Raw genomic sequence first — 144,179 nt, 5'->3', positions numbered from 1 at the left:
AGATGTAAATTTATAGGTAGCATTTATCAAGTTTGTTTTTTCATTCAATTTTCTCAACATAGTTATAAACATTGTCAGGCATATTTAAAGTTTTCAGCAAAATTTTTATTTCTCCCCACAATGGAAGACCTTAAATACAATCAATTTTGTTATCATGCAACATGTGTATTCTTAAAAATACCTGCTCTGCACAAAATTGGGTAAGAAAAAACACAAGGTTAATGGCAAATGACATAATATGAGCTGAACACTCAAAACATTGTCAGTGGCATGCAATAAAGATAGTTATCAGATAAGAATAGAACCTCAAATAAATTTTTCTCTGCATACTCTTTGTCTCAATGGGGAGGCCTTTCTTGCTGAGGTCTGAAGGACAATCCTTGTGCAGGTAGTAGTGATGCCATGGTCTAGTGCAATCTCAGCTCTGGTATCCAGCCTGGTATATAGAATTTCCATTCTTCTGGGTCTGTGGCTCACCTTCCCTCACCCAGTTTTTGTGGGCAGGCCCCAAATGGCTATAGTTAGGTTCCCTCGCTGGGACTTTTAGCAGGTTTTTAGTGTGTATCCAGAGCTGGGGACTGGCTATGTTATGATTAATGTGTAGTGAAGGCCAGAAACACTCTCATTCAGCATATATACTCAAGGTCATAAACATTGACTTGAGAGCATGAACCCTCCTTATGTAACCTGTTGGCAGTGTGCCTTCTGTGTTTGAACTGTATATAAAAAGGGCCCATGAAAATGGCTTGGCAATCTGCCTACGTAAGGGCTATGCTAAAAGATGAATTATATTCCCACTATATCTTGCATTTTCTTTCAATTGCCAGATCCTCAAACACTTGGTTTCCAGGCCTGAGCCTTACCTTCCACCCAAAAATTGGCAGGTTTCAGTGCAGGTAAGAGATGCATCAACCCAAGTGGACAGGGTGGGAGGGACTTAAGGCCACCAAGTAACTTGCCATGGTCCTATTAAAATGGGCTTCTGTGGAGAACTGGGTTATGATGGATGAGTCACCTATAAGTATCGAGGAGCCTTTGCAAATAGTGTGTTCCTGCTTAAAAGAGTGATGCCCAGGAAGCAGTGGGACGAATGGGGTGGATTTTTCTCACTGCTTTTGAAGGTAAACATGGACCAGGCTATGTGGAATGCTGCCAGCTCCAGTCCCTCCAAGAGAAGCAGACATTCTTGAAGCAGCACATTCACACTTTGGAAGCTGATGTATGTGAAACAGGTGGGTCCATGACCTTGGAGAGGGATGTGGAATCTAAGAGCCTGAGGAGAAGCCTTAGTTATAAGTGCACTGTGTGTGATACAGAAGAAGATGAAACATGAGCAGCCCCAGGTCCCTGGAGGTCAGGCAGTGTGGGAGACAAATGTTGCAGAGTATACTACATACCTGCCATACACTCAGGCAGAATTAGTTGTCTTAGTTAAGCAGTTTCACCAGCAACCTGGGTTTTGTAACTGTTGGATCTTGGGTTGGACAGCATTGTTTTCTCTCTAGAGAAGATGAAATGTTTGGCATCCAACACCATCCACCCCTCCCTGAGACAGTGATTGCAGAAAAGTCACAGGCATGGACTGTGATCATTCCCTAATAACTGGATATATGCACTTATGTAAACTGTGTGGACCAATGCTGGTCAGCTGCCAGAAACTGTGAGGAAATGGCAATCTTATGTTGATTTGGTACAGATTTTATGAGAGCTTTGCATGCATCACGCAATATTTAACTTGAACACACACAGGCCATGTAATGAAAGATTTACTAGTAACATGAAAAAGATGGTTTTGCAGCATGCTCCACCCTCTACTTTTGGGTCCTTGACAGCTATATGTTGAGTGCCCCATTAATGAACTTACTACTATGATGGCTAGCCTAGGATAAGCTGAGAGCAGATGGCAGGCAAAAAATGTGTGCAGAGTGAGAGAAGCCTAGAAACAAGATAAACAAAGGAAGAAAGGGCTCATCAAAATCACTGGCATGCAGATGTAGGCTGATCTCCTGGCAGCAGGGGTAGATTGTCAGATGATAGACAATCAACCTAAGCAGTCATCCTGGAGCTTTGGAAATAGCTATGCCCAAAGCAGCAATACTATGAATAGGCAGAAGTAAACAAACACCCCAAAAACCTCACCCCATGCAACTGAAAAACTATTTGGCTTCTTATTATAGGGGCAATGAAGGGACTTTGTTCCAATATGATTAGGAAACCAGCCAAGGTGCCTGACATTTGGGCACAGGAGGGGATCAAAGTCACATGTGCAGCTTGCTATCCACTGGTCCCCAAACAATGCATGGAGGGTATTGGCCTTGGTGGATACTAGAGCTGTGTGCAGCTTGGTGTTTGGAAACCCAGATAAATTCTCAGGTCTATATGCTCATATTGATGGCTACAGGGGACAGACAATTAAGGTAAAGGCAGTGTTCTTAGTACTGGGGATAGATGGTTTGCCCCCACAAGCATATACAGTATATGTGTCTTCTATCTCAGGGTTCATTTGTGCTCCAAGGACTGTGGCTGCAGACCACAGTGGGGAATGCTGCTTCCATGTGCAAGTTGTGAAGGCAATTGTGAGAGGATATGCTCTCACACCACACCAGGTCTTGCCACAACCCTAGAGGAATATGACAGTGAAATAGTGTCAACTTCCAGGGGGATATGCAGAAATTGGAGCTACTATTCTGAAATTGAAGAAGGTAGGAATAATACAACCCACATACTTTACTCTCCAGAATGGCCAATGAAGAAGCCTAATGGTACTTTGAGAATGACTGTTGATTATTGAGAACTGAATAAAGTGGTGCTTTCACTGCATGTGAAAGTTCTCTCAATGTATGATCTCACGAACCAAATGACTTTGCAACTGAGCACATACAGATATATGTTGGACTTGGCTAATGCTTTCTTTTCTATTACTCTGGCTCAGGAGAGCCAGGAGCAGTTTGCTTTCACATGATAAGACTAGCAGTGGACATTTCAAATGTTGCCACAAGTTTATTTGCATAGCTTGACCATATGCCATGGTTTGGTGGCCAGTGACCTGCCCAGTGGTCAGCCACCCACTCACTGTACATGTTTCATTATATTGATGATGTGCTATTGACTTCTGACTCTCTTACAGATTTAGAGATTTTAGCCCCAATAGTGGCTCACTTAGGGACATGTGGTTAGGCAGTAAACACTGGAGTTCCAGGGACCTGGCTTGTCAGTCAAGTTCTTAGGTGTTGTTTGGTTGGGTAAGATAAAAATTGTGCTGAAAGCTGTTATTCATCAAATCCAGGTATATCTGCAACCAACAACAGTTGTGCAATTGCAGACCCATGTGGGCTTTTTGGGATATTTGTGAGCTTTTATTCCCCATTTATCCCAATTGTATTATTGCCTGTATGCTTAGTGAAGAAAGAGGCTTGGTGGGACTGGACTAAAGCAGCTGACAAGGCCTTTCAAGCCACTAGCAAGCTGAGGTCCTACAGGTAGTAAAACCAGCTCATCCCTTCAAGTTGTTCATGTAACCTGGGAGGGTTTTGGGTGGGGCATGTGGCAGCAGCATGAGCAGCTTCAAAGACCAGTAGGTTTCTAATCACAGTTATGGAAGGTAGAGACGCTCACTACACCCTGATAGAGAATACACCCTGATAGAGAAACAGCTTGCAGCCGTGTATATAGCCCTGGTGGCCAGGAAGCCATTACAATTGCTGCTGAATTTTCAGTGCATACATATCCTGTGGCAGGATGGGTGCAGAATTGGCAGTTACCCCAAGGACAGGTATAGCCCAAATGCCCAGCCTAGTTAAATCGGGGGTATATTTAAACAGATTCTAGAGCTAGTGCTATATGCATCTGAGGAAGCACCAGACAATGCTGATACACGTAAATCAATAGAGCTATCACCATTTAAGGAAGAAGTGGCCCTAGCAAGTGACAGTGCTTGATACACTGATGGGTCCAGTAGAGGGCCCTTGGACCATTGGACTGCTGTTGCTATACAGCCCTCTACTGACACCTTGTGGTATGATGTGGGAATAGGATAGAGTAGCCAGTGAGCTGTTTGTGGATGATACCCTGAATGAACCAGGGCCCTTGATTTTCTGAACAAGTAGCTGGGCTGTTTTTAAGGGATTAACTTTGTGGATTACTACATGGAAATTAGACAATTAGATGGTAGGGCATTGGCCTTGTGGGGTCAAGCCATTTAGTAGGAGTTTTGGGCCACAGACCATGAAAAAGAGATAACTAGTGAATGTTATCAGCCATGCCCCCATGATTAGCCCAGGGAGTGATGACTCAGATGCTTTGATAGGATAGAGAGGTTAAAACAGGTGTATTCCACCAACTTGGTGGCTTGACTGCATCGCTGCCTATTGCATTTAGCTGTGAAAATTATGTGGAATATAGTCAAACAGTGGGGCCTACCTTTAATATGGAATGGCCTGGTAGAGGCCTGTCTGGTTTGTGCTCAGGAGTATCCACACCCCTAGAACCTTGGAGCCACAGATGGCCAGGTAATTTAGGGATGCATCCCTTTGACATGATGGCAGGTTGGCTACATGGGGTCTTTACTGAAGTCGAAGGGGCCATGTTTGCCTTGATGGCAGTTGATATTGCTATATGCTTGTTGTTTGGTCCAGTGGTCAAATGAATCAGTGTACTACAATACGCACCCTGACAGTGTTGACAGCCTTGTGTGGCTGGCCCATCACAATAAAAAGTGACCAAGGTACTCATTTTACAGGTCAGGATACGCAGCAAAGGGCAACTCAGTTACAGATTCAATGGAAGCTTCATGTGCCATATCATCTACAGGCTGTGGGCATGATAGAGAGATATAATGGCCTGCTTAAGCAAGGAATTAGGACTGCAGTCAACCCACCTTCAATTAAGGAGTGGGCACAACATCTGTGGGTGTTGTAAGAGCTCTGAATGAGCATCCCCAATGAGGGGAACCAGCTCTTGTGGAAGCTTTGCTGCATAGTAATACCAATACAAGTCCAGGTGACAACAATGGATGTTGTACTTATACCTGAGTCCAGGAAGCAAGGGAATCGTCTTCTACCTGCTCCCACTGGACTAAAGAGGGGGCAAACTGTGCAGTGGACATGGCCATGGACAATAAAGCCCCCACTTCATTGGGCAGCCCTGGTAGCCCCATGGGGGAAAAGTTTGGAGCATGATCTCCTTGTGATTCCATGGGTAACTAGGGAATAGTCCTCCCATACATGTGACTTGGCCACGTCCCCCGGATGGTACACAGATTTTAAAAGACCAAAAATTTCCCTTTGGCCAATTATGAGCTCCTGGTGCTGGTGCACATGGAGCCTGCTGAAGTTCAGGATCAAGCTCTTTGAGTGTGGTACCCCCCAGGGAAGCCACCACAGGCAGCCATTGGGTTTTCCTGGGACTCAAAGCTGGAATGAATTCTCCCAGATGGACGTGATTTACCCGTGTTAGTGCCTGTAACTGCTTTGTCCTTTCATCTAAAGGTGTGTCCTCATTAATGCCACTGTGGACCGGGCACACACCAACACCAGAGTAGCAGATACTTCTGCCTGCTTGGTATGCACTGAAATGCTTATGAGTTCTGTTACTGGACTGCCCTGGCAAATTCAGACTATATCCCTGGACAATTGGAAATGGCTGGGAAAGACTTTTGCTGCTACTCCAATGAGAAAGGAAGGCAACCATTGTGATGGTTATGGTACTCCATTTGGGACAGAACGGCCTGGTCTCAGCTAAAAATGTAGAGCTACGAGGCCGGTACCCCAATCTTTGGAAAAAATGAAAGGAATAGAATTTGTGGGTTGGGTCCCTAGAAGTTTTTGGCAGACTATTCAACCAGATGTTAATAGAACAGGTATAATTATTATTCTAGTGCCCCATGGTAGCTTGTGGGTTTGTGACATTCATGGATGGCCATACCTCCCATGGAACTGGACAGGGCATTGCATCAATACCTCCTGATGACCATATACCAAACATTGCCTTGGAGGCCTGTTAACTGGGAGACTGTATGAGCCCATTACAGAATGCACCGGATGTCTGGTGGTATTCTCCTCTGCCTTTGTTCCTCCCGCAAGGGGCATCCTCAGTGACTGAAATGCAGATAACTATTTTGCCTGAGCACACAGTTCAAAGCAGGCTCTATTCCTGGTAAATGAAGAAATGTCTCAAATAAGTAAAATTGTGTGCAAAATCATATGGCACTTGATTTGTTGAGAGCAGCACAGGGAAGGGTATGTGCCATGCTTGGCACTGAATGTCATATATACATTCCAGATCACTGCAAGAAATTAGTCTGGCTTTTAGCACATATGACTTCTGAAGTAGCAGTCACACAGCAGATGATTGTTTGTAGGAGTGGTGAGCTGGTTTAAGTACCACCTGGAGGTGCTCCTGGTAATACTAGATGATAGTCCCTATTTCCTAGTTGTAAATTGTTTCAGTTTATATTGTTGTGGCCTATGGATGCAGGGCTCTGCCCTCCTCACTAAGGGATCATTGTGGAAGACTTCAGATGTATAGATTTTATGGCAAGGAATCCTATAGGAGTGAATTGTCAGGGCAGGCCTCAAATGGCCACAGTTAGATTCCCTTTCCAAGACTTCTGGAGGGCTAGGTTATGTTTTATGTTATGTTATTTAGTGTGTAGCCAGGGCTGGGGACCAGTTATGTTATGGCTAGTGTGTAATCAAGGACAGAACCACTGATTCAGCATATATACTCAAGGTCATAAACATTAACTTGTGAGCATGAGCTGCCTATGTAATCTGTGAGCAGTGTGCCTTCTTTGAATTGTACATAGAAAGGCCACATGCCCATGAAAATGACTCAGGGGCTGGCTAAGGGCTATGGCTGCCTCAAAATAAAGGATGACTAATATTCCCACCATGCCTCATATCATCTTTCATCTGTCAGTTCCCCAAACCTTGATTCCCGCACCTGAGCCTTGCTGTCTTCCCGACATCAGTCTCCCTGTTGAGAGAAGAAGGTGAGGGGAGAAGAAATCTCTGATACCTTGTCATCTGTATGGACTCCCTCCATGAGCAGCATCCGCTCTGGATTTTCACTAGAGGGGCTGGCTCTGTTTGCCTCCATAGGACCTTTGTGTTTATGCTACAGATATTGGGCTGTGGATGATTCTGCATCCAATCCCCTTTAACTGCACTGAAGTTGACCCTGAGGTCTTGTCCAGGTGAGTGAGGCCACCAGTCCAGACCTGTGGCTTAGTTGAGTGCTTTGATTCACAAAAAGTAACATTTCAATCTGATAGTAATGAAATTCACCTTCATGGACTGAGCATGTGTTTTTCTTGCACTGTTTTGTATACTTCATGTCCTCTCCTGTGAAGCCTGCAGTGGAATGGGGAGGTATGAATCCTGCTGTTATTCCATTTCACAGACAAGGTCTCCAGACTTGAGTCCATGTGGCATGTGGCCACAAGATTGATCAGGAGCAGAAGCAGAGACAAGCCCTCCTATGCACCTTGCTCACAAAAGAGGGCCTGAGGCTACCTGTGACCTCTGATGGGGCCAGAGGCTTTATAGCACCCAAACTCTGAGAACTCCTGGGCTTGTTCTGGATCAGAGAAATACTTGAGTCTTTATTTATTTATTGAAGGCAGTCCACACTTTATCCATGAATAACTCAGATCCCCTCCCTCTTTCATCTTCTCCCTTTTCCTGCTTTGTTCCCTCATCCTGATGCTGGCCCTCAACTGAGACCATGCAGAGGGAGAATCCAGGGATCCTCTTCTTTTATCCCTCCCAGCTGACAGGTCCCCATCCCATCCAGACTGTGCTTCTTCTGGTCAAGAACAATTACTCCCCAGAGTCAGCTGAAAGCTTTCTTTTCTCCTGGATGAGTGTGGTGAGCCGTTCCTATAGACCGTGGCCGCCATTAGAAGATGGCGCCTGCTTCCACTGTGGCCTGTGATAAACAACTCCTTTTTTGGAGAGTTGGCATGCAATCCCTTCCCACCCTATGAGAGAGATCCACATGGCAGCTTGGGATTGGTATGCGGGAGGCTTTATTAGGCTGTGCTTGGGCGCTCGGCAGGGGGTCACTAGAAGATGATACATGAAACAAGGCCTGAATAAACTGCTGAAAGAAGAATCCTGTGTCGTGTTTTCCCTTGCCGGCGAGGGGTCGCGACAATTGGTGGCCCGTATGGGGAATTATATTCCTCGAACCCAGGATCCAGAACTTTCAGCAGTCAGGGTGGTGCACCGGTAAGTTCCCAGGTAAAGTGGGAATCCGCAAGCAAATAGTGGGGCGCTCTCTCTGTAAATAGAGAGAGAGCGGGAAAAAGGGACGCTCCCCTGTAAAAGGAAGAGAGCGGGGACTTTTGTACTTTCACTTTCTTTATAGCTCTAAAAACATTATGGGTGTTGCTTCTTCAAGCCCAATTTTGTTGGCCCTAGATGGGTTGTTACATTCAAAAGGACTTAAGATAAAGCAGAGTACTTTACAGATGTTTTTAAGAGAAGCTGATATAGCGGCTCCTTGGTTTGCTTTTTCAGGGAGTCTTATGATTCCTAGCTGGGACAAATTAGGGAAAGATCTAGATTTCGCTCGTGAACAAGGCACCTTAGAGGGTGGTGTTATACCACTTTGGAAGTTAGTTAGAAGATGTATAACAGATGGTAAATGCCAGGAAGCTGTGAGTGAGGGTCAAGCTATTCTTGAGCAACTGCATGAGGAAAAATCTGAAGGATCATGTAGTGAAGTGGCAGAGAGTATTAAAAGTAACAGTAGTGAGAAGGCAAAAGAGCCTGAAGATAAAAATAGGAGAAGGCTCTACCCAGACATGACCGAATTAAAAACGCCTGAGAACACAAGCGACTCAGAGAGTTCTGAGGACCTTGATATATTGTTACAACAACTACATAAGATAAAAATGAAAAAGAAGAAAAAGGAGACACAGGGCACGCAGGCCTACTATAAGAAGGGGAAGGGAGTTAACATCGGTCAACAAAACTCTGAGGAGGAGGAGGTAGAATATCTAGAAGAAGATATGGTGCCGATTGCCCCACCTCCGTATGTGGGGGGGAGCCAAGGTTCCGGGAGATCTTTTCATGCACAAGTTTGGAGGACAGTTAATACAGATATGGGATTTGCATACCCTGTATTTCAGGACAATAACAGGGGAAGATATCATGAGCCTTTAGACTTTAAGATAATTAAAACCTTGGCAGAATCTGTCCGCACTTATGGCATAGATGCCGCTTTCACTCTCACTCAGGTGGAGGGACTTACTAGATTTTACATGACTCCCTCAGATTGGTCTAGTCTAGTCCGCGCTTGTGTTTCCCAGGAAAATATTAGGAGTCCAAAGTTGGCTGTTTAATGTTTCTGACAGTACCCAAGACTCGGAGCGAGGTAGGAGACTTAAAATTACTTCACACAATTCACAATTGTTTAATGCTACATTACCCTCCGCAGCAGTCTGTCTCCAATCTCCGTTCCTGTTTCTTTTGGCTAATGATACATCACAGGGGATGCTTAATTGTTCTAATATTACCTGTTATTTGTCTGAGTGTTGGAATGGCTCCTGGACTACGGCAGTGGTTATGAAAATTCCAACCTTTGTCCTGATCCCTGTTACTGCAGATCCAGAGTCTTTTCCTATTGTTGAACTGATTAGAGCCCATAGAGATTTTGGAATTACGGCAGCTATAGTGACAGCTGTGGCGGTATCTGCTGCTGCAGCAGTTACAGCTGGAGTAGCCATGGCCAGCCAGGTTCAAACTGCTGCCACTATTAATCAGGTTATTCAACAAACATCCACCATACTTGAATCTCAAAGTAGAATTAATCAACACATTTTATCTGGGATTCTGGCTGCTAATCAAAGGATAGATCTGCTTCAAGCTCAAGTTTAGGAATTGTCTGTTCTAGTACATTTAGGTTGTATTGATCAACGTGCACATTTATGTATAACCTCTGTCAGATTTAATGATTCCAGAAATGCCTCCCACATCATCGGAGAGTATCTATCCGGAACCTGGTCCATGGAAGCAAAAAACTTGATCCAGTCTCAACTAACTCAGATTGCTGTTTTGAATAGTACCCGTGTCGAACCAGTGACTTTGGGTCAATTCACCAGTTGGCTATCCTCTGCCTTTTCCTTTTTTAAGGAATGGGTGGGAGTGGGCATTTTTGGGGCAATGTGTTGCTTCGGTGTTGTACTTTGTTTGTGGCTTCTCTGTCGCCTTAAAACTCGCCATGCACAAGAGAAGGCTATGATCGTACAGGCTCTTGCGGCCTTAGAAAATGGCATTTCTCCACAAATCTGGCTTACACATCTTAAACAGTGATTTCTGGGCATGGCCATTGCACCCCAAGTTAGTTTCACATTGCAGTGGGATTGGCATGTCCTCTTCCTTATTCTCTCCCAGTGCTGAATAGCCCTTGCACTCTGCAGGTCTTGTTACCATTGCACGCAGATGGGTTTCAGGATTGGTCTTTCTTCTCGGCTACAGACTCTTTACCTTCCTCTGGGGTTTAGGGATTGTGTTGCCAACTTAATTTTTGTCATTACTACCAGGCTTCTTGTGTTATCCTACTTCTCACCGTCGTCACGATGCAGGATGCGAGGCAAGGCACTGCACTTGAGTGATCCCTCAACGGACCTCAAGGAAAGCATGTCCTATTGCATGCAGGTTTGACGTCCACGCCCTGCCCTATGAAAAAAGGCGTCGGCTGATATGGGACCAGGTCTAGGGAAGGGCCCTCCTTAGGACTGAACCATACATTGCAGCCACTTCTGCACAGTGGGATAGGACCTCTACTTTCACCTGCATTGTTTTATAAAACAGAAGGGGGAACTGTGGTGAGCCGTTCCTATAGACCGTGGCCGCCATTAGAAGATGGCGCCCGCTTCCACTGTGGCCTGTGATAAACAACTCCTTTTTTGGAGAGTTGGCATGCAATCCCTTCCCACCCTATGAGAGAGATCCACGTGGCAGCTTGGGATTGGTATGCGGGAGGCTTTATTAGGCTGTGCTTGGGCGCTCGGCGGGGGGGTCACTAGAAGATGATACATGGAACAAGGCCTGAATAAACTGCTGAAAGAAGAATCCTGTGTCGTGTTTTCCCTTGCCGGCGAGGGGTCGCGACAGATGAGCTCCTCTCATTGAACACAGGAGCAGAAAACACCTAGTTGTAGGAAAGGGAGTTTCAGGGAAGCAATCATTCCCTGGGCTAGTCATCAGGTGGTCTGCCTCTCACCACCACCACCAGTCACCTACAGTTGTGGCCTATGGCTTCCTTTCCTGCTCTTGAAGTTTCTGGTGTTAGAGGATCTGTGACCCTGTGCCTGAGGAATAGATGCCGTGTTCAGACAATGTTCTCAGTGAACTGAAATAGAATGGAGGAGGGATACTGAAGAGTTCATCAGGATGGGAGTGTGGAAGCCTGGCTAGGCATGGTCTCTCAGTCTGACCAAAGGGGGCAGAAAGCACTAGCAAGGACTTGAGAAAGGGATGGCATGTTTCCTTCTCATCCTCACAGGTCCATGAGAATAACATAAAAAGCTCACAGGATCTCTTGAGGACTCTGAGTGCTCCAGAACCAAGGGCATTAGGTAGCTGGGGAGAGGCCCAGCAGCACTATGGGAATCTCTGAGCAGGGGATGGCTGTGGTGCTCAGTTAACCAGACCCATCCTTCCTCCCACCTTCCTATTTTACCTGACCTGCCCCCTTTCATCCTGGCTCACCTCTGCAAGACCCCAACTTGATACTGAGAACAATGCACAAGGGCTTTGTTGAAGCAAGTGATAGGTGTTTTTATCATCTGCTTCCCAGAATGATTCCTCTCCAGATAAAGCCTCCTGATTGTTTTATTCTGATACTCAAGTTGGGGAGTTTTTTTTTTTTTTTTTTTTTTTTCTGGTTCAGTTACCAACCAAATCTAGCCTTTGTGAGGAATGCAAATTCCTTTCATGTAACTTTAACTTAAACTGGACACTATGTCAAGCATAGAAGTTTGGCTTGTCCTGTCCTTGTAGAATTGCTCCAGGGCTTCTAGTCACAGATTGACACAAGACAGGGGCTATACAAAGGGCTGTAATAGTTGTATGTGTATACATTATAGCCCATAAGCTCACATATCTGGGTTCTGCCTGTTTCTATTCTTAATTTTTATCTCTTAAATAGTCAGTACAAGCATTTGGTTAAAAAAATTCTTCCCTCCCACCCTGTCCCAAAGCTATTTAATTCTCTCTTTAGGAGACAATCAATTTTACCACACTTTTTTATATCTTCTTGGAATTTTTTGATATATGTAGAAGCCAATTTTTCAAACACACACATACACATTTTTGTATTAATACTCATTTTCACATAAAAATATACAATTACCTCTTGGCATTTTTCTTTTGTCACTCAAAAATATATCTCTAACTCAATCTTGTTTTTTAAAATAAATGCTACCTTGTCTTGATAGATTGGATATATAATAATTCATTTAAATAGTACCCTATGTTAGACCAGGACGCAAGAAAAGACCACTGACTCCAATTAAAATCAAATTAAAGCAAGCTTATTATTTCGACTGGCCGGGCTGCCTTTCCCTCCCAAAACGGCGGGAACAAGACAGCACCCCAGCTTTCCTTCAGCCCAGCTTTATAGCCCCGAAAGTTACACAAAGGGGGGTTACAGATAACAGAACTCTGACAAGCATCACACTAATGGTAGTTTACATTTTTTGCTGGCCCCAACATCAGAATTTATGAGGACCATTAGAGTCTCAGAGAGGGTCGTTGTCTGGCCAGGGAAGGCCAATATTTATGAGGTGTCACTAAGTTTCAGAGAGGGCTGCTATCTGGTCAGAGAGCCAGGCATGGGTGAGTTCAAGGCACGGGCAGGTATTCCAAGCAGATTCAGAATTTGCAGTAATTTATAGTAAAGCCGAAATTATCTTTTTCGTGGCTTTGTGGCGAGATTGCTCCCAATTTTAAGAAAAGATCAGGTTGGGTCTATCACCTATTCATGGACATTTGAATTCCTCAAGTTTATGCTGTAATAACATTGTTCAAATCACTTTTTTATTTGTATAAGTATAGCTGCTATTCCCTCTATTCCAGTTTGATTTAATCCTAAGAATGAGAAGAACATAGATGTCATATGCCATAAGCCATATGTTTTTCTTCTCCATGGGGGACCCAGACCTGACATAATACATGTCTTTATTTTCATCATGACAATCTATAGCTCACAGATGGTCCCATGACAGAAAAATATATTATTTCCCTCAGTACTAGAGAGCTTTCCCTTGGCTGTTAGCTTTCCCTTTGTTTTGTAAGTAAAATGTAACTGCCTTTTCCAAGCAATTACATTCACATAGGATTTAGTTAAGTAACAATTGGTATTAGTTTAAGAACATATCTTTTGATGTAGCCTGAAATGAGATAAACACCCGGGATTGTTAAATAGTAAATTAAAGTTATTTAGACTCATCTGCTTTGGGGAATCTATGACAGAGGAACACATCCAGCCCTTTATAATGAATTCTGAATCATGACTTGGTGAGTTATTATTAAGATATTTAGAGAGAAGAACCCAGGTATTAGGAAGGAAAGGAGTATGAATGATTCACTGCAGATGAGGTTTTTGTAGTACAGATTTAAAAGAACTGAAGGGAGGAAACCCCATCTTTAGTGTTGAACCTGAGTCTGTTTGGAGTAGTAAAGATGCATTTTTGTATGTGTCAAGAATAGAAACCACATGTTTCTAGTTGTGTTTCTGCAATCCAGAGGGCTCTTGGTTTAGATATTAGGTGTTCCCCAAAAGATCATGTGTGAGACAATGCAAGACTTAGAGGTGAAATGATTGGGTTATGAGAACCTCAGCTTGAGTAGTGTATTAATTCCTTGCCATGAATTAACCGAGTGGTAACTGTAGGATGGTAGGGTGCTGATGAAGGGGAATACCTTTAGGGTTTACATTTGGTGTGCTGAGCTCATTCTCTCTCTGCTACCTACTCAGGTGAGCAGCTTCCCTCTGCCACACTCTTCCACCATGATGTTCTGCCTCACTTTGAGCCCTGAGGAATGAAGCAGGCTGTCTATGGACTGAGACCTCTGAAATCATAAGTGCCAGATAAACTTTTCTTCCTCTATATTTGTTTTTGTCAGGTCATTTAGTAAAGGGAGTGAAAAAAATAAAACTGAGTAAAAGCTCTCAATTGGCTGGAGTAGAAATCTCTGGACCTTAAAACTAGAAAGATAGGTCATTAGGATAAAAATTCAAGGAAAAGTACCAATGCCACTTAGTATATACACCAAGTAAAAAAAATATATAAATATTGCATTGAAATTATGAGAGTGGAAAACTTAGGAAATTTTTAACAAGCAAGGAATTATAAATATAAGTGAAGTCTATGGTCACTTTATTGCTAAATTATTAGTATTCTGAGATCTTTTGTTTAATTGTTTTCATTATTACATGATACTCTTTAGAGTACATTTACTATCTTGCATAAGAATTTTCTTCTTCTACTCCTGTTTATTTAGAAGGTTAATTATGAAATCTCCTACAATGAAACTTGCAGAAATCTCACCCTCCTGGTTGGGGAGAGAAGATAGCAATCAATAATGAAATCAATGTTGTAGCTCAGAGTATTTATGTCCATTTACCTTTTATTTTTGTTTTTGCAATATTCAGGATTGAACTCAGGGCTTTTCATTTGCCAGGCAAATGATGTACCCCTTAACTGTACCTCCAGATCAATAATGATTATTGAGCATCAGGCAATTTGTGGTTATTTTTCTAGGGTGCCAGACTCTGTTCAGTAGCTAAGCTTCCAGTTGTTATAAGGACAGACATAGTCCTTTCCTCATGGAGCTTCTAATCCATCATGGAGACAAACAGACACTATCATAAGGACATTCAAGGCTACAATGGAGGAGGCACAAGGTCCTCTAACAAGCAAGGGGAGGGTACATTCATTAGCCAGGCAAGTACCCTACAATGGTGAAGCCAGAAATATCAGGGATTGAATGAAGATGCACTGAGTGTTGGTCTTTAAAGGAACCCACTACATGGGCTCATTTACCTCTGATTCCATTGGAAGCATCATCCCCTGACCAAAAGGGAGAATCAACTCTATGTGGGTATTTCCTGTGTAGGCAGTGAGGAATGAAAAAAGCAGCCATTTTCTCTCAATGCTCATTCTGTTTCAGCATTGACAGAATTGAAGAAAAAGCAAATTCACCAGAGTGTGAAAAGACACTGAAAAATTAAACCCTAAAAAGAGCTTTAGTGCAGCACAGTTAATTCTGTGTTTATGGCTTAGGACTGGAAGCTTTTCCAAGGTGGTTTGAGGACTGAGATACAAAACAGAATGAAAAAAAAAAAACAGAATGAATAAAGTTTTTTAATAAGGATGAACACTACATGTCTTATGTTACAGGGGTAAGACACTTGATTATTTCCACATTAAAATTTCTCCTTATTCAATCTGACTCTCTCCAGCATGTGTGTCTATCTGATTCCATGCAGTATGGATCATTGCTAGGCTTTGTGCATTATGAGCACATGTAAGTCCAGGTTCAAATTCTCTATATAACTTCAATATTCTCAGAACAATCAAGATGTGCTTAAATAACTATGTTAAAACCAAACATGATGTTAAAAAGATAGTCCTTTCTGTTGGCTATCCCTGTGCCTGTCGAAGGTTGAAGGTTGGTGAACCTATATTCATAGTAAATAAAATTTCATAAACTTGGTGGTGATGGCTATCAACTTGCCACTTTCTGTCCTATGGTATTAATATCCCTTCTGTTCTTTTTGCTTCTTCATTGAGGGATATCTCAGGCCAAAGATGAACTGCAGTTCTTCCTGGTGTCTTTTCTTTCTTCCTCTCTGATCCTGGTTTTTCATATCTAAAAAATGATAAGGCTCACTCTGAACTAAATCATATCCTCAGGGTACCAAACAGGATGCAGGGTCCCATGATCTGACCTGACCCTTCTGGACTCAGTCCTGCTTGGTAGTTCTATCCGCACAGAGACATTAGATGAACATACTGGAAAGAATGGGAAGGGGTGGCCAGTTGGGTAAGGAGAGGCAAGAAGATGGGGACTGGTCTCTGTGGCTGGGCTGGCTCTTGCCGGAAGCTGTAGCTGCTGGAGTTGGACAGAGTCTGTAATTCCCTTCCTGACTTGTCTCAGGGGATGATGTGACCCCCCTCTGAGTCATTCTCCTTCAGCTACAATTATTTTTTCTTAATTTTAAAGTTTTATCACTTAACTCCACCCCAGGTTTAAATATAGCTCAATGAAACTAATAGATGCACAGGGAGTACTCTCTGGCTCTCTGGCCACCCTTCTGCTTCCCATGCTCTATTGTATAAATACAATTTAAAGAATAGATCTCCCCATTCCCATAGTTTTGGCAGGCTTCCTTTTTTTCCTTTGAGAATATCTGGGTAGGACCTAAGGTTTGTGAAGCTGATCTTTTCTTTCTCAGGAACCCACAGCCTCAGCCTCTCTTTTCTAGCATATAGTGATGTGTGTGTGTGTGTGTGTGTGTTTCCTTGACTTTCACTCTCCCTTATGTCTTTTGATGAACTCAGCCTTCCTTTAGCCTTGAAGCTTTTACCATGGATGTTAAGGCAAACCTCAACAAACACACCAGGCTGAGACTGAGGTGATGATTCCCTCTGTCTCCTAAGTTGAAGATGGTCATACTCTGAATTCCAACCTTTCTATAGTTTATAACTACCCAGAGAAACTCAGGTGTATTTATTTATTAATTTCCTCCAATCTTCTTCTTTCAGTGGGAATCAGGAAAGTTGGCTCACTTTGTTCAATTTTCTCAACAGGCCCTAGTCAAGAGAGGGATTGTGGAACTGCTTGTGACATTAGCTAATGAGGAAGATGTGGCAATTGGATCCATCAAAGGAGGTACTAATTTAGAATTATTTCAAGGGAGAACTGAGGCTCTTAGCCAGTCAATGTAAATCTTGAACTACCTTTGGAGCAAGCCATGTGTATCTCTAATGACTCTCTTCCCATTCCATTAAAATAAATCCTAGAGTTTTGATATTATAAAATTTGAGGACTCCAAGTCAAAGCTCAGAGCTTTATCATGTTTTCTTTCTTCTATCCTCTTTAATTCAGACCAGTAAAGGAACCTCTTATCCTCAGTGTACATTTATGACTTCGATAATTTTTCTGTAGTTAGGATTATTGATGCTGGGCCTGGCTAGGCATCCAGATCATTCCCACTGACATGAAGAACCAGATGGTGAACCATGAAGTAGATGTGTAAGGTCAGACACAATCCCAGTCCTAGGATCCTACAGCGTGAAATTTAGTCTGGTACTTAGACTCTAGAAAATGAAGTAGCAGGACAATTTAGGAGAGAATTACAAGGTAATGGTAATGAGGGTAATGGCAGAGGTATGACAAGATCGATGGGTCCAGGAAGCATGTGTAGGTGATCTTCAGGGCTGACAAGCAGCTGCTGTGAACTCCTGTCCTTTTCTTTCTTAATGGCTTGTCCCACAGTAACATTTTGCCTGGAAAGTGTGCTGAGCCTGTGACCAGTATACCTACATTCAATTCCTAGGTCTAATCAAGTTTTATTGCCTTAGCATGGTTTATAACTCTGGGAAGAGGGTGGTTGTTTTATTGTTGTTCTCAGTAAAGATGGGTACAAGTATCAATGTTGAAGCAATTGCTATGACAGCCCTTTGTACTTTGCAAAATGGGCTACAAACAGTATCTTGTTATCCTTACACCACTGCTGTGTGCAGAGTGAACCTCCATTCCTTTCCTTAGGGCTCTTGTCACAATACTTCAGTGGTTTCTCCCTTCTCCTATAGTATTGGCCACTGTCCATCTGAGAACACTTAAGAAAGATTTCTTTGAATAGCTTCTTCAAGTGCAGATAAGATAGCCTAGAGATGAAGAGCTTTTTCATTCTCCACTACACCACAAACTCCCTAGCCCATGCAATACATGTTCAAAGAACACAGAAGTTTTGACAAAAACATTGCCCGCCTTTACCCTGGACTTTTATGATTACAAGTCATGTTAAGAGCATGTTTGCCTTCTGTAGAGAAGAATGAAGAGGAAACCCTCCTTGCATCACCTGCTCATGGATCATGTCAAGGAGATGAATGTAGGAAGGATAAGGGGCTCATGTCTGGTAAAACCTAAGAAAAAAAATCAGTGTGAGGACAGAGGTTGGAAATGGCTTTTGTATTATTTATGGGGAGTCATACTTCGCTTGGTGAGCTCAGGCTTTTCCAACCAGGCTGGATCCCAAGAGGGATCAATGGTGCTACTCTAGCCCAAGACTGAAGGCTTCTGGAAACTCCCTAGAGAAGCACTGGAAGAGTCCACTTTGGGAGAGTGAAGAGGTGAGAGTCTGATATCCTCAGGTGATCACAAAGACAATCAAGAACCTGTTCAAGAAAAATCAAGCTTGCATCTGCTGCTGCTTCTTTGTTCTTCCAATTTTTATTCCATTTCACCACAATCCTATTGGATAGTGCTGCCCATGCTTAGGGAGGGTCTCCAGGTCACTATCCCACATGCCAATCATTTCTAGACACACCTTCATTGACACACCCAGAAGCCTCTTAATCTAATAAAGTTGTCAATTCAAATTAACCCTTACAATGGGTAATGCAAAAATTTACTCCCTTATTTTTATATCTCCCCCACCCATTTCTAATACTTTCATGTTCTTATGTTACTGCTGTTTACCCTGATGAGTCCTTGCTTCCTCAAACATTGAAGTATAACACCAGAGAAGCACACAAAGGCAAGTGTAGAGTGGAAAGTGGAAGGCTTTATTAAAGGATAGCAGAAAAGACTTCGCCCACCCGACCCCAGGAAGAAGGGGACTCGAAAGGCAGAATCCGTGGAACAGGCATCTTCCCTCTTTTATATCTAAGGTATTCTTTTGTCCTCCCACATTCCTGTCTTTATTTCCCTGTATCCTGCATGTGATGGGGGATGCAGGTGGGAAGGCCAAAAGGTGGAAAACAGGTGGACCAATGATCTGGGCAGGAAGGGCCTAGGGTGGTTTGATTAGCATCTCTGTGTTTTGCTGGGAGCTATTTCATTTACAGTTCTGTAGGACAAGGGGTGGGGGTTGGGGATATTAACATTTCAATTCCTCACATGTTGTTCTGGTTTCCTGGGGGGGAAGATGGAACTCCATTTTCTTTAAAGACTCCATTTTTGATATGGTCTCCATTTTTTTTATTGGACATGATTTAGACCCAATTTACCTATCTACACTAACTACCTATTTTTAAATGTGGCTTCACTTACATGTATATTTTCTGCTTATCAGCTTTCAAATTTGATTTGAAAACTGATCAGCTTTCATCTGCCTTAAAAAACTAACTCCACCATGTCACATTTTAGCTCCTTACATTTTCTTTTTTTTTAAAAAAAAATATATATATATATATTTTAGGTGTAGATGGACACAACACAACACCTTTATTTTTATGTGGTGCTGAGGATCGAACCCGGGTCCGCCCGTGCTAGGTGAGCGCTCTACCGCTGAGCCACAATTCCAGCCCTCCTTACATTTTCTTAATATGTCTTCCTTGTTTTGTGCTCTCCACTTACAGAAGTAATTGATTCATTAAAATTTTGCCTTTACAACTGTAAGACTGGAAAAACGCTGCACCACACGGCACAGATTACCAAAGAGGTTTCCACTTTATTACAAAAGGCTGTGTGTTTATATAGGTCTAAGAGAGGTAGCAGCGGCTGAGGTAGATAACAGGTCGCCTGTTTATTGGCAAGCTCTTCCATATGTCAGTTCCGGAGCCCAAGAAGTTAATTCTAATTGGGGCTAAGGCTTCCCACCTGCAGGGTTTGAACATTGGCGCCGGCGGGAACGTTTAGCGCCAGTGAAAGAAATGAAGAGGAGAAAGAGGGTGGTTAGATGCCATGCTGGGGTTTTTCTCTGGGGTGAGGCTGCTGTTATGTTTTCCCAACAACAACAATATTTTTGAGTAAAAAATAATTTATATGTGCCATGGATAGTTTTTGTTGCTTGCACTCTACTTTTTTCCTTGTTAAAAGAAAAGGACAAAATTATGTTTTGTCGTAATTTTAATAGATTTTATTCTTGTTTTTCTTATTATTACTCCTCTTTGATTGAGCTGGGTTCTAATTGGTTCATGTGCTTAAAAGAAGTTCCTGAGAGAGAGAAAGCACAGGACTGTGTTCCTTGCTAATAATATGCCCTGATGGCATATTGTTATATATGCAGGGATAAATTCTCTTTACTCACCTTCTTTCCCCTTTCTTTATCCAAGAGGGCAGTATAGATTGCAGGACTGCTCTCAGTTGCTTCACAAGCTGCAGGCTTCCTGATAAGAGTTATAATCTGTGCTTCTTCAGTAATTCCTTCCTCCTTAGCTTCTGATACATGGAGTTGTACAAAACATATTATTTTCACCTTCATGTGACCCCCTTCTATAACTGCAGTTCAGAAATGGTTGCTATTGCCTTATAAGGTATGCATCTTATAAGGTATGTTTGGGGAAAGGTTTTGCTGCTAGGATTTTCCTCAAATCTTCAACCAAAAGCATCTCACTCTACATTTTAAAATATTTTCATTAATATCTATTAATTGTTTGGTTCTTCAGTTCCCACCAACATAATGATGTCCCAAAGATCTTGAATGTTTTCTTATTTTTTTCCCTCCCTCTGTCCTTCTCTTCTTTCTTTTTTTCTTTCTTCTCTCCATCTGTCTGTCTGTCTGAATGGAATAATTCTAAAGAATTTGTCTTCAAGTTCAGATATTCTTTTACCCCCTTCGCTAGTCTGTTTTTTAGGCTTCCAACTGTATTTTTGACTCTTTATTTCCAATAGTTCTGTCTGGTTCTTTTTCAAAATCTCTCTCTCTGCTGAATTTCTCATTCATATCCTATGCTATCTTCCTAATTTCACTTAACTGTATTCTCTTGGATCTCATTCAGTTTTTAATATTATCATCCTTTAAAATTCTTTATCAAAATTACAATCCATTATAATACAAAAAGTATATTTTCTTTAGATTTGTTACTAGAGAGTTATGTTCCCTTGGAGGTATCATACTTTCTTGTTTTTCATTTTTCTTGCTCTCCTACAATGAGATTTGTGCATCTGGCAGATCAGATATCTCTACCACACTGATGTGTGGCCTTGTTAGTAACTGGTATTTTCCTAAAGACATGTCTTGGTATGTCAGTTTGTTATGCAATGTTGGCTTTAACTCTAGCTGGGTTTGTAACTTCTTTGGCTGTGATGAGTGAGTTTGGGAAAAGTGTATCATTGTCAGAGTTGGAGGCACTCTGTCTCTGAAGGCCATGCAAGTGTTGGTGATCCTTAGGCAGGCAAGTATAAGTGGTAGTGTATGTGGGTTGCTCACTGTGTGTCTGCTCCTACAATGGCAGTGGTGGCTCTTATCAGATGGTGAGCATTTCCTTAGCACTGTTGATGCTAACTCTGCTGCTAGCATGGGCCTCTGGCACTGGTAGCACTAGCATGGTGAGGGGCCTGGAAAACTTGTCCTCTGACCAGTCAGTTATGTGTTCCCAGACACTGCATAGGAAAACATGTAGCAGGAACTTCGGCATCTCCTCTGACACTCACACCCCATCTTGATAACAGTCATGGTCAGACAAGGGTGGAGGTGGGCCAATGTTAGGACCTGCATAGGTGGGGTAGCAGCAGGAAGTATGGTGCTCTCCTCCGTGGTTACTCTGTTAGAGCCTGCTTGGGAATAGGAACTTCACCAGAGCTGAACAAAATTTCACTTGATCCTGTCCCACCCCACACCATCTGTGCACACTTATAGGTTTAGTCAAAGTCACAATCATGGCATTCATTACTCAAGACCCCCTCAGCACATCCTTATGGTAGGGCTCCAACAGAAACTCCAATGTTCCTTCCCTGTCCTGTCAGCAAAGTGGGAAGGGGTAGCTAGAACCAGTAATTTGCCTTTCTTCAGTCTTAGTATTGGCATGAGTCCATATATTGGGGTGCGGGGGGGGGGGGTTGCTAGATCTCACAGGGCCAGCTTCCTGGCCTACTGGCTCCACTTGTCTTCCACAGCACCCAGCAGACTTACTGGATAAAATTGGATTCATAAAACAGCTACCTATCAAACCAGTGCTGTGGAATATCTGTGGGCTACTATATATGGGACTATGCAGGGGTTTTAGAGCTCTAGAATAATCCACATTCAGACAATAGCTCCCTTCTTCAGAAGAACCCTGGCTGTAGCATTCTGGGGGTTCACTGGGAGATGATGGGAGACCCTTTTCAAAAGACGCCTACCATGCAGATTGCAGTTTGCTAATCTAAGCGGGCTGCAAGTCTGTGAGGGTTATAAAACTTTTCAGTAGCTAGGACTGCCAACATCTGCATTGATATTTTTTTGGGGGACTTTATCTTTATTCCTTACCCCTGCAAAAGGAAGATTCTCCTCAGGTATAGAGCTGAGGTGGCAGATGTGGGGTATTTTGTTTCTTTTACTATGCTGTTGTCTCTTGGCTCTGATTAGTATAATGTCTCTCTCTTGCTGATCTTCAGTGCTCTCCCATGGTCACTTACCTCAAAATGAAGATATATACCTGTTACTTTGGTTCTTCTTTTGCAGGGGGGGAAGTGAGTGCTGGGTACTTCTTTCTAGTAATCTTGCCCTTCCTCTTTCTCCACATTTTTGAAGTCCTGATAAAACTTCAATATTATGGCATTCCTTTCCTCTATTTGTACTTTCATAATTCTGATGTCTCTTATATTCCTGGAAGATATTGTTTGTGTTTCTGTTCCTTGTTCCTTGTTCTGAGTTCCAAGAGGAAAATTTCAAGACCACCAGACAGCACATCATTTTAACATCAGAAAACATGAACAGAGAGCCTATAAAATGGGAGAAAATCTTTACCACCTGCACTTCAGATACAGCATTAATCTGTAGGATATACAAAGAACTCAAAAAATGTAACACCAAAAAAATCCGAATAACACAATCCATTAATAAGTGAATGAACAACATAGGCACTTCAAAGAAGAATAAATAAGAATGGTCAAAAATATATGAAAATATGCCCAACATCTCTAGCATTGGAGATATGCAAATTGTAATTACACTGAGATTCCATCTTACCCCAGTCTGAATGATAATTATCAAGAATACAAGTAACAATAAATGCTGGTGTGCATGTGGAGGAAAAGGTTCACTGATAGATTGCTGTTGGGACTACAAATTGGTGCAAACACTCTGGAAAGCAGTATGATTATTCCTTAGAAAACTTGGAATGGAACCATAATTTGACCCAGTTATCCCATTCCTTGGCATATACCCAAAGGACTTCAAATCAGCATACTACAGTGACACAGACACATAAATGTTTATAGACACTCAATTCACAATAGCCAAGCTATGCAATCAATCTGGGTACCCTACAATAGATGAATGAATAAAGAGAATGTGGTACATATACACAATGAAATATTACTCAGCTATAAAGAAGAATGAAAGTATGACATTTGCCAGTAAATGGATGGAATTGGCGAATATTATGCTAAGAGAAATAAGCCAATCTCAAGAAAACAAAGTTTGAATGATTTCTCTGATATGTGGATGCTAACCCATAACAAGGGAGGGAAGAGAGGGGAGATATACAAGTTCATTGGATTAGACAAAAGCGGATGAAGGGAAGGGAGGAAGGCTGGGAATAGGAAAGACAGCAGAATGAATTGACTGTATCTTTCCTTTGCTCATATATGAATACACGACCAGTGTAAATTCACAGCATTTTCAACCACAAGAATGGGATCAAAATTGTAAAGGGTTGCACCCCATGTATTTATAATTTGTCAAAATACATCCTACTGTCATGTATATCTAAAAACAACAAATTAAAAAAAAAACAGAAAACAACACTCCCTCATAAATTTAAATGGTAAATCAAGATCTACTTGAGGGGTTCAAGATGAAAGAGAAAGTTACTTTCCAAACTGTTTCATGGTGCAGGACCAGGAAAAAGAACAAACAGCTGCTCTCTGAGATCAGTAAAAAATAAATAAATAAATAAATAAATAAATCCTACTGGGATTTACTACCAGACTCTCAGAACTTCCTCCTGACATAAGCTGCATAAAATATCGGATGTGAATCCACGTGGGCAGGTCAGAGAGAGCAATTAAGAGAGTCCACATTTCAGGTGGCACCAAGGAGTTTCTTGAAGCAGAGAGGATGTTGATGGGGAACATTGTTGAGCTGATCAGTGGGTGAGCTGCACTTTATTTTATGTGAGAGGGACACTGTGCATCTCCCAGTAATCTGGGGTGAGCAGAGTTAGTCACTGTCTTTTTCTGTTTTGCTATGGTGGCCAGCAGGTGTGGGTCCAAACCCAGGTGCCCAGACCTGTGTAATTCTAGCTGGGTCCAAAAACCTGACCTGGTAGAGAGGTCCACCATGTGCCCTAGTGTGTGATTTAAAAACCAGGTCAAATTCAGACATGGAAAATGTTGCACCCAGGGATTTCAAGACACTCAAACTGGAAAGATCCTGGTGTCTCTGTCTTTGGATTTCGTAGTTGGCAGGACCAGCTGGGAACGACTGAAGAATTGATCAGGTACAGGTCGGGGCAGGGGGATGGGTGTGGGTGTGTGTAATGTGAGCTTTGGGACTGAGCCCAGTGGCAGAGATATGAGAGCACCGGGAGGCAGGGGCAGGTGGAGGGGCTGGCTTATCTGCCACTCAAGTGGAACCCAGGGGAGATGCCCAGGGCAGATCAAAAGCAGCCAGACTCTGGAAGTGTGCTAATTTAAAAGCTTCATCAAATAGCATTCCACAAAGACCAGGGTCCAGCTAGACCCAAACCCCACCTCTAGGAGCTCTGCCTCTGGGAACCCCTTTCCCAGAACTTTCAGAATCCTCTCTGTGAGTGGAGTAGACAACACTCTCCCACTGGCCCCACTGCATACTGCTGAGAAGGAAAGGTGAGAACAAACAACAATAATGAGTTGGGGGGGGGCACTGACAACCCCTAACTACTACTCTGTGGGTAATACATACCTCAAGAAAAAAAGACAGAAATTGAAGACGGCGTTAGAAGACGGAAAGATCTCCCGTGCTCTTGGATAGGCAGGTACTTGGCCATACTACCAAAAGTAGTATACAGATTTAATCAAATTCTTATTAAAATTCCAAGGAAGTGAGCAGCTGGGGAGGCTGAGGTAGGAGGATCCTGGGTTCAAACCTAGCCTCAGTAACTTAGTGGGAACCTGTCTCTAAATAAAAGTACAAAAAAGGGCTAGGGATATGGTTCTGTGTTTGAGAGTCCCTGGGTTCAATTTCCAGTACTATCATGTTGGCTTAGGAACTCACTTCCTCAAAAATACTCCTAAAGTATAAGAAGTAAAATGGAGAATCAATAAATGGGATGGTGTCAAACTAAAAAGTTTCTTCAATACAAAGGAAACCATCAAGAGTGCAAAGAAAGAGCCTTTAGAATGGGAGAAAATCGTTGCTGCCCGCATCTCAGATAGAGCATTAATCTCCAGGATATATAAAGAACTCAAAAAACTTAATGCCAAAAAAATCAAATAACCAAATTCATAAATGGGCAAAGGAACTGAACACACACTTCACATATACAAATGATCAAAATACGATAATACAAAAAATATATGAAAAAAATCTCCAAAATCTCTAGTAATTATATAAATGCAAATTAAAACTACACTGAGATTCCATCTCACTCTAGTTAGAATGGCAACAATCAAGAAATACAAGTAACAATAAATGTTGGTGAAGGTGTAGGGGAAAGGGTATACTCATACATTGCTGGTTGGACTGCAAATTAGTGCATTCACTTTGGAAAAGCAGGATGGAGATGCCTCCGAAAACTTGGAATGGAACCACCATTTGACCCAGTTATCCCACTCCTCAGCTTATACTCCAAAATACTTAAAATTAGCTTACTACATTGATGCAGGCACATCAATGTTTATAGCAGCTCAATTCACAATAGGTAAGCTAAGCTATGGAACCAGTCTGGGTACCCTACAATAGATGCATGGATAAAGAAAATGTAGTATATATACACAATGAAATACTACTCAGCCATAAAAAGAAGAATGACTTTATAACACTTGCCGGGAAATGGATGGATCTGGACCCTATTATGCTAAGCAAAATAAGCCAATCCCAAAATACCAAAGGCTGAATTTTTCTCTCCTATATTGGATACTAACACATGGGAGTTGGGGGGCATGTGAGAAGAAAAGTTCAATAGACTAGAAAAAAGGGGAATGAAGGGAAGGGAGGGGAAAAGGAATAGAAAAGACAGTGGAATGATTCTGACCTAACTTTGCTATGTACATATATGAATATAATGCAGTGAATCTCCATATCATGTATAACCACAAGACTGGGATCCTAATTAGAATAAGGTATACTCCATATTTGCATAATACTTCAAATTATACTCTATTGTCATATACAACTAAAAAGAACAAAAATGAAAATAAAAGCAAATAAAAAAGATCTGTACTTAATAAAATTTCCTAAGGAGAAATGATCTATAAACAAAGAAAATGCAGACTAATAAATAAACAGAACATGATATCTAAAAGGCTGGTTAATATGCATGGAAATATAAATAAAATCATTTATGTATAAGAGTGGAATATTAAGAAAAATAGATAACCACAGAATAAAAAAGACCCCCCTGAATTAAATCTAATATTTGAAATTTAAAAATTAGGTATGAGAGCTTGAAGTTTAAGATAACATATGTAGAAACAAGAGAAAGGTCTTGTATGATCACTGTGGGAAGTCCAACATCTTACTTATAGTAGTTGCTAAAGCAACAGACAAACATAGGAAGGAAAAGAAATTACAAATTTCCAACCTAAGAATTTTCTGTAACTGAAGGATACATATGTCTAAATTGAAGTTGCCCATCAAATGGTCAGCAGAGTGAATAATAAAGATTGACCCTGTGAAATTAACACTTTATCAAGAGATATAACCAGAGAGTTTCACACCAATCAACAAAAAAATAAAATGGTATAAGATTGTAAAACATCAACTTTGGGTAATAGGAAGCAATGGATGTAACTTCAAATTTTGAGATTAAATGAATTCTAATGTAGGATTTTAAAATGAGTTAATCAACTGAAAATCAAGAAATTTTCAGTCATCACTGATGGTTTAAAAAATGTGATACATACACAAATGGAGTGCTAGTTGCCATAAAAATAATGAAATTTGTCATTTGTAACAATATGGATAGAAGTGGAGATTATAAGGTTAAGTGAAAAATAAATCAGGCACAGAAAGACAAATGTCATATGATCTAACTCATGTGGAATATAAAAGACTTGTGTAATAAAAGTTGAGAATAGAACAAGAAGCTCTGGTATTCGATTATACATTAGGGTGACTACAGATAACAATAATGCACTGTATACTTCAGAACACCGCAAGTAATTATTTTGAATGTTTTCATGACCAAAAAAAAAAAAAAAAACCTTTAAGGAGATACATATTTTCAATTTGATTTAAATATTATATCGTGCATATAGGTATAGAAACATCATTTATTACCCCATAAATATGTACAGTTTTTTCTAGCTTTAGGTATCAAAAACAAATTAAACTTTAAAATAAAAAGGCTTGATAAAGATATTTTCAGACATTTAAGGACATAGCATTTTTTATTTTCTGTTTACTGTTTCTGTAGAAGTGTTTGGAGGAAAGGGATTCCAGAAAATTCTATTTCCAACCCCACAATCAGCTCCTACATGACAGCTCTTCAGGCTCAGAGTGACTATTGTAGATCACTGCAGGATGCAATTGGGAATGCATGCTATGTATTACTCAGAGGAGCTCAGCTAGAATTTTCCAATTTAATACACATGACACAACAATAGCTATCCTGCTCTGGAGACCTTGACATCATCTTTTTAAAAAGAAACTTCACAGTTCAATAGCCTTGAGAATGTCAGGCTAGAGGTGGAGTGCAAGGAGCAGGCAAGAGAGCATCTGACATCTAACAGGGTAGGCACTAATAAAATGAGGTTTAAAAGAACTGCTGATATTTATAGGCAGGAATGAGTTTAAAAGTTTTGAGAAATGTACTGGTTTGGTATTTTTTTCTTCTAGTATTAGAAAATAAGTCATTTGAAATCCAGAGACATCATAGTGTAACGATTAAGAGAATAGATTCTGTAGCTATGTTGGCAAGTTCAAATCCAAACTTTAGTACAGCCTAGCTGAGTGAAGTTGGATAGGTAATGAACCTCAATATCTTATTTTGTAAAATGGGACTCCCTTCTGGGGTTGTTACACAGAATTAATTAAGTAAAGTAGGTGAATTAGTGGTCTGTGTGTAGTAAAAGTTCAATAATTATTATTTCATTTTAATAGAATAAGAATTATTTTATTAAAATAAAAAGCATAATCCAAAGGATGTGATGCATTTTATGTATTTTTATTCACCAAATTGTTTATTAATAAAAGTGTACAAAATAAGAACTGTCAGAAACAAAGAAGAAATGAATAGAAACACAATTACAATGGACACTTCCACATAGAAGAGGTAGAGCTAAGAGAAATAAAAACTTCTTTCAGTCCTGAGATTTGAACCCAGCTCCCTGTACATGCTTGGTAAGTGCTCTACCACTAATCTATCTTCCCAGCCCATCTTCCTATGTTATGTATTTATTTTGTTTCTTTAATTTCTGCCATTGTTTTATTATTTTGTTTGTTCTACTTTTTGTTTTAGGAATAATTTACTATATTACAATTTTTGAGATAGATGCTTAAGTAACTGGTTTTAGTTTTTGTTCTTTTTAATATATGAATTTAGACTCTGAATTATTAATTAAGCATGGATTTGATTGAACCTCTTCCTTCTTCTTTCTTTCTCTCATCTTTCTTTCGTTTCTTTCTACTTCCTTCCTTCCTATCTTTCTTCTCTCTCTTTCTTTTCTTTTCATCTACAAAAGTCCCATGCCTAACTTACTTTTGAAGAACTATTTTGTTGGTATTTGTAATATTCTTAATTGGCATTTTTCTCTTTTAGTATTTTGAACATATTAGCTCACTTCCTTCTGGTATGAAAGTTTTCTGCCAAAAAATCTGTTGATATTCTTAAATACCATAAATTTTTATATATCTAATTTTCATCATTAATAAAATGAAATATTTTCTAACTTCCTTGTGACTTTTTCTTTGACCTATGGGTAATTTAGGTGTATTTCTTTATTTTCATGTTTTGGGATATTTTGCAGCTTTTTTTCTATCATCAATTTCTTGTTTACTTGCCCATAAACACTTCTTTAGATCAACATGGGTTTCATTTGTACATATTATGAGATATACTTGAAATAATATATGTGTTTTCTATACATGTTAGATCAATGCCCCATAGGTTAGTCATCTTTTCTCAAGTATTTTATATCATTATTGATTTTTATTTACTTTGTCCATCAACTATTAAAAATTTGTATGTAATGTCACTTGAGTTGTGAATTTGCTTATTATTCTTTCATTTTTTTATGCACCTATACTTCCAGCTTACCTATTTATGACATATAAATTCACAGTAAATTTAGAATGTTAGTATCTTCAGATGTTCATCTTATTTTTTAATAATGCTTCTTGCGTCAAACTCTCATGTTTTTTTCTGAAATTAACAGAGGTATAGCAACTTCCTTTGGATTAGGATTTACATGTTATATCTTTGACCATTCTTTTTCTTCTATTTTTTGTCCAGCATTTTTTAAACTGGAGAGTATTTCAGAGACTTCAGTTTTTTATGTAAGGCTATTTTTCTGTAGTCTTCCTCCATTCTTTTTTTTTAAATGTTTTTAGTTGAGGATGAATGCAATACCTTTATTTATTTATCTTTATGTGGTGCTGAGTATCAAACCCAGTACCTCACACATGCTTGGCAATGCTGTACCACTAAGACATAACCCCAGTCACTCTCTTCCTGCATTCTGTTTTCTCTGAGCTTAATTTTGGAAAATTTCTTCTCATCGTTTTTTAGTCAGCTAATTCTTTAATTATGTCTAATCTGCTGTTCAAAGCATCAGTTAAATTCTTAATTATAATGATTACACTTTTGCATTCTATAATTTTTATATTAGAACTAAAGTTATAGTTTTTGTTTACAGGTTTACTTCTTTTTCAAATTTCTCAGTCTTGTCCTTTCTTTCTTTGAACATATTAATGCATTAGGCATCATTATTTTAAAGCCTGTGTTTCACAAGTCTATTACCTCGATCATCTATACGTCAACTTCTATTGTCTACTGTTAATCTTGTTTTTGATTATGTTGTCCTTTGTTTTTTCCCATCCTCTCAAATACTTGTTGACTGAATGACAGACATTATATAAGGAAAATACTTTATAAATATTTCCTTGCCTATTTGATGTCATTAGCTTCCAGAGAATATTAACATCCACCTCCAGATATGACTAGGGACATTAGCAATCACCTAACTCTGGTCACAACCATTGAAATTATTTGAAGTCAGGCTTTCAATGACTGGGCTAGACTGGAGTTCATTCTTTTTCCAGGGTCTAGTCCCTGAGATTACAAAGAAGAGAACATTATTTAATTAGAATCAATCATGTCCAATTTTTTTCTCCCTAAACTTGTGAGGGTAGGAAAGCTACCACTCAGCTTCTCAGAAGTTTTTTCTGAATGGATAGATGCCACCTGCAGAAAAAAAACTTCATGGATGCCTCCCTGTCTGTTTTCTTCTCCCAAATCTTTGTTTTGCAATTTTTCATTGTATGGCAAACAGATTGAAAAGGTTTTGTGACTTTAGTAGCTGTTGTCAGTGGTAGCGTTTTTTTTTTTTTTTTTTTTAACCTCATAGTTTGTTTTGGAAGCAAAGAACCTGGGCAGGAACAACAGTATCATCAAGGTAAAGGGTTGGCTCCATTTCTGCTTTCCTCTCTTGTCCCTAGACATCAGAGTAGAAACTCTAGGACATATTCCATTCTATACCCACTTTCATTTTCAGTGCCATAGACATTATTGTCTTGCTCTCACTCTCCAAATGTCCTAGGTATCACTTGCTTGTGTACCTCTTCATACATATCAAGACCCTATCCTTACAGAGCTGAAATTATGGATTCGTGTTCAACAATGGATGCAACCTTGGATGGTATTGAAATGTTGGGCTTGAGGAAATACTTTACTGTTCTCATTTCTGGCTTCATGCAGAGGACAATGAGATGAGTTCACCTAAGCCCTGACTTGAGGTGTCATGAACTTTCAGATTGCTATTCATCCTCAGGATACAAAAGGCAGTTTTAATCTTTCTTACCATCAATTTTCCTTTCACCTCAGATAATCCTCTTTGAAAAGATGATGAGTAGGTCCTGCATCCAATCTTCAGACAAGCTCAAGTTGTGAGACTGTATTAACACATTTCTTGGATTGTTGGAGTTTGTCTCTAAGTAATTTTCCAGGAAGTCCATTACTTTACAGCTAATGATACTACAGTACTGCCTGCAATAGGAAAAATGTCAAGATAACTTTAAAAAGTCAAAGGGAAATTGTTATGTTACTTCATAGTATAGTCCCATGATGCCTATTTTAAGGTTACAGTTTTCAAAATTTTTAATGACGATTTATCAAGAACAATGCTTAATCCTTAGCAGATTCTTATTCTTTGATCAAATATGCCAATAGGCAGGTATGATTAAAACAAAAACATATTTAATTTCTTTTTCCTTATACTCATTTAGGAGGAAGAAAATTTCTTTAGCCTAGAGGAGAGTGAGGATGATGCTTTTTTCCACATCAGAGAGAGTATTGCTTTTGTTGATGGGCAAATGCTAGTCTCCATGTGTGCTACATGTATATGTTTAGGAGGAAATGAATAGGGAAGAGGGCAATGATCAATACTACCTTGAAGTTGTCTGTCTCCAGGGTAATCTGTTGAGTCACATCGAACTGGAGATGGAACACAAATTTGGTTGTTTGGTTCAGACACTTGTGATAGCAAAGTTCAACACAGAATCCTCTGTTTGGTTCAAACACTTGTGATAGCAAAATTCAACACAAAGTAACTTAACCAAATATCAATGGTACTGTTGGAAACCAATCACATTCTTAAACTCAAAACATAGCATTTGGCCTAAATTCAAACCAGTTTTCTATTTTAAAAATTCTCACCATATTAAGCATAATCAAATGTTTGTTTATTTGTTTTTAATATGAAATGACACTATAGAACTGCAATACTGGTTCAACAATGTTGTTTTTCTTTTCTTTTAAAGAAAAAAACTATGTGAGTAGAAAGAAAGAAAGAAAGAAAGAAAGCAAGCAAGCACTGTTAGCCATTGATTAATACAAGATACTAACTCCTTAGTCCCAAAATTACTTGTAAAAATATCATTGGTGAGGCATTTTGGGGAAGAAGGATAGAAACAATTCATAATAACTGTAATTCCATGAGTGAGTATTCTAAATCTTATGGGGCTATTTTTTTTTTTTAAATATTCTTTATGGCCAGTTTTTTTCCCCTCAAATACTGTAGTTTTTTCTTTGGCCTTTTTTCCCCCAAAGTATAGTAGTATAAAATATAAACAAGCTCTTATAAGTACATAATTCAAATATTATATAGTTCTCTACATACTGATAAATCATCAAATCCTGAATAATTTGATAATATACAAAGTATCAAAAGAACTAAAAACTAACTTCTATCAAAAGAACTAAAACTAACTTCTTTAAACATAAGATTCAAATATTCAATGTAAAGAATAGCATTTGATCATACTGACTCCTCTACATCTGCCTGTTTATATACTTATGACACTATTGCCAGAAATTCATGTTTTTGTGTATTTCAAGCCAGATTTAAAACTTCAAAAAGAGTAATTTAGACAAAATAGATAGTCAAAAGGTTATTTCTTCTCTGCCTCTCTAATCCTAATGACTATGAAGACAATTTATGATATGACTTCAAACACTGGATTTTGACCACAAATGCTAAGTTCAATTTCTATAGTTTCTTTTAGTGTGGCAGAATCTAACATCAATACTCCAAACTACTATGTAAATTCTTACCAAATCAGCCAGAGTAACCATTTTCATATCAGGCAATAGGCTTAAAAGACAAAAGGTATTAATAGGTATAGAGGTGTCATAGTTCATTTTCTGTCACTATTATAAGAAGAATATAATAATCTATATCACAATACAGCTAATGGCTTTATGGTAAAAGTGCACGCAAGAGGGAGAGATCAAATATTGAGACCAGCAATGTGATGTGGGGGCCAGCCTCATTCTTTTTATAAGGGCTCACTCTCAGGAATACTAACGAGTGTCCTGTGAGGACTACATTAATTCCTTCTTTTTGTTTATTCGTTTATTTAATTAATTAATTTATTTATTGGTATCAGGGATTGAACCCAGTAGTGCTTAATCACTGAGCCAACCCTCAGCACTGTTTTGTATTTTACTTAGAGACAGGGTCTCACAAAGTTGTTTAGGGCCTTGCTAAGTGGCTGGCTTTGAACTTGGGATCCTCCTGCTTCAGCCTCCTGTGCTGCTGGAATTATAGGTGTGTGCCACTGTGCCCAGCTACATTAATTCCTTCTGATGCCAACACCTGCAGTAACCTAGTAACGTCTTACTAGGCCCCACCTCTTAAAGGTTCTACCACCTCAACTTTACCACACCAAGGACCAAGCTTTCAGCGCCTGAGCCTTTGCAGGACACGTGCGACCCATATCCAAACTATAGGAAAAGGATTGCTAATAATGATGGAAACTAGTGAGAAAAATACAAGAGTTTTAGACTTGTATGTTCCTAAAAATTTATGCTTAAGATATATAATGCAAATATTTGCATATCTATATGTATAAATAGACAAATAGAAACATTTTGTGCTTGAGAAAAGCTTGTTCTGTTTTCAAATATGGAGATATGATTTATATACCATAAATATATGAATACATTTACATTTGTGAATTTTAAACTCTATTAAATTTAATATTGTGAATTTAATTGTGAATTTAACTCTATTAAAGCTTATTTTTGGTAATTTTTAGTACAGTATGTTCACAAAGTTTTACAACCATCATTACTATCTCATTCCAGAATATTTTTATCATTCCAAAAGAAACCCATAATTCTTTAGCAGTCACTTTTTTATCCCCTTTTTTCCCCTCAGCCCTGGCAATCACTACTACTTACTATCTCTTTGGAGTTGCTATTGTAAACCTTTTGTGTACACAAAACTATGTGAGATATGGCTCTTTGGATCTGGCTTCTTGCATGTAGAATAATGTTTTCAAGGTTTATCAGTGTTGTAGCATGCATCAGCACTTCATCCCTTTTTTTAGCTGAATAATATTTAGCTAAAAAATAATATTTCCATTGTATGGATATATATTTTGTTTATGCGTTCATTGGTTATGGATATTTCAGTTGTTTTACTTTTTGGCTATTATGAATGATGCTACCATGAAAATTCATGCACAAGTTTTTGTGTGGACATGTTTTCAATTTTTAAAAAAAACATTTTCCAATTAATCTATTCAAATTTACTAACATTGCAAAAATATGATGTAAGACAAATTGGAACACAAGTTAATGTAATCCTAACAGGCCAAAGGAAAATAAAATGTTACATCTCCTTAGAAAATCAAGACCAACTCTTATATTTCTTATAGGGACCACATTAATATTTTACACATATGGACATCAGAGTTGAATTTCTCATGTTTTCTATTCTCTTGAGCATATACCTAGAAGAAGAATTGCTGGGTCATATGGCAACTCTATGTTTAACTTTCTGAGGGACCATCACACTATTTCCAATGTGGCTACACCACTTTCTCTTCCCACCAACAAGGCATGAGTGTTCCAATCCTACATTCTCATTTTTAATATCTCTCTCTCTCTCTCTCTCTCATAGCACTGTGGATCAAATCTAGGGCCTTATTACCACTGAGCTACATCTGCAGTCCTAACCTCTGTTTTTTATTATAGCCATTTCAGTGAATGTGAAATGCTATCTCTATGTGGTTTTTTATTTTTATTCTCCTGAAAATGTGTTCTCTTGAACACTAAATCTAAAAATATAGTGATGGAGTAATGTAATTGGATTTTAGGATACCAAAAATCATCCTAAGATTTCATGTGCATGTCAGCTTTCATTTCCACAAAAGAATGGAAGTGAAGGGTAGTTTTTCATCTCAAGGCATATAAATGTGTTTTCTTCTCCAGACAGTTCAAGCAAATAAACCATTAGTAGCTTCTCAGTCCTTCATGTTGTTATTATTATCTGAAAAGTATGGTATTAGACTTTCTTTTTTTGAAGCTTTTTAAAAACATGTATTAGTTTTCCTTCAATATTTAAGAACATCTTAGAAAAATTTGAAGGGACAGGAGAATTTCAAAATATCTTATATGTCATAGAATTTTTTTTTAAAGTGAAATGTTGGGATGAAACTGCTTTCAAATACAAAATGAAAAGTACCAAGTATAGCATTCTACACTTGTAATTAGTATAGCATTTTATGGCTTTAGCCATTGTTATTCTTCACCAATGCAAATTGTTTTAAATTAAATTGTTTAATTATTCTAATTTGTTATATATGAAGGCAGAATGCATTTCAATTCATATTGCACATATAGAGCATGATTTTTCAAGTCTCTGGTTGTACACAAAGTAGTTTCACACCATTCGTGTCTTCATTCATGTACTTAGGGTAATGATGTCCATCTCATTCTACCATCTTTCCTACCCCCATACCCCCTCCCTACCCCTCCTTCCCCTTTGCCTGTCTAAAATTTCTCCATACCGCCTATGCTCCCCCGCCATCCCCATTTTGAGTCAGCATCCTCATATCAAAGAAAACATTTGGCCTTTGTTTTTTTGGGATTGGCTTACTTCACTTAGCATAACATTCTCCAATTCCATCCATTTATCTGCAAATGCCATGATTTTATTCTCTTTTAATGCTGAGTAATATTCCATTGTGTATATATGCCACATATTTTTATCCATTCATCCACTGAAGGGCATCTAGTTTGGTTCCATAGTTTAGCTATTGTGAATTGTGCTGCTATAAACATCCATGTGGCTGTGTCCCTGTAGTATGCTGTTTTTAAGTCCTTTGGATATAGACCAATGAGTGGAATAGGTGGGTCAAATGGTGGTTCCATTTCAAGTTTTCCAAGGAATCTCATACTGCCTTCCATATTGGCTGCACCAATTTGCAGTCCCACCAGAAATGTATGAGTGTGACTTTCCTCCTGCATCCTCTCCAACACTTATTGTTGTTTATATTCTTAATAGCTGCCATTCTGACTGGAGTGAGATGAAATCTTTTTCTTAATTTTTTAATTGATTTTATTTTTTAAATACATGACAGTGGAATGCATTAAAATTCTTATTACACATATAAAGCATAATTTTTCATATCTCTGTTTATATATAAAGTATGTTCACACCAATTCATGTCTTCATACATGTACTTTGGATAATGATGTTGATCACATTCCACCATTATTGCTAACCCCCTGCCCCGTCTCTTCCCCTTCCACCCCTCTGCCCTATCTAGAATTCATCTATTATTCCCATGATCCCCTTCCCTATCCCACTATGAGTCAATCACCTTATATTAAAGAAAACATTCAGCATTTGTCTTTTGGGGATTGGCTAACTTCACTTAACATTATCTTCTCCAACTTCATCTATTTACCTGTAAATGCCATGATTTTATTCTCTTTTATTGCTGAGTTATTACCATTGTGTGTGTGTGTGTGTGTGTGTGTGTGTATATATATATATATATATATATATATATATATATCTCACATTTTTACCATTGTGTATATATGCCACATTTTTTTTATCCATTCGTCCACTGAAGGGCATCTAGTTTGTTTCCACAGTTTAGCTATTGTGAATTGTGCTGCTATAAACATTGATGTGGCTGTGTCCCTGTAGTATGCTGATTTTAAGTCCTTTGGGTATAGACCGAGGAGAGGGATAGCTGGGTCAAATGGTGGTTCTATTCCCAGTTTTCCAAGGAATCTCCATACTGCTTTCCATATTGGCTGCACCAATTTGCAGTCCCACAAGCAATGTATGAGTGTTCCTTTTTCCCCACATCCTCTCCAACACTTGTTGTTGTTTGTCTTCATAATAGCTGCCATTCTGACTGGAGTGAGATGAAATCTTAGAGTAGTTTTGATTTGCATTTCTCTGATTGCTAAAGATGTTGGACATTTTTTCATATATTTGTTGATTGGTTATATATCTTCTTCTGAGAAGTGTCTGTTTAGTTCCTTGGCTCATTTATTGATTGGGTTATTTGTTTTTTTGGTGTTGAGACTTTTGAGTGCTTTATATATTCTAGAGATTAGTGCTCTAATCTGATGTGCTTGTGGTAAAGATTTGTTTCCATTCTGTTAGCTCTCTATTCATCTCACAGATTGTTTCTATTGCTGAGGAGAAGCTTTTTAGTTTAAATCCATCCCATTTGTTGATTGTTGGTTTTAATTCTTGAGCTATAGGAGTCTTATTAATGAAGTTGGGGCCTAATCCAATATGATGGAGATTTGGGCCTACTTTTTCTTTCATTAGGTGCAGGATCTCTGGTTTAAATCCTAGGTCCTTGATCCACTTTGAGTTGAGTTTTGTGTGTGGTGAGAGATAGAAGTTTAATTTCATTTTGTTACATATGGATTTCCAGTTTTCCTAGGACTATTTGTTGAAGAGGCTATTTTTTTTCCCAATATATGTTTTTGGTGTCTTTGTCTAATATGAGATAACTGTAATTATGTGGGTTAGTTTCTGTGTCCTCTATTATGTACCATTGGTCTACAGGTCTATTTTGATGCCAGTACCATGCCATTTTTGTTATTATTGCTCTGTAGTATAGTTTAAGTTCTGGTATAATGGTGCTACTTGCTTCACTCTTCTTGTTAAGGATTGCTTTGGCTATTCTGTGTCTCTTGTTTTTCCAGATGAATTTCATGATTGCTTTTTTTTAAATGTCTATGAGGAATATCCTTGGGATTTTGATTGGGATTGCACTGAATCCATATAGTGCTTTTGGGAGTATGTTCATTTTGACAGTGTTAATTCTGCCTATCCAAGAACAAAGGAGATCTTTCCATCTTCTAAGATTTTCTTTAATTTCTTTCTTTAGCATTCTGTAGTTTTCATTATAGAGGTCTTTCACCTTTTTTGTTGACTCCCAATTATTTTATTTATTTATTTTTTGAGGCTATTTGTAAATGGGGTGGTTTTTCTAGTTTCTCTTTACCAATGTAAATTTGATGGCATCTTTATTTCCTAAGTTGTTGTTTTATAAATGTTCCTAAATTTTCTGTATTCAACCAAAAAATCATGGCAACAAAGTAGTGGAAAAGCAGCATAGTTAAATTAATCACTAACCTGCCATTTGCCATACCAACAATCTTTAAGCTAACTTTTGTTTCCTTCTGCATGTTCATACATCTGATATAGATAGATAGATAGATAGATAGATATTGACCCACTGATAAGCCCAAAAGAAAAACAATTTTAGTGATGTGTCTTATAGAAGAAACTTTGCACTGGAAAACATAACTTTGGAAGATTTTTTAAATCCTTTCAACTGCCACCCCCCCCACCCCGCCAAAAAATAAGATAAAACAACAAACAACTACCATAAATGGGATATAGTGATTATGATTACTTGGTTAAACTTTTTACTTAATCTTCACAGAGTCAATGTTATATTGTCTTCTCAAAGTGTTGTTATGTCTGCTTTTTGACATTTAATTTGTGAGAATACAGTGTGTTTAATTGCTGTCTATCCTTTATTCTATCTGGATAGATAATGGTTTATCAAAGATGTAGCTGCACATGATTTTGATTTTATCCATATGAAATGTTATGGTGGCAAGAATTACCAAGGGGAAAAAATTCTTGAAAGACTCATGGCTTGAGTGAAATTAAATGATTAAAAATTACATTCAGGGCTGGGGTTGTGGCTCAGCGGTAGAGTGCTTGCCTAACACGTGCGAGGCCCTGGGTTCGATCCTCAGCATCACATAAAAGTAAATAAATAACATAAAGATATTGTGTCCAATTACAACTAAAAAATAAATATTAAAAAATTACATTCAATTTATAAAAATATGCTGTTTACTATTATGAAGGGTATGAGACAGTTTTCCCTCACCACAGTGAAATATTTGAGGTAACTAACTTCATGAAGAGAAAGGTTTATTTGGTTCACAAAATTTTAAAGATTCAAAGTCCAAATAGCCTAGCATATGCTTTTGGCTGCCTCATCTCATACCACAGATGCCATGGTGAGAATGTGTGCTGGGAGCAAACAAGTGATTACATCTCAAAGCTAAGCAGAGAGAGCTGGGCAGGGCCAAACTTGGATGTATAACAACCCTCTTTTGAGAACTACCTTCCGAGGACATACCCCCACAGACTAAAGCCCCCCCCATGGAGCCCCAGGGATTGAACTTGGGGGCACTCAATCACTGAACCACATTCTCAGCCATTTTTTTGTATTTTTAAATGTAGAGACAGGGTCTCTCACTGAGTTGTTTAGTGCCTTGCTGTTGCTAAGGCTGACATTTTTAACTGGCAATCCTCCTGCCTCACCCTCCGGAGACTCTAGTATTACAGGCCTGGGCCATCACACCTGGCCAACTTCTTAAAGTTCCAATAGCATCTCTTAATAGTTCCACTCTGGGGAGTAAGTCTTAAACATATGGACTTTGGGGGCATTAGCTATATTCAAACCATAGCAAATGGTATACATCAAATAATTCTAAAATAATAAAAAAGTGACATAACACAATTTTTATTGAGATACTTTAATTAGCATTTACATTTTAAAATTTATGGATCATACAATGTATAACTTCTACATATTTTTATACTTTTATGTGTGTTTGTGTGTGTGTGGGTGGGGGTACTGGGGATTGAATCCAGGGCCTTGCACGTGGTAGGCAGTTGCTCTACCATTGAGCTACATTCCTAGCCCTTTTCATTTTTTACCTTGAGACAAAGTCTTACCAACTTGTCCAGGCTGACCTCCAATCTGATTGCCTTAGTCAGAAGAGAAGCTAGGATTATAGGCATGTTCTACCATACTCAGCCTATAATATACATTTTATATTTTAAAAATTACATATTTTATATGCATTGGTTTGTTCAAAGAGGATATAGTAGTCTTCCTAAAGTTATAAAACTATTGTACTCTCCTAATTATCATATTAAACTGTCTATTTCTCTATGTGTTTAAGCATTTGGAAATTTTTAATAATTGTTTTTGGAAATTACATTAACAGTTTTCATAATCATCATAGTCTAACGATAAAATCGGTATATTTTGCTGGGTGTAGTGGTGCATGCCTGTAATCCCAGCAGCTTTGGAGGCTGAGGCAGGAGCATGGTGAGTTCAAAGCCAGTCTCAGAAAGGGCAAGGTGCTAAGCAACTCAGTGAGACCAGGTCTCTAAATAAAATACAAAATAGGGCTGGGGATGTGGCTCAGTGGTTGAGTGCCCCTGAGTTCAATTCCCCATACCAGAAAAAAAATAGCATATTACTTATAATTACATCCCAAATTCATGTCTGTTTGAAAGTGAACATACAGATAATAAAAACAAATTCCAATGACATGTGTACTTTTCATTTCTGAATTACTCTATTACTCAGAATGCAGGAAGGCCCTAAATGATCCCATGTGCTTTCCCTAAAGCCCATTGCTTTGCTTATCACCAAGTTGCCTCCATTTCTTCTGAAGAGTGTCTGCAAGTTCTCCACCATCTCTCCTACCTTACTCATTTTCACTCCCAGCATGCGAGCATGGCGTAGCTCCTCCCCTATGAACAAAAATGAAAATAGAACACTGTTCTTGACTCAGTTTCCTCTTCCACCTCCACCTACCATCCTACTTCTTTGTTTCCCTTTCTGGAATACATCCTTGATGAATAATCTATATTTGTCATTTTAGTTTCCTCTTCATCCTTTGTTTCTAACCCATTCCACTCTGCTTTCCTAACTCCGTGTACCCAATTCCACCAAAATTGCCAATGTCCAATTCACCAGCATCTGCTCCACGTGACATCCATTGGTCCATTCTCATTCTTCTTTTAACTTGGCCTTCCAGTGGCGTTAACAGTGGAATGCTGTTTCTTCCTTCCTGTAACTTTTCTCTCTTGATGTTCAGGTTATGCCAATTTCTGAATGTTCTTCTCTCACTTGCTTTTCCATCCAGCCCATTCACTGGTCCCTCCTCTTTTCTCACTAGGTGTGCCAGGGCTTATGCTTGGTGCTTGCTCTCTATCACACTGAGTTCATGGGTAATCACATTCAGGGTATTGCCTTATATATCAAGTCTCTGTCAAATCCTGAATTGATATCTCCATCCCAGACTCTTTTCTTTTTCTTTTTTTTTAATTTTTTTTATTGGTTGTTCAAAACATTATAAAGCTCTTGACATATCATATTTCATACATTAGATTCAAGTTGGTTATGAACTCCCAATTTTACCCCAAATACAGATTGCAGAATCACATCGGTTACACATCCACATTTTTACATAATGCCCTATTAGTAACTGTTGTATTCTGCTACCTTTCCTATCCTCTACCATCCCCCCTCCCTCCCCTCCCATCTTCTCTCTCTACCCCATCCACTGTAATTCATATCTCTCCTTGTTTATTTTCCCATTCCCCTCACAACCTCTTATATGTAATTTTGTATAACAATGAGGGTCTCCCTCCATTACCATGCAATTTCCCTTTTCTCTCCCTTTCCATCCCACCTCATGTATCTGTTTAATGTTAATCTTTTCTTCCTGCTCTTCCTCCCTGCTCTGTTCTTAGTTGCTCTCATTATATCAAAGAAGACATTTGGTATTTGTTTTTTAGGGATTGGCTAGCTTCACTAAGCATAATCTGCTCTAGTGCCATCCATTTCCCTGCAAATTCTGTGATTTTGTCATTTTTTAGTGCTGCGTAATACTCCATGGTGTATAAATGCCACATTTTTTTTATCCATTCATCTATTGAAGGGCATCTGGGTTGGTTCCACAGTCTAGCAATTGTGAATTGTGCTGCTATGAACATCGATGTAGCAGTATCCCTGTAGTACGCTCTTGCCCTTAAAAGTCCAAGAAGGGCAATAGCTGGGTCAAATGGTGGTTCCATTCCCAGCTTTCCCAGGAGTCTCCATACTGTTTTCCAGATTGGCCGCACCAGACTCTTTTCTGATCATCAGGCTTATATATTGGATAGCCTACATGATAGCTCCACTTGAATGTCCCATGGACATCTGAATTTCAGCAAATCCATAAACCCAGTCCTGATACTTCCATACAAACCCTTTCTGCTGACAGCCTTCCCACTTCAATTAATGACAACTCCAGTTCTTTGGTTTTTTTTAAGTCCAACATTATACATTCTCTTTTGAGACCTCTTTATTTCTTTTACCCCACAAACAATGTATGAATTGTAACAATCCTCTTGTCTCTGCTTTTCAAATATTTCCAGGAATGTAATACTTCACACCACCTCGCCACCTCCTCTTTGTCTTAGCATCATTTCTCACATGGTTATATAATCTGTATTTTAATGTCCCCCAAGGGTCCATGTGTTTAAAGGCTCTGTCCTTAGGATGGTTCTATTGGGAGGTGGTGTAACTTCCCAATATTGTGTCAAGTCACAGGAAGCATGTCTTCAAAGGGGGTTGGGGGATCCTGGCCCTTCCTCATTCTTTGTTTTACTTTGGGGTCATGAGATGAGTGGTTTTGCTCTGCCACACACTCCATATAATGAATGTTTCTTCTTCATAGACTTAAAAGAAACTATCATGGTCTGCTACCTCCAAAACTGTGAACCAAAATACTTTTTTTTGGTCTTGTAAGTTGATTATTGTATTTGGTCATAGTATCAGGCAACTGGATTACCACAATTATTTTGTAAGTGGTCTTTTTTACACTCTCACCCACCCCTGGGAAAACACAGCAGTTGGAGTGATCCTTCTAAGTCATACTAATGTTATAATCAAAGCCTGCAATGATTCCCATTTCATTCTGAGTCAAAGCCCTGCTCTTAAAGATCCCACATGACTAGGCCCCTATATTTCTCTGATCTCATCTCCTCCCTCTGGCCATCATTCTTCTTTCCCACACTGACCTCTTCCCTTTTCTGGAACACCTGTTCCTATTCCTGTCTGAGCACCTTTGTACTAGCTGTTCTTTCTGCTTGGGCAGCCTGGCTTCCAACTGACAGCATGTGTAGCTAAATGCCACCACTTTCAGATTTTTGCTGAGTTGGTATTTTTCCCTGGGAGAACTCTCTGTGCCCCTTCTGCCTGCCACACCCCCAATCTTCCTTCCCTTATCTACTTTTCATTTTTGCTATGGAGTTTATTACCATTGAATATATTCTACAATTTACTTATTCATTATTTTAATTTTGGTTGTTTTTCTTCCCGAGCTAGAATAACTTTCAAAGGGCAGAGATATTTGCCTGTTTTGTTTACCAATATATCTCAAGCACCTAAGATAGTATTTGGCACATTATACAAGGTCATTTCTTAATGAATAAGATGGTGTTGAATTGGATCTTTGATTATATGGCCATACAAAGGCTGAGGCTACCAAGTGTTACTTTTGGCCTACCCGAAGTATTTCAGACTATCTCTACAGAATGTATGCCGGCCCCTTCCAGTCCCACAAAGACATCCTTTGAATTTTGAAGCCTTGTCTACCTGTCTTAACTTAAATTTGTCCTCCCTTTTCTTTTTCCAAGGTCAAAATATGGATCCTGGAATTTTCTATTTCCTTTTTGAAATGGACTTCACTTATTCACAGAAATTCCCCAATGTTCTTAATTTCTTTGCTCAAGACCCTCACAACTTAATCTCATAACTGGACTTTGTTCCCCTGTGCAAAGGAGCTAACAAGAAGGGTGGGAAGGATTGAACAGAGGTGTCTGTTTACAGGACAAGGGTGTTTTATCTTGGTCAAGGATCCAAGTGACCATGCATACAAGCCATATTTTGCATCTTATCTTTATACCTGTAAGAGAGACCTTGTCAAGGGTTTTCCTTAAGTTCAGATATACTATATTTAAAGCATTATTGAAGTATTCTGAAAAAGTAGTTATGTGAATGGCTGAATAACTGATCTATACACTTGTTACTTACTAAATATCTAAAATGAAACAGTAAATGAAATAGTTTGATGTTTCTTTCTCTTGTGTGACCCCATGGTTCTATCCTGTGTTATCGCAGTTTTTATTCTCCTATGTGCTGCTCTATGTACATTTTTTTCCCATGGACTATGTGGAATATGGTGATTCTCAATAACGGGGCTGTGCTCCTTGGGTCTGATCTGTTGAAGCAATGACTTAGAGAAGTGAACTGAGGATACCAATAAGCCTTCATTTTTTAAAAGTATTTCTTATATTTTCTCAATACTGGACACGAGAAGGATGGCCTGGAAGATTGTGATTTCTGTGTATTGAGGATTCATTACAACCCAAGCACCTTACAGACCTCTTGTTTATATCACTTTCATGCCAATTCATTGTTAATATAGACTTTATTTCTAGAGATTTAAATTTAACTATTTTCATTGTCAGCTTTGAGCTAAGATCATTAGACATTTTGGAAAGGGGAAACTAAAGCAGTTACCTTATTAATATTTTATAAAATGAAGGTCTTGTCCTCTCAGCAAAACAGCAAAACACTTCTTAGGTTAGTGCTATTTTTGTAGCATTCTGTGTTATAATTAAATATAGGTAAAATTGTTCTTAAATTGTATGGAGGGTATGTTTATAGTCCTGAACTTGGGACTTCCCATAAGGTTAAGGGGTGATATTGTTTAGAAATGAGTTATGCACTTTTTTTTTCCTTACACAAATAAAAAACAGAGGAACAGGTGTAGGCTGGGAAATTGAGGCTTTTTTTTTTTTTTTTCACTGCTGGGATCAAACCCAGGGCCTTGCACAAGTGCTCTACCACTGAGCTATACCCCTAGCCTGAGTTTGAGGTTTCTGTAGCTCATGGTAACAATATTTTACTAATATCTGGAAAAAATAGAGATGATGGTATTGTTTAAACAATGTGAGAATATCCCAATGTTTAATAGGTTCTGCCACTGCTCAGTAACATGAGGGAATGAATGTGGGGTGGGCATCTTTGGGAAGGTTTTCTGTAGTTAAAAGGGGCTAATCTTGGACATTTTCTCCATGTGCTGTTATCCCAGTTAAACCAAAATTTTTCATTATAGTCTTAACAACCATAAATAATTGTATTTCTTAAAAATGGAGAAAAGGGATTGATTAAGGAGTGTTTTAGGGAATCTCCTGTCCATCTTGCATGCTTGTAGGGACGTTCCTGGTCCTGTTGTCATAACTGTAGTATTCAAAGCCCAATCTACTCTAATTCTGGCAGCTCCCCCACCTTTTTTATTGGTTTGTTTTTGCCTTTCCTCTGTTTAACTTTTGTTACTAGACTAAAATATTTTCCTAATGCTCAAAAACAATTTCACACCAAACTGTATGTCTTTGTAATAAGAACTGAAATTTCATTTTATTCCTATTATCTTTACAAGTTACAATATGTGATTTGTACAGGAAATGGATTTAAAACAACCAACAGGGGAAGATATTCTATAATACTTGATCCAGTGAAAAATCATTTGCCTTTCTGGAATTTTGTACAATAAAATCTGAATTTTGTTTCTGGGAAGTGTTGGTTTATGATTGTCAAAGCAAAAATTTCACCCAAATATTACATAATATCCTTTGGAACATGGTTTTGTGCCATGATAATTATATTGTTCTTTCCTAAAATGTGAGGATTTTATCTGTAAAATTTAAAAAATTTAAAATTTATTTATTTATTTTTTTTAAATTGGAGGGCTGGAAGTTAGGTCCAGAATAAACCTGTGGAAACCAATGCTAGAATAATTTTCTCTCTCTGGCCACCTCACAGCTATTCCAACATGAAACACACTAAACCATAAAATATGTACTAAAAAACATTCTACAATGCTCAATGCTCTGGCTTTTCACATGAATGGAATTATTACTTAATTTTTTTTTCTTCGAAGTTTGAATTGTTGGTTGCTCCCGCTTGACAGGCGCCTTTAATACCTGCTTTGTAGTGTAGGCTGTGGATACAAAGGTATTCAAGAACCCGACAACACTTGCCCAATATTTCCGCTCCTGCATTTCAAGTGCAGGCAAAGACCTTTTGAAACTTGAACTGCTTTTCTGTAACACGGTGGGAGACCAGAGCTTGTCACCTGAATCTCAGGGGAGTAGGAGATAACCCGTGCCCCGTCCCCGCCCCACCGGAGCCCCGCCGGAGCCCCGCCTCTACTTACGAGCTTCCCGGCCGCACGGGGCGGGGCCGCGGACCGCAGCCAACAGGCAGCAATGGGCCTGGCGGGTCGCTGCTGGGTTGCCCAGGCTACCAGCGCGCGGCTCCGCCCTCACTTCCAAGGCTCTCGCTTGGCACAGAGGGGCTGGCTGGAGTGGGACCTGGTCTCTGCGAGCAGCAAGAGAGCAATGACCACGTGGAGCCTCCGGCGGAGGCCAGGCCGCACACTCGGACTCCTGCTGCTGGTCATCTTGAGCTTCCTAGTGATCCGCAGGTGAGAGAGAGTCCCGCCCAGCACCAGCGGGACTGCGTTCACCCCAGCCTTCCACACCTCAGGTTCTCGCCTCCTGCAGTCCACGAATCCCGACTTCCCACGGAAGCGTGCCTAGACTCCTCTTTCTTGGAGCTCAACACCCTGGAGTCCCTCTGCGTCTCCAAGTACTCTGATCCAGGAGTCTGGGCGACACCAGGCACTGCCCTCCCCTAGTCGCCTGTGCATTGGAACTTCTCACTCCCTGTCCCTATTTTCGAGGTTCTGCTCCGCCTTCTCAGCACTCTGGGAATGTCAGCAGAACTAACCTTCACACACTCCACCTAACCCCCTTCAGCTGTTCGCCCAGGCCCTCAAGCCTTTCCTCCCAAGCCTTCTGGGAGTCTCCTCTTCCCAGAGGTCAGCGCCTCAATGCCTACAGCTATGGCGGATTTAGCCCACTCAGCAAGGTCATAAGGACGTTGTCCATTGCCTTCCTGGATCTTCAGATCTGATGTATTTGCACGATGCTAGTATTGATAAGTGGCTCTCTCCACTTTCCCTCATTCACCAGCTGACTCCTCCATCCCTGCCCATTTAGAATTTTTTTTTTTTTTTTGGCTTGGGCTCCCTGATATAATCATACCCAGCACCTGTGTAAAAATTTTCTGGCTTCTCTACCCCAGAATTTTTCTAAACTGTATTTGTTTTTAGACTTGGCCATCTTTCAGGTCATGCCTGGCACTTTTCATATTCAAAACCATCCGTGTTGCTGGGGAAGCCAGCAGCAGCATGCAATGGTTTGGCACTGGAGGTTGGTGAGAAGCTGAAGGAGGAGCCACTGGAACTGGTAGCAGGGATATCACCCCTCAGCTTTGTCATTGGCATCTTCTCTATCCCTTTACTTCATTTCTCTGAACTTCCCCTGTGAGATAGGGATGTTTTTGATGGAGGTAAAGATCTAAATGTTTTTGCTGTCAGAAGAACAATTGGAAACTTTATATTTACCATTTACACCTTCTTTGTTTTTTGTTTCTAAGATGAGGGGATGTCATAACAATGTTTGAAATAAGAAAATGGCTCTACTCTGGGGTGCAGAACACTTACAAGGCTTTTCATTTCCCATCTTGGCCATGATCACTCAGTCATCCTCTTTGAAGACTGGCCCTGGCTTTTGTAGGGTGTTGAGCTTTCCTACAGGTGCTGAGGCTGATGCAACTCCCAGAAGAATTGCTCAGAGCAGTGGCAGCAGGAGTGTCTTATATACAGCATGATGTCAAGGATCCTGGGCTCCAGAGAGAATGGGTTAGCTGTGTGCATATAGCCTGTTGTTGATCAGGAATACAGTAGTTTTGCATCAGACCCAAACTGAGGGCCAGCACTAAAGGGCTTGAGATAGCATACTAATAGCCCTAGGAAAGTGTATGAGAAGGAGAGTGGGTGTTTGTTGTTGTTGGGCTAAATAGAGAGGAGGTGTCAGGCAGCTGAATGGGCTGTGAGTAAGTCTGACCTTCTTACAGGTGAATTAACCATATTCCTGCCCATGTGGGGTAACGAAAGAAGAAGTCAGGCTGGGGCCTATGGAGTTGCCTGGGAATGGCATTAGAGAATAAATAGCTGTGACTCAAGCCTGGGAATAGTTTGAAATGCTTAGGAAAGATGTTGTTTCTGCTACCCCTCTTACTTAGCAGGTAAGACAGAGACCAGAGATGCTCTGAACCAGGTTCAAGACCATCTCTTAGGATCCTTTAGAATACACTTCATATATATATATGAAGTGTATAATATATATATATATATATATATATATATATATATATATATATATATTATTGGTTGTTCAAAACATTATAAAGCTCTTGACATATCATATTTCATACATTAGATTCAAGTTGGTTATGAACTCCCAATTTTACCCCAAATACAGATTGCAGAATCACATCGGTTACACATCCACATTTTTACATAATGCCCTATTAGTAACTGTTGTATTCTGCTACCTTTCCTATCCTCTACCATCCCCCCTCCCTCCCCTCCCATCTTCTCTCTCTACCCCATCCACTGTAATTCATATCTCTCCTTGTTTATTTTCCCATTCCCCTCACAACCTCTTATATGTAATTTTGTATAACAATGAGGGTCTCCCTCCATTACCATGCAATTTCCCTTTTCTCTCCCTTTCCATCCCACCTCATGTATCTGTTTAATGTTAATCTTTTCTTCCTGCTCTTCCTCCCTGCTCTGTTCTTAGTTGCTCTCATTATATCAAAGAAGACATTTGGTATTTGTTTTTTAGGGATTGGCTAGCTTCATTAAGCATAATCTGCTCTAGTGCCATCCATTTCCCTGCAAATTCTATGATTTTGTCATTTTTTAGTGCTGCGTAATACTCCATGGTGTATAAATGCCACATTTTTGTATATTTTTGATTGTCTCACCCTCCTAGGCACTTTCTGCCCAATTCCTTCGACTTGGGCTGGATATCAGTGATTGTGAATTACTCTAGTAGCCTGGAGGCTGGAGGAGAATAGACTCTTTGTCTTTCTCTCTTCTTGCCTTACCCCAGCTTTGATTGGATCATTAACTGAGTGGGAGGTGGGGGCCTCTCCCAGCTGTTAGTGGGGAATGTTGGTGTGGCCCATGGAATATAGGTCACATGGAAACTGGCTTCTCAGTTCACAGCATTGTGAAGCCCCAGTTGTCAGGATTCTCCCTTCTTCTGTACCCCAGAAGGCAGGTATGTGGATGGCAGTGGTGGTGATGGTAGCAGAAAGAATTTAATAGTAATATTTCTTTCTTTTATTTCTCTCGCAGACTTTTCCTTGGTTTGGTTCTTGGATAAACATAGTTTTTTGATTACATGATATCTAAGAAATAGGAGGACTGGATTGACTTGAGGAGGATTTGAACTTTAGGTTTTTTTAGCTTGAACAATGGTCTTTCTTAAAAACTATCTTTTTTTAAGTATAATTTTCATGAAACAAGGTGGACATATATACATATAAAGTTTGATAAACTTTGATATATATATATCTCCATCTTTCTCTCTGTCTCTCTCTGTATCTCTCTCTCTCTCTCTCTCTTGAGAGAGAGAGAGAGAGATGTATGTATGTTCACTCATCTGGGAAAATACCATAACAATTAAGAAAGTGAAAATATCCTTTAGCCCCCCCCCCAATATCCTTGTACCCTTTTGTCATCCTTCCTTCCCACAGTTTCCTTCTCCCCAAGCACTGTATATTAGTTTGTATTTTCTAGAGTTTTATAGAAATGTAATGTAAAATGCATACCTTTTTTTTTTTTTTTTTGCTTAGTTCCTTTTACTTAGCTTATTATCTTGAAATCTATGATGCTTATATCAGTGTGAGTCAGACCATTGAGCCAATTGCCCTCCTCTTTCTTCCACTCAATCTGTAAACAAAGAATGCCTGCTAAGGATGTAGTTAAGTTGGTAGAGTGCTTGCCTCGAATGCTCGCATGCTCCATTCAATCTTTAGCATGACCAAAAAAAAAAAAAAAGAATGCCTGCTTGATATGATCAAGGCAGTATGATTGAATTTTCCTTAATATAAATGCATCACTGAACAATAATTCAATCAGCTCTGCATCTCTTACAACTGAAATTTTAGCTAGCAAATACTGAGAGAAAGGAAAGCCTCCAGTAGGCAGCCAGCATTAAGCTCCTGAAAGATATGTTGATTTCTCCTTTCATCCCTGTCATTCTCTGTTCCTGCACTGCCATTATCTGGATTCTGGACACCAAGCACTTCCTGTAAAAAAAGAAAAGGGGTAGGGGAATTCCATTAACTCTTTCCCCTTGGTAAAGGTGGATAACTTTGCTATGCTGGTCACTTTATTTGATCCAAATCGTAGCCTGTCTTCCAAAGGTATGTGAATGGATGGTGTCTCTTCCTGTGAGGTCATTGATTTTATGAGCTTTGCCTAGATGGACTCAACTCTGCTTGGAGGCCTGAGTCACAGTCCTTGGAATGTTCAAACCCTTTGAATTCTGTCCTTTCATCCTCTAGAGGTGAGCCTTTCAGCATTTGGGAAGTGCAGGTAATCACCTGTTTGACATCAGAGGTGAAGCAAAGCTCCTTGTGCAGTGTCTTGTCATGCAGGAAAGGTGGGATGTTTGATTCACTTTGTGCTGGTGAGATGGCACCTGGACTCTTGCAGGACCATGCTAGCCAATAACTGAAGGAGACCAGAGTTTTCTTGGAGAATTGACACTATCCATGAGTTTGCAATTTAGGAGTTGGGAATACCCAGAAAAGTGGGGGCAAGGAGCTGCACAGACTAGGCAGCAGAAATATCAAAATACCAAAAGGTTCTTCCCACCTTAGATCAAGGAAGTAGCAAATGAAATAAAAGCACTTAGTCTTTGAAGAAATGATGCATCGTGTCACCTCAAATGCTTCTCTGGAAAAGAATTCAGGAGATTCTGGAACGTGAAGACAAAAGCTTTAAGAACATCTTGTACCTGGAAAGGACCCTGGAGCCCATTTGCTCCCTCCCACCCTTCTAACCTGCCATCTCCAGCAGAGGCAGTGTTCTTTTGGTATGGGGCTATTTGCTTCTTTGTCTCCACTCAGTTTTTTTTTCTTTTTCTTTTTTATTTATATATGACAGCAGAATGCATTATAATTCTTATTACATATATAGAACACAATTTTTCATATCTCTGATTGTATACATAGTATATGCACACCAATTCGTGTCTTCATACATGTACTTTGGTTAGTAATGATCATCACATTCCACCATCATTAATTACCCCATGCCCCTCTCTTCCCCTTTAACCTGTCTGCCCTATCTAGAGTTCGTCTATTCCTCCCATGCTCTCTTTCCCTATCCCAGTATGAATCAGCCTCCTTATATCAAAGAAAACATTCAAATTTGATTTTTTGGGATTGGCTAACTCCATCCACTTACTTGCGAATGCCATGATTTTATTCTCTTTTATTTCTGATTAATATCCCATGGTGTGTATATGCCACACATTTTTTTTATCCATTCATCTATTGAAGGGCGTCTAGGTTATTTCCACAGTTTAGCTATTGTGAATTGTGCTGCTATAACCATTGATGTGGCTATGTCCCTGTTGTATGCTGTTTTTAAATCCTATTGGTATAGGCTGAGAAGAGGGATATGGAGATTTCTTGGAAAATTGGGAATGGAACCACCATTTGACCTAGTTATCCACTCAGTTTTAACTTTTCTTAAATCAGTTGCTCTGGATATTAAAGACCATTTTAAAAAACAGTGCTTATTGTGTGGAACTTCTGGGATAAAAGAGAAAGGATTGTTTTTAGAGACTTACAGTAAGGAAGCAGATGTTTTTTGACTGATGTCTGTTCATTGGACTCTTGGTGGATACTCATTCTTCTGTACTCTGACACTCAATAGAACAGTGGGGTTGCTCTTTCTAATAACAGATTGTGTTTATATTAAAATTTCAATTCATAGGTAGATAATAAATAAATATGATGACTATTCAAGGATGAAGGGGGATCTAATGAAGTGAAGCTCCCACTCTTGTCTCCTAGGGACCTTCTCTCTTCCCTCCCACCAGAGACTGTTTATGAAAATGTTTTCTCTTGGAGGTATTGTATGCATCCACTTGTTCATTGGACAACAGTTCTCTATTGATGGGTATTGATTTTTAAAATATTTTGGCTACTAAAGTAAACCAAGTGAAATGAATATCTGTTAGATATATTTCTATAAGTAGAACTGCTGACCAAAACATTCATTTTAAATCTTCATAGTCATTTTCAAAATAGTACATGTCATTTCTGTTGGATTAGTATAAAGGAGATTCTAAGCTCAACTCCACAGCCTAACAGGAAGAAATCCTGTTTAATATGTGTGGAAGACAATGTGGATTCCTTGGGTCTTACAAGAACTAATCCATCTTTTATGTACCCTTTTCAGTAAGTCCCATGTGATAGATTTTAAAATATATGTAACACATTTATGTTGTTTTTTATTTCATGAGGTCATTGCATTCAGATTTTTAGAACATCTCAAAGATCAGAGTCTTATTAACTGTAGAGTCCTTTTGAGTTATCTAATAGGATTTTCACTTCTCTCTAGACTGAGATAATTGATCTATTTTAATTTACTTGTTTTATCTATGAGGCTATTAATGAAAAATTTCCCATAGTGAATGTACAGTGATCTAATAGTGGGGCACCTTGTTGCTATTGTATGTGGTAGGTTACTGATGAAAGTTTTTGTTATTTTGCATCTTAAGGTGTTGGCCTAGCACACACTTCCTTTAGAAAGTCTTGCTCTCCAAACCACAGTATTATTTCTGGTCAGGTCAGTCACCTGGTCTGATTTGCAGGAGCCTGGGTATCAGCCAGTTCTGGCTTCCTGAACCTCATCAGGAAGAAGAACAGAGGTAATGGGATGCATTCATGCCTTAGACCTTGTGTCTCTGCAAAATGCATATACTTGCTTTGGGCTTGGCATCATCCAAGTCTTGTGGAGTATTTGATTCTTCTAGCAAAAGAACCCAAAGTATTGAGCTCAGATCAAGGGGCACATCTAAGCTGGGCCAGGCACACGGAGTGAATTCTATTTCCCTATGGCTACCATTCTTCACGTCTCAAGGATTAATCCAAGAGGCAATATTTTGAAGTATAGGTGTTAAGAGAATGGCCTGGGCCAAAGATTAAGTACTTCCTTTCTTACACCCTTAAATTTCACTGCTAAGGGCAGAGAGAACAGAATTGACAGCTGTTGGGGGCAAATGGACATACCATCTAAAATCATGGTCTCCAGTTTGAGTGAATGAAAAAGTGAGTGTTTTCTTGGTTAGCATGTTAATATGATGCCTGAACTCAGATTCAGTTGAATTTGTTTCAGGAGGCCCAAATAGGAGCACTGTGTACCTGAAAATTGAACTTATAAGCTGTTATCTCAGATAACCAAGTGCATAATTTGTATAAAGTACTTGGGATCAGCAAGGACTTGTGTTTTGGGACTTGAAGGACTGTAATTGCAGACACCTGCTGCAGGTGTCTAGCTTAGCCATGGCTTTGGCCAACCTCATACTGCATGAATGTCACCTGATCTCTGCCTTAGGCTATCCAACTCCAGCTGCTCATGACTCTGTCTCTGTTGTGTCCAATTGTATGGATCCTGGCTCATTCATGTGAGATCAGACTCTGCATGCTGAACAAATGCCTAAAGGAGATGACCATGATCCAAGTGACGCCTCCCAATCCCATCACTAGCCAGGGTTCTGATCAGATTTTGCAGGATTTATTGGTGACTTGGGAATGTGCAGTGCACATTCAAGATTGTCCTCATTAGCATGCCTTATTCAAAGAGATTTTTCAAGGAGGTGATTGGATCTGATGTCCTACAGCCACCCTGTAAGACCTGCTTTGAAACTTGAGAATCCATTCATGGTTCCATTCAGAGTGAAAGATGTGGAAACCTGTCACCTGTTTCTTTGCCTTCTTCCATTCAAACACATCCACCCAGAACTTCTCATGCCCAGGAACACCTTGCCTGCTAGAGTCTATACTGTACCTTTTGTCCTCATGACTCACTTCAATGATTAAGAATGGAGTATCAGAAGACTTCACCCTCTACTCTACTTTGTTGAGTCTGTTGAGAATTCTGTTCCCTAGGTTGTGGTAGAGCTCAGTCTACTTTATGTGCTGTTCTTCACATCTCATGGCCCCATCAAGAATCCTGACACATTATGCCTTCTTCCAGGCACCTGGCCTTAAACTATGAACATGGCCACCTCGTTTTCTAGGTGGAGAAACAGAACGTTACTGAGCAGTGAAAATCCAAGGACAGATTGTAGGGTGGCAGCTGAAGCCTACTATGTGATGTCTGGTTCACTATGATGACTGAAAAGTGGCTTCTCTAAAATGAAGCCAAATACTAAAGCAATAGAAATTCCAGAAGAAAGTGTTACTGTAAGCTCTAGCCTCAAAGAATGTAAGTTGCCCTTGGTTTTGTTACTGGCAGCCAAGCCAGGGAGCCTGCCTGGATCCCAGCTGGCCCAATTCAGCTGCCTACTCACATAAGCAAATGATGTAAAAAGAAACATGAAGGTAATGCAATTTGATTGAACTCGGGAGAAGCAGCTAGATTGTTTCTCTGTAGGTCTTACAGAGGGGTTATAATTTATAGAAACAAAAGCCAGGTAATATATACACCTATATCTAGGTAAGCTGTGAGAACATGTCAGTTTCAGCTTCATTGGTGCCAGCCTAGCCAGATGATAGTTGTTTAGTTTCCAATATCAGCACAAGGATGTTCTCTGTTTCAGTTTCAGCCAAGACATTTTTATCATGAGTGAACAACTCACTAGGAAAAGCAATAGAAACAGGGCTTCCTCAGGATTTGGTTAGCTCCTGGGTAATAAGCCTAAATTTAAAGTCTCTCTGACCTTTAAACTAGCCAGACATAACCACACAGTTGATATTTCCTTTATTTTATTATCACTGAGTTAATTGCTCAGGAAATTATGGGGCTATTCTTAATATGATAATCATTAGTATTAATGATCATGATTAGTGTTAATAACCATTTTCATGGTGCTTTCTCATTTGATACATGAAGCTGTGAATTGCATCATTTCATTTTCTCATAGTGAATTCCTTTGAGAAACCCAACATTTATCATTCTCATTTTCTCACCGAATATATCTTTTTTAGCAAGGCTTTGAGGACATGCTATTAACCTACCAGAAAATTTCCAGAAAAGAAATAGTTGAATTCTCTGGAATTTGGAATTTGATAACAGCTAACATTTTTTTGTATGTGATGTTTATTTCCTGCCTTTTAATAAGACTGAGAAGAAATATTTTTTTAATAAAATCTAGAACATGGCAGAACATAAATACAGTAGCAAGGAGAAACTCTAACTAGAGAGAAACTATATGTATATGTGTATGTATGTATATATGTGTGTGTGTATATATATGTGTGTGTGTGTATATATGTGTGTGTATATATATGTGTATATATATGTGTGTATATATGTGTGTGTATATATATAAATATATATATATATGTAAATATATATATATATATATATATATATATATATATATATATATATATGGTTGCTTCTCAAGCTTTAACTGTAGGATTAGGTTAAAATGCAGATTTTGATTCAGCAGGTTTAAATTAAGCACAGTTTTGGGCTTTTCTAACAAGTTGTAGATGAAGATACTTCTGCTGTCTACAACCACACATGGAGAAGTCAGCTGATTGGTCATCCACAAAGGAATAGATTTGGGATATTTGGTAGTGGCAGGGACTATATTAGCATGAAGTTCAAAAAGAGCACATTTCCATCCTTATTGACTTCTCTGCACTTAGTAGGGTGGGGAAACAATCATTAGAATCAGTGATGTGATGTGTGCTAAGTCAAGAATTGGAGATTGTGGTTTCTAAGTTCTGGCCAGGGAATAAATTTTGCTCCCTGCTGGAGTGATTGTTGAATTATGTCATCTTTATCTTTGAAAACAATGAAATTGAATGTGTAGGGCCATTTTCCTTACCAGACTATCAAAATGCCCCTGTTTTGAAGAATCTGTCCATCTATTTTTTGCTCCAATTAGCTTGGGGTGGGTCCAGCAGTTGCCTGGGGAAGGGGCCTGATGAATACTTCAAGCAGGGAGGGCTGAACAGAAAGGAAAGTGTGTTCTTTGGAGTAGGTATGGTCAAAATCAAGGGAAATTGTCTGGGGTGTGGGAGGCTTGAGATAGCCAGTATGGTCATGAGCTTATAGCCAGCTGAGAACAAGGGGTTGTAAAGGAGGATCTAGATGGGGCCCTGGGGAAACACTGAGGCCTCTGTTGAGTAATGTAGTGCTTTATCTGCTAGGATAGAGGTCAGTAGGATTTTTTGAAAAGGGCCAGATATGAAATATTTTCAGCTTTGCAGCTTTATAGACATATTTCTGTAAAAACTGTTTATCTGTTCCCCAGAGCAGCCATATGTAGATGGTAGATGTGGCAGTTTACCAATACAACAATTTATGAATGCTGAAATGTGAATTTCATGTAATTTTTTATGTGTCCCAAAATATTATTATTATGATTTTTTTCCAGCTGCTTAAAAATGTAAAACTATTCTCAGCTTACAAGCCTTACAAAGACAGGTAGCAAGTAGGATTTGTCCTCTGGCTAGAATTGGTTAACCCTTGTCAAAGGGGTTGGATTGGTCTGATAGAATTTCAGGATACAGATCCATTATAAAATTTTAGAAATTATTACACAACTTGGCACAAAGTCTAATACATACTATACACTAAAATGGGAGGGGGAAGGATTATATCATATTAGCAACATAAAACCAACTGAGGCTAGTCTTTGCAATATAATTGTGAAAGCAAATGCTAACATAAATTTCTTTTGTATAGTGATAATATTTCTTCATTGTACATTATAGGGTATTTAATTTCTACCTGATCCTCATAGTAGCCTTTCTGAGAAGTTGGAATGGGCATTAGCCATATTTTAGAGGATCAAACTCATGTCCACAGTGCCATTAATCCAAGGTGACAGTGCTACTCAAGGATTCATGACCAGATCATCCACTTCCAAATATTCTGTCCTTATTCCCCCATTTAGGTGGTCCTTTGGAAAAAGTAAGTCCTAAAATGTCATTTGCAAGTCACTTGTTGGAACAAGGAACTTTTCCCTTTAGAGAAAAAAAAATGGTGATTAGGTCTTAGGTGACAGAGAACATAGCTGGTATGTAGTCCTGTAGCTTCAGTGTAAGTTTCAAAGCTGTGGGCTTGCAAAGCAGGAAGAGGCAGGTTAAAAAAAAAAAAAAAAAAAATATATATATATATATATATATATATATATATTTTTTTTTTTTTTTTCCACATTCCATGAGTGGCCCAGAAAACAAAAGGTCAGTAATGACCATCTTTGCATCCTGTTCCCTTGTCTGTGGCCATCAGCCCCCTCAAACTTGGGCCTCTTCCTCCTGTAAACTCAGGGAACTATTTTATGCAGAGGAGCATAAAATATGCCCAGCAATATGCCCTCTGGTGTCAAGAACTGTACTGAGAAGAGAAAAGGCACCAGTTAAAATTTGCTTTTGCCTCAAACTTACTTTTCATTTTTTTCTGTCTTCAACTTTTCTAAAATTTACGGCCACACATTTCCAGCTTCCCAGGTGTTCTGGCCAGCTTTCTCTCCTGGTCTTTAGGAGCCTAGGTGGAGGAGAGGGGGAATCCTAGGAACTCTGGGGTCATTGGGAACAATTAAAAGAAGTCCTTTTGGCCAACCCCAGAGATACTTTTTCATGGATTATAACTGTCAAACAGTCTTCCAGTCTGAGTTATGCTGGATTATCTCTTGACTGGTGCTTGATCTTCAAAAAATAACTTAATACCTGAAGTATGACCAATGAATAGATGCTGTTTAACATGGATGCCTCTTTCCAGGTATCTGTAACTCAAGTCAGGTGAGAAGGCTCAGAAGTACTATTCCTAGTAGCTGCTGCTTTAATGTTTAGTCAGGTGGCCTAGAACACCTGGCCATATTAGGAGCCTGTGAGCTATAGCTGCTCTCCAGACCCTAATGCTAGAGAGCAGCTCCTTCCCATGTAGCATGACCCTGCTTCATCCTCTCTCCTTCTAGCACATACACATCTTCATGTTGAACATTGTGTTTGTCTTGTTCCTGACTGCAGCGTCACCTTGCTCTCCTCCTGCAGTGGGGCCCAGCCCTGTGAGTGTTGCTGAAGAAAGACACCTTCCAAGGTTTGACCAAGTTGGAGGGTGGGAGCTGGGCCTGATTGCCTGGGAGCAGGCCTTTTTCAGAGATGCTGAGGGCCTGTGAAGAAGGCAAGGGAGCCAGTTGCCTCTTTGCTCCCTTGCTCGCTGCTGCCAGTGAGCTCCAAGGCTCCATCAGGGCATTTTCTCTTTCCAGGTTGGAGTGGAGTACTCTGATCCCTGCATGGCTCCGACATCGGCAGTTAGGGTTGCACATGAAAGGCCAACACTTTATGCTAGAGGATTCCATCTTCTGGATCTTTGGGGGCTCCATACACTATTTCCGTGTGCCCCGGGAATACTGGAGGGATCGCTTGCTCAAGATGAGAGCCTGTGGCTTGAATACCCTCACCACGTGAGTGCTGTGCCCCATCCCCTGCCACCAAACCTGGTTACCAAATAGGGGTTCCTGGTGTCTGCAGGAGGAAAAATATAAGAGGAGGATCCAGCCTAAGCTTTCTGCTTAGGTCTATGGGGTAAGAGTCTCCCTTCTTTCTAATCTCTACAGAACTCCCTATTAATAAGCACAAAAAGTTGTGAAATGACTACAGAGTCTAGAATGACCAGGTAACAATGTTGAACAAAAGAATAGAGTGAGAAAGGTAGGTAAGTGTACATGTAGGAGGGTTTTTCTTTTTTTCGTTTTTATTTTTCTTATGTATGCTGTGGGGCAGCTGGTGGGGGTGGGGCAGGGAGAGGGGACAGTTGAACAACTGAATTTTGTTTTCTCACAATTTTGGATGCTAGAAGTCCAAGATCAAGTTGTGAACATGTTTGGCCTATCCTGTGGCCTTCTGCTTGGCTTATAGAGGGCTGTCCTCTTCCTATGTCCTTGCATGTCCTTTCCTATGTGGATCCATACTCTGGGTATCTCTTCCTCTTCTTATAATGACCCAATAAATAAATTTTTAACAAGCAACTTGCCCAACCTCAGTTTGTACAGCAAATGAACAGAGTCTTCTTCAGGGAACAATCTGAGAAGCAATGTCCCACATTCCTTTTTTGGCATGATCCTGATTGCCGTGGTTACCATTTCAGTACCTAGTGTGATTTTGGCACATGATGGGTATGCAATACGATGTTGAGTGTGCAAATCGTTTTAAAAATAGGTTCATTTGTGAATAATATTGATCTTTTCATGGATTTTCCCCCCCAATTTCCAACAGATACTTGGATGAATGTCTATAAAATAAAGTGGGTTATCAGGCTGGATTGTTCCATTTTTGAGAAAAAATACATTATTATAAATCAAAAAGATGGATTTTCTTTGCTGGTTTATGAACTGGCTTTGAAGAGTTATAGGAGTGTTCTGAGATGTGACTGCATTTTTGAAAGAAATGTGGATAGCATCTCAGAACTCCTGAAGATTATGGGAATACTGCAGGATAAACATTCTGCTTTGGTAACAAAGTAGAACAATCTACATTTGCTGAAACATGAAACTCTTGAGAATGAATTGGAAGCCATAAAGCCTCCCTTCACCTGTGAATATTCTTTGCAGTTGGAGAAGGTTCTGTTAGGCCCATGATGTGGTGGTCAAGGAGGAGAGCAACTTTCTTAACTATTATAGTGCATGAGTGTTATCTCCCATCTCTTGAGTTGGCCTCCTTTAACAGCTTACTGAGTGCCATTATCTTCCCATTAGAAGCCCCATTCTATTGCAAGTTTTGGAAATATGGATGCTTTAGTAAAATAGGATTAATAACTGAAGTTTCTTTCTGCCCTACTTTTATCTCTTTTTCCAACATACTTACTTCTTTCTCACTGACAAGGGATAGGGATGGCAAGCTGACCTGTGCTCATTGAGCCTGACTTTTTACTCTGCGTGTCTCATGCTTTACCTAAATCTTGTTGAACTTCTTCTTCTCCTAAGGAGATGTGATGTTAGTCCCCTGGGGGTTGCCTTGCATTCTCTTCTGTCCCAGATCTGTTCAGTTAGTTCTTGGTTCTGGTCCTGAACCCATTAAGAAGCATATCTTCAGCCATCATAAAAGAAACATATCTTCTTTTAGGGACAAGAAAGTTAATCTAGGAGGTGAAGTGGAATAATTGACAAAGTCTTGCCTATAATTATATTTTCTATTACAGCTATGTCCCATGGAACCTCCATGAGCCAGAAAGAGGCAAATTCAACTTCTCTGGGAATCTGGACTTAGAGTATGTGGTACTGCTGCTTCTGTGACCAGGCCCAGAGTGGGTGACAGATACATGGCCGTTTAGTTTAGACTAAGAACCCTAGTGGTATCTGGGCTGTGGTTTGAGAACCAGACAGGAACCAAGATCTGGAGCCTTGTTCTCAGGATGCTCTGAGTGGCTCTGTACCCAGAACTCAGTTGTTCTTCAGCAATGATGTGTTACCCGGGGGTGCTGGGCTGCAGCCTTTGACCCAGCCTCTCTATTGCAGCATAGAGAGGCCAAGATCCTTGGTGCTACCTGACTCTAAGTGGGATCCAGCCACCTGGCTGGGGTCAGAGATACTCTGTGAGCTCTCAGGGGTATTGCTGGGTAAGAGGCTCTGCACCCTGATGCCTTTATTCCTTATGCTGCCAGTGGGGCTGAGCTGATCCTGATTTTGGGAGCCAGTACAAATGCAGCTCCCAGGGCCACTGGCCTCTGACCAGAAGGATTCCCTTTTCTGGTGGGCTGGGCTGACCCTCCCCCCCACCCCCAGTTTTCCTGGTTAAGAGAAGAAAGGGAATAAGAAGCTAGGTAACTCTGACACACTGTCAGGTGTGAGGCTCCCTCTTCATGCCACCTCCCTGTGGACTCTCATGAGAGGGCCTGACTTTGTTTATCTCCCCAGGGCCTTTGTCTTGATGGCTGCAGAGATTGGGCTGTGGGTGATTCTGCGTCCAGGCCCTTACATCTGCAGTGAGATTGACCTTGGAGGCTTACCCAGGTAAGCCTGGCTGAGAGAGGCCAGTGTGGCTTAAGGGATCTCTGTGCTAATACAAAATATTCAAAGAATATTGATTTAGTTTGGTTATCAAGGTATAGTTTCTATTCTGTGCTAAATTTCCTTTTCAGAATAAGTAGCATCCAAAAGGGGTAATTTTGAATGATGTTGCAGTTATTGGCCTTGTAAAATTCCATTGGATTGTGTTAAGTGGCAAATAGCAGCAAGAGGATTGGACATTCTGGAGCTTTTTATTCTTCTGGGCCCAACTCAGACAGATCATTTGTCTGCCCTTGGCTTAACTTTCCCTCACTACAAATGGAAAAATCAAACCTGCCCTATTTTTTAAGGGTATTACCAATCATTTTTTAAAAGTTCAGTATTTTGGTAAAGTATAAGAGAAGCTTTTGTTTCTGTTTTGTCTTCAACTTTTCTAATGTCTGATCTTCCTAAATGTAATTTGTTGAACTACAAATCTGGACAGGGATCAGCTGGGATCCCATTCATTTCCTTATCCTAGTCATTACTGCCATTATTTTCCAGTAAAAAAAAAAAAAAAAAAAAAGATTTTCTTTGTTATAATAGGTATAATCTTTCCTAGCCTCATACTGTACCAGATGGTTAGACCCAGGCTCCCCCACCCTATGCTTCCCCAAGAGAAAAGACTGATCTCATTTTCCCAGAGTCTCCCGGGGAACTTTCTTCCCACAGCACAAGCTCCAAGGCCCTGCTTTGTTTTCTCTCTAAGTTTCCAGCTCGATCAGCCCTTCCCTCAGGGCCTCAGCCTGTGTCTCCTTCTCTCCATTACCCAGGCTCATTTTCTCTCTCTCTCTCTCTCTCTCTCTCTCTCTCTCTCTCTGAGTTGGCATTGTGTTTGGAACAAGGCTGTGAACACAGCCAGAGTAGAGTCCCAAGTCCCTATGGATTACAGGGTCAATGATTTCCTGGAGCTCAGCTAGAGGAAGATAGGATTTAACAATCTTAGAAGCAGCAAGAAGCTCTGGACCTCAGACCTTCTGCCAGGCTCTATGTGGCACCTTTGCATTTACTAGGGTGTCCCTTGAGGCACAGCAGGGGAGGGTGAAGCCACAGTGCAAGTGATAAACTATACCTTTGATGTGACAGGGAATGTGGAGGTTAAGCACTAGGTCTCCTCCATTTAAAAAAAAAAATATTCTACTTTGTTATATATCACAGCAGAATGCATTACAGTTCATATTACACATATAGAGTACAATTTTTCATATCTCTGGTTGTATACAAAGTATATTCACACCATTCATGTATTCTCTGACTTTGTTCAGGGCTTTGGAATCAGGACAAGGGATGCCCCAGAGTCTTTTGTTAGAAAATATGTTTTTTTTAGAATTTCAAGTGGGAAGGAAGTACTTGGACTCCTGTTTTAGAACCAAGCCATAGTGCTGTGTTTCTTTGGGGGAAATTGACATCACAGCAGTCAGGGTAGAGAAAGAAATTGAATCTACTGCTGCTGCCACTGGCCAAGCTCTGCAGGGCTGATGTGGCTCATGCAAAGAAGTCTGTGGTCAGCAGGGACACAGCCAGACTGCAGTCTCCTTTCACGGGCTGTGCTGGATCATTTTTTTTGGGTGACCCTGGAAGATTATGACTGTGTCCTTCTCCAGCCCCAGTGATGATTCCTAACCCTTTTGGCTTCACCATTTTGTTGGGGAAAAGTGATGGAAATGCTTGCAACCTGGGTCTTGGGTCCCATGAAAAGCTTTTCTTACTGTGTGGCAGTGATAGGTAGAGGTCTATAGCTGGAAAGCTGGAAATGACCTTCCCCCAGAGTTGTGCTAGTGGGTAGGGAAGCAGTGGAGAGTGCAGGATGACTCTGTTGCTTGCCCTTGAATCTGTCTGTACATCACCTAACATCCTGGTTGAGTGGAGGTAGTGAGATAGGAATGACTCTCAGCTCATCCTGGTCTCCAGAGTCATCCCTGAGTTCTCTGGAGCTACTATCTTCTCGGCACCTTGAGCCTGCCCCAGGAAAACCCCCAGATCCTGATTCTAATGATCCTGTCCTCTCCCTTTTCTTTCTAAGCTGGCTACTCCAGGACTCTGGCATGAAACTGAGAACAACTTACAAGGGCTTCACTGAGGCAGTGGACCTTTACTTTGATCACCTAATGTCCAGGGTGGTGCCTCTCCAGGTAAAAGCAAACGGACTCTTTGATATTTTACTTATCTTTCTTCTAGGTAGTAGGTAATCCTAGATAAGTTCTCAGACCAAGGGGTCCACAGTTCTTTTCAACACAGGAACACACTCTTCCTTACTGCCTGAGTTTTAGAATCAGAGGGACTCGTGATAGTGATCTTTTCAAAGAGCTGTGTATTTCAGTGTGGTATCAGCCAAAATTAAATGGACAGACAAGTGTCAGGACTCACATTTCTCTGTATAGTTCCAGAGTCATGACTCATGATGGGTAAGTAGGATGTCTTAATAACTGAAAACACCATGTGTCAATGTCCCAATAGCACTGTGGCTCAGTTCTGCAGAGTGGAGCACACATGGATAGGCCTTGTGTACTAAACAGATGATTTTTTTAAAATTAAATTTTAAGTACTTTTCAAGGTACTTCCCTCTGCTAACCAAAAAGGTACTGTTTGGTATGCATTTACTATTTAAACAAATATGTTAAAATGAGTCTTGGAGGGAGTATTTAATATTTTATGTAATATTTTATGTAATAATTAGAAGCAATAAAAAAGGAGAATGGGAATAATTAAAGTTGCTTAAGTCAAACCATGAAGAATGGCATTGAGGAATTAGTACATCAAAATTAATGTATCAATAAAAAATTGCTCTTGAGTTAATTCTTTGGAATGTTCATAGCATATATAAATCAAAGAGAACAGCCAGCTAAAGAACAGATGTCAATTAAATATGAATTTCAGGTAAGCAAGGAATTTTTTCTCAGTGAAATATTTCCCAAATAGCATGTAAGTTTTTACATTTAGAAAACTTATTCGTTGTTAATATAAAAATGTCTTCATTATAAAATGCAAATGTAACTGGGCATCTTATATTTTTATTTACCAAATTTGGCAGACCTAATCATGAAAGAAGCAAGAAGCTTGGAAGTTATTAGCCTAGATTTTTGTAGGGAAGATGGAGTTACTGAGGAGATTCAGCAGGTGGTGCTGATAGGTTGGGTGGTGGAAGAGAGGTGGGAGCACTATCAAGGCCATTATGGGAACATAGTTCAGAGGCATTCTTGGGCATGGAAGTGGCATAACTAAGGGGTTTTTTCCTGGTTATAATTATTTTATTCATTTCTTAAGGATTATATATAATATCCTAAATTTATGATATCTGATCTTAAAATGACAACAACTTAACTTTGATTACATAAAAAACTACTTCTTTATATTTCTATTTCCCCACTTAATTGATATAACAAATTATATCTTTTTATATGTTGTACTCAATAATCTTTATTCTGGTTTTTATGTTTTAAATCTTGTAGAAAATAAAGTGTCATTGTACATTAAAATTACAATAATATTTCTTTACATTTTTTTCACATTTTTAGTTTTACTGGAGAACATTATATTTTTATATAACTTCAAGTTACAGTCTAGTATTTTATTTCAATTTGTTGCATTTATCACAGAGAAAGTTCAGGGGTAATGATCTCCCTCAACTTTCCTTTGTCTGGAAATGTCTTAATATCTCTCTAATTTTTGAAAAAGTTATCTCAAATACAAAATTTTTAGTTGAGACATTTTTTCCTTACAATGTTGAATATGTCATTCCAGATACTTTCTGGTCTTCAAGATTTCTGCTAAGATATACCTGATAGTGTTACTGAGGATCCCTTCTCTGTGACAAGTCACTTTTCTCTTTCTGCATTTCAAGAATCTTTGTCTTTATATTTCAACAATTTTGTTTGTTATATAAAGTGTCTCTGTGTAGGTTTCTGGGTTATCCTGTTTGGAATTTTTTAGCTTCCTGAATGTACATATTCATGTCTCTTCCCAGATTTGAGAAATTTTCAGCCATTATTTCTTCCAAATGATCTGTTTTCAAGCTCACTTATTATTTCTATTTCCTGTGTGAATCTGCTGTTGAACTTCTCTAGTGAATTTTTTTTGTTTATATACTGAATTCTTTCAGCACCAGAATTTCTGTTTTGTTTCTTTTTAAAAATTTCCATGTCTTCATTTATATTCTTATTTGTTCATATGTCATTTTGTTGATTTCCTTTAATTTTTATCTTATTTTTTCTTTTGCTCTTTAAATGTATTTTTGACAGTTATAACATCTTTGTCTAATATGTCTGGTTATGTGTATGTGTGTATGTTTTTAGAGACTATTCTGAGATTTATTTTGTTCTTTTGAACAAACTATGTTTCTCTGTTATTCTTTTTATAAGCCTTGTGTTTTTTGTGAATCATTGGGCATTTGGAGGGAAAAAAAAAAAAAAAAAAACTTATCTCACTCTGTCTTTTATGCAGACCGGTTAGGAAGATCTTTCACAATTAATGGGCTTCTGAACCTAGAGATCAGGCCAGAGTAAAGACACAAGATTACAGATGTTTTCTCAGAATATCTTCTGTTTGCACCTGTCTATATACTTTCTTCACACCCTAACTGTTTGCTTTTACATGTCTTCATTTCCCAAAGAGTCTCATCAGAGTTTCTTGGGTGTTCTGTCATATTCTTCTGCTCATAATTTCTTGCCCACAGCCATCCACAAGTCTGTAGTCTTCTGTAGTTTCACATGCTATAATATCTCTCACTGAATCCTGAAGCTTCCAAACTTGATGTTTCCTGTTGGTGTTTCAAGTCAGATGAGACAGAAACAAGTTCTCTGGGCAGCTCACAGACAAACTAGAGAATTGCATACAAGTTCCCTTCTGCCCCCTCCATCCTGGTGGAGGGAACTGGAAATTTGGGACACTTTATCCCAACCACACCATGTTACATTGAGGAGAGATAGGAGGGGGTAGGGATATGTAGCAAGATTTTAGTAAAAACATAATGAAATTTCCTATTCTCTTGCATGTGACTATCTTGATTGGGTAGTCACTTTCTTGCTTTGATTTTGACTGGTTTCCAGAGCCCCTATAAACTTATTTAGTCAGTTTGTAGTTATTTGGTATTTCCATGGAGAACAAAGGCCTGATGCTTCCTATTCCACCATCTTGATTATAGTATTCTCAATTACATTCCAAACCTTTTGAGACTTGTTTTTGGATACGTTGATAGTAATTAGAGATAAGTATGATGAATTTAGATAATATGGCTCTTACTACAAACTCAGCTTCTGATTATTTATCTCTTTCCCCCAGTATAAGCATGGAGGACCCATCATTGCTGTGCAAGTAGAGAATGAATATGGTTCCTATGACAGAGATCCTGCTTACATGCCTTACATCAAGAAGGTAAGAGTCAGCTTGGTTCATTTCTTCATATTCCTTCCTCTAGAATGTCTTAAAAGTTGTGATGTATGGATCTAATATTTTCCTCATATTAATACCATGTCTCCCAACTTCATTTATCAATTAATGAATTTGTCTCCATTGTTTTATTTTAACAGGGTTTTCACTTATTTTCCCTTTATTGAGTGGGATTAATTTGGGGATTGCAGTACATATGTGTGTTGCAGGAGCTAAGAATATGGAATTGATTTAATTGTGTGGCAGTGATTAGGGAAGGTTTCCTCAAGAGTCTGCCTTCATTCCAGTGCCTAAAGCCATGGCTTTGAGCTTTAGCTACAGGTTGGCTTTTCCTTGAGAGTTTTTAAAAATTTGAATGCCCCAGTCATATATATAAGAATCTCTGGGGTAGTTCTCAGACATCCAATCCCATTGTATGGGGGAGGTTGAGAACTACTGATTTAATATACAGCAAATCATGGAGGGAAAGGACTAAGGTAACATATAAAAGAATAGGCTAATATTAAAATCTGGTTTCTGTCAAATTGTAGCTGAGACCTTGAACAAATGCCTCCAGTTTTCTAAACCTCTTATTTTTCTTCTAAACAATAGGATTACAAAGAGTCTCTGCCTCTTAACTGTATTATGTGAGATCATACAGATCAACTCTATTCTAGACAAATAGTAAATTTTTCAGTAAATAAGACTTTGATGGAATCTTTGGCATTTGTTTCAGAGTACTTTGAAGGGTCAGCCGTGGTGTGACTTGAAATGTTAAATGGCCTCTGTGAATGCATCTAATTAGAAGCTGGATGGCTTTGGATTTTGATGGCCTGTGCAGGATCTCTTCTGCTGTCACACACAGATTCATTTTTTATCTGGGTCCTCTGTAGAGTGAGGACCAAGGCTCAAGCACTTCAGCTTGTAGATTCTTACAGACTTTCACTTCTTGTGTGCAGAAAGCTGTCTTAGTAGAGTCTAAGCCTGTGTTCAGGAATGGTGACATTCCTTAAGCTGGAAAGGGGCAAGTTCAGACCTGATGGTCAAGGCCAACTACAGCCTGAATAGAGTCACATCTAGCTTCCTTTTCACCTTTGAATTACCTAGAATAATCCTACTGCAAACACAGGACTTGAGAGCTTCCTATTCTATACCTTGTTCCCTCAGACTACCTCTTATAACCTGTGGCTTCTCCAGTATTTTTTTATACTGCAGAGAAGGAATGTTTCATGAGCTGCAAGAGATGAGAATGTAGCTTCCTCAGAGACCTCTCCTGTTCAGTCATGCTTTACTGGTGTGTGGCACCCAGCCTCTTGTCATCCTAAAGCTCTTGGGAAAATCCCCTTCTGAACTGCCATGCAACTTTCCCTGGGGGGCAGTGTGGGAGGCAGTTGCTGAGTTGTGGACATTGCCAGCATCGCTTGACTGTGGGCAAGACCCCTTTCTCCTTTCTGAGTCTTAGTTTCATCATATGCAAAATGGAGACATGAATGGCTGTTGTGCGGGGGCTCTCACCCAGGAAACAGACTTGGGCTTTGGCAGGTGGAAGATCCAAGACATAGTTAGGATAGTAGACATGCTTTATTCAGTGGTGGCCACAGCCATTAGCCAGCCCCCAGCCTCAGCTTCAGCCCCCAGCCAGTTCCATTTTAGCTCCTTCCTTCTTAGTCATATATAGTTAAGTTATATATACTTACATATAGTTAAGATATTAATTAATATATATTAAGATATTAATTCTGAAGGACCTTTTTATATGCAGGCCAAACAAAGAAGGCACAATGCCAACAAATTATATAAAGGGAGAGCACATGCTCATACTTAATATTTATGACCTTGAATCTATATGCTGAATCACAGTGTTTCTGGCCTTGACTAATCATAATGTAGCCAGGTGCCAGCCCTGGCTACATACTAAAACATAACGTAGCCCGCCAGAAGTCTCGGTGAGGGAGCTTAACTACAGCCATTTTTGGGCCTGCCCCAACAATGGCTTTTTCTAAGGCTGAGTCGTTTCTCTAAGAATATGAGATAAGACACAAAGCACTTAACTGTGCATGGTCTGTGACTGGTGTCAGGAAATTGATAATCATCTTTTACCGGGTAGAGTCGATGAATTAATGACCATGAAAATTTAAGCATGTGCATATTATAGGACTTTAAGTAAATGTTTGTTATATATAGTGAATGACTGGGTGGATAGTTCAAGGGGGTTGATCCAGGGTTGCTGATAAAGATCTTATCTTGCTTCATGGATTGAACTCTTCAGTGTCTGTCATCCCTGGGAACTATAACCCCATTCTGCTCTTTTCTTATCCGCCTATGGGATTTGTTCTTGGAGGTCAGATCCACTTTATTTACTGACTAGATAATCTCTCTGCCTCCCCTATTTCCAAAAAACTTCAGTTGAAATATGCAGTCTTATTTTCATAATATCTGCAGTGAAAATGATAGGAAGATCACCTTTGCAGTAGTTTCTGTTCCCAATGAACCCAGAGTCCCAGAAGAGAACCTTTGAAAGTGGGCAGATTCTGGGTTTAGCACATACTCTCTCATCATACTTTATTCAGCCTTACTGAAGCTCTTAGTCTCTACTGTTAAGATATTAATTCTGAAGATGCAGTGGGACAGTCTACAAAGTGCTTAACAGAAGGCCTGGTATGATAGTAAATGCTGTATAAATGTTAGCTATTATCTGAGTAGTAACAATCCTTATTGCCCCTCAACTATAGCTTCTTCCTTTTACTTATTCATTCTCTGATTTACAAACTCCAGGAGTGCTTTCTGCTCTGCTCAGTCTGGGTAGTGCACCACAGTCACATCACTGAGGCACTGCTGGGCATCATGCTCTTGCTTTTGATCACACTCACACTGGCTCAATGTGGGGGAAAGACAGTGAGCTTGTTCATGGTGTGGGTGAAGTGAAAGATGTGGTGCTGTCCTGGAGGTCTGAGCTACTTGCTGGAGCCCAGCAGACTCCTGAGCCATAGCTGGCCACTGAGAGGTCCATCTGAGAACAACAAACTGACCAGACCTTCAGAAACATCCATGGGCTGCCAAAGATCAACAGCCCTGTCCTCTGCTACAACTAGAAATCAAGTTTATTGGAGCTTTGCTGAATCAGACAGGTGCAGACAAAATGGGCTTTCCTCTGTTTTCTGTAGATATATGCTTCCTTTTAATTTTTTCCTCTTGCTCTTCAGGCTACCTCATTCTCAGCAGTATTACACTGCAGAAGCTTTGGAGAATGGGGATAGACTTTGACTTTTCCTTTATTCCCAACAGGCCTTAGAGGACCGTGGTATCATAGAACTGCTCTTGACTTCAGACAACAAGGATGGCCTAAAGAAGGGAATGGTCCATGGAGGTACTTGCAAGGAGCCTGTGTGAGGGGCCCTACTATTCATATTCTTCCAGGCAGGACTGAGGCACAAGCAGGAGTCTTTCTGATTTGTTCCTGTCCTGTGTGCATGGCATCAGACTGGGAGTTCTGAGTTACAGTGGGTGGCAGGGCCCATGTCAGAGATAGATATACTATGACCAGCTCTTTGTCTGGTCTACCATTCCTGCTGTACTCTCTGGTCAATAAAAGCTTTTGGTAGATGCTGCCCCACACAAAGGCTTCTTTTAATTAGAAAATTGCAGCTCCATTTTCCCTCTATTGCACATGCCCCAAACCTTGTCCTCATTCTTAGCTTCTCTCCTGTATGCCTGATACATAAGCCATGGGCATATTCTTTTTATTTTTAGCTTTATCTTCAAAATACCTGAAGAATCCAAACATGTTTTACTCTCTCAGCTGTCACCATCATTTCTTATGTGCATTACTGCAGTAGCATTTTGACTGACCTCCCTTTTTCCCCCTGACTTCTCCAGCAACATTTTTTCAACGTAGCAGCCAACATTTTCAACATTTCCTCAACATAGTAGTATGCCTTATAAATATATCCCAGGTTACCTTACTGTTCTGCTTATGCTCTACGTGCTCCAGAGGAAAGCCCAAGTTTTGAGGCTGACCTTGTAGGACTTTCCAACACAGCCTGCAGGACTGGCTGGCCTCATCCTCTGCTGAGCTCCCCTCACCCACTCTGTTCTACCCTCTTGGCCTTATTGCTCTTCCTCAAACACACTGGACATGCCCAATCTCAAAGACTTCATATATCTTTCAGAGACTTGCATGGCTATTCTCCAGGGTCACCTATGCAGCAAGTACCTTAGTACCTGGTAGAAATTGCACCTCCTCCCAAGGATCACCCATTCCTCTCCCTTGCTCTATTTTGTCTTCTAACATTAGGGGAAATCTCTGTTTCACCACAGCACTAAGCTCTGTAGAGGTTGGGTTTTTTGTGTCTTATTCCAGCTATGCTTTCCTGCCCAGATATGGTGTATCTCTCAGACGTAGTGGGACTCTTTTTCTAGACTCCTACAACTGTGCTTGCCTTTGCTATATATACTTGTACTCCACTTTGTTTCTTTTGCATTTCCTTCCATAGGCTGATCTGTAGGTAGGGAATTTTATCTTTAATATCACCCAACAGAACCAGGAAGGTCATGAGCTCAGGGAATTACTGCTTGGGTGCATGGAGAGGATAGTGAGTTAACAGGATCCTGAGCCTTGGGGGTGTGACCAGGGCCAGCAGCGATTCCCATTGTTTCCACGAGGTGATGCTGTCTCCTAATGGCTGCTACAAGGATGTCCAGAGCTTTTTGTGACCTAATCACCATCCTTGGGAGGAGCTCTGGTTCCTCTGATGCTGGCGTACATTTTTAGTGCTGGTTAGTCTACTAATTAAAGGCCCAAGATGATAGGGAGTCACTGATCTTTCCATTTCCTCCCCTCCTCTGTAGGCCCCACCCGTCAATCCCCTAGTGACTCCTGCTACTGGGAAAGATGCTTTTTAGTTTAAAAAATGAATTAAAGCAATTCATTCACACAGGCTAAAAGTAAAAACAATAGAAAATATTTATCTAAAAATACAGCATTGCCTGCCTTCCCATCCTGTTCCCTAGAATGACCATTTTAAATTCTTAAGTTTTTTCTTCCTGTACTTTTCTTACTGTGTCTAAATAACGTGTATATAGAACTCTACATTAATTGATTTAAGATTCTCGTACTTCAACTGGCTTTTCAATGTGCTTAGTTTTCACTTGCAAGATAGTAGTTTCCTATTTATTTGTCTTTTCATTTCAATTTTTCTCTTTTATTCCTTCTGCCATCTCCAACCCTTGCACCCTTTTTATTTTTTTAACACAGTCTTTTCTAAAATCTTCTAGACACCCATCATTGGTATTTTTCAAATGCCTGTGCATATCAGATCCCACATAAGGTCCTATCTGGCTATCTGGAGGCCTGGTTCTTGTATTTCTGATCTGCTGGTGACCTACCATACAGTTTTCATCCTGAGACTGACCTGTGTGTTTCTCTTTAATTGGATCCTGCTTACTGGAGTTCTGGACATTGTTCTATCATTTTCTAGCAACCACTGCTGCACTGAAGCCCAGAGACATTCTGGCTAATAATCTTTTAATATATCCTATTTTCTCTCTCACCCCCATTTGTAAAACATTTTAGAATTTTCTTTTTATTCTTGGTATTCTGGTGTTTCATAATGATGCTCTTTGTTGTGATACTTCTTATTTTTGTGGCATTTTGGAGGTGTATTTGAATTAGCATAGTTATGTCCATCGAGGCTGGGACATTCATTTGGGCCTTGGGTTTCTTTCATAATGCTTTATCATCTTTTTTCCTGATCTTTTGTTCATTCCTGTTATTTGTATATGAACTCTCATTTTGATTCTCTGTGTCTTTGGTTTTTCCATTTCTCGTCTCTTTATTTAGTTCTACTTCTTTCTGCTTATAGGTATTTCCTCAACTTTTTTTTTCTAATCCTTCTATTACTTCCTAGATCATATTTTGCTTAAATATGTTTCTTTTCTCTTAGCATACTTTAAAAATATGTACTGTCTTTCTTAACTTTTTCTGAGAATATTTTCATCTTTTTTATTTTTAACATTTTATTTGTTCCTTTCATTGGTTCTGCTTACCTGGTTTTCCTTTTTTCTGCTCTGCCCAGTCTTCCAGGTGAGGGGATATTTTCAATTGTCTGGCTCGTATAGAGCAGTAAAAAAGAAAAAAAGGGGGGGGGGGCACTAAACAGCCTCTTGGAGCTCAGAGGGTGGGGTAAGACTTCAGAAAGGCATCCTTCCCTGTTGTCCATTATGGGGCTATAGTGGTCTGGTCAAAATGGCCTGTTTATGGCCCTTTTTTTGTACTCTTGGTATTTCTACAGAGCAGTCTTTGGTCTTCTCTCCCACCTCTCACTCCATACTCCTTGAGAACAATTTTCTAAGAGTACACTAACCCCACTGAGCCAATGGACATGGGTGCTGAAGAAACTCAAGGACCCGGACATGATGTTGCAATGTTGCAGACGGGTATTCTCCCCCTGCATGGAGCACAAAGCTTGGGGCTCAGTGGGGTGAGGCCTGAGGAGGTGGTGGAAACTCCTTTCACTGTCTTGGGCCATTTATTGTTCCTCTGTCCTTTTTCAGTTTTCCAAGATTTTCTTGGCACTTTTTATCTACTAATATTTCTGCATTTTTTTTAAGTCCTGGAGATTGATGGGGATTGAACTAGGGGTTCTCTACCACCAAGCTATACCTCCAAGCCCTTTTTACATTTTTATTGTTTCGAGGCACAGTGGTGCACATCTGTATGTAATTCCAGTGACTCCATAGGCTGAGGCAGGAGGATCGCTAGTTTGAGGCCAGCCTTGGCAACTTAACTTTGCCAGCTTGTGCTGAGTGGAGGAACTTTCAAGATAAAAGAGCTAGGTCTCCTGCCATCAGAGGAGCTAACTTCTAATTGGAGGTGGGCAACAATGTCAAGATTAGTTAATTTATTGTGCTGGTAGATGAAGAAGGGTCTGCGGTAATTCAGAAAGTCTTCCTGACTTTAAGAATGTTTTCTCTCTCCTCTTTTGTCTTCATAGTATTGGCCACCATCAACTTACAGACACGACAGGAGCTGCAGTTAATGAACACCTTTCTTGTGAGTGTCCAGGTAAGGCTGGCACAGGGAAAGCTGTACAGATTGTTCAGCAAGTTCAGAGATTCTGTGCCTGCTACTTTGCTCAGGGTCCCCCCCCCCCCAGTGGGGGAGAAGGATCTGGGCTTTCTCAGTCTTTCAGCTCATGGTTCTGTTGCTGCACACCTCAGGGGAAGCAGCTCATAAACTACTCCAAAGGATTGCTGTGTAGGTGGATAAAGCATGAGTGAGATCTGCTACCTTTTGAGAAAGAGACCTTTGTGTAGTCCTTGAATTTGTAGACTCTGCGAGCCTCAGACTGCTCCAGATTAAGCGGGAAGAGAAACTCTTCCCTGTGCTGTACCATATGAGGTATCTGACCTTAACCTAGAAAGATTATTGTCATCTGCAAGGCAAGAAGCCTGATCCATTCCAGGCGAGGAGGAGAGAGAAGAGTTCCTATCTGTATCCGAGCATCGTCAGATTGATGGTCACGTACAACTCAATCTGCTACAATTGATCTCTTGGGTTTGTATCTCCCCTAAGGAGATTGATGTGATCTGGTCCAAACTGCAGCCTGTCCCCAGAATTGAGAAGCTGCTTCTTTCACTCTGACTTATTAGAAGTTGTGAATACTCCCATCTGTTGCATATTCACATTGATCCCCAGATAATAGTGGAGCTATTAGAATGTTTGTATCAACACTGGGGAGATGCAAAGTTTTTTCAGTTCCAGCTGTTCAAGCATGGTGCTGGCAGAGTAAGGCCCTGTAGGATGAGGGCCATATGTATGTGTGTGTGGTATGGCTACTCCTGGAGCATAGATAATAGCCAGAATGGGTGGAAAGGTTCCTTGGAGGAGATGGATAGGGCCTAACCCAAGGTGGACTTCTGTTGGAAGAGACAATGGATACAGATGGATTGAGGTTGAATTCCTTTCTCCTCTAGTATTTCCTGAGTGCCAGCTCTGTGCATGGAATGTTGTTAGAATCTATTGCATTCTACGACAAACAGGGTCTGTTCTCATGGAGTTTGTACTTGGGAGGAGAGAGACATATGGAACATGCAATCTCACGATGACCAAATAGAAGTGTTCTTGAGTGCATTATACTGTGAACTACCCCCGCACCCATTTGGCCGCTCTAATATGTGACCATGGGCAAGTCACTTAACTTCTGTGTTTCTCTTTCTTCTTTGGTTAAGTAGGGATAATGAGAGTCTCAACTCATAGAATTGTTTGTGGATTCAGTGAGATTTTTTTTTGAAAAGTACCTCATGGCAGCTGACAGAAGTATGCACCTTCTGCTGGTCATCCTGGAAAGGTAGCCATGCCTGTGCCATCCATGCCAAGTTGCCCTGTCAACAGAATGGCACTGCTAATGGACTTTCTTCTGTACAGTTTAAGAATGTTTGCTTTCCTTAAGGAAGTAGCCTTGGGTATTTTCTTGTTTAAGTCAAGGGCTCACTTAAATGAACACTATAATCCCCAGCTCTGGCTAACTGGGGCATATAGTAGCACTTCACTCATCCTTATGTTCATGCCCAATGATGAAGGTATTTAAAATGTTTCTTTAACACTTCCCGTATGCCAGGCACTATGTACTAAGAGATTTATGTGTGCTGTTTCTTTCAGCTCTCCCATTAGTCATAGGCACTAGTTACTGTTATTACTGTTTCATGGTTAAGAGATAGACCTGGAATGGATAAAATACCCATTAAGTGATTGGTTAGGAGTTATAGGTCTGATGAAGATCTCCAGGTCTTCACATTTACAGTGCAGTGACCTGGGTCATGCTGGAACCCTCCTTCCTTGCTCCTGGCACTTGTGAATCAAGGAGTCTACACTTGGCACTGGAGAGTCCTGAGATGTGGGACTTAGTATCTGCTTATTCCTTTTGGGTGACTTAAATATAGTACAGTATATGTTCTCTCTCTCTCTCTGTCTCTCTCTGTCTCTCTGTCTCTCTGTCTCTCTCTCTCTCTTTTAAAATATTTTTTAGTTGTCAATGGATCTTTAATTTATATGCGATGCTTAGGATTGTACCTAGGGCCTCACACATGCCAGGCAAACGCTCCACCACTGAGCCACAACTCCAGCCCCCAGTATATCTTCTTTTGGGGGGAGGTAGATGACTTGTGCCATCCATGCCAAGTCACCAATCTTGCTTTTAAAAATGAATAAATAAATATTGTTACTACTTTGGCTTTTATCTGGGAATGGCTGTTATGTTGTATACAGTGGATTATAAATTTGCTTTATCACTCTGCATCAGATTTCATTGCTCTAACTGACAGAGGGGATATTTAATCAATTGTCACTGGAGGAATAATGAAGACTCCTGAGTATAGAGCCTAAAATTCTAGCAAATCAGTCCTTATATTTCCCCTGGTCCTGCATACGATCTCTGCATGCTTGAGGCAGTCATGCATCCAAATCAGTATTCTAAAATAATATTTAAGACTTGCTGAATGTCTCACCCAAAGTATGAATATACACTGTGACTTGAACTATGACTAGCTATGCTGTAAGGCTCTGATTTTCTGATCTAGTTTTGCCAACTACTGTTTAAACTAAGCTAAGCCTTAAAAAAGTGCCCACGCTGCAGCTGCCTGAATCTCCTGGCTAAAAAGAAACAGCAACTCAGAGGGGTCTGGATCTATGGTACCTCTCAGGTATGAAGTCAGAATGGATACAACATTCTCCTTTCCTGGAAGGGGATAAGGCAAAGGTTGGCATGATCCAGAAAGCAACTGAAGCTAGGAAAAGTCTTTCAAAACAGATGCTGAATGCTAGTGAGACTTAATTTTAATACATTAGCATCCACTGTAAGCATCATTAAAATCATATTAAGCATCAGAATGTACCGTGTCAACTTTGGTTGTCTATTCCACTGTACACCTCGAAGTGTGGAGGCCAAACATGGTGGGTGAACCATCCTTGTCTGTGCTCTGCTCCCACTGGCTTCTCAGGCAAGGGGTGTAAAGCCAGGGAAGAGGTGGGAGAAGATAGGTCCTGGGCTCCCCTCCAGGAATGATGTTTCTCTTTTCCTTTTGGCCAGCTTGCCCGTCTAACTCTCATTTTGTGGTACCCAGGGGATTCAGCCTAAGATGGTGATGGAGTACTGGACAGGGTGGTTTGACTCATGGGGAGGCCCACACAATATCCTGGATTCCTCTGGTGAGTACTTGGCATTGGCTATGTCCAGCATGTTTGTTAACCTAAGAAGGAAGAATGAGTTTTAAATAATCTGCTAGTTGATATATGGAGCTGTAGTGTGCAAGACTTCTAGGATCATTTGTGTTAATAGTCAGCTATTGGTATTTCAGAGTCATTTGTCTTGACACTTGAAATAAACAGTAGGACTTTCCACATTGCTTTTGTATGTTTTATGTTTTTGTAATTAGAAAAATAACGCATACCTATTTCAAACACAGAAACTATAGAAAAGTATAAAGAAGTAAAAATCTCAGGGCCCAGAGAAAACATTGCAGTTGTTTTTTAGTTGATTGAGGTTTAGACAGTGTAGTCAGATCCTGATGACCCTGTCACCTACTTATGCCAGTCAATGACACAAATTGACAGCTTTCTATAATATTGTACATAGATTTATATCACCAGCTTAAAGAATGCAAAGAATCCCTTTGGATTAATAGCTGTACAACCATTTATTGACCTAGTCTCTTATAGATACATGCTTAGGTTGTTTTCAGTGGCTTTGGTTAATTGAACACCATATCATTGATCATTCTTGAACGTTCAGTTTTGCATACGTGGTATATTATTTTTCTATGGATAATCAATAGAATTATTATACTAATATAATTTTAATGTGTATTTGTCAAACTGACCTCCAGAAAGACAGTAGCAGTTTTTACTCACCATTATTAACTGATAGTACTTATATCCTACAGATTCATCAATATCCAGTATTAAAATAATTTTTAATATTTACCAATCTGACAGGTTATTGTTTAGTTTGCATTTCTTTGATTTATATTAATAATATACATACTAACCATTTATTTTTTTCTTCAATATTATCTCTTTATGTCACTGGTTCATTTCTTAATTAAGGTAGGACTGTGGGAGGCAGTCAGAATGGTATCTCTAATGATAAGCACTATCTTTTTGCATTTTTACCAAAGGAATAACTTCTGGGACTCACACTGGCTGGCAGAGGATGCAGACCTGTGTTGTAGGTTGTTCTTATGGTGGTTAATAGACTCAACTAGAATTTAAATGCAACTAGAGGCCCAAGCTCCAGGCCATGAATTCAGGCCCACTTCTCTTCCTTGTTTCCTAATCTTCTATAGTTGGAGCATTAAAACTGAAGGGCAGAGAGATGAAGTGGACCTTGAGGAGGCTTAGGAATAAGAGTATCAAAGGGAGTATTTAGGACTTGTCTTAGACTCTCACACATCCCTCCTTCTTCCTCCTTTTGTAGAAGTTCTGGAAACAGTGACCGCCATCATTGATGCTGGCTCATCCATCAACCTCTACATGTTCCATGGAGGCACCAATTTTGGCTTTATAAATGGAGCCATGCATTTTCATGAATATAAGTCTGATGTCACCAGCTATGGCAAGTATTTTCTAATACTGGTTCTTCCCAGCATCTTCAGGGCTGGGGCTTTTTGGAGAGTCCTTTAGGGACAATATCTGGCACCTTTAATGATTTTGATTATAAAGTGCTTGGGGAAGGTAGAGGCCTAGTTCGAATTGTCACTTTTAAAGTTCCAGAGCAGCACTAGACTCAAGATGCTTGGTGCTTGTGAGCCAGTTACTCTGTGAGAGAGCTCTTTGGAGGAAGTGTACTAGAGAAAGGGAAGGGAAGGGTCTGTGGTGATGGGCAGCTTCTCCTCACTGCTCAGGCTTTTGAGAATGTGTGGCTGAAGTGTCCCCCCCTTCAGATTGAGAGTCCCCAAAGGTTAGGAAAGATGCCTCATTTTATCTACCTGCAATTAGAAATTTAGGTTCATGCTGTGATTATGGGCAATTTTTGTATTATTTTATAGGGTGTAGAATTTATAGTATTTTGACTGAGTGGTTCATACTGTTGGTGATTTGCCTTCAAAATGGCTGGGCCAAGAAGCCTACTACCCTACCCCAGCTTCTCTCTTCTTTGCTGCTGTGTTTATTATTCCAGGGATAGGAATGACTATGACCAGTTCATGGATATCTTTCAGACTATGATGCTGTGCTGACAGAAGCTGGAGATTATACAGCCAAATATTCAAAGCTTCGAGAATTTTTCGGCTCCTTCTCAGGTACCAGCTAGCAGTTTAATACCAGCAAGAAGAGGAATGAAGCTCTCACTTGGCAAATTGCTTTTGTTCTCAGCCCTTTAAAGAGTTACCTTCTCACAACCTCATCTCAATCCTAGTTGACCTGTATGCAGGAACATTCTAGACAAGGAGGATTTGAGAGGCTGTTTTCATATAGTGTGCATCTTGCCAGTTTCACTTTTCTATTATAGAGGCATTAAGACTCCTTATCTCATATGGAAGACGTGAGAAAGCCCCACACTTCCCCTAGGCATTGTCTCCTAGAACCATCTAAGCATATGCTGAAATTAGTCTGTTGTTACTACTGGTACCAGGATAAAGGAGCATATGGGACACATGGATAAAAGACTGTTGGATGCAGTGACATTTGGGTCCTTTAGGGATGTCTGTGTTGTCTGTCTGTTGTAGATGCCCCTCTACCTCCCCCTCCTAAACCTCTTCCCAAGATGACCTATGAGCCATTGATACCGGTTTTCTACCTATCACTGTGGGATGTCCTCAGTTTCATAGGGGAGGTGAGTATTGTGGGCCAGGGAAGCAAGGACAGTCATTGGGAGGGTGAGCAGGGCCCAGAAACTCTCCAAATGGATTGGGAGGTGCTGGGAAGAGCAAAGCCAATTCTAGAAGGCTTAGAGGTCTCCTTTCCAACTTTAGAACTGAGTGAAGAAAACGAACTGGTGCTAGAGTATGCAGTGGGAAGGAACAAGAGAAATTGAAAACAATGGGAGTCTTCCTCCAGCTTGGGGCTAGAGCTATATTTCTCTAGGGGCAGAAGTGGGGGAAGAGACAGAGGAATGCACTGAATCCTCCTCTGTGAAGAGGGGGCACCTCCTGCAGCTCACTAAAGGGATGTTGTAATGCAAAAATGACAGTGTCTTAAGGAGTTAGATATCTACTAGATTGCAAGGCTTTCTTCTCTCATGGCATTCCCCTTTCCTTGTTTTCTCATCCCTATAACTCTGGAGAGCCATAGGTTTAATGCAATAAGTCATAATAGAAAAAGGAGGTTAGAGCTCCTCTTACAGCTTCTCCTCCAGTGTGCTCCCTTCCAGGCCAGACCTGTTTGCTACTTCATGTGCCAGTGATTCAGGGCAAGGCAGCAAGCCTGGCCCCTATGCTTTTCTGCTATCTTCTGTTGCAGCCAATCAAGTCTGAAAAGCCCATCAACATGGAGAACCTGCCAGTAAATGATGGGAATGGACAGGCCTTTGGGTACATTCTGTATGAGACCATCATCACCTCATCTGGCACCCTTAGTGGTGTTGTACGTGATCGGGGACAGGTAGGAGCATCTCTTCTTGATTCCTGGACCTTTTAGTGACCAGCCTCTGTATTATACATCTTATTCTCTCTGCCCTCAGAATCAGCTATTGCCAGTGTGTAAAGTTGCCCATCCCTGTCATCTCGGTGACACTTTCCAGCTGTGACCATGTACATTCCTTCCTCCATGCCTGGCTAAGCCCCCTCCTAAGCATGCACACACATGGTATAACCTATTTGTTTCATCCTCCATCCTGTTGACCATGGATGCTTTCCATCTTCTCTTTGGCAGGTATTTTTGGACACAGTATCTATAGGATTCATGGACTATAAAACAACGAAGATTATTATCCCCTTGATTCAGGTTTGTTATCCTAGGGAGCAGGGTGATGGCTAGCCTCAGCTGCTTCCAAGGAAGTTTGGTGGGAGTCAAAGAGGAAGGCCTGGAAGACAGGAGCCTCCTAACCACAAGCTGTGGATGGAGAGGAACGAGCATGCTTTCTTACCAGTGGGGCTCTTACTCCCATCCTCAGAGCATAGGGAAGAACTGGGGTCCACAAACCAACTCCCAGGTGCAGCAGTGACCTCATAGTTGGGTATCAGGCGATCATCAGCCACTATGTTCCTGGCAGGGTTACACCTTTCTGAGGATCTTGGTGGAGAATCGTGGGCGAGTCAACTATGGGAATAATATTGATGATCAGCGCAAAGGTAGGTCCTAGCACAAGTGAGAAGAGGTGCTACTGCTTCTCAGACAGGGTTTCCCCCTTTCCATACAGCACAACAACAGGCCATAGAGGTCCATTACAGGGAGATGGGCCATGGAGGCACACTGCAGGGAGGTGGGCCAGGGAGGCACAGTACAGGGAAATGGGTCTTAGAAGCCCACTGGAGGGAAGTGGATCATGAAGGCACACTGCAGGAGGTGGAAGCTGAGTTGACCTATATGTGAGACAAGGCAAGTGGGTCAGAAAAGCCTAGCTGACCCTTTCCCCTATAACACTCCATGCTTGTATTTTCTGTGTGCTCATGAGGAAACCCCATGAATAGTGAGCTAACCTTAGTCCCTCTCTGGGCTGAAGTCTGCTTTTTTGGGTAATGGGTAAGGATTAAGGAAAGAGATTTCTAGAAATCCAAAGGAGGGTATGGGACCAGTGCCTTCTTAGGTCTCCACACTGAAATTCTTTTCTTCATCCATCTCAGGGAAATCCATAAATCATTTTTCAGTGGTGAGGAGGAGGAAGTAGGATATAGAATAAACCAAATGCCTTTTGTCCACATGCTCTTCCAGGAATATCCCACCAATTCACTCTCTTTTTCTGGCCTTCTAATTTTTTATGTCTTAATTTAGATCTTACTTTCTTTTATCTGTCTGTCTAAATGTTGGTGTTTTAAGTAAGTTATAAAAAAAAGAAAAGAACTCAGATAAAATAAATCCTGCTGTGTTGAGGGGGACTGATGACCTTCCAATTCTGTCACAGCTGTTTGTATTTGTAGTGGAGGAAATTTGTGCATCTCTCCCTTGGTCAGATTTTCAGCAGAGAGCCTTCTGGTAGCCTGCCAAGGATACGATGTGATGAGACATTGGGGCTTCTCCTCTAGAAGGGCCTCAGAATAGGTTCTAGCACTATCCAGGCCCACTTTGTCTTCCTTTTCCTGAAATAGTTCCCCAGCATTCCTCTCGGTGCCTTTTCTGGCATTTCATCTCTGGGCACATCGTGCTTCCTTTGTTCTCCTAGGGGTTGGAAGGACCTTCCACTCTGACCCTTGTTGCCAGTCTTTGCTTCTCCAAGACGCTCATCAAGTGTGTCCTGACCCTCATTGTGGAGTTCTAGCCTCTGGACCATATACAATATTTATAAGTCACAGACTTCCCCTCCAGAAATGTGCATACACACACACACACACACACACACACACACACATACACACACACCCCTTGTGGGCCATTTAAGAGTATCTGCAGTCCCTGTGAAGCCTATTTACCTTTTCTAGATCTCAAAATTCCTAGCCTAGGAGCTCAGCAGCTCCACTATCCAGAGTCCTTGGGGGGCTGCTGCACAACCTATAGAGCTGATCCAAACCCCAAGGTGCTGATCAGTAACTATTTGGGTGTATACAGTTCTTCAGTGTTGGATACCCAAATGATATTGCCATTTTCTCACAATTTCAAGAAAACACCTGTCTTTAGTTCAAGGTTGTGTAGAAAATTTCTGACTAAATTGTTAGGTTTGTTAGTCTGAGATCCTATTTGACACTACCTTAAAGCTAGGCCCGAACCTTTGGCACCTCTTGTTCATGCAGAGTTTCCCTCAGCGAGAGGTCAGAGTTTGTTTTCACCCTTGTGAGAGCTCAGCTTTGTCACTGTCCTCGGATGTATTATTCTTCCATGGTAAATTCTAGGGCCTGGCATATAATATTCTTGTTCATTATTATGTCCCTTGGCATCTCTAGGGGGGGGTGGGTTATACTACAAGTGCTGAGCTCCTTAGGCAGTATATGTTTCAGGAGAAATCTTCCTTGCTTTGAGCTCCCTCTTCCTGGAAAAATCTTTCTAGAAACTTTCCATGCATGGCCCTGGTCATAGTTAGGTCCTCTTCCTTTGGACTTGCTCATGTTTCTTTGCCTCCTTCCCACAGGCATAATTGGAAATCTCTATCTGAATGATTCTCCCTTGAAAAAATTCAGAATCTACAGCTTAGACATGAAACAGAGCTTCTTTCAGAGGTAGGTCCTTGCCCCACACCAGTTGTGTGAGCTCATAATAATATGCAGCAAGAGCGAGCACAGCCCTATCCTCACCCCACCAGGATCCTGCAGATTCCAAGACTCAGAGGCCAAGGTGGCTTGTCCAAGGTGAGGGACAGTACCACCATTAGAACCTGCATTTGTAGACTAGGAGAATGCTCATTATACTACCTTGCCGCCCTTCTTGTGTTTTGGTTAAGAAGTAGGGAACTTGGGAGCTTTAAACAAAGAAGGGACATGTTTTAGGAATTAGGTACAGAACTGAACAGATCTAAGAAAGTCCCCTTTCTCCCTTTCCTGCCCTGTTCTATCCTTAGGTTCAGCATTGACAAATGGACTCGTATCCCTGATGTACCTACATTCCCTGCTTTCTTCTTCTGTGGCTTTGTAATTGGCTCTTCCCCTTCTGACACGTTTCTGAAACTGGAGGTTTGTAAGCCCCCTTTACCTTTCCGCGATTCTTTCTTCTGTTTTCTCAGAGGGCTGATTCAAATACCATTGTGCTTGGCCTTGATGGAGTACTATATAACACCTGCCTTCCAGGGCAGCAGAGGGAGCTCAAAGCAGAACCACCTGATGACACTTATCAGGGCCCAGGCTCCTACATCCAGCCTGGGATTGTGTGCTCTGCCTAGAAGGCTCAGAGCTAGTGGAGATGAGGTGGAACAGGCCACCTGTTAGTCTCCATGGCTGTTGAACATTGGCTCACTTTGGTCTTTTGGAAACTGAGTGAAGAACACATCTTTTTTGGTAGTGGGTGAGTATCAGGGATTGAGCTCAGGGGCACTCGACCACTGAGCCACATCCCTAGCCCTATTTTTGTATTTTCTTTTAGAGACAGGGTATCACAGAGTTGCTTAGCACCTCACTTTTGCTGAGGCTGGCTTTGAACTCGCGATCCTCCTGCCTTAGCCTCCCAAGCCACTGGGATTACAAGCCTGCACCACTACGCCCTATGTGAAGAACATATCTGATGTGTCTTCTCTGTCTTCTAGCGTGACTTTGTCATCAGTGGCTCTCATAGTAGACTAACACACTCTCTACTCTGTTTGAAGGGCTGGGAGAAGGGAGTTATATTCGTCAATGGCCAAAACCTTGGACGTTACTGGAACATCGGACCCCAGGAAACCCTCTACCTACCAGGTCCTTGGCTATTCAGAGGAAACAACCAGGTGGGCACACTTCCAGCCTCCTTCTGTTTTACTCATAACTTCCTTCCCATCCTTGCACCTGGCATCAGATTGCCTCCCTGGGAGCCCTTTGGGAGAGGGCAGAAGTTTCAGCTAGCCTATTCCTTCCAGAGTTGTTGTTCCTGTTCCTCCCAGTCTGGTTCCCAAACCCATCCCTTCCATCCCTCCTGGCTTCCTTATCTGGCTCCAGGACAGACCTCATAACTCAGCCCTTCTTTTCCCCACAGATCATCATTTTTGAGGAGGTGATGGCAGGTTCTGTGATACAGTTTACTGACACCCCTTACCTGGGCAGAAACCAGTACATTCACTAAGCAGCAGCCCTGGCACCTCCTGCCTGGTGAGCTGCTGCCTCCTCCACTCCCCTACAGGAGTGTCTCTTTAGTAGCAACCTCAGGGAGCCCAGAACTAATTTATTCCCTGCTTCAGTCTGAAACTCTAATCCTGGGAATACTGAAAAGAAAGATGGAATGACCCTGGGGCCCTCAGACCTGGATGGCTTCTCGGCCTGGTTCTGTGGATGGAGCCTTTCCCTGCTCTTCTGGAAGAGGCCAGAGCGATGTCTCTGAGGGGATGGGCATGTTTAGTTAGATCACAAAGTGATGAAACCCTGAGCCCTCAGAAAAGGTGCTGGTGATGGGAGGGCATCCTCCCCTGTACTAGTCATCACAGCCCTGCTGCTTAGTCTTCTGGACATAGGGTATGCTCTTCAAATATTCCCTGTGGAGCTTGGCCACATCCTGCATGGCCCCTTTCTGTTCCTGAAATCATGGGTTTGTCGCTATTAGTAGATGAGAAAGAAGAAGGGGCATTTCACCTAAGTCGGTTTTATTTTTCTTGACCCTTTGAGCTGCCTCTGTGATTCTGGAAGGAACTGTTTGAGAAACAACCTGTGTTTTTCTCCTTTTCATTCCCACTCACTGCATATGATAGGATGACAAACTGAGTTTAAGAGAAATGGAAATACTTATCCACTTATTTTCCTGAATTAGACAGCATTTCCAGTTATACTCAATGGGAGAAGCATCAGTTGAGGTGGAAATGTAGATCCTACCAGAAATCACAGCCCATATCTGAACTTCCAAGGAGGGAAAGGACAGAAGGCCCAGTTAAATGTCATAGGGTAGGTGACCCCCACTCCCTGGGAATTTGGGTAGTCACAAAACCTCCAGGCCTAACCCAGGCCTTACCTCCATCTTAGTAAACTCTCTTCCACTGTAACTAACCAGCAGGGGGGAGAAGCAACCTTCCGCCACAGTTGTCTCCATGTCCAAATTGGAGGTTCTTGTTTTAGAGATTCTAGAGTCCAGTTGTTTGACTCAGGTTCACTCTCCTGGATTGCAATAAAGCAATAGATTTGAATCAAGTTCTCTTTGTCAATGTCTCTGGTCTCATCTCTGCCACTCTGAGCCAGTGGAGAAGGCAGTCTGGGATCAGGAACATAGTTAGCCTCCTAGCCGTCAGTGATCCAGATTATGACCACACCAACTGTTTGTTGGTCCACACCCGTCTTCTCACCACTTCGTCTGCTTGAAATGTGGCTGGATTGGAAGTGCCCCTCGAGAGGAGAGATCAAATACAAATCCATTCTCATGCTGGTGGGCAGGGATAAGAATTTTCCAGATGGCCAAGAGTATTGCATATGAATTAGCTGGAGGGTGGGTTGGGGCAGGGCAGTTTTTCTTCGTGAACCACATCTGGCATGTACTGCACCAAACTAATTATCTTCACTAATAGTTAAAAGTCAAATAGCACATACCTTCTGAGCACAGCACCCACACAGGAGTCCAGTAAAAGTGGGTTATGACAGGGCAAAAAGGCTTACAGGGTGACCAGTTGCATCCTGTCTGTGGGTGAGCACAAGGTTTGCATTGAGAGGGGCACTGATGGTATAATGCAACCATGGAGCAAAGAGCCCAGCAAGATCAGTGGCAGTCAGTATGGCCTGCATGTCCCATTAAGAGGAGAGAAGTGGAGTTTATTAACATGATGGTTGCAGACAGTGAGTGGAGAGAAAGACAGGGGCAGAGTCCCTAATTTTGTCCAAGCTTACCAGCTCTTTATGTGATTCCTTGAAATAGCAAGCTTTGAAGTAAGATGTGGACAAGCTGAGGGCTACTTGAGTATGGCCTGAGGCATGGGGCAATGTCACAGTGTCACTTTGTCTTGTATTACATAAGAGTGGATTTCTGCAAAGCTGGACACTTGGAATTGTGACAGCAGATTAGAATTTAAAGAACTCTTACAGAAAATCCCTTTGGAAAGTGAACAGTTCCCTAAATTACACTTTTATGCACACCTATGCATTAGCCCTTTCTTAAAAAGAGATCTTACTGTAGCAACTTCTTATTCTTGACTTTATCTGTTTCCCTATCAAAGCACCTCTTGGCAGAACTTATTCTCCAAAATTCACTAAAAGTTTTTTCTAGATCTCTTTATGGTCTCATCTCATTTTCTTTGAAAGACCTCATCTCTTACCCCAGCCTAAATTCCAGGGGTCTCTGGGCTCACTCATTGGGCTCCATCTTTCTTTCATCCATACTCACTGCATGGGGTCTCAACTGTGAGACTTATGTCATGAACAACTTTGACACCAATAGCCCCTGATGTCCATCCATACCCACACTCCAGGTACACAGGCAGCTGTCCTCTCACGATCTTCTGTATATGTATAAGCATCTGCAACAGAATTCTGATTTAACCCATGTGGCCCTTCCTGCATTCTTTCCTATATCAAGAAATATCCATTCTATTCTATGGCTTAGATTATTTTTGGCTCCTATTTATGTCCCACATCCAGTCCCTCAGCAAATACTATTGGCTCTGCATCCTAAAACAAATCCAGAATTTAGTCAATTCTCTCTGCCCCAAAGCTTGAACCCTTATCCAACCCACCATCATCTCATACCTGAATTGTTGCAGAAGCTACCTCCCTGGCCAGCCCCTGCCCTTTCCATTTGTCATCAGCACAAAAGCAAAAGGGTTCTTGAAGAAGTTTGGTTAGATCATGTAGGTTCTCTGCTCCAAACCCTCCAATGCATTCTTGTTTCACTCAGTAGAAACTGAAAGCTTTGCCCTGGATCTTGGAGCTAACATGTTCTGGGCACCCCCCTCACATACCTGTCACACCTACTCCATCCATTTTCCTTGCCCAATCTGTTGCAGCCACATGATGTGCTTAGCTATGAACATTTTGTGCTCATGTTCATAGCTAAGCACTCTTCCACCTAGGGAGAGTTCTTTCTTCTTAGAACATTACATGTTGGGGTATTGCTGCTTTACTCAAAATTGCCTTATCAGGAACAAAATATATTCCATGCATGTCAAAAGAGTTATTATGTATAACTATAGTTATTAACTATAACTATAAAATATACTAATAAAAGCAGAAATAAATAAATAGGGAAAACAAGTCCCTTTTCAGAGGCCTTCTGACTGCCCTCTAAAGAATCTGAGTCTCTCTTTTTACTGTTCTCCATCTCTCCCAACTGGCTTTGTTCTTCTTCTTTCAGCAGATCCCATCTGAAATACTATTTTTTTTTTTTTTTTTTGCTATGATCCACCTCCTCTCAGTAGAGGGTAAGCTCCATGAAGACAGGGGCCTTCCCCCCCCCCCCCACTACTGCCATTTTCTGGCTTCTAGAATAATGCTGGCTCATGGTAGGCACCTGACAAATAATTGTTGGATAGTTGTGTTAATAAATAAGAATAAAAATAAGGCAGGGCTGAAAAGAATTAGGACTGTTAAAAACCATATTTGACTTTTAATTTTGAAAACAAATTAAATACAGTTAAATTAAAAGAGATCAGATGGTGCAGCTGCCTGGGCTCCCCCTCACCCCAGCCACTGCCCTGGAAACTCCTAACCCCTGGCTTCGGTTCTTTATGGTGGGGCTCACCAGCAGTGGAGCAGGGAACAGACTGGGTTTGAAAAACAAGTCGTCATTGTGGACCCAATTCTTACTTATAACAAACTCATTCTCAACAAAGATGAAGGCTGCAGTCCACCAGGGTTATAATTATAAATAAATATACATGCAGCTAAGAGAGGATATTAGGTGAAAACAACTGAACTAGCAATCTGCCAAAAATAAAATAAAATAAAATAAAAATCCTCATTTTGTTGTTCATTATTAATTTCCTGAAAATAAGCCCTAGGTTTTTGGCTAAGAAGGTGTTCTCATACCAGCCAATTTGACCTTGGTATTCAGGGCTAGTTTTCATGAGGCAGTAGAATGCCCAGACATAAATTCACTCATCTATAGATGCCCTATGCCCACCTCCTTCCTCTGTCCCATGCCATCACACTTGATGCCAAGGGGTCAGTTTCCAAAGCAATATCCAAAGTATAAGAGGTTGGGGAAAACATCCTGCACGGTGATTCAGGGGTCTGATTTAATCAGATGGTTTCATGAATACAGTGGGAAGTTATATTCATTTCAGAATAGGCAGCCAATGCTATACTGTGAATGTTAGGTGTCTGGACTGAACCCCACATACACATCCAGGAGTGGTTTCTGCATGGCCCTCAGACCTGTCCTATAAATTTTAATGGAGTAAGGGAAGGGGCTGTTAGCAGTTAAAAAATAAACACCTCTGCAGTAGGCACAGGCCCTTTACTTTTCCTTCACATGGGAGGAAAATTGTGCTTCCAACTTTCAGGAGCATGTGATCACCACCAGAGGGGCTGTCCTGGTCAGAGAGCCAGGGACCTCTCTAGGGCCCTGGGAGAACCAGGGAGCCACTACTCCCTGGGTAGAGGCAGCAGTTTGCAACTCTGTTCTCTCTCTGGAGTGGAGAGGGGACAGCTGGATATGAAGTGGGCCGGCTCTGCATGCTCCCAGCTTCAGGAGAAGTGAGATTTTATTTCCCCTTTTATATTTTAAATTAGAACGAGCAGTTTGTGCTCAAGTCTCCTTTCCTCTTAGTGTCCAACTGATCCCTGCCCCTTTTCCCTAAATCTCTCCAATCTAATTTCTCATCCCTCAAAATAGGAGCAGAAAGAAGTTGGGGACTCTCCTAGCCCCTTCTACTCTCAAGGCTGGAGGAACCGTCTGCCTCACCTATCATTGCTTACTGTAGCCATGAGGCCTGCAGTTTTCAGTAGCCACAGGAAGAAGGTTTCTTCCCTCCCCACCCTGGGCCAGGCAAGGGGCTATAGCCCAGGGCAGGGTGGGGAGGTAGTGTATGGATAGTGGGGGTCATGTTGTTCTTGGTCCAGGTCATTCAGTGACCTGTGTGGCTCTAGGCCCACCTCCTTTGCCAGTGTTGGAGAAGAAGGCTTGGGGAAAGTGGGCAAGAGAAAGGGAGTTCATTCCCACCACAGCCTGAGGTACAGGAGGAATCCACTGACAGGCTTAGGCTCCCCCCATGCAGGGCCGGGCACCTGTTGAGATAGAAGACAGCCTTATTATGCTCTGTAAACATGAACCAGAGGAGAGCCAGAGGTATGTCTGATTTGGGAGCAGTGCTCAGGAGGAGCGGATGCCAAGGAGTAGGGCATTCACAATGCCTGGAGTTGCTCTCTATCTTCGGAATTCCCTGCTGAGCATCCTGTGTGGTCGTGCTTGGCCAAGGAGGGAGCAAGGGAGGGCCATGCTCCACTTCGACTGCAGGGTCTTCTCACCTCCCTCCCAGCCCCAGCAACACTATAGGACTTGCTTATATAGAGGGGAGCTGAGCACTGGCTTTGCTGGCAACCAGACCCCCTTGCCCTCAGGTCTTTCAGGCTCCCTGGTCACATTGGATGGAGAGAACAATAAGTCTGGAATTTCTGTGCTTAAATTTTGTCCTTTGTCCTGTCATCAAGCTGGGCTCTCTTTGAAAGCCCCCAGAATAGAAAGGAGATGATGGTAGTTCCTTAGGAGTCTGCCTTGGAGGGCCCATCAGCTGTGGAGAGAGGATGGAAGGCCAAGAACAGTGTCAAAGAAGGAGGCTCCTGTGAAGGGAGAGGGGGAACAAAAGAGGTGTCAGCTCAGGGTGGGATCAGACAGGGAACAGCCAGTGTGGTAAACTGCTCAATGATGAGCCCCTAATGGAGGTCTTCCTGAGGAGGGTCTTCCACTAACAAGATAGGGAATGAACCCTATACCAAGCTCTATACTGATTTGTTCCAAATGACACCGGCCAAGGTGACTTACGATCAAGGGACAAAACAGGCAGAGTGACACCCTGTAGACCCTTTGGGCAGGGTGTCTACAAATGTTCTGGGGCCAGAGAATAGATGTCTGTCCACTGCCTGAGTTCTCACCTCTGTGTGGCATGACCTAAATAGGGAGTCCCAAGTAAGAGGTGTTTTCAAGAAGCAAAGTAGGATCATAAAAAAGTCCCTCAAAAATTCTTGGCATGGCCAAGTACAATTCACTTGTGCCAATATGTCACCTTGGATAAGTTACTTTGCTTTTCTGAAATCATTTCTGAACCTCTAAATTGTAGGTAGATCATATAGACTACCTCAATAGAGGGATTTTAAAGAATCAGATCAACATAGGTGACACTTATATTGTATTTATTATGTGCCACAGATTGTTCTCAGTACTCCCGGCAACTCATTTCACAGATGAAGAAAGAGACAGAGAAGCAAAGTTAGGTCAAACAGAAAAGGGTAGGCCTGGGTGCTAAAGTGAGCACTGGGATATATGCTTTCACTGTGTGCAACACTCTGACTACAGAACCATGGTGCCTTTGACATGGAGCAATGCATGGATCTTGACACACCCAGTTAACTGAGGGGGAACCAAAAGAAGAAAATGTAACCTTTGGATGATGGAATGCACTGAGCATGTCTAAATAGCAGTCCTTAAATAGTCTAAATAGCAGCATAACCATAACAAGTTGTCTCAGTGGACATTTTTTGGAGTGTCTGGTAGCAGAAGGACCCAGCTATGTGGGTGAAGGCTGACACCTGTTAAGCATCAGGTGGCAAAAAGGAAGGAGACTTGGCCACACCTCTTTCTCTCTTGTCCACATCTACCCTGTCTTTCCATGATGAAAGACTGAGAGCAAACCCCTTAGAGACTAATGCTGCACCCAAACCTGGCATTGTGCTGTGCAGTTCAATGCCCTCCCTGGTCTCCCTCCTACCTTCATCCTGAGGCTCAGATCTCCACTGAGGGGTCAGTGAAGCCCTTCTTCCCCTCATTCACCAACACCGGTTTCTCTGTTCGTGTGTGCCAGACCAGGATCTGTGTGTCCAGAGACACAAAACAAAGTAGGGCAGGTTTTCAACCTCACTCTGCCACCTCCCTGCTGCCTTCCACCTCCTGCAAGTAGTCCTCCTGCCCCTCCCTTGCCACCCTTGTTCCATCAAGACTTTCTCAGTTGTTCTTTATTTCTACCTAACCCCTCATTCTTGCTGTTTGTTCATGTGATGTATTCAAAATATCTGTTGGAAATGAGATATATAGAACAGAAAATAGACAAGTCCCAAGATTTCACAAGTGTGTATGTATGTATGTGTGCACATGTATATGTGTGTGCATACACAGGTGTGTGTGTATCTGCCATGGTGTGTGCATGTTTGTGTGTGTGTGTGTGGGGGGGGGCAAAGAGCACATTTGTTTAGATATATGGCTAATAATTCTTAGTTATGACCCTATGGCCACCCCTCTCATGTCCCTGCCTACTTTCATTGTGGAAGATAAACTATCTTCCTGGGTGGGGGTTTCAAATAGGCAAGATCATTTTGAGGTGTCTCCTTGCCCCTGATCTGTAGAGAGGCTCTTAATGGTCATAGGAACACTTGCATTACAGTCATTAATTCTGTAGAGATTCCTACCTTGGTACAGTTGGATGCCTTGGGCTCCAAATCATTGAGGGTAACAAGTTCTCGAAGGAGGCTACTTTCCTGGTAGCCTCCTTTCACGCCACGCAGCTTGAAGTAAGCCTGGCTTCGCTGTAGAATGAGCCTCAGGTTGACAGCAAATCCAGCCATGTCTATGGCAAATGGTCGATGGGGATCGAACACTGTCTTCCAGCCAACCACCTTCCCTGCCCCGTTCACCCGTGGGGCCTCATAACGAAGTCCACCAACAAAGGCCACAGGCCACACGGACACCCTCCTGGTGCTGCGCATCTACAAGGGGAAGCCAGAGTCAGAACACCTGAGTATACCGAATGGCACCCATCCCCAAGGGAGGTGAAATCAATTAATTATATGCGTGGGGTCCATTTAAAGTCATGGGGAAGGGAGATACAGTCCCACCCTACCTCTATATGCCATCCTGTAGATGGCAACTGATGGGCTCCTGCAAGGGGAATCTCCTCTAGGCTGCAGGAGGACCCAACTCCCAATCCAGCTGACCACCTTCTCAATGTGACCCAATTGCTGTTTTCTCCCTTGCACAAAACATTTCATTGTGGCCATTTATCTATCTGAAATGATGACTCCTCCTCCCCTAGGCTTGCATGACCCAGGACTCCAAAGAAACTCAGACTGTTCCACTGAAAATGTTTCTGGTTGTCATACAAAGTGGCCCTACTCAAAGACCTCAAACTGCTCCTCTACGGCCAGGGCCATTTAGGAATGCCACCACCACTCTTGCCTTTAACCAGTGGAGGATGCTTTTGCCAACATATGGTATTTTCTATGCCCTTCCCTGGTCCTCTTGTGTCTTCACCCACCCCAGTTTGGCAACCCCCTTTCCTGGGTTTCCTTATGTGTATGTACCCACACCCAAAACTCCCCAGTGTCTTTCTTCTTGCTAGAGGCCCTGCATCCATCAGCATCTCCAATCTCTGTCTGCCAACTCTCCTTCCTCTTCATCCCTCCCGCACCTCCTCAAAGAGCTCCAGACTGTAGGTATTGTCGTCGTCAGCAAAGTACACCACACCAGGCTGGGTGGAGTTACGCGGGAAAGTCTCTCGCAGCCAGCGCAGGGCCAGGTTGCGCTGCATGGTGCCCCGTGGGATGCGCGGGTCACGGGCATCTCCTCGCAACTTGTAGTTGCGGGGTGTCTCCACATGCAGGTGAGTGTAATTGAGACCGGTGTCGCGCAGCAGGCGCGCAGTCAGTGGCGTACGACGAGGTGCATCCTCCACCACTAGCCAGTGCAGGTTGGGAACATGCAGCAGCGTGTTGGCCATGCGCGTCAGCTCGGCCTTTTGAACTGGGCGGCTGTAGGTGGGCGTCACGACGTGGATGGTGGGTAGGGTGTCGGACCAAGGCGGGGGCCTAGTGTATACGTATTCGGTGCGCACGACCTCCACGATGTCACGGTCGGACATGCAGTACTCCCTTGAGTCTGCGCCTGGCACCGCATCCCGCCGTGGGTCGCTGCCCTCATCTGCAAAGATGAGAGACAGGCGGTGTGGGGACAAATGCTGGCCTGGCTCTGGCCCCATTACAGGACACTGACTCCAACTACCCTACTAAGACAGCCCTCTCTACCCACTCTGCAGGAACATCATCAGTATACTGCTTTATTTGCAGGACCTGTTAGAATTAAAGTTGAAATCTGCACCCCTGGAATTCTCACAGGGATTTCCCTAACTCCCTAGATGACACGGAAATAATCTCTCTCTTATCTTCACATTAGACAGTCCTGTAATTATTTGAGTACAGCTGGCCATAGCCCAAGCTTGCACTCTCAGTTCCTAAACACACTGGATTTTATATGATGGTGTCCTGACCCTCCCTTCCCTAGTGCCCTCCTTATCTGGTGCAACTAACTACATAGCAGATTGACACTGATACATTCTGTGGTGGGGATGTCACAAAACTCAAGGGCAGCATTAATCTCATGGCTGCAGCACACTGTGGACCCTGAAGGATCCCAATATTAACTTGCCCCAGATTTTTTTTTTTTTTCAAATCTTTTAGTTAAGTGGGGCCTCTTTCCCCTTGGCCATATATAATCAATTATTAGAATCATGGTGCAGAACCTAATATTTAATTATTACATTGGATTTTAGTGAGTTTTACCCATAATTGTAAAAATAATTTTGAAACCTGAATATTATTCCTGATTGCATATATTCCTCCATTTTCGTATACAAAAAAAGAAAAAGAAAAAGAAAAAAGAAAAAAAAAAGGACAAACAGACCTGTTTTAACTTCTTCCAAGGGTTTGGTGTCAATCTCCTAATCTGCACCTTCTTGGCACACTCACTGAGCTATTTGAGACACTAACTGCACACCACTGTACTCTCACCCTATTAGTGTTATTGTCTCCACCTCAAGAATGCCATCAGGGACACTGAAACTTGCAAACCCTGCTCTCTGAGTAAACAGTCCCAGACATGGGGATATTACTTCCTGCAGGCAACTTGCTTCAAGTGCAGGAAGCTCTAATGACCTAGGTATTTCTTACATGCTGGACATCCTCTTCCATGGGGAATTGAGCAGTCTTATAGAAGGAAAATCAAGAGCAATGGCATTCTTGTTTTCAATGAGTTTCTACTTTCCAAATTATGTCATTCTGTTTGAAAAACTCATGTAGCAATGATAGTGTGGCTCACATACTCTCAGTGGAGGGATCATGGTCAGAGGACAGACCTAGAAACCTGAATGCCTGGGTTCAGACCCTGTCTTTCTGTCTTTATTAACTATATGTCCTTGAACAAGTTACTTAGCTTTTGGTGCCTTGATTTCAGTGACTGTAAAATGGAACTAATAATAGCATCTATTTTATTGAGTTATTATGTAGATTAATGAGTCGAGACACTTGAAGGACTCAGAGCACTGCAAGGCATATTTGCTGTCATTTCCTGGTGTGTAGAAGGACATTAGCTGTCCTACTTCCTCATGGCTCCATACAGTTTCAGTAAAGATGAAATGAAAGGGCTGGAGCGAGGTCAAAGAGAGGATGCTAGGCATCAACCATTTTGTTCCCTCCCTCTGTTCAACTTCCGCCATCGTTAGCAGCATGCAAGCTGTGTGGGTGCTTGTGTGGAATCTAATACGGATGAACCTAGAAGAGGACCTGCTCCAGCTCTTAGTGCTCACAGGCCAATGGCACAAGACACATAAGAGGAGCTGTGAGTCTATTACCCATGCTACAGAGAAGATATTGTGGCAGGGGGAGACTAGCACAAGTACAGGTCTTCAAAAGTGTTTTTTTGGAGAAGTTTTGGGTAGAACTGTGAAAAGAAAACTAGGTTGAACTAAGAGGGATGGGTGTTCAGGATTCTGACAAAGATATTAGGTTTAATTCATCCTATGGTCAATAAAGTCTTAGAAATCATGGTTTGGAAAGGAGATTTAGGACCATTTTACCAAGTGTTCTGCTGTCCAGATTATTCCAAACATTTGCCCTGGGAAAGTTCTCTATGAATTGGGATTCTGTACCTGTACTCTGCCCTTCTCACTGGCTTTAGGGCTTCTGCACTTCTGAGACATAAAGGCCTCCTTATGACCCTAATGTCATTTAACTGCAGATTTCACTCAATCCCTCTTGGAATGTTCAGAGAAGACAATGTCAAGTTACCATCCTTGGGAAGTAAAACAGCCTAATGTCTCCAACCCTAGCTCTGCCAGCAATGAACATACTATAATCATTTTTCTAGATGGTAGTTTGAACCCCTCTGGGATGATGTATTGGCAGGATAACAACAGTTCTAAACTGACAAGCACCAGAGGCATTGGGGTCAGCAGAAGATGACATCAGAGAAGCCCAAAGTGTCCAGCACAGGCAGTGAGGCTACAGCAATCTTAAGCTTAGCTCTTTCTCCTGAAAGCTTCAGGAAACTCTAGAGGTTTGCAAGATGTTTATCTGTGTGAAGCAGCACAATGTAGGCTGTGATTTGTGGATATGGCCTGCATCTGAGTCACTTGATTTGTACAGGCTACAGTGGAAACCCAGATCGTACTTCAGTACCACTATCTTCATCCCTGGGATAGGCTTGGGTGCCTTCCTGTTTTATCATGATCACAAGTAAGATAATTCACATTGGGCTGGGGGAGGGGGGTCGTTCAATACTAGTAGAGTGCCTGCCTAGCATGTGAACACGTGGGAAGCCCTGGAGTCCCTTCTTAGCACCATGGGTGGGGAAAGAAGACACTTTGCTTTGGTAGAATTGCTGCTTCCCCCAAGTGTTGCACATGTGTGTGTGTATTGAGGGCTGGAGTAGGAGGGGACAAGAAAACATGAGACTGAAGGCTAAGCAATGAGAGCAGATGTGGAGCACATAGAAGCCTTTGGGGTATAAAGTGTTTAGGTGTGGGAGGGAAAGGCAACCCTGGGACTCAGCTGGGAGAAGGAAGTTCAAATCCCAATTCTTCCACTAGCTTCTGATAGGACTCTTCCTCTTTCCAGGCCTACTGCCACTAGATACTAGGGTTTTCTAAGCAAGAAAAGGGGACAAGCTATATACTCTTCTTAAAGGTGCTATAACACAATACAGGGTAAGGTTGGTGGTCCAGTGGTAGAGTGCTTGCCTAGTATACACAAGATGCTGGATTTGATCTTCAGCAACCCAAAATAAAACAATAACCACACACACACACAAAAAAAAAAAAAAAAAAAATAGGCCAGAAATCCTATCCTTTCCTCCTCACTCCCCGCTAAGTGATCCTGTTCTTTGCACATGGGACGAGGAGGTAAAACTGTATATGTAGTTGTCTCTGCATGTGAGTATTAATCGTGTTTGTTTTAAAATTTTCTGTATTTGATTTTTTTTGTGTGTATGTAGGGTTTTTATTTGTTGTACTATGGATTGAACCCAGAGGCACTCTTCTGAGCTACATCCCCAGCCCTTTTTATTTTATATTTTGAGACAGGCTCTCATTAAATTGTGAAGACCAGCCTTGAACTTGCAATCCTCCTACCTCAGTCTCCCAAGTAGCTGGGATTACAGGTGTGTGCTATGGCACCTGGTTGTTGCTTTGGCTTCTTGGGGCCTTACAGACCTGAGAAGGGGCTGCCTCTCCCAGGACTAGCTAGAAATAATAAACAATTGTCTGCAAACCACTTTTCATATGCCAACGAACCAACTCAGAGGCACACCCCCACCCACCTCCTTTATCAAAAACTGCAAGCCAATCTTACCCTATCCTAAATCACCAAGTATCAGTACCAGACAATTAAAAGCTACCTGTCATATCTTGGAACACACTGAAATTATTCAAACTGTCAAAATTCCAAGCCTGCTCAGAGGTTTTGCTCAGCTCTTTCTTTCCTGCAAAATCACAATAGAGGCATATCTACAGGCTTGCCTCTCACCCTTTTACTTCCTGAACAATCCCAGTGTCCCTGTGTAGCATGATATGGCCCCTCCTCTTGGGAACTGAGAGTAACAGCTCTTTCAAGGAGCTCTCACTAAGGAAACTGGGCTGGGGACTAAGCAGGGAGGGTAGGCAGGGCTCACCCTTGTGCACAGCAAGTAGAGGTGCAAGAGTGCTCTGGTGCCAGACAGTGATGAGAAGAGTCCAGGGCAGCACGATGAGGACGATCGCAAGGATGTCCCGTCTCTTCGGCATCTCCAAGGCTGGCTGCGCCCACAGCTCCTCATTACCTGAGTGGCGGTAAGGTCAGGAGAGGGGTGGCCACAGGGCAGCGGCAGCACAGGGGAAAAAAGAAAAGGCATGGGCCGGCCGGCCAGGCATGGAGAGAATAGAGAAGCTGAACGCTGGCTAGTAGGTCTTACCAGCATTCACAACCCACCCATTGCGGAAGCAGGTTTGCAGAGTCCAGCCTGACAGGAGTCTGAGAAGGGGCAGTTGTCCAGGGGCAAGGTCAGGAACCCTCAGAGATGGACACCTGTAAGAGAGAGCAGAAGAGGATGGCCAGAGACCGAAGCACGGGTGTGGACCCCCAGCAAGAGTCAGGCCCCACTCTGGGACATATAGAATCAAGTTTCTCAATGAAGTCTTTCTTGATCTTCTCTCTGAAGACCTCATCTCTGGTGAGAGTCCATTAATAAGAGTCAATAGGGTATAGGCATGACAGCCACAGCTTCAGAGATACCTGCCTTAGTTTAAGTCCCAAGTGTTTCATCCACAAGCTGTGATCTTGCACAGTTACATCAACCCTGCACTGCACTTTAGTATTTCTCTTCTAGAAAATTGTGTATCTACTTCTCAAGGCTGTTCTTAGAATTAAATGAGTTGATGTTCATAAAGCTCTTAGGGTTGTCTCCCATGTAAGAGTACAAGAAACGTTAGCTTTTGTGATATCCAAATTTGTGGGCCCAGATTTTTTTTCCCCATAGCCTGGGTACTGCAATAGAGTTAGGAGGCTTCCTTCAAGAACAAGGAAGAGATCTTTTAGGGTTAGGTTCTGGGAAGAAATGTGGCAAATGCATTCCTCTATTATTGTCCACAGGAAATTCTTTTGGGGCACTACTCCATGCAGGATGAGTGCCAGGTTCTGTACTTGGACATGATGACCAGGATTTTGTTGTCCTCAGTTTTGGAAGTAGTGTGCTTTTATTCTTCTCAGGTCTTCTCTTCTCTTCTGATGCCCTTTGGAATACCAAACTTTGCTTTCCATTCTGGTTTCCTGGGTCAGCCTCTGCTCACCTCTTCCCACCAAAGGTCCACTGCCTCCAGAATCTGTCTGCAAGGGCAGATACAAGCATCAGCCTTACCTTAAGTGACAGAACATTAGGGTTAAAGGAAACAGAGGCCAATGCAGGAGGAACCATCATTCTGAGCTGTTGTGCTCTACTGCACTCCTTAGCCGACCCTATAAGTGACAGAGCCTAGTGGCACATAAGAATGCTATGGGTCTTGTGTGAGAAGCAGAGTGACCTTATGCCATACCCTTTGGATCAGAGTGCAGGCTACTGGCAGGGCTCTATTGGGTTCCACATAAATGCCATATTCTGGCTGATGTGACCTTATATTACATCTAAAGAAGGATGGGGAGTGCTATGCTTTAATATGGTTTGTCCTCTCTGAAACGTGTTGAAATTTGATTGTTGTTGTGGCACTATAGCGAGGTGGGCCCATTAAGAGGTGATGATATTATTAGGAGGGATTATTGCCTTTCTCACAAGAGTGGGTTCATTCCTTGCAAGAACAAGTTGTTATAAAGTAAGGCTATCCATCATGTTTTATCTCTTCCATTTGTGCTTGCTCGGCCTTCTGCTTTATAGTGAGTTGAAGCAGCATGAGGCCCTCACTAGCACCACAATCTTAGACTTCCCAACCTCCAGAGAATCATGTGCTAAATAAACTACTTTCCTTTTGTATCACCCAGTCTCAGGTATTCTATTATAGTAACAGAAAATGGCCTGACTGAGGCTACCAAAACATCTGAGAAGATTTATTCTATGTTCTTAGAGATTCACATAGAAGCTTTCTTAAACATCCTGGTTTTCCTGAAGCTTTTAATTCCAGGATGGAGAAAACTGAGGAAAGAAAGTGAGCACCACACCCACTCAGTTGATATGGGGCTAGCTTCCATGTCAGTACTTTCCTGCTTTTAATAGGCTTTACCCTTTGGGAAGTCACTTTATCCCACAGCTTCCACCTCTGACACCTGCTCAACCTCCCACTGGTCTGCTTGGGCTCTTGTTAATGACAACAAGGTTTCCCATAGTGTTCATGATGTACAAGGACTAGGCTCAACAGTTAACACACATCTGCTCCCTGAAGTACTCACAACCACCCTGTGAGGCAGGTTTTATCATGATCCCTATTTTATAGTTGGATCCATGGAAGTCAGAGAAAGTAATTTGCCCCTGGTCAATAATTAGAAAATGGTGCAGTTAGCTTTAAATCAGGGCCATGTGGCTATATGCTATCATCAGGAGCATGCCTGAACCCTTCAGAACTGGGTCAGGCATGGGGACACATACAGGCTACAGGCTTTCTCTGGCCTGGACAAAAACCTGTTCAAGAGCCACTGTCCTCCAACCTAACTGCTTGCGTTGTGGGTCCCAGAACCTGACTGGACAATGAAGCAAAAATAAAAGGGAAAAGATAGGGACATGGTACAAGAAGCCACAGCAGCACCTGAACTCATTTAGTTTTTGGTCAAAATATCTATGAGAGGAAAGGGAGGGGACTGAGGGAGAAAAGCTCTAAAAATAAACTTGCAATAAACCCAGTTGCGCATTAATTACTCTGGAAGCCATTACGGCTTGAAAACCCCATAACTTTAATGGAGGCTATTATAAGCATAGTGGCAAAATTGTGGAGCTAATTACCAGGCGGTTATTAAGTAGAACCAAGAGAGTCCTCAGTCTTGGAGAAAGCCATCTGGCCAGCAGGGGGTGGAATCACAGGAAATGATGCCTGATTGTGTGTAGGGAGTGGGGTTGGGGGAGGGTTCACCTATGCCTGAATCCAAGACAGGGCTGCAGGGATATCCAATGTGGGTTACTCCTCCACAGCCTATAGCTTCTGCTTGAGGAAGGATGGTAGTTGTCTGTGGTTGCACGTTGTATCCACTGTGGAACTCAGAATGGCTTCTGGGCCCTTGGTTGGCATGGGCAGAAGAATAAACACAAAGGTGGTAAGAGAAGCCTGGTCTAGCCAGGCGCGCCCAGGAAAGAAGAGGGGGAAATGGTGGAGAGAGCAAGGTGAAGGAGGAATGGGGGGTTACAGTGAGAGAGGAAAAGTAGTGTGAGCAAGTGTGAAGATCCAGGCTCTGCTGTGGCTATGTCTCCCCACCCCTACACTCATACCCATGCCTGTGACAGACCCTGACTATCACCACTGTCTCTCCCTCAGCAAGTGAGGAAATGAGGAGGCTCCCTTCTCCTGAGATTTCTCAAAGCATCCACTGGGCAGAGACAAAGCCTACATTGTGGTTACCAGGGGTGAGGCCCAGTGGGGGACAGTCATTGGAGGAGGAGCAGCAGCAGCTGGTGGCAGCAGTATCCTGGTCGGCTCCACATGGGACTGTGGTTATGTTGCTTGCCCCTCTTGATTTCTGCTTTCATCCTTAAAGCATTGAGATTGGTCAGAAGAGTTTCACAGAATTTTCAGTTCTGCCATTTTAGTTTATTGAAGCTAAGATAGTTGGGGCTCTGTGAGAATGAAGATGTGAGATGTGAGATATCCCCCAAAAGCTCATGTGTGAGACAACGTGACAGAGTTCAGAGGGGAAATGATTGATCTGTGAGAGCCTTAAACTAATCATCGAATGAATCCCCTGATAAGTATTAACTGGTACCTGAAGCAAAATTGGGGTCTGGTTTTGGGGTATATATTTGTATCTGGCAAGTGGAGTCGCACTCTCTGCTTCCTGACCACCATGTGAGCTGCTTCCCTCTGCCATACTCTTCTGCCATGATGTTCTGCCTCATCTTGAGCCCCAAGGAATGAAGTCGGCCTTCTATGGACTAAGACCTCTGAAACCATGAGCCCTCAAATAAACGTTTCCTCCTCTAAAATTGTTCTGGTCAGATCCTTTAGACACAGCAGCAAAAAAAAAAAAAAAAAAAGCTGACTTAAACATCCTGCTTGAAGCAGATGGTATCCAGGTGGGTATCTAGGCCAGAGACAAAGCCAGAAGGACAAAATAACAGCTGTCCATTGGGACATCATGAAAGCCCATAAACTTATGAAGCTGGATCATATCTGGAAACAACTATCTATAGGAATTCATTAGTTTTACAGTGCCCTGGGCTGTGGATGAGACCTAGGGGGTGCCTGAGACTCAGAGAGAAAGGTTCTGATCATTTAAAATTTGGGCAAATCAGGCTAGACAGCCAGGAATGGCTGGGTCTGAGAGGGTCAGGAGAGTGTGCAAGGTTGGTTCAAGGCTGACTAATTCTACAGTCTGGAAAGGCTATTTTTTCTGAACATGTGTTTGTTAAAAAATAAAAATAAATAAAAATAAAACCTCAGTAATGCCCGGCATCCCTGAAGGGACTCATTGAATTCCATTTGACAAATATTATGCACATCCAAAGTGAGCAAGGCACTGTTAGATCTGTGGGTGATACAGCAGTGTCAAAGAAAACAGGGGCTTCCCTCAAGGGTCTCCTAGTCCAAACCAGAGGAGACTTTACACAGGTCACTCCAAGGCAAGTGATGTGTGAGGTGCACATAATGTTTGAGAGATGTGTGTGCATGTGCATATGTGTGTCCACACATATTTCAGGCTAGTTACAAACAAACTCAGAACTCATCTACACCACTCATCTCTGGAGGATAATCAAAGACTTTTTACCTAATAAGATTAGAAGCAGTAGTTAGTTGGTTAATCAAGAAAACCATGAAAGTAAGGTTCTTTCAGATGATACATACATACATGCCTTTCACATTTCAAGGTAAATAACTTTTGAAGATCCAGATGTTGTTGCTTCCCCTGAATACAAATCTGTGATCATTTTTCCAAAATTCAAATTGCCCATTGCTGGATGGCTTTTAACGTTTCCACTTTTTCAGCACAGAGCCAGGACTTCTCCTATGCCAAGAGGTAGCCAATGGGACATTTGCACTGAACTGGCATCAAGCTCATCATAGCAAGTGCTCATTGTGGTTAAAGAAGTGGTTAGAGAACTAAGAACCCTTGGTGAGCAGTTTGAGTGCAATACCCATTAGAATGCTTATAACTTATGACATCAATCTTCAGTTAATTTGGAGACTGTTTTTCCCACATTCTCCATACGAGGTCTTTTGAGAGATACTATTTAGTTTTCATAGAAACAACACACTTATTTCAACACATCATCTCAATGGTATCTCTAATATTCTGTGATGATAACAAGCACTACCATCATAAAAAGGTTGGGGACAAATGTTTGACTCTCAGTAAGCATGTGCTCAGCAGCTTAGGAGCCCAGGAGACCCCCCATCCCTGCATTGCTCTGGCACACTGGCATGGTTCAGTGTGCTTTATGAACTAAATGGAGTACACAGGCAACTTGCTGAATTAGTTGATAAAAGAAACGTTGGTTCAGAAAGTTGGGCTGGCAGTGTGGTTCAGTGGTAGAATACTTATCTAGCATGAGTGAAGCGCTGAGTTCCATCCCCAGCACTGCAAAACAAACAAACAAACAAAAAAACCTCTATTCATGCACAGAAGTACATTAATATCACATCATTCAGGAGCCTGGGTTTTCCAGACAGAGGCAGAGGCTGAAGGCTCCTTGCATGGTATCATAACCAGCATCACAGAAGTTGCTGGGGGAGCTGGTGTGGTTGGAGAAGGTCCCCATTCCTCTGGGCATGAGAGTGGGGCTGTGACAACAGGAGGAAGGAGGAATGGAGATTTTAAAGAAAGATAAGGGGAGGGATGCTGGCCAAGGTTCCAACATCTCCCTCCAGTCCTACTCAGGTCTTTCCCAAACAGAGGGAGACACAAACTTTGTCCCAGAAATCTGCAGGAGCCCCTAATGGGATCAAGGGATTAGTATTGATTCTGCAGGCACTGCTCAGAAAAAGCCCAATGCCAGAGCTAATCAGCTCCCAGCACAGTCAATCCATACTTCATTAACCTGGCCCTAGCACTCTAGCCACCAGCAATTGCCCTGGGGCCCACACAGCCCTGCTATGGGGCAGGACACAGGAATCGACAGAAGCTTAGAAAGGCTGCATGACCCAAAGACCCAATGTTTAGGGTGAGCAGAGGCCTGAAATTCTGGATGCAGCTGCCTCCTTTGCTGCCTTCTTCTGCAGACACATCTAGATCTTACTTCCTGGATGTCCTGGCCCACACTTGGGCCCACCCTCTGGGGACTTCTGCCCCAGGGTTTGATTGATACGACCTTGCTGAGTCTGTCCCCATTCTGATGGTCAGGTCCAGTACCCCCAGGAAGGGTCTATGAGACTCTTAAGGCTGCAGGACTCCCCCTTTGTCCCCTGCTCCCATGGTGCTGCATGAAGGAGTAGAGGAAGGCCTGGACCTGGGGACGACTGTCCTGATTTCCAGGCCTGACCCCCTGCTGGCTGGCACCTGTGGATAGTATTCCTGATCTTCTGCCATGTTCTTTTCTATCTGGGAAAAACCAAGCCAAGTAATCAAACAGAAAGGAAGCATTATGTCAATTCAGACTTGGTGTAAAGAATAGTTTTATGTTTTGGTTCTTTTCTAGGCCAACAGTGTCAAAAAATATAATCCACTGAGTTTTTTTTTTTTTTTTAAGGAAATTCCTTTGTTGTTCTTTTTCTTTTCTAGCAATAGCCTTCAGATTAGATCTGGATTATGATTCTGTGAAAAATGAAAATTGGGTTTTAGTTTAGTGTGGTTCTCTGCAAGTAAAAGTCCATTCTAGTTCATGGGAGGAATTTGAACATAATAAATATTGACCCCAGATGATTTTGCTGATGTTCCCTTAGTTGTGCAAATAATGGTCTCCAGGCAGAAGTACATCCACTTTCCTTAGAGTCTTCCAAGTGTGAGGACCTGAAAGCAAAAATCAAATGTTTTGTCCTGTGAGGACAGCTCAGGTTCTTGTCCTCTTTGGGATCATTGGAGCTGGGGTACAAGCAAACAAATGATTTACTGCTTAGTTGTTCAAGAGTAAGAGAGTCAGGGAGAAAGTGGCAGCTAATAAGACAAACCCGACAGAGAACTGGGCACAGAGGATAATGGTTAGCAGAATCATGGAGGACTCCCAGTGAAAAACCACCATGTAGAGAGCCATCGTGGGTGACAGCCCATGTCTCAGGGATCGGGTACCCTGTGGCTGAGAGGATGAAGGTATCTAACATTAACATGGACAGTGATCAGAACAGCACAGACCATTCAGCCCTTGCCTGCATGATGTAGAAACAGTGACTATCTTTGGGGTTTGCAGGACTGGGGAGCAGTCCCTACAAAAAAACCCCTGCAGCCCAACCTGGGTCAGGGGAGAGGTTTGATGTTGGAATGTAGTGGCCTCTCCCACCTCCTTTACCCTCCTTCATTACTATCCTATCCTCCCCTCTCCTTGCCCTAGGCCCATTCTGGTAGCCATGTCAGCTCTTGGAAGGGGATGCCACTATTCCCATGACAAGCACATCACATTCACTTTCTATTGATGTCAAACAAATGATCATATTCTTAGGAGCTTAAAATAGCACCCATTTGCTCTCTTTAATTTACATGGGTTAGGAATCCAGGCCTGGCTTCACAAGGTCTCATGAGGCTGCAAAGGAAAAACTGGGCTGTGTTCTCATCTAGAGAGTTGACTGGGGAAAGATCTGTTTCTAAGCTCACTCACATCACTGGCAGATTCCACTGCCATGGGGTGGTAAGGTTAAGGACAATATCTGCTTGCTGGCTGTTGGTTGTGAGTGTGCTCTGCTAGTAGGGACTGCTCACCTCATAGTACCTTGCCACATGGCTCCGTCCCACATGGCCTTTTTCTTTATTAAGCCAGCAGTGACAGAATCCAGAGCAGACTGTAGTCCTACAAACACAAAGTAATCCTGTGAGTGAGAGCTCCCATTTTTGCCATGTTCTACTGGTTAGAGGCTCATAGTGAGGGCTTTTCATACCTATAGAGAGGGGATTACACAGAAGCATGACCACCAGAAGAAACTACAAGGAATTCTTTAGAGTATGCCCACCACAACCAGGCAAATAGGCCACCTTCACCTTTGATTCCTCAGCTCCTGCCCAGCTCCCACCCTCCTGAGGGTCACAGCAGGGCACAATCGTACCCATGGCCTCCATCACCTCTCTTCCATCTTCCCTTTACTCTCCTATGCCCAGAAAGAGTGATCCATGCAGGGACAGTACTATCGAGAAGAGCCTGGGCCCTGGACACCCTATGGACCTCTCTTCTCTGTGTGACTTTGGCAAGGGAACCTCTCTGTGCCTGGTTTTCCCATCTATAAAATGGGAATAAGATAGTGTTTCCGCCTCTAGGTTGTTAGGACAATTGGAAAAAGTATCGTCCTAAACTACCTGGCATGTGGTTGGTGCCAATAAACAGACACTCCTGTTGCTCTTACTCTCAGAGCTTGGAAGGGCCTGGCATGGGATTCTTGGACTTGCTTTCTTCTCCTTCCAGCTAAACTCTGGCTGCTGGAAGAAAGAAGGAAGCTGCAGATGCCGGGGCTCCCATATCAACCTCAAAAGGAGAAGTAAGAAGAAAGAGAATGGCTGGGATAGTCAGAGATAATTTCACATCTCAAGAGCTAGCCTTGGCCCTACCACCATGGTGTGAAGCCACTGATAAGTTCCTTTGAATTTCCTTGGCTTCACTCCCCCCATATCCTGATGCAGTGCTGTTCCTGGCATGCTTCATTGTGACATGCCTAAGATCCAATCACTATCTTTCTTCCTAGAGGACCCCTATCTAGGGATTTTTTGTCATCCTTTTGGAGGCCAACATGAGACTCTCAGGGCTGTCCTTGATTCCCCTGTCATGGCTGGACCTCAGCTTCTAGGTGCTGCCTGAGTCCTGAAGCTACACCCCTCTGATACGGGAACAGGACAGTTCCTTGTGGGTAGTTGTCTTCCATTGTGATCTGACTCCTGTCTTTCCTCTTCAATTGAAAATGTACCCCAGCTGCCTGATTCACCATACAGATTTGTTCATGCTCAGTATCATTCTGTAAATTTCCTGGGCAACAACTTACTTAGCCTGGTGTTCAAGGTTCTTGTTCCTCTGCCCAGAGTCCCACTGTTCCAACTCCACCCCCTCCTATTCTGTAGACACCTTTGCTCCTCACCCCATAATCTATCCCTATATTCCAACACAACACCCTGTTCTTCTTCATGAGGCATTTGTGAGAACTCTGGCAGCAGGTGGACCCATCACAGTCCATGTCAGATGTTAATGCCCCACTACCATTCAAAGTAAGGTTGGGGGGCAATCCCAGGAAAGAATCTTAAATTGAGTTAAGATGCTCAAAGAACAGCCAGGACTGGCTTTCAAAGACCAGTTTCCATCCAATGTCCTTCCATCTGCAAGCCTGCCTCCTTGCCTTGGCTTCCAACCTGCCTTCTATTAGCCTCTGCCATTACTCAGTGTGCCTGTGGTACCTGGACCTGAGTGGCTATCACAGGTCCTTGTCTAGAAGTCACAGTATTAGTTTGACCATTGTGCCCTTTTCCTTTCTTACCTAACCTTCCTCTTGAGCCAATGATGTATGTTAATGGGCATGTGTATGCATCCTCTTGGCTGTTTCAATTATGGCTTTTGAGCTTTGTCAGAGAATCCTATGGTTGCATCCCTGTTCAAATAAAAGACTATCTCATGTGCTGTTGGCACACAACAGCCTCAGGTCCTGGAATATAGATGGGATGATGCCAAGATGTCAATTCAGTTTCTCTGCAGTGCTAGGGTGGGCAGACGGTCCCCACTGAAATCTACCGTTAACACAACTACTCATGCTTAATGGTGATGTGTGGCTTCCAAAATGATTTCCCATTTGTTATCTCAACTAATCATTAAACCCTTATAATACTAAAGCTTTGTTTCTGTTTTACAATTGTAGAAATTAAGACATTAGAGAATTTCATGAATGTTCCAGGCAATGACCCTGTTGCATCCCTCCTGGGCTGAAGTCCCCTGCTGGCTTCCTCCAGGGAGTCTCTTACCTGTGGCCAGCCGGCTCTGTGCCTTCAGCTCAGTAGGAATGTGGGGTCCCTCTTGGCTGTGTGCCGAAGCTGCATTCTCAACTGGCCACTTAGACTTCCCTGCCCTTTGTTGGTCACAGTTACTGAGACCTTATACTATTTTATGCCAACTAGGACATTTTTGAAGATGTAATGAGGTGATAAAACAATTAACAAGAGCCAATGGGTCAACAACTGTTATGGTCTGGGATTGTTCTAGTGCAGAGGGCATCAGGTCCCCCTAAACAGGGCCCATTGCCACCCCATGTGCAGGCGCCAGCTATGGGAATGAGTGCCAAGTGAAGACTGGGCACTTTTCCTCTCTGCTCACTCCAAGGGGAGGTCTCCAATCCTGCATGCAGTCTTCACTGAACAACCTTTATGAACTACAAACCTGAATGGCTCCTTTCTCCTTCTGCATTATGAGCTCTGGGAGCAAGTGGTTCTGACTTGCTGCTGGCAGGAACATCCCCCACATCCTCTGCCTGCCTAGCCTTCTCAGGTCCTTCTGGAGGCAGACAGAGAACTGGCAATGCATTTCACCCCAGCTCTAGGAAGTGGCCATGCCAGGATTCAGGTCCTGCCCTCAGGTTCCACATATGGTTACAGCAAAATGCTCTTTATTTAACCCACAAAGCTTCTCCTGTTTTTGGAGACTCTCTCCAGCTTGCTGAAATGCTTAAGGTACTGTGAGAGGCCTGTGAGCCACTCAGGACATCTCTAGACACAGCTTTACCTCCTACTCACATCTACTGGGTCAGCACCTGCTTAGTGGATGAGAGGTTCATCCTATTCTGCTACCAAAGAGCAGGAACTAGTGGGGCAAGACGGAGTCTACAACTACTTACAAAACAGCAGCAGCAAGGGCCACAGGGGCAGCTAATCAGAAGGCCCAACCCCTCCCTCTACCAGACTATCATGCACTAGCAATGGAAAGACTGCAATAGCCAGTGAATTCTGGGCTTGAGAAGGTGGGAGGAGTGCTACCCTCATTTCACCAGAGTCTAGAAGCAGTACCCACCCAAGACTGGCTGCCCAGGTACTAAGCACTGATTGCAACAAAGGTCTCTTAAAGCCAGATGATGGAGGTGCACACCTGCAGTATGGAACCTAGTACAGATATACCTGCAAAATCCCTGTGAGACCTAGGTGCCAGAACTAAGCAGACCAGGAAATCTATGTGGATTTGGCCCCAGACCAAGTATCTGAGCCTTGAGTTGGCCAAGATAGTGCCATGGTAGGGCTGAATGTCCTGCATACCAGCTGGGGTCTCAGGCTTGGCACCTCGAACACTATCATTGTCACCACCTTCAACCTGAGGTTTCCTCCTCCCTCTGTTACAACTGTTCTGCCCCTGAGGTCCCTTCTCTGAGGCATCAGTTAAGCCTACTATCTGAATGAGAAAGAGTTAAAGTAAGGGGCTAAAGGCAGTTGTGAGGAGCACAGCCTACAAATACTTGTGAGCCAGAGTGGGCAGTGCAAATACAGCAGGTATGAATGTAATGAATGGAGGGGTCCTTAAATCTCAGTCTGCAGATGGTAGATTATGCTGACACTATCTATATGTTCTACAGCCATATATTATACAGCAAGCTTCAGGGTGGCTATGGATCATCGATCACTGAGATGGAGCCTGAACCCACATCACAAAGGCACGTGCTCAAGGCAGGCTTGCTACATACACAGGGGGGCTCTCCAGGATCTCCTAGGCACTTGACCTCTGGCAAGGATTCTGGAAATGTTGGGACAGATTTCCCTCTCAGGGTCCCAGGAAGGTGGTGGGGTAGAGAGGGTTTGGTACAGGATCCAAGCATCCCTCCACTGGTCAGTGTGTCATGTCTTACCTCCTTCATTGTCCTCTACCTTCTGAGGCAGGATATACTCATTCTGAGGGCTGTCATACATGGACCTGGTACCTGAGGATATTTAGGCAGCATAGGACAGATTAAAGGAGCAACCAGAGGTACCAATCAGACAACAAATAAAAATGGGTCCCTTTCTGCTCCCATGACTTTTGTTGCAGGGCTTCACTCTAAGCACAGAAGTCTCCTCTGATTCAACTCTGTTTAGACATCTCCCAACTGGGAAGGATAAGAGAGACCAAAGATTGAGCAGTTCTTGCTCCATAGCTTATTATCAAAGAAACTGTCAACTGTCTGAGTGGATAAACAAAATGTGGTACATACACACAATTAAAATGGAGGGAATTCTGACACCTGCTGCAAAATGGATGAACCTTGAGGGCATATGTTAAGTAAAACAAGCTAGCCATTTAGGACAAATATTGCATGATTCTGAAAATATGAGCTAAATGGAGTTATCATGCTCAAAGAGAGAGAAACTAGAGCAGTGGTTGCCAGGGGCCAGGGAAAGGAGGAGTTGGGAAGCGGTTTAAAAAGTACAGAATTTCCAATTTGAAAGATGAAAAACTTCTGGACATCTGTTTCACAACAATATGAATATAGCTAATACTACAGAACTGTACACTTACAATGGTTAGGATGGTAAATTTTATGTTATATATTTTTTGACCACAATTAAAAACAAAAAAGCCTGTCATCCAGAAAATCTACTTAGACAGGGTCAACAACACCTCTCAGGGCCTGGATTCTGGAGGGAAGATACTTTCCCTGCACAGAGCTGGGCTGAATGCCTGTGTTTGGTCACAGGTAGGTTGCCTGTCTACCTTCTTGAGTTGTCACTTGGAAAAATCTTCATGAAAAATCAGGCACAGGGCATGCCTGTAGGAAGCACCCTTCAGAGATTTCAGATGTGCCACTAGGAGGAATGTGCACCCACACAAGGCAGCCTTTGGTTGTCTCCCATACTGGTGCCTGGGCAGTAGCAGACAACAAGCAGTGGGCTTACTTGCTCTCTGAGAGAGAGAGAGAGGGAGGAGGAGATTTATGAGTAGGAAAAGAGATTAATATCGACAAATGAAGAGTTAGGAGAGTAATACTTCATCTAAGTTCAGAAACTCTCTGACAGTGGGAGAGAATCATACACCCAGAGGCTCTGTGTCACCCCAAGCTGCCAGCAGAGCAAAGGGTCCTGGGCCTGTAATGTAGATCACAATGTGGGTGCCAATTGGCCCCATCCTTTGGCTTCTGTAGGCTCAGTGTTCTCTCTGGAACAAGCAATGTCTCTTCTACTTTGTGGTCCGTGGATAATGGGAAGGTGAAGGACAGGGAGAGAACTGACCAGGAAAGGGCAAGGGGCATTGAGTCAGAACAATGAAATATACACCCAGAATAGCCACTAGAAGGTGGCATCTCCGAGATGATAATGTCCCTGTTCCTAATAAGGCCCTGTTACTCTATTCACTGTGCCTCCCAGGGGGGATAATATCGACAGCTCTGCAAGGGTGTCAGGACAGTGATCATGGCGGAGGTGGCTGAGGATTGTCCCCAGATTTCCTCAGGCTCAGGAAGACACCACCCCCAACCAAAGGACTTTGGGTCTAGGCTAAGCAGGACTCAAGTGGCCCCAAATCCAAGTCTTAAACCACTGAGGGACCCCAACAGCTCACCAACCTGACTCTTTCAGGCCAACCTTATTGCCTTGGTCATAGTGTGCATGGCTATTTCATAGCAGGCTAGTGATTCACTGACTTATTTAAAGTTTTGTATGTATTTTTGATTCATTGTTTGTGGCCTGAAGGAGCTGACCTTCCCTAGGGGCCTGTCAGAGTTTACACTATATCCTGATCCACTCTTGCCCCTAACCTACCCCTGGCAAAAGGGGCCCCTGACTGTGGCAGAAGATAAAAGGGTGCCTGTTAGAGAGGGAGAAGCAGGGAGTCAGGAAACTTAGGGCACAGTCTGGGTGCTCTGTGGACCACTCTAAGCATCTGTTCCCTTATCTATGAAAATAAGGGAACAACTTAGAGTCAAAGATTTTTACTTCTGGGAAAAGTCTGACAGACCAGTTACTCTGGGGTGTCCATTCCACAGTCCGTGGCCCCCCATGACCAGTACCTGCTCCTTACATCCATTTTTTTTTCCCTCCCTTTCACCTCTGGCAGCTTGTCTCTTGCTTCTTGCTCCTGAGGTGTTTTATGGAGAAGCTCAGTGGTATAATTTTCTTGGGTGTGGAAATATTCACTGGTCCATGCCTTTCATATTTTAGATGAAAAAACCAAAGCTTCATAGGTTCTGTCACACAATGAGCTGCTGACACAGCAGAGACCATAACCTGGGGCTCCAGCTGCACAGTCAGCTGGGCATGTGACAGCTCTAAGTTCTGTCCAGCCAAGGGCCTCCCCCTGCTGCTTCCCTCTGCTGAGCTCAGGGCCATAGCCTCCTGGTTTTCTTCTCCTCAAGACCAGAAGGGATGAGCCTAAACAGTGCCCTCAAATCCCTTCCTTCACCTCTACTCAGCAAGAAGTCATGGCATCTGATTGGCACTTACCTTGCTTCTTTCAATTATGGGACTTAAGAAATACTTTTTGATGACTACATTTCCAATAAAATACAGTTTCCATAGTGTCTACCTTCCAATGACCAATGCTTTTAATTTACAAATGAGGACACATTCCTAGTCTCATTTTGTTTGTCACATTCTTGTCATGGGTGGGGGAAACTGAGGTTCAGAAATGGGCAGAGTTACAAGAAGCAAGGTCACATGCTTATGGAGGAAAGCCTGGAACATAGTAGACTGTTCGGTAAGTCAATGAATTGTTAAATAAATGAATAATACAAATTGCTTTCTATTTTCAAATAAAAAATTAAAAAGTACCTGCTATTATATGTTCTGAGCGATTAGCATGATTAACTGTAATGACTCATTCCCTCCTCATCAACATCCTATTATTATCCCCATTTTAGAGATGAGAAATTGGAGGCAGAGTTTAAGCAAGTCCCAAAGCCACACACAGCTAGTAAGCAGCAGAGTGGATCTGAGTCCAGTCTGTATGGCTCCAATAGCTACACTCTTAGCCACCGTGGTAAACCATCTATGAAGACAAAGGGCTACAGCAGCTCCATGCACTAGAACTTTCTGCACTATTGAGAATGTTTCAAAATGGACACTGGAGTGGCTGGGGACTGCTTAGAGTGTGGGGATTAACCTAGTGTTAATCTAACGGGTTCTGAACCTTGGTCAAATGAATAGCCCAGAGCCTAAAGTATTACTCCTGGCCTCAGGGGACAGATTGCTGACCTGCCCTAGAAAGAAGAAAGCAAGATGGGAAGAGGTGAAGGAGTTCACCCTGTGCCATACAGCAAGCCAGTGGGGACAGCATAGCTGGTCTCTCACCATGGTCACACTCATCCCATCACCATAGCTTCTTGTCTCTGCTCTCTCTTTTCTGCCATCCCTTTCCCCTCTTTTTCATGTGCACAGATGAGGGCTCATATTAGAAACTCATATCCTGCCATGGTTCTGTACACTGAGCTGTGGGACCCACAAGCCCCTTGGGCAAGGTGAGTCCTCAAATCTAGTCAACTCTTGATCCAGACTTAGACTCTCCACTCTGGGCTTATCAGTGGTGGCAAAGCCTTAATCCCTGCCAGGCACTTGGCGCAGAGGCTGCCTTCTGCCTTGCTGTCAGCTGGTGTGTACGCAAGGAGCACAGACTCATTTTAATATTGGCTGGAGCCAAACCTCATTAGAAAAGTAAATTTGCTGTAGCTGCAGAGGGAGGCAGGGGGTGGGAAAGGGAGAAAGAGAGAGAAAGAAACTCATATAACCCTCCAAAGCTAAATAGAAAACACTAATTTTGGATGGTTTGACGCTTTATGTCCCCAGAACTGGGCGTGGAAGCCAGAACACTGTAGATGTTCAATCAGTGTCAATGAAAGTGGACAGTCTTGAGTGATCTCTGACCATCCTTTCATGTTTAAGCATGGATGATAAGCAGTCACAGACTTGGAGTTTCTGTAAATTTTCTTAGTTTTATTTTATTTTTTTAAGATAAGCGTTGGCTGATAAAGTAGAATGACTACACTTAATAATTAGTAGACATGAAAATAATACTATTGTTGTTATTTACCTAAGAAATGTTTGGGGTTCTTTAGTCCTAGATAATGAAGGGCTGGGTTCAGCACAGAGCCTGGAGGTATGGCCAGTCAAATGTGGTGAGGGCTGGATGTGGGACAGAATGTATCTTCCCAGGGCTGGTTTGGACATAGAATTGCTACTCTAAATTCTAGAGCTATCCAGATCCTGGGAGAATGGGGAAAAAGAAAAAGTGTAAAATGAATAAATATTTGTCTAGCACTTCCCCTAAAAAAATCTGGTGAGAAAGAGGTTCCCCAATTTATAGATATTCAGAAACCAGGACTTAGAGGGCTCAGTTTTTTTCCAAAGTCCACTCAACTGGTCAGTGGTCAGAGATGGACTGAGTGGGATGTCAGATAGCCTGGCTTTGGTCTGACCCTTCTGTTCATGTCCCCTTGCTGGCCTTCAAAGGAATCTCCAGAGATTTTCTTTCCTGGAGGTCTGGGTGGGAAAAGTGATACATAAAGGAGGCTTCTCTTTCTCCTCCCCAGGCTTGCCCAGACCTACATCCTTCCCCCCATCATCCTGTATTCCAGGACCAGAAGAGGTGGGCAGGGACAGAAGGTAGAGAAGAACACTCAGCACTGGGAGATGGCACAGCTGCAGGGTCTCCTTGAAGGTTTGTATACACTCTCAATGCTCTTGGCCTGTTTTCTCTCTGCCTTTGAGCCTCCCTCTGAACCCTTATATTCATCAGAGCCTTCCTCAGTAGAACATCCCTGGGTCTACTCTGAGGGACCTCCTACAGGGGAGGATGACTGCCAATGTCCAGATGTTGGGGGCTTGGGAAGGAGAGACCCTACCTGGCCCAACCCACTTCCTACTTTGCCTGCCCTGCCTTCTGCCTGTGTGCCTCCCTCTATAATCTTTATCTGTGGTCTCACTCTGTCTCCTTCTCTCTGCCTGTCTCAGACTCTCAGATTTCTTCTCCAGGCAGTTCTCAAAAAACAGGAGTGCTCAGACATCAGTGTGCCAGCTCATTCCTCTCTTCCAGCCACACTGGACCACCAGGCTCCCTCAGAGCCTAGGCTTCCCAGTCAGGAAAGCAAATCTCCTGACCTGCCTCATCAGCCTGTGCCCCAAAACTATGGAAAACATAGTTGACTTGGTTTCCTCTCCCTTAAAAACAACTACGGGAAAATCTAAGTCTATCCAGAAGGCTAAGAGGAAGAAATGGGCTTCTCTTCTGGAGCCCTTGGTCTCTGCCACGGACTTTCATTCTTCATTGGAGCTGTTCTCCCTCAGTGATTTACCTGTCCCAGAATTCAGGTGAAACAGTCCCGCTCACCCAGGAACATACATGGATTGAATATGCATACATGCATATTCAATCCAGAACACAGGAGCTTCTAACATGTTTGAACACAACTGATTCCCAAGCACCTAGGGTTTAACTACAGAAATGCAAACAGGAAGGCATTGGCTCCAGTGCTGAATGGGGCACAAATACATTAACTTTCCCTCTTTATTTAATACTAGCAAGCATTTTTCTTCCATCAAAAAGGAACAGAGGGAAATGGCATTGCAGCTCCATAACATTTGGGAGTTCTGGGCATGGACTGGGAAGAAAGGGAAATCTTCCTGTGGGGGATGGTCTTTATTCCATAAGAAGGAAGGGGAAGGCTTGATGTTTGGTCTAATAAGGTCAATAATGGTCACCAACTACACAGGTTCAGGGAGAAAATGTGTCAACTCTGTAGTGGCTCTTGACAGAAGCAGGGACATATAAGAGCAGAAAACAACTATTAGAAAATCCTAGGGTTAAAGTCTTACACAGTCACCGGCTTCCTTGAGCCCAGTAACTTATGAAGCTGTGTGCCTGCCATTTTCATACAGTAATGTCACAGTGCTATGCACTTGTATATCCACCTCCAATTATGTTAACAGTGCATACCATGTACCCCAGGTTAAAGTAACTGGGTACTGCAACCAGACTGGCATCCATGCAGACTGGGTTATGGGCTAGCCACTGTCAGCAAAAGGCCCTTTCTAGGCTACTGTGCAATAGATACCTCAAGAGTCATTCAGCTCCAATTTCTACAACAAACCATTTAGCTAGTGTATGGCTGAGATTAGATCTGGGGGAGAGGGGGCTGGAGTAAGTGGAAGGGGAAGATGGCCAAGAGCAGGTTTATGTATGTGTGTGGGGGAGGGGTTGGTCTCTTGACCTTAGCTGCTTGGTAGAAAGCTGTCACTCCCTTTCCCTGGCACTGTTGGATCTGGTGTCTTCTTTCTTTCTTTTTTCCTGCCTTAACTCTCAGCTTCGTTTTTTGAAGTTATATGTTCTGGCTCTGGAGGATCAGGACATCAGGCCTGAGCCCAGGTGCAGAGGACTAGAGATGAACTAGTCCTGCCTCCTTCCTGCTTGCTAAATAGAGGGTCTTAAGGACCCTTTGCTACCTTTGCCGTCTCTTAGCCCCTCAATATCCCCAGCAGAGCTGCCAGCTCTGGTCCTCTGAAAAGAGTTAACTTGTCAATGCCCGGAGCTGCAGAGCGGTTGAGAGTGACTGTTAGAGAGCAGGGGTGGAGTGGAGGGTGGGGGTGTTGGTCCCTGACTCTCCGGGTCAGCTGGAACCACCTGCTGAGATGGCAAGGGATTGATGGGCTAAGAGCGGGTTCAATTGTTAGAAGCTGTTGAAAACCTGCTCTTCCTTTTATCTGGGTCCGAAGAGGGCAAGCAGTGCTCAGATTTTGTTTCGCAGCCTTTGGAGCGCAGGGCCTTCCAGTCCCGGTCCCCTTTCCAGCAGCCCACCTGGGCTCATGCATCTCTCTCTCTCTCTCTCTCTCTCACACACACACACACACACACACACACACACTCACACCACGCGCGCACCCGGGAGGACATGGCGTGGGTACAAATTGGGACGCATAAAGGGGCTCTGTGAGTGGCAGCGGCTCCCGCGGGAACGCAGGGCTTGGGGGACACTGACCTGCGGCGACGAGTCGGGATCGTCCCCGGCGCGTTCCATCCCGGGCGGCGGCTCCCTACGCCCCGGCCCCGGCGCCCCCAGGCTGCTGCCTTGGGCCGCGAGCGCCTCCCTCTCCGGGAGATCTCGCGCTTCGGGCCCCCGGGGGCCACTTCATAGCCTCAGGGTCCTTGCGCCTGCCTGCAGCCCCGGTCCGGTCCAGCTGCCCCGGCCCGGCTCCTTCTGGGCTCAACGAGGCGGCGGCCAGAGCCTGGGAGCGCGCGGGAGGGCGCAGGCAGGGAGGCGCGGTGGGGGGCGGGGAGCCGGAGACAGAGGTGGGGAGGGGAGTGGAGGGGAGCGGAGCGGAGGCCCAGGGGACGGAGGGGGAAGCGCGAGGTGGCCGGGCGCGCGGCCGGAGCCGAGCCGACCGAGCCGGCGCGCAGTCCCCTCGGCAGCGGTGGTGGCGGCTATGCGCCGGTGCAGCCACGGCTCTGACAGCGCCTCCCGCCCCGCCCCCACCCCTGCTCCCCACCCCCACTCCCCCCGCCCCCAGTGAGCCGGCGGGACCCGCGCCACTAATGGTCGGTACCAACCTCGCCAGCTGAAGTGGGGGCGCGAGGAGGGAGGCCAACGAGGAGACCCCCCACCCCCCGAGATTGGTATCACCTACCCCCATCCCCTACCCGCGACACACACACCCTCGCCAGCGGAGGCGGCTCCAGCTTTAGGCTCTGGAGCAGGGGCTGCGGGCGGGGCCCAACGTACCCGGGCCTTGGCTCTCTAGAGTTAAAGCGCGCTGGGTCCCCTGCTTGCACCCCCATCCCACCCCGCCTCCATCCTGGCTGCTCCTGGCGCCCAGCTTGGCAGCCTTTCTCAAAGGGTGATTGTTTCCGGGCTGGTCTGTTGGGGGGCGGTTCTCTGGGACCAAGAGACAGAGATAGAGAGCCGGGAGCGTGAGGCCCCCTCCTTAGCTTCGGGTGCCCGGGAGTGGAAGGAGGCTAGTGGGGCGGGTGATATTTTGCCAGGACACAGGGCCACTTGTATGAGGCATTAGTGGGGGGTCCTCAGGCGCTGGTCAGTGGGGCGACCCCACCTGCTGCCTAGTCGAAGGGCATGTCAAACAACTGTCAGTGTCCCCCACTCTGGTCCAGAATAGTGCATTGGAAATTACAAAGAGTACTGCAGGGGTGCAAGGAACCAAGAATTGTGGAGGAGGTGGAGAGGCGGGGAGGGCAGTCCATCTAGGAATTTCCCAGGCTGTCCTGCTGGTGTGAGCTGGTGGGCTGGGGGGATTGTGTGGCCGATGAGTCAGCGTGTATGTGTGCAGAAGTGTGCAAGTACAGAGGAAGCGGCATGTAGCTGTGGAGAGGTTTCTAAACGATCTTTCCTCTACTTGCCAGAGACTTAGGAGCTATCCTTGGACTTGAAAGATTTATATTCCCTGTTGGTCCTCCAGAACACCTGTAGTCAGGGCTGGTTTCTCCCTCCAGATGACCCGCTTCTGTAGGAAGTCAGTGCTTACCCTTAGGATCTGCCACCTCCTTTACTTATCCAGTGACCTACAGCTAGGCTTTACTGAATCCAAGTTGTACTGCCAATGACTGTGGACCCAGGCTGAGATCACAGGCATCCTTTCCATTCACATTCACAGAGCTTGGCCCTTCCATTGGGTATGTGTGGTAGGAGTGGAAGGATACTGGCTCCAGAAGCACTCACTTTGGTCAAGACCTGGATGGAAAGAAGGGGTCCCACCATCCACACCATCCTACAAACTTCAAAATATAATCAATTACTGTCTCTAGGAACAGCTGACCATTCCTCTCACTCCTTCGTCCATTACCATACACAACTGTCCTCCTTGCACAACTGCCCTCCTTACCAGCAAGGAAGTTCCATTAAATCTAACCTGAGTACCTCTTGCTGTAGTGCAGGGTCATTACTACAAATCCTGCTGTGCTTTTCTTTTCTCTATTGGAATAACCCTTGCTCTCATGAACTAGAGGGAGGGCACCCTGCAGAACACCTGCAGAAAGCATCCAACTTAGACTTTACCAAGCTTTTAAAAGATGATATTTTCTTTCTAATATTTTCATCCCTTTACACTCTGCTTCTCCCCTGACTCCACATCTACTGGAGGACAGTTACAGAAGCAGGAAAGAGGAGCACAGGCAAGTGCAGGATATACCTTTCACTCTTCCTCCCAGAGCCAACTGGAACCAGCCACAGAATCACCAAATAGCAGGAGAAATGACCTTGGAGATTATCTAGCTCCAGCCCTGCATTTTACCAATGGGGAAATTAGAACCACCGAAAGAATCTCCTCAGTGTGTGGGTTCATACTCACTTCTTGTCTCTTTCCCCAGGATGGGTCCCAGCCCCTAAGTGCTGAGCTCAGGGCAATGGCAATGAGCAGGCCTGAGTTTCAGGCCAGTTCAAAAGGCACTTAGGTGACCTGGCAAAGGACTTTCCTCTCTCTTTTGGTAATAAATCAGGGAGTTGTATTAAGTGGTCAGGAGTTCCATTTGGTCCTGAGACCCTGTGGCCTGTTGGATGCTTTCTGCAGGTGTTCTGCAGAGTGCCCTCCCTCTAGTTCATGGGAACTCAACCAGCTGGAACAAGAAGGATGACAAGCTTTATCTTACCATTCTTGTAAGAACAATAGTGATAATAAAACCCCTTTCTAGGGACCTGTCTTGCAATTTAGCCCTAGGCTATGTTTATGGAATTTTAATATTAATTTTTAAAGCCAACTTAAAGCAATAACATGAGATTAAAATTAGCATAAGAAGACTTGGCAAAGAGACAACAGCCTGCCATTTTTTTTCAATGGGAAGTTTGGGCAACACCCAAGTGTATGGCCACACACATACACAAACATCTATGTAGATACAAAACATGCACAGAGGCATATGAATGTGCCAAAATGAATAGACAAATATCCTCTCATTCCTCATGCGTACATATAAGTACCTGCACTTGCCCAGACACCAATCTCCACCAATTAGCATGAACCCTAGCTGCCACCTTTCTACAACTGTTCTCTGTCTTCCTGCTTGGCCTCTGAAGGTTTATGAAAATCCTCCCAATCTACTTCTGAATTTAGTGCATCCCTGCAGCTTGGCCCTTGCTCCAAACATCTGGAGCAGCCTCCAGGTCTTCCTCAATGACTTATCTTTTCCTCTTTTTTCATTCTCTGCCAGGAGTGAGCCTCTCTTCTCAGAAGACCCCAAAGCTTACCACAAGAATGCTTAGTATGCAAAGCTCCGATCTGTCCTCTGGGACAAGCCTTTATGTGTTTATTGTGTAGTTAAGCAGGACAAGAGTCCTGCCCCTGCTCTGGTCCTGGACCAGTTCCCATAATCTGAATCCCTGAAGGGTCCCATAAAAGCATCATCTGCAATGCAAAACCTTCAAACATCTGGAAGGGTCTGTAGGTTTTCTTCAAATCACCTGTGCCCTAATTTAATATGAATAACAATTAGTTTACTCTTATCAGTTAATTGTTCCCCTAGTGAGCTCTCTCAGCCTACTCCTCTCTTTCATCCAGTGCTTTGGTCTGCTTCAGACTTGTCACCAAAGCTTTCTTTTCAGGCCAGTCTTTCCTTTTCAGCTAAGTGCTCCAGAGAGCTCACACAGCTGAGCTGTTTTTTGCCCTTACAGCAGCCCCAGGTCCTGGCTCTGCCATCTTGGTTGTCTAATTGCTGGGACTCCAGTTTTAGAGAGCCATACAATATCCCCTCTTTTTCACTGGTAATCTACAGCAGTGATTTCGCTGATCTGAGTGGTAAAGCCCAATAAGGAGTCCCATATCCCACATTCACCTGTCATTGCCCAGACAAGGGGCACAGTGCACATGCACTTGCATGTGAATATCCAGGTTCCACAAGGGAGTGACAGCAGTGAGAGGCAGAAAAGCTGCCCTTTGCTTCAGCAGGCAGGGTCAATTCCCTGGAGACCTCCTCATCCCTTACAAAGTGTGGCAGGCTCATGAAATGTTCCTTCAGTGGCTCCATGCTGGTTGTGAATGCGTGGTCTTTGGAGTAGTTGAGTTCATGGTTCAGAGAATGAGAGAGAGGAGTAGCCCTTTTAACTTTTCCATTTTATTAAAAGTTCTTTGGTCCCATCTTTAGATCTTGGGTATCCTTGTTTCCCCATAGCAAATTGGAAATGATCTTTGATCACAAGGACTCTCAGGTTCCCCCTCTTCTTCCCTTGCTGCTGCCTCTCATATTCCTGTACCCATGGCAAGGGTGCCATGCCATGACTTTGAAATGCTTCTGCTTCTGCTATTCAAAATTTGTTGTGCTTTGGTTTCTTCTGTGGTTGAGGGAAGCCTGAGAGGCAATGTGAGCAGAGGCCTGCACCTTGTGGGAGCACCTTTCTAAAGTAAGGATGGGATAGTTCTCTGTCCTCTTGGGGAAACAAGAAGAACCTGACTATTATGCAGAGACCACTCTTTCTCTCCCTTGAAACTCCTCCCAATGTGGACATTGAGGCTATCACTTTTTCTCTACAGCCTGTCCTGATTCTGATGGACTTCAGGCTGTCAACTGCCTTTCCTCTGAGTCCTGTAGCACTTTTCCAGGACTTCTCTGGAGACTCTTATTTGTGTGTGCATGCTTTTGTCTATTCCTTAAATATTTATTGAGTTACTATCATATGTCAGAAAACAGAGATAGCATGGTGAATGATAGCCACTAGAAAATAAATAAATACACACACACACACACACACACACACACACACCAGGTAAGGTTCTAAGTCTTCATGTGCCTTAACTAATTTCATGACATTAGGTGTTATTTATGAGGTGCCATTTATGATGAGGTACTATTAGAGTTTACACTTTATAGGCCAGCAAACTGGAGCATATTTAGGTAATTTAATCAAATATCACAAGATTGGTAAGTGACAAAATTGGCCTTTGATCAGGTGGTTAAGTTGCAGGGCTGTGTTAGTCTGCTTTTTGTCACAATGACCAAATTACCTGACAAGAACAACTTAAAAGAGGAAACATTTATTTTAGGCTCACAATTTCAAGAGTTTCACTACCTGGTTGGTCAATTCCATTGCTGTGGTCCTGAGGTAAGGCAGAACATCATGGCAGAAGGCTGTAGCTGAAGAAAACAACTCATCTCATGGTATCCAGGAAGCAGAAGCAGGAGAAGCTGAGGATTAAAGTATAAACTCTGAAGTCATGTTCCCAGTGACCTACCTCCTCCAGCCACCCCCCACCTGCCTACAGTTATCACCCAGTAGCCTGTTCAAATTATTAATTCATCAAATGGATCAATTCACTGATTGGGTTATGGCTTTCATAATCTTATCATTTCACCTCGTACCTTAACATAGAGCTTTGGAGGAACTCTTCCTATCCAAACCATAACTAAGACTCAATTCTTCATCATGAAAGGGTTTATCAAGAATTTATATTTATACACAGGATGTCCAGATATTGCCAGGATCACTGGTTAGAGAGGATCCTGGGAGGGGAGATTACAGAGATTGGAGAAGGGCCATCTATGTGCAGCACTGGAAGAATGGGGGATCCAGCCAGAGGAACAGTGATAATCCAAACCAGGTTTTTGAAGAGGTTTGGTGTATTTAGGGAACAAACCAAGCAAGGCAAGCAAAGCTGAAGCATGGTGAGCAAGGAAAGAGAGGGCCTTGTGAGGCGAGAAGGATACTCTTTTTGGAGTTTGAGGATTCAAGTGCGTGACTGACCTCCCACACTGTTGTCTTCCAGAAAGAAGCTGTTCAATAAATATGATGGATGTAGTTGTTTAATTTCCTGCCTAAGCTCCTCTTCACAGCTGGGGTGATGGGCAAACATCCTAGACCTTTGGGTGTTAGCAGAGCTTCTGCAGAAATTACTCCTCATATTGTCATTTTGGAATTTGGAAGATACAACGAAGGAACTAGGAGTCTCTACGGGTGCTTTGATTTTATTAATTCATCCCAATACTTGAAAGCTATTTACTCAGCCTGGAGCTTTACTAGGTGCTGAAAACACAGAAATTAAAGACCAGCTCCTGTTTCCAGTCTTGCAAGCCTGAGGTTTCTCTATTTCAGGTTCGCCATCTGCCTTTCACTGAGAGGGAAGAAGAGGGCAGAGCACAGGGATTTTCTTTGGGGGGGAGTGTGGAGGTGTGATGGTGACTTGGGCAGGGGCTGTGCAGCAAGTAGTGAGAATCTTTCTCCAAATTCTTCTTGTGATTTTCAGGGCACAATGACTTTGGGGAGGTTAGAGGAGAAAGAGAAACCTATAATAGTTGTACATAAGGTTCAGAAATTAATAATGATTTTTTTGATACTGGGGATCAAACCCAGAGCTTCATGCATGCTAGGCAAGCATGCTACCAACTGAATTATATCCTCAGCCTCCCCAGGAGTGATTTTTGACTAGGCATATTCTGAAAACAAAGCAAAACAAAACCAAATGAACAAACAAAAAAGGTACCAAAAGGTTTGAGGAAAAAACAGTGTCATGGAAGCAAATCTCTCTTCTCCTTCTCAAGGTTCGCTAGGCCCATAATTTCTTTTTTTCCTGGATATGAGGCAGGGTAAGAAGTTGGGGAGAAGAATACTCAGAATAAGTGGGCCTTAAAATTCTTAGTGCAAATTGCATGCAGCCTGAACTATATGTTATGCCAGATAGGAAGAGAGAACTCACACTAAATACTCCCTTGTGGACTCTATGATCATGGAAAACTGACAGAGCCAAAGAACATTTATTTCTCTGTCAACTTTATAAGACAAACATGAGTCTGTCGGGATTTCTGAGAAATAAGAAAGAGGAAATATGGACCCATGAAGGAAAAACATGTTGAATACTGGGGGCAAAGCTGTTTTTTTTTCCCCTCAGATATCAGGAAGATATGATGGGACAAGGACACTTGATAATCTGGGTACTTCTCAACAAATTATGTAGCTATTGGCTGTCACTGGGATTCCAAAGATAGTAGTCTTGGGTCGACAGCCAGACCTCCTCTGCAGCTATACCTATGCCTGGAGCTGGGAAAACTGCATTTTTGTCTGATGGCTATTTCCTGGCCAAAAGGATTTGGAGTCTCAGAAGGGAAACTGGTGATCTGTCCTCACATGGCCTAGTGAGAAAGTGTCTGTGGAGTTAGGGATAACTTTAATAGGGCCCCCTGAGTTTGAGCACACATTTGACAGTTCATATTCTCTAGCTCTGTTTTCAGCAAACGGATGGTCATTTTGGGCTTTCTGGTCTCTAATCCCTCATTCAGCAAAGCAAACACCCTAAATCCTCAATCATGTAGGTTTTACAGTCTCATATATACATGTCTGTTTCAGCACCGAGGCCAGCACCACTCATGAGAGGCATATGTTCTTACATCTGGATAGAAGCAGTGTCAGGACTCTGGAAACCCAGCTTGGGTTTGGCAGGAGGGCATCACATTATGGAAGCCAGGCTGACACCCACACGGTGGAGCCTATTTCCAGGGTGGGAGGTGCTTTTATTTGAAAAAGACAGGATCTTCTTTAAAGTGACAGCTAGACAAGACATATGAGCAAAAAAGGGATATTCCGGGGAGGACTGGAGAAGGCTGAGAGTGCCTATATTTCAAATGAGGGGACTGAACTAGATCAGGAATAGCAAATCAATTTTATCTTGCATGCCAATTTCAGGAAATTGTTTGTGGATGTGTGAAGTGCTGTGAAATGTTCTGAAGCTACATCTGTGGTAAATGGGACAGAACACCATGACCAGTTAGTGATGTCTGCCTTGAATGGGTGGTAGACTAGTAGGATATTTTGTGTGTGTATGTGTGTGTGTGTGTGTGTGTGTGTGTTCAGAGAGAGATTGAGCCATTTCTGGTAACTAGGTGATACTAAATATCTAAGATCCCTTTAATTTCTAGAATTACATGTCTTTAAAAATCAACAGTTCTATGTAGTCCCTCAATTCTTCCTCCTTTTGTTCACTTATTCATTTAATTAGCATTTATTAAGTGCTTGATAGGGATTTGTTACTGGCCAGTAAATTTACTTATGTTCAGGAAACTTAAAGTTTAATAGGCAAAAGGAACAATTAAAGAGATGCAAAACAGTGGCATAAAGACAATATTCTGTGGGATTGATGACATATCTTTGCAGGTAGAGAAGGTATGATAAAGTCCTGGCCCAATGTGCTCTCCATAACACATTATGATGATCTCTACATAATGGCAACCAAATTGGCAGAACTTGAAAATGGGATTTTTCAAGAGTTAAACTCTGGTGTCCAGAAAGAAGAACCTGGGCTCTGGGTAACCAATGTTTTGATAAGGACTTTGTTAAATGTCATTTGCCAACTAGTGCAGCCTGGGTGATCATAAAGCCCTCTCCTAGGCCTGCCTAGATGAAGACACAAACAGACACACCTCCTCAGTAGAGGTCCATAGTTGCTGTATGGGAAGGCCCAGCATGTCCCCAATTTGAACCCAACTTTGAGCTGCAAATATCTGGGGGATGAAAAGGGGAACTGGAATATCCACATTCTAAACTAAGACTTAGGGGGAAGCATGGGAATGTCCTGACATGTGAGCACTTGGTAAGATTATTGGAAATGCTTCTAGAAAGCCATCATGGTGTCTCTAGGACATCCTTGGTGTCCCTAGGATAGCTGTTTCCAATAACTTTCTCTTCATTCTCTGGTCCCAAACCATTATCTTTGAAGACCTTGGCAAAGTTATCTCTAACAAAGCAGTCACAAGAAGTTTTAAGCAATGGGAAAGTGGACACTTTTAGCTCCACAGTTAGACACACTGGGGCCTAGAGAGGAAAGTAACCTGCCAGAGTCACATTACGCAGTCAATGTGACAGAAGACTGCAGGCACTGACCGCAGCAGGCCTGGAACCAGGACGTGGCAGTGGTCAGGAGCCTCCCAGGACTGAGACTGAAGCCCTGTTCATTTATCCCAGTCGTGAATGGTGAATCTCCCTGCCTCTTGAAGATTCCACAATTAAACAGGCAGAGAAATGCATTTCATAAAATATGCATATTGTTTGCTTCATACAAAAGCATTTTAATCTTTCTTAGCTCATAGCCCAGATGAGCAAAGGGAGGAACAATCTTTCACTGCACATTAAAAACAGTTGCCAGCCAGCAGTGGTGAATGCCTACCACTATCATCATTATTATCACCATCCTCATCACAACCATTAGCATCCTCATCATTTCTAATAGTGGTTGTCAGTGTATAATTTCAGATAAATTTTGTGGAGGTTTAGACACCTTTTTCAGCAAAGCAGCTCTTTCACCTATCACAATGTTGGGTACATGCCTGATGTCTAATGAATATCAGATATTGTACATATTTATTGAAAATAATGAGAAATGAATGGGGTTGCATGTAAGTTGTATTGTTTCTTTGTTCATGAGTATAACCTCATTGAAATGGGCAGGAAGGTATCAATACCACGTGGTTCTACCTAAGGAATCAGAAGCACAGATAGATGCATTTTTAAGTCATGGATTCTATCTTGTGACTTAACCTGATTAAACTTTCCTTCATAGACAGACCTGGATCACCATTTTCTCTTCCCTCCTCCCTCCTGGTCCTAGTCTTGGTGCTTGTCCTAGGGTTGAAAACAGCCCTCCACCCATTTGTCCCCTGTGTTCTATCAGACAAATCTCACTCCCATGAATAATGGCTCCTTGTCATACTAGAGCCTGAGGAGCAAATTCTTCATTATTGGATGGAGCTGACATGCAAGAACAATTGGACTAAATTGATTGTATTTTCCAAATCATCGCCCAGCTTCTAATTCTATCTGCGAGATGGACTAATTTGAACGAGAATTAGCTTCTAAATTGAGAATTCAGGCCCTTGATCAGGAAAGGAAAAAGGGCCCTTGTGAAGTTGAGTGGGAGAGGAGGGTTCCAAGACTGCAATAAGCTCAATGGTCTTCTCAGAAACAGCCTCTGGAGAAGGAGAAAGCAATATAACACATCGGGCCATTATGCCTCACTTTGCCCACTCCCACCATTACATCTGTACTTGGCAACATTCTCTCAAAACCAGCCATGTATAGTAGTGACCATGTATTTTGGCTTCAGTGGCACCCTGGATGAAACCAAGGCAACAGTCATAGAATTAAAGAAACTTCATGTCTCAGAGTTAGAAGGGTAGCACAGGTCATTGTTTCTAAATCCCTATAGTCTGTTCAATCCTCTAGCACAGCATCCCTGAGAATGCCAGTTCCAGTTCTGTTTGAGCCCAATGACAGAAGCACCATTGCCTTACATACACCACATTCCATCAATCTGCTCCCTAAAATTGAAACTGAAACCTGCCTCCCTTGGGGGATTCGTTTTCTCAGGCAGATGCCCCTCAAACTTTAAGGCACTTAGGAATCTATTGATTCTGACCAGAATCTAATTGGAGTATAGATTCTGGTCCTGTAGTCCTGAATGTTGCATTTCTAAGAAGTGCTCAGAACATGTGGCCTATGAGGCTCACTTTGAATAGCAAAGATTCTTGGCTATAGTCAGGACATACTTGACAGCAGTGATGATGCTCATCTTTTGATTTCTCTTTATCATGATAAAACTCCTACATTCCATTAAGTGCATAGTAAATAAGTTTTATAAGTTCAAGAATATCAAGTCTATATGACCTCTTCTCCTTCCAAAGGGAAGTTGTCAAATTTTATTTATTTTACACAAGAAGAAACAGAGTTCTGGAGAGTTGCTTACAATCATACAGCTGGCAAAGCTGAGAATATACAAAATTAAGGTATGCCAAGCTAGGATCTTTTCCTCTTAAACTGTTTTGCCTTTAGATATCACAAGTAGGAAGAGCAGATAAGATATTGTGATAAAATGTGGTCCCCTCGCTGCTGTGGGAGGCAGGAGCAGAGGGATTGTCCTTCCAGTGATGTTCCATAGGGTTAAGTAGAGGATGGTTTCATAGTTCTTGACACAAATGGAGCTGGACAGAGATATGTTAGAGAAAGGAGGCTGCTATCAGGAGAGATGGAGAGTGGAGACAGAATGAATGCAATACAACAAGGACTCCTGTTAAAGAGGCAGAGATAATGAAAGTGGAGGGAAGAAAAGAGAAATTGGACACCTTCATATGTGTTAGAGAAAATGGACAGCCATCTTTCCTGTTCACACAGTATTTGACCATTATACCCTCATGGTACTTAGCCCTCTGTGAAACCTTTCCTGTTCACTTGTTTTCTCTATGTAATAACCACAAGCATCTTGGGGGAAAGAAGCACAATCTGTTCACCATTACTTCCCAAGTACCTATCCCAGGACCTGGCATACTGTAGATACTTAATACATGTTTGTTGCATGCAGGAATTCCCGAATGAATAATTAGAAGCAGGAAGTCAAAATCCAGGACTATATATCCTAAAGAAGAAAACCTGATTTCTGTATACACAAGCACTTATCTTGGTGGAGAGTGTGGCAATTAGACCCAAGATGACCAAGAAGACAGGATAGATTTAGGGTGGGCACAATGAAGGAATTTGAGTCAAGGATAACTCCTAGGTTTGTGGATTGCAGAAGGACTGGAATAGTGGAGGTAATAAACATTTTTCTTTGGAAAAACTGAGTTCTGTTTTGGACATTAGGTTTGAGTTCAGGAAAAGAAGAGATCAGTTAGTTGTAGACACCTGACCTCCCTGGGTCCAGAGAAGCTGCTGGAGGATGTAGAAAAGAGCTGAGTCAGTCGCTCCCACCCCTGAAGCTGAGAGAATACTAGCTCCACTGGCAAGGAGGTAGAAGCAGAGTGGCTTCCTGCTGTAGTCTGGTGTAGGGCTGGCATTTACCACCAGGACTCATGAGCATCAAGGTTTCCCATTGCTCATGGAAACCCAATGGCTTCTAAGGGCTTGCAAGGTAAATATGAAGCAGCGATGGAAATTTAAGACGCACCTAAGGGAACCCTTCAGCAGGAGGTAAGCACATTCAGAACACCCAGAATCACTGGCTCTACTCAAAGACACATCTTTTCAACTACAGTAGCTATAAAACTAGAGATCTGGTAAAAAAATTAAACCACAGCATAATGAATACTTTCTGAAACTAAGTCCTACTTTCCAGGTTGGAAAACTCAATAACTGAATTAAGGAGATAGCAACTATTGAAAAGTAAAATAGTGGCTTCTAAGATCAGGTAGAAGAAAAAAGCTCAAACATGGAGCAAAAAAAAGAGAGAGACTTGGAAATTATAAGGAGAAATGAGATATTTGGAGGACATATTCTGCAGACTTCGCTTGTAAATAATAGGAGAAAAGTGAACAGATGGAGACATAACAAATAAAGACATGAGACAGGCAATTTTTCTTGATTTGCCAAATTCTTGAAGTCTGGAGATTGAAAAAACTCTTGAAGTTCTAGATGACACTGGCAAAAACATTCCACCTAGGCATATATTGGAAAAGCTCCCAAAGTATGTCATTTTTGTTACACCTCCCTCAGTCACAGAGATGAGTATCCTTAAGCATGCCAATACCTTTAATACCTATCCTAAGGGGAAAATTGGGAGGGGTTCAACAGGTCTTAATCTTACGGATGCTAGGGAGAAGGACTTTACAGATGCAGCACTAGGGCCTGATAATGTATCCACACTAACACAAGAGGAGTCAAATCTCAAGTGCATGTTGGGGAAGAAGTAGGCTTGGAGCCAGATTCTGGGTTAAATCACAAGTGAGTTGAACTGAGATATATGGGTTTATTTCAGATATATTGGTATATTTCTCTTCGTCAGAGCATGCATACCCTTTCAGGTGCATGGAAACCAGTGTCCCTGAGTGGCCCTGTAACATCTCATAGTGCTGTGAACAAGTGATGGTTAAGAGCTGAGCTGTAATTTCTCACTGCTGACCTATCATGGTTCAGGTATTGGGACAAAAACAACACAGCATCCATTTGTGTCTTCCCTGTTATTAAGGCACCAGGCAGAGTTTTTGGAGCAACAACAAATTTATCAAACACAATAAGGTTTTACCAAGAGCACTAGTCTTTTGGATATCCTGAGAGGGATGTTACCGCTAGTTAGTAAGGATCCATATATTCCTCCAGCCCAAAATGATTGAAAGTATCTAGGAGCAGGGTGTAATGGGGATAGATGAGCCACAAGTACACATAACATTGGACTTTTTTTTTTTTTTTTTGCTACAGTGAAAGGATCACTTATCTGGGCCATTTAGAAATTTCACTGTGGTCTCTCTAACAGGAAGACTTGGGTATAGAAAAGGGTGACTACCTGTTGTGTTCTGTACTTAAGCTGAGAACACGGGAGCAGGGAGGGAGATTTGGTGAATAACAATATGCAGTGTAATACAGTCTGGCCTCACTACAAAGATTTGGAGAAACTGGCAGAATATAGAGATCACCTGGCTTGCCACACTATTCCACCTTTCAGGACTCATGTTATAGGAATGAGAATCATGTCAGCTAATGGATACATCACTCATACTGTTTAGAAATTATTATCAAATACATAAACTTGTTATATGCTTGGAATACTTCCACAAATAGGGGCAGGGCTTAGTCTGCACCCACTTTGCAGTGAAGCTCTTTTGTTGACCAAGAAAATAACAAACTGTGAAGATCAGTTGGCCCCTCCATGAATCTGTACCCTTGTCACAGAATTGTTGTAGATGGTATGCTATTGCTCATCCTTTGACTCTGGGCCTATGTAACTTCTTTGGTTGCTGGAATGGGGTAGAAGTGACCATGAGCCAGATCCAATGGTGTATCTCAAGAGAACTCATGGTTTCCTATTGCCTTCTTCCAGTTTTGCTTTGGCTATAAGAATTGATGTATCCTCAACCTGAGTCCCAGAATAAATATGTGTGTAACAGACCCCCAACCTCTCCCTAACCCTAGCACTCCTAGATCTACAGGTGGAAGCAGAGTTGTCTCTGCTAACTCACTGATCTGTGAGAACAAATGGCTGTTGTTTCACGCCACTGAGATTTTGTGTTTATCCTTGTCATGCAGAATTACAGTTTTTATGGTTTTTATTGGTGCATTGTAATTATGCATTATAATGGGATTCATTGTGACATATTTGTACATGCACGTAACATAATTTGATCAACTTCTTTCCCTAGAATCTCCCTTTTATCTCCTCTCCTCCTTCCTCCTGATCCCCTTCTCTACTCTACTGGTTTCATTATGCAAAATTATCAGGGCAAAATCTAATATATCAAATAATATATTTGAGGCAATGCTACCAATACTTCAACTTTCATGTGCAGAAGAATCAACTGAGGTTCCGGTTAAGATCCAGACTCATAGGGCCCTCAGAGATTCTGATCTAATAACCGTGGAGAGGGATCCAGGAACCCTTATTGGTTCTTTTTATTATTGGTGCTTTGTGGTTCTGTGTGGCATTGTTTGCCCACTACACACTGAATAGGAAAAGTTCTATTTGTCTTGCATTTACCTGAGGCTTGTGGATGTGTGGTGCATTTTCAAGCCCAGGACTTGTGATTCTCAGAGCACAAATATTTCCCTCTAGAGTCCAGCTATGATAGGTGGAATGTGAATGTTAAGGGGGCATGGGCGTGGGTGCAGCCTATTAGCATTGAAACTTGGCCCAAGTCCGTGTGCTGTGAGTGGTGTAGTTTTAATCTAGCAAATTGTTCCAGGAACTTGGTTAATGCTGTGCTCTAAACTGCTCACAGCTGCAGCTTCTTGAAGCAAGCTACCCCTCCCAACACCTAGGCACGCGCAGGCGCAAACACACACATGCAAGATGGCACTTTTCTTTCTGTGAGGATCAAATTGGCCTCCTTGTTGCCTGCTCAAAGCAGCTGTTTATTTGTTGTTTTCGTGTTTTCGACTGTTGTGATGAGGTTTGCTTCCTTCTCCTTTAACTGAATTACGTGCCATTTAGCTTTTCAGCGCAAGCTGCAGATTGAGCTGAATCTTTCTGTTGTGCGGGGCTCCAGATTCCTCCTCATTCTACAACCCAACTAGACCAGCACAGTGTCAGGTATTTATGATCTGAGGCCCCTCACAAGGAAAAAGCCAGAGACACAAGGTATTTCTTGGGCTATGCCTGTCATTTCCTCTCATCTTAAAATGGAGAAGGCAGGCAACTCCATTGCTGAGAGAATGTTCTCTCTCCCTGACTTGTCCTCAGGCCCACATTCTAAGTTTCTTCAGGAGTTCAAAACCCCAGATCTGGTTTCCTTTATTTATGGGTCTGATGGTGACAACTAGTTCACCCATGGTAGTTGAGTTGAATGCATGGGAAAGAGGTTAAAACAGAATTGCAAGAAACTGTACGGATATAGGAATGGCTGGAGAAAGTGACATGGACCAAATATTCAGAATCTTCCTTTTATCTCTTGGGTCTTAAGTTCCAGGAACACAGACTTCAGAGGGGCCAGAGAAGCTGCCATCAGCCAAGTGTTCCTTTCATTTTCCTGCTGCAGAGCCCTGGCTTTTTTTTTTTTTTTTTTTTGAGGTGGGGTATGGTGTAACCCGGGATTGAACTCAGGGACACTCGGCTGCTGAACCACATTTCCAGCCCTATTTTGTATTTTATTTAGAGACAGGGTCTCACTGAGTTGCTGAGGCTGGCTTTGAACTCAGCCTCCCAAGCCACTGGGATTACAGGCATGCTCCACCATGCCTGGCAGAGCGCTTGGCGGTTTAATTGCATTCCGGTCTCCCAACAGGACAAGACCAAGACCACCTCCATCCCGCTGTTGAGTACAGAGAAATCAATAATGCTTTTATGTCAGGCACAGTGACACATGCCTATAATCCAGTGACCTGGGAGGCTGAGGCAGGAGGATCACAATTCAAAGTCAGCCTTAGCAACTTAGTGAGGCCCAAACAAATTAGCAAGATCCTGTCTCAAAATAAAAAATAAAAAGGGATGGGGATGTGACTCAGTGGTTAAGCACCCTTGGGTTCAATCCCTTATACCAATAGTAATAATAATAATAATAATAATAATAATAATAATAATAATAATGGTTTCATAAGTGACTGATTTGCTGTGTGACCACTAACAACCATTTTCCCTCTCTGAGCCCTGCTCTATGGACTGAAGTTTCCTAGTCTGTGAAAAAGAGATGAGGACAAGTGGAGGGGTGTCAATTCTAGATGAAAGCAAATGCTGAACTGGGAACAGAGGCAGAGAATCACACAGGTTGGTTGATACTCATACAAACCCTTCCCAAGCCTTCACACGAGGCATGAGCATCTTTGGCTTTGTGCATCTAAGACACTTTAAATCAAACCTTGTGAGTCAGACAGGTCCCTTCCCTTTGCTGGGTTAGAATGGGAGTCCCTCTGCATGAGGCAGGCTGGTCTCATCTAGGATGAAAACCAGGGTCTGCAGGGGGCTGTGGATGTTCTCCTCCCTGCCCTCCCTGTACCAAGCATGTCAGCAGGACAGCAAAGTGTCCTGCTAGGAGCCAGGAGGCATGATTTTACTCCTCCTGAAACCCTCCCAAGTAAATTGCAGCTCTTCACAGCAGGATTAACTAATGCTTTTAATAATAATGCAAGAAGATTATATATTTCTTTTCTCCAATCAAGTCTCTATGAAGAAATAAATTCCAAACAGAATTCTAAACAAAGGAATGTTATTTCTCAAAGCAGCAAGCTAATGTTCTCTCATGTGTTGGAAAGGAAGTAAGTTTTCAGAGCAGTTCACCTATGTGTCTGCTGATCCCATGGATTCTACCTCACACACTCAGAGCAACCTTTCAGGAAGATCTTTCAGTTAGGGAAACAGAGAGTTTCGCTAATCAGGGTGGGATCTGAGGAACAGGAAAGACATTTCCTCTCTCTGCAGAACCTCTGGGGAGTTTCAAAGGGCTCCTGATAAGTCTGTGACACTTTGTAGCCCCTACTGCCATTGGGCCAGGCTGCAGTGTTGCACAGAACCCCACCCCAGTTGTTTTCCAGCCACTGTGTAGTAGATGAAACTTCAAAGCACTTTGTCAGCTTTGTTTAGGAGTGGCATGACTTGACCCAAAGCACCATGTAATTAATTGACTGCCCCCACACTTATATATGGTGAAGTTATAGATGTTGGATTTTATAAAGTTCTGTTGATTTCTCATGATTGCATTCATTCCAATAGAAGGTTTCTTTCAATAGGACACCATTTTTCAATTTTTTTTAAAAGAGAGAGAGGAGAGAGAGAGAAAATTTTTTAATACTTATTTTTCAGTGAACACAACATCTTTATTTTATTTTCTTGTGGTGCTGAGAATCAAACCCAGCATCCCGCGCATGCCAGGAGAGTGCGATACTGCTTGAGCCACATCCCCAGCCCCATTTTTCAAATTTTGATTTAGAAAATACAGTCTCTGTAGGTGGCAGAGCTCAGGAGTGTCCTGACCCAAGCAGAGCCTCTGCTCCCACAGGGGTTGCACCTCCAGGTAAGGCCAGATACCCGCAGCTTTGCTCTCTTGTACTACCCTCCTCACTCCTCAGGTCAGTCCTCAGGCTGCTCTGGACCCTCAGCCCATGAACATTTGATCAAGATCAGGTCTGTTTGAATTTGTTTTTAACTAAGAATCTACTATGAAATTGGCACTGGAGTTATAGAAAGAAACAAGGTATGGTGCTTGACCTCAGAATTTTAGAATCATGTATGTGAGGAATAGTAGGCAGAGACCTGGTAAATTCTGAGGAAGAGGATTCTAGGCTCTTAGACTGGAGACTTACAGGAGGACAGAAAGCTACATGGAGAAGGAAGACACAAAGATCCAGAGACCTAATGGCCATGTCACCTATACAGAATCTTTTTTTTAGAGTCAGGGAGTGTCTGTGCAACCTCTGATCTTATTTTCCTGGAAAATATCAATGCAGTGAAAGAAAATAACCCTAAAACAGTACCCTGGCTCCTACCCAGAGGCAGCTGCCCAGCTGTGCAGGCAAAGCCAAGCCAGGAAATCGCTCATCTTCTGGCTGCCGGGTGATGGAGAACACCCTGGGGGAAGGTTAACACACGAACATCATCATTAGCATCAGCAGACAGAAGGCTCCTCTCCAGACCCAGGCAGCCTGCAGGATCAGCTTTAATGATGGGAATTGGTCACTAATTACCATGGAGTGACCCTACACACTGTCACGCTGCAATAGCAGGCTCCATGGAATCACCAGACAGGTTCTCTTTCCTCTATTTAGAAACCGGAGTCTTACCTTCTCGTGACATTTTCATTTGATGAAGAATGTCCAAGTCCACCCATGTCTTATTTGCTGTGGGTATTATTCTTCCCATTTCACTTGTAAGAGGAAGGTTTGAGAGAGGATCACATTTACCTTGCTAATAGGTGAGGGAGCTGGAATTTGAAATTGTGGTTTATCTCTGCTTCTGGGAGGGAGAAAGAAAATAACACTTCCTGTTTACTTTCTACGTATGAGACACTTTACTTACACAAAGACACTTACCTAAGAATACTCATTTTATAGGTGAAGAAACAGAGAAGTCAAATAACATGCCCAATGTGGCATAGTTGGTTATTGGTGAGCTGAGATTTGGCTTCAGAGCTGACTTAGTACATTTTTCCTCTTCATATCATGTCCTCATATCCTTCTGGCCTTGGTACAGGGCTGGGTTCCTTAGCAATCATATAACATTATGTAGCTCCATTAATTCTGTTCACCTGGGCCTTGTAGGGAAGTTGGTGACTATTTTAGCTAATGCTGAGTTTCTACCTGCTGATTTTAGTGGATCTTCTGCGAAACCTAGTCTACTTGGGTTGGCGGGTATCTCAGAATTAGAACTTACCCCTGCAGTAGATATGATATGGAAATGGCCCTTCCCCCACCAGTCATTGTGGACCTGACTGTAGAATTTGTAGGGTATACAGGTTACCTCCAAAGGCCATGAAAATCCCTGCAGGGTACAGGTCAGGGCCATTGCTGTCCAGCCTTGATCTCAAAGTCCAGTAGCCAACAGGGAGGAATGCCTGCCTCTGCCTTTGTCCATTTGTCCTGCTTTAGCATTGAGGGGAAACCATAAGAATTCAATTCAGCATCCTGTAGGGTCTTATCTTCCAGATGTCTAGAATTTTGACATATCCTTAAAGTCACAGATAGTAATGCAGAATTTCAATTATAGTTTATATAACTTGAAGTCAGGGCTGGTAAATGAGATCTTCCAAAATCAGAAAGCAAATGTAAGCATGAACAGTTTATAAATTGTCCAGTAGAAACTCAGAGAACAAAATAAATTTCAGGACTATCTGGTTGAACCTATTCACTCCCTAGATGCAAAAACTGGGACCAAGAGAGAGGAAGCGATATCTCTGACTAACAGCTGCTAGGAGGGCCAGCTGAGCAGAGGACTCATGTTTACAGAGCCTTCTTTTTTCTTTCTTCTCCTTCTCCCTCCTCCTCCTCCTCCTCCTCCTCCTCCTCCTCCTCCTCCTCCTCCTCCTCTTCTTCTTTGTAATTATGCCATGATATTGCTACTTTCTATATCCTATTCTCATCTTAATTTTGGCCCAATTTGCTAAATGAATTCAGATCAAAATGTTCATTTAGGCTGTAAATTAGCTGAATAATTGTTGTAGAATTTGACACAAGCAGCTCTCTCAGAGAGACACAGCTTAAAGAGAACCCTAAACCCAGCCTGGACATAACTCTGCTTATGAGACAGCTCTGCTGAGAAGGCAGAGCACTTGCTGGGAGTTGAAGCACTGCTGTCCCCCGTGTCCCATCCAAACAATACCTCAAACTTGCAGAAAGAGTTTTATGAAAGGCCAAGAAGAAAACTGGGTGTCATAAAGATACCAGTTCTTTCCATATTAATATATAAGTTTAATTTTTCCTGAAACTCTGATTCTTTTCATGAGAGGGGAAGACTTGACAAATAATTTTTAAACTTATCTGAAAAAAAGCATATAGGTGAAAGTATCTAAAAATTATGACAGAGAAGTTGAATGAGAGGGTTTGTTTTATTATTTATTAGAACATATCATAAACTATTACTGAACAAAACAAAACAATATAGCAGTTAAAGAAGAGTAGACAGACCTATTGCACAGGATAACCCAAATAAAGATCCTTAATATACGTAAGATAGCAACTCAGAGAGGGAGAGATCAGGCACTGAATAAATACCATTGGAATAAATGGCTTGTTCTTTGGGAAAAATATAAAGTTTGGAACCTCATTTTATACCATACAGCAAAAGGGATACATATTAATGAAAGAAAATCAAGCTATATTAAAATTAGAGGAAAATTTAAGTCAGTGCTGTAATTGAAAAATGCTATTCTAGACATACATTGATAGAATAAATAACAATAGATTTGACTATGTTATTAATAAAAACACTTTCACTACATCAAAAGGCATGTACAATGAAAAAGCAAATGTTAGCAACTACAAAGACAAAGAATTAATTATGTGAAGAACTACTCATATTTATATTGATTAGAAATATATATTAAGACCCCACTAGGAAAATGGGCACAGATCATAAACAGACAATTTGAAATATCAACAACAAAGAAACATATTAAAATCTTGATTCTCCCCAGAAACCAAATAAACACAAATTAACAAAAAGTAGATTCTATTTTTCACCTACCTTATTGGCAAAGATTGAAAAGATATTTTTTAATGTGTTTCAATGTGTAAAGAATGCAGCAATATTCTTCTTATGGTGGTGGTTGGTGGAAGGATAAATTGGTATTTTCCTTAATACATATATATATTAAAAGTTTTTATATATGCTCAAATAATGTGATTAAATAATTTTCTTTGTGTTTGAGATTCATACACAATAATGTTTATCACAGAGTTGTTGATACTGGCAGTACACTGGAAATAATACACAAGTTCATTCATTCTTTAAATCATTTGTTCAATAAATATTAAGATGAGTTAAATCTTTCAGGTGTTCTAAATTTTGAGGACACATCAATGGATGGAAAGTACATGGTTTCTGCTCTCTGCAGAACTTAAACCAGTTCCCATTTCCCAGTTCAGTGTGTAGGAGGTGATAAGGAATAAACAAGCAACAACTAGCAAGTGTTCAATAGTTATGATTGAGCAATGGCATTATTCAGTATGTTAATTTATGGTACATCCTTGTAATAGAATATTATGTGATCATTAAAATAAATGTATAAAAAGAATTATGTCCCTCTCTATTTTTATCCTAATCTACCTCCATCCATTTTCAAAATAGATGCAATTCTTACACTTGTAACCCTCACATAATGAAGAAATTATGACACTGTTGATTACTGTGATAGAGGTATAGGATGAAGGCAGCCTGTAAGAAATGACTGGGTGACTTGGTGCTCAAGAAGAGTATCTCTTCCTGGAAGAGATATCATCGATGTGAAGCTATTTCTGTTACTATCACAATAACTGAAACTGGTACTTATGAAGGAAAGAGGTTTATTTAGCTCAGAGTTTTGAAGTCTGAAAGTTCACGATTGAGCAGTCCCCTTGGTTTGGCTTCTGGGAGAAGCCTAATGATGGGTGGCATCATGATGGGAGCAACTTCCAGAAGCAGAGATCGCATGATAAGACAGGAAGGCTGAGAGATTGGAGAGGGGCTAGTCTTGTGCTTTTGTAAAATCCCCTTACAAGAACTCCTTCTGTGCAAAACCAGCAAGACCTGCAAAACCAGCATTAATTCCTTCTGAAAGCACACCTGCCCTTGAAGAGCTGATAATCTTTCTCTCGGCCCCTCTTCTTAAAGGTCCTACCACCTTCCAACACAGCCATCCTGGGGATCATGCTTCCGATGCATGAACCTATGGGGGACAAACCACACCCAAACCTTAGCATAGTCTAAGGTGAGATCCCAGGGATAAGTAGGCATGAGCCACATAGAAAGAAGGAGGAAGAAAAAAGAAGGATGGTGATGTGACTCAGTGGCAAAGCACTTGTTAGCATGCGTAGGCCCGTGATTTGATTCCCAGTGTGGTATCAAACAAAGAAAAAAATAGGGAGATAGAAAGAGAATAGTACTAAAATGAAACACCAGGCAGTGTGTAAGAAGGGCATGGCACACAACTGTAAGTACACTGGAATATCAATGGCATAAAAACTGAAAAAACCTACAAGAAGACAATACATGAAAACATTGACAGTGGCTGGTGGAGTTATATATGATCTTCATTTCCTGCTTTATTTCTTTTTGCGTAGTCAGGTCACTGATTTTTTGAATGTTGCTTTCTTCCCTCAGCTACTACTGTTGAGTGGTGCTCAGGGCTCTGCCACTGGCAGCCCTGTTGCAGAAACACAGAGCACAGGAGGTGGTCATTGGGGTTCCAAGCCTTCAAGTGAAACCACATATCTTGTTAGGAAAGTGCCCAGAGCAATGAGGGAATAAGAAGGAAGCCCTTGCCACCCACAGAGACAAAGTAGAAAATGGTATTTTCAAGATAAGCTGTATGCAGGAGACCTTGAAGTTTCTATTTTGTTTTTGATAGAAAAAGCTCTCTCAGAATAAAGAGCAGGAAATAAATAAAGAGCAGGAAGTGTCCTCCAAGTGGTGTGAGTGATGTTGGAATGCTCTGGGCAGGGAGGGGACGTCTAAGCCAATGAAAGGAGATGAGAGCATCCTGTCATCCTAAGCCTGGGGCAGGTACACCTGACCTGATTTCCCTCCCACCCTCCTGAACTTTCTCCAGACATAGAATGACTCTGGGAACTTCTTCTAAATAGAGAAAACCCTCCTTTCTTTGGTCCTGCCCTAGGACCTAACATCTCAATGCCATCTGTTCCCAGAGTAAATGCCTAAGTCTGTGGCCACAGGTTCCAAATATCCTAAAATTTGGATTTTGTTGACCTGGCCTTTATCTGGAATACATTCCCTTTTCTACAACTGCTCAAGTAAAGCCAACCCATTCTGATAAAAATCTTCCCTTCTCTGTGTATCTCTCTTGATCACCCCAAATGAAATAGGCATCTTTCTCTAACTTGTCTGGCATTTACTCTCAGAAACACTCGTTACATTCATCATATTCTTTCCTTTATTGCTAGTTGTTTGGTACTGTGTTTGCAGCTCTTCTCCATGTGTTTATGATATTGTTCTCTTTACTTAGAAGGTTATCCATTCCCTTTTCCATCTGTTGAACTTCTGCTGAATACTCTGAAGCCCAGCTCAAAAGTCACCTCTTGCCTGGGGCCTCCACTATGTCTTTTTAAGAATTACAATTCTTGTTTATTCACCAGAATGTATTCCTTATAAGGGAAGAAGCTATATTTAACTTGTTTCAGCATCTCTTAGTGCTACAGCTTAATAGTTGATGCAATTCAATGCTATCAGTGAGAAAATAAATGAAAATGACTGGAGAGTTTTTGGAGGTCTTTTTGGATGTGTTACAGTTTATAGTTAGTCTCTATGTGTTTTTTATTCCATTTGTGTTGTGAGTACTATGCACATAGTAGGTGCTTAATAATTATGAACTGCTTTATGAGTTATAAAATATGTGTTGATAACTTTGTTACTAAAAATCTTATTCTATACTATCATCTCTAGGCAAAACCTGTCAGATTAGTAGGTGCTTGAGTCATTACCCTCTCATCCTTGAGTAGAAGAACTTCCTTCTGGAGCTAGTTTGATCCATAGAGGAAGACCCTTGTGCTCAGTACACGAGGCATCCAGATTTCTGGGTGGGATCCCTTGACTGTGCCCAGCTGCTGTCTCCAGGCATGGAGGACTTCCATCCATGTGTCACATTGTGCCATGTGAGGGCTCCAAGTGGCAGCAGCAGATGCCTGGGGTTTCTTCCAGTCTGGCTACCTCTATGAGATATCCATCTGTGGCCTGTGGAGATGTGATTAGAACAGCAGTCAAAAGACCTGTATGGCAATGAAATTCATCTGGAAAAATAAGAGACCCAGAATAGCCAAAGCAATCCTTAGCAAGAAGAGTGAAACAGATGGCATCACTATACCAGACTTAAACTGTACTACAAAACAATAGTAACAAAAACAGCATGGTATTGGCATTAAAATAGACTTGTAGACCAATGGTACAGAATAGAGGACACAGAGACAAACCCACATAAATACAGTTATCCCATATTAGACAAAGGTGCCAAAATCATATATTGAAGAAAGATAACAAATGGTGCTTGGAAAACTGAAAATCCATATGCAACAAAATGAAATTAAGCCCCTATCTCGCACTATGCACAAAACTCAACTCAAAGTGGAGCAAGGACCTAGGAATTAAACAAGAGACCCTGCTCTTAACAGAAGAAAAAGTAGGCCCAAATCTTCATCATGTTAGGTTAGGCCCTGACTTCCTTAATAAGACTCCTATAGTGCAAGAAATAAAATTAAGAATAAATAAGTGGGATAGTTTCAAACTAAAATGTTTCTTCTCAGCAAAAGAAATAATCAATGAGGTGAATTGAGAGCCTACAGAATGGGAGCAATTTTTTTTTTAAAGAGAAAGTGTGAGAGTGAGAGACAGATATTTTTTTAATATTTATTTTTTTTTTTTAGTTTTCGGCGGACACAACATCTTTGTTTGTATGTGGTGCTGAGGATCAAACCCGGGCCGCACGCATGCCAGGCGAGCACGCTACCACTTGAGCCACATCCCCAGCCCAAGGGAGCAAATTTTTACCACATGCACACCAGATAGGGCACTAATCTCTATGACATATAAAGAACTCAAAAATCTTAACATCAAGAAAATGAATAACCCAATCAATAAATTGGCCAGGGAACTGAACAGACACTTCTCTGAAGATGATATACAATCAATCCACAAATATATAAAAAGATGTTCAACTTCTCTAGCAACCAGAGAAATGAAAATCAAAACTACTCTAAGATTTTGTCATACTTCAGGCAGAATGCCAGCTATTAAGAATACAAACAATTCATGTTGGTGAGGATGTGGGGGGGGGGGTAAAGGCACACTTATACATTGCTGGTGGGACTGAAAATTGGTGTAACCAATCTGGAAAATAGTATGGAGATTCCTTGGAAAATTTGGAATGGGATCACCATTTGACCAGCTATCCTATCCCTTGGTTTACACCCAAAGGACTTAAAAACACCATAGTATAGCAATGCACCCACATCAATGTTTATAGCAGCACAATTCACAATAGCTAAATTGTGGAACCAACCTAGATGCCCTTCAGTAGATGAATGGATAAAGAAACTGTGGTATATATACATGATGGAATATATGTTTCTCAGCATTAAAAGACAATAAAATCATGGCATTTGTAGGTAATTGGATGGAGTTGGAGAATATTATGCTAAGTGAAGTGAGCTAATCCCCAAAAACCAAATGCCAAATGTTTTCTCTGATATGAGGATGCTGATCCATAATGGGGACAGGGTCGGGGAGAGCATGGGAGGAAATTTTAGATAGGGAAAAGGGGAGGGAGAGGAAGGGAGAAGGTGGTGGGATAGGAAAGATGGTGGAATGAGATGGACATTATTACCTTAAGTACATGTATGAAGACATGAATTGTGTGACTCTACATTGTGTACAACCAGACATGAAAAACTGTGCTCTATATGTGTACTATGAATTGAAATGCATTCTGCTGTCCTATATGACAAATTAGAATAAATAAATAAATAAAAGATATGTGAGATTATAATAGTTTTAAAGAAAAATAAAATTTGTAAAGGCTCAAAAAAAATAAAAAAAGAAATAATTTTATACTTTCAAAAAAGCTGCATGAGCAGTACAAAAAACACTCCTATTCTCTTTATTAAGATTGTCCATTGTTAACATTTGCCCCATTTTCTTTATCTGTTTTTCCCGTTTTCTTTGAGTGTGAATGTAAATTTTTTTAAAAAGGCCTATATGACCAGGCATGATGGTGCCTGTAATCCCAGTGGCTTGGGAGGCTGAGGCAGGAGGATTGCGAGTTCAAAGCCAACCTCAGCAATGGTAAGATGCTAAGAAACTCAGTGAGACCCTGTCTCTAAATAAAATAAAAAATGGAGCTGGAATGTGGCTCAGTGATTGAGTGTCCCTGAGTTCAATCCCCAGTACCCACCTAAAAAAATACCTGCATGATCCCAGGGGTGTAGATCCTTTTAACAATTGGCAGTGTACATTTACCCTCTGATTTAACTGTTGATACAGGGACTCTTGAGCTCTGGGCTCAATTTCAATTTACGTGGTTTAACTGACATCCATTTTGCAGGAAGCCAGTGGTTCTTCCTTCCTTTTTTCTACAGAGAGCTGACTATGCCCTACAGTTGTTTCACTAAGCATCTTAGGAAAAGAGAAAAGAACAAAACTCCAAAACTCCAGCTCAGCAGAGACATGCTGTCTAACCGGCTGGATTTATCTTGACAATTTCTGTCCCTTGTTTTTCCCCCTGAGTAAAGCTATTCTTTTGATCCCAATGACTCTCTGAGAGAAGCACTGCACAGAGATAATTATTTTTTAAAGTTGCTGAGACATCACAGCTTTGGAGAACTCTCCACATCTTGGAGAGAGGAGATTCTGCTGAGAGAAAGTCTTCAGGATTTTGCCTCCATCCTTGGGGCATGGACTTATGGCTGTGTACCTGATGGTACCTATATGGGCATAGATATCACAGAGTGGTCCCAGCCCCCAGACTGCCCCAGTCCTTAGATAAGCATGACACAATGGATTTGAATCAGTCTTTTCCTGACTTGTAAAGGACCAAGAGAGAGATCTAGGGCCACTCTGAGAAGGGGATTAGGTGGGGTTGGAGGGATGAAGCTGGCATCTTTTGTTCTTATATTAAATCTACAATCCTGAACATTTAAGTGCATGGCAAAGTTCATTTGGTGTCATGGAAGATTCTTAGCCATCCAAATAGAGCACGGATCCCCTTCTTTCTTGGATGTGCCAGGCTGATTCTGGAACCAGGCTAATGGTGGTGATGGAAGGTTTAACTTCCTTAGCTCTAGGGGGATATCATTGCCAGGAACTGTCCCTGAGTGGTCAGAATTCTGTACCTTCCATATTTCTGAGACCATACTAATTCTTTGGGGTTCCTCTGTCTGGGGTGCCCCCTTTATTTATGTCCAAGTGTCCCCTCTCTATGCAGGTTTCAATGGAACACAGATCTACAGTAGAATAGGGTCTACCCCTTATGTAGTGGGCCACCTCTCTGAGCTTTGGGTAATCCAAGCAGGTAACTAGGTAAGCCTCTTACACTTTGTTTCTCATAGTGGGTCATTGTACCTGTAAAGTATTGGGACCACTGACTCTTCCCTAAGTGCTGCCATCCCTACTGGCCAGTTAATGAGCATGGTACTCCTTGGTTATAGGGAAGCAAAGGTTGCATTTGAAGTGACTTTTTCATCTCATGCTTTCTGAATCACCTCTATGGTTCTGAGAATGGGAAACGCAGCCTTGGCTTGCTGATCTGGAATGTGGGTGGAAAAACTCGCACTAAAGTCACTCTTCAGTTCAATAATCAGAGAATTTCCCAGGGAGTCCAACCCCTAAAGTCCCAGGGGTTCCAAGTTGTACCCACAAGCTAGCAGCAGCCTTCTCCAATCACCAGAGATAATCTCCTTCTGAATTTTTCCAAGACTTTTGCTGCCCTTTACTGTAGTTCCAAAGCCATATTAGTGAGAGCCAAAGCTCATTTAAAAATGGTCTATGACTTTAGAGGTCTGCTCCCTGATGCAGCCATCTATTTGGAGGATTGAGGGTGGAGGGGACATTTTAGAAGCTTCTGGAAAATTGATGATGTAATTGTGTATGTCCTAT

The 144,179-nt window shown here is 42.1% G+C and overlaps 2 protein-coding genes across 16 annotated transcripts; one reads left to right on the top strand and one right to left on the bottom strand.

The window, feature by feature from the left end:
- Nucleotides 1-46,426: 46,426 nt before the first annotated feature.
- On the top strand, nucleotides 46,427-85,583 carry Glb1l2 (galactosidase beta 1 like 2). Of its 8 annotated transcripts, XM_046432812.2 has the most exons (19): nucleotides 46,427-46,660; nucleotides 58,566-58,763; nucleotides 60,497-60,565; nucleotides 61,212-61,307; nucleotides 63,367-63,475; nucleotides 66,621-66,713; nucleotides 69,993-70,074; nucleotides 73,700-73,770; nucleotides 76,827-76,911; nucleotides 78,179-78,316; nucleotides 78,921-79,001; nucleotides 79,428-79,534; nucleotides 80,161-80,301; nucleotides 80,572-80,643; nucleotides 80,912-80,990; nucleotides 82,919-83,006; nucleotides 83,345-83,456; nucleotides 84,083-84,199; nucleotides 84,445-85,583. In XM_046432812.2, exons 1-19 carry the CDS (start codon nucleotides 46,443-46,445, stop codon nucleotides 84,529-84,531), a joined length of 2,043 nt encoding a protein of 680 aa, XP_046288768.2. In that variant the 5' UTR covers nucleotides 46,427-46,442; the 3' UTR covers nucleotides 84,532-85,583. The 8 variants fall into 8 exon arrangements, with proteins under 8 accessions (XP_046288768.2, XP_046288767.2, XP_058431230.1 ...); XM_046432811.2 differs by having other exon boundaries at nucleotides 73,700-73,758; nucleotides 84,083-85,583; XM_058575247.1 differs by having other exon boundaries at nucleotides 84,083-85,583.
- Nucleotides 85,584-87,828: 2,245 nt separating this feature from the next.
- B3gat1 (beta-1,3-glucuronyltransferase 1) lies at nucleotides 87,829-116,868 on the bottom strand. 8 transcript variants are annotated; one of them, XM_058575253.1, is made up of 8 exons: nucleotides 116,540-116,865; nucleotides 105,360-105,447; nucleotides 97,801-104,459; nucleotides 97,522-97,668; nucleotides 92,993-93,501; nucleotides 91,995-92,291; nucleotides 91,301-91,401; nucleotides 87,829-90,155 (listed from the first exon to the last, which is right to left on the bottom strand). In XM_058575253.1, the coding sequence occupies exons 3-7, from the start codon at nucleotides 98,051-98,053 to the stop codon at nucleotides 91,315-91,317; spliced, it is 1,293 nt and encodes a 430-aa protein (XP_058431236.1). In that variant the 5' UTR covers nucleotides 98,054-104,459; nucleotides 105,360-105,447; nucleotides 116,540-116,865; the 3' UTR covers nucleotides 87,829-90,155; nucleotides 91,301-91,314. The 8 variants fall into 8 exon arrangements, with proteins under 8 accessions (XP_058431236.1, XP_058431239.1, XP_058431240.1 ...); XM_058575256.1 differs by having other exon boundaries at nucleotides 97,801-97,913; XM_058575257.1 differs by having other exon boundaries at nucleotides 97,818-97,913; nucleotides 116,540-116,864.
- Nucleotides 116,869-144,179: the final 27,311 nt, after the last annotated feature.

The sequence above is a fragment of the Marmota monax genome, unplaced genomic scaffold, assembly GCF_021218885.2.
Source record: "Marmota monax isolate L192 unplaced genomic scaffold, Marmota_monax_Labrador192_F-V1.1 WCK01_AAM20220418_F8-fsc00062, whole genome shotgun sequence".
Classification (NCBI taxonomy): Eukaryota; Metazoa; Chordata; class Mammalia; order Rodentia; family Sciuridae; genus Marmota; species Marmota monax.
This window is presented reverse-complemented; position numbering and strand designations above follow the sequence as displayed.

Bases quoted from the DNA above. Each gene is read 5' to 3' on its own strand.
- Glb1l2 (XM_058575247.1), top strand. From the start codon at position 46,443: ATGGGCCTGGCGGGTCGCTGCTGGGTTGCCCAGGCTACCAGCGCGCGG. The intron at 60,566-61,211 runs GTATGTGGTACT...TTATCTCCCCAG, and splicing joins TCTGGGAATCTGGACTTAGA to GGCCTTTGTCTTGATGGCTG. The intron at 78,317-78,920 runs GCAAGTATTTTC...GATATCTTTCAG, and splicing joins GTCTGATGTCACCAGCTATG to ACTATGATGCTGTGCTGACA.
- B3gat1 (XM_058575255.1), bottom strand. From the start codon at position 98,053: ATGAGGTCTTCAGAGAGAAGATCAAGAAAGACTTCATTGAGAAACTTG. The intron at 97,669-97,800 runs GTAAGACCTACT...ACCGCCACTCAG, and splicing joins TGGGTGGGTTGTGAATGCTG to GTAATGAGGAGCTGTGGGCG. The intron at 93,502-97,521 runs GTGAGCCCTGCC...TCATCTTTGCAG, and splicing joins TCTACTTGCTGTGCACAAGG to ATGAGGGCAGCGACCCACGG.